This window comes from Dendropsophus ebraccatus, chromosome 4, assembly GCF_027789765.1.
Source record: "Dendropsophus ebraccatus isolate aDenEbr1 chromosome 4, aDenEbr1.pat, whole genome shotgun sequence".
In the NCBI taxonomy this organism is placed as follows: domain Eukaryota; kingdom Metazoa; phylum Chordata; class Amphibia; order Anura; family Hylidae; genus Dendropsophus; species Dendropsophus ebraccatus.
The window spans coordinates 7310475-7454653 of record NC_091457.1 but is presented as its reverse complement, the minus strand read 5'-3'; the positions used below and the strand labels follow the sequence as shown (position 1 = coordinate 7454653).

Sequence of the window (144179 nt, the reverse complement as noted above, 5' to 3'; positions counted from 1 at the left end):
TATACAGGGGTGACCTGGGGAAGGGTGGGGAATAGGGGTGACCTGGAGAAGGGCAGGGTATATAGGGGTGACCTGGAGAAGGGCGGGGTATATAGGGGTGACCTGGAGAAGGGCGGGGTATACAGGGGTGACCTGGAGAAGGGTGGGGTATATAGGGGTGACCTGGGAAAGGCCAGGGTATATAGGGTTGACCTGGGGAAGGGTGGGGAATAGGGGTGACCTGGAGAAGGGCAGGGTATATAGGGGTGACCTGGAGAAGGGCGGGGTATACAGGGGTGACCTGGAGAAGGGTGGGGTATATAGGGGTGACCTGGGAAAGGCCAGGGTATATAGGGGTGACCTGGGGAAGGGTGGGGTATATAGGGGTGACCTGGAGAAGGGCAGGGTATATAGGACAGAGGTGGCAGCAGGGAGCACTGTGTCCGGACCTGACAACAGCCCACCCTGTTTTGTGTGCTATGGTTGGCTGGTAGTTGGCTCGAGTAGCAGCCGGCGGTGGGGAGTTCGTGGATGGCGCTGACTGAGGAGTCTTTGGAGGTCCCATTGGAGGGGTGGCAACCTTCTGCAGTTATATGGCAACCTGGTTGCTTACAGGTTACCGCTTAGGCGGAGTTATAAAGGTTTATAAATACCGAGATGGGGGGGGCAGTATACGGCATATTTGTCAACCGTGAATTGGCTTGGTCGTCTGGGGAGCTTCTCTCCTATACTGGTGTACAGCCATCCAAGACCTCCCCGGGTATGTGACTTATTACCATATATTACCAGTATTTCCCGCACGATTCTCCTGGGGCAAATACAGGAACGTCGCAGAAATTTACTGAGGTGCGACGGTCATGTGAGAGCCAGACCGGAAATTTCCAGGTTGGGGATGTATGTGTGTGTATATATTTGAAAAGGCGTTTATCCAATTATCCAAAGGAATAAGCAATTATCCATATTGTAACCCTGTGTTCTGTCTTTGTCTATCTGTTACTAGTGACAGACTGAGCCTTACAAGAAGCAGTAAGCAGCAGATGGCATGGAAGACTGACACCTAGTGGCCAAAATGTGTTGGTTTGTTTTTTGGTGGGTAAAAAGTCATTTTGGGTAAATGATTTACAAATCTGTTAGTAAACACATAAGATTATCCCACGGAGGGAAGATGTTTGACATCAAAGGTCGCTGTTGTTTCAGTGTGCTGCATACCAGGCAAGTGTCTCTCCATTATGTATAGGATATTCTATAGTGATTTCCAGCTTCTAGCCCAGGGGTAGGGAACCTTGGCCAAAGTTCCCTACCCCTCTCTAGATGTTCTCTGTCAGGATTTGCTTTAATTGTATTACTTTACTTTATTCTCATTCATGCCCATTTTATGTTACTGTGAGGATCGCCCCACAATGATTGACACCTCCTATTAATGGCTGCGCTCAGCATGCGTAGTATATGGTATCATGAATCAGATGCGTAGTATATGGTGTCATGAATCAGGTGCATAGTATATGGTATCATGAATCAGGTGCGTAGTATATGGTATCATGAATGAGGTGCGTAGTATATGGTATCTTGAATCAGGTGCGTAGTGTATGGTATCATAAATCAGGTGCATAGTATATGGTATCATGAATCAGGTGCGTAGTGTATGGTATCATGAATCAGGTGCGTAGTATATGGTATCAGTAATCAAGTGTGTAGTATATGATATCAAGAATCAGGTGAATAGTATATGGTATCATGAATCAGGTGCGTAGTATATGGTATTATGAATCAGGTGCATAGTGTATGGTATCATGAATCAGATGCGTAGTATATGGTATCATGAATCAGGTGCATAGTATATGGTATCATGAATCAGGTGCGTAGTGTATGGTATCATGAATCAGGTGCGTAGTATATGGTATCAGTAATCAAGTGTGTAGTATATGATATCAAGAATCAGGTGAATAGTATATGGTATCATGAATCAGGTGCGTAGTATATGGTATTATGAATCAGGTGTGTAGTATATGGTATTATGAATCAGGTGCGTAGTATATGGTATCATGAATCAGGTGTGTAGTGTATGGTATCATGAATCAGGTGTGTAGTAAATGTTATCATGAATCAGGTGCCTATTATATGGTATCATGAATCAGGTGCGTAATATATGGTATCATGAATTAGGTGCATAGTATATGGTATCATTAATGAGGTGCGTAGTATATGTTATCATGAATCAGGTGCATAGTATATGGTATCATTAATGAGGTGCGTAGTATATGGTATTATGAATCAGGTGTGTAGTATATGGTATTATGAATCAGGTGCGTAGTATATGGTATCATTAATCAGGCGCATAGTATATGGTATCATGAATCAGGTGCATAGTTTATAGTATCATTAATGAGGTGTGTAGTATATGGTATCATGAATCAGGTGCGTCGTATATGGTATCATTAATCAGGCGCATAGTATATGGTATCATGAATCAGGTGCATAGTATATGTTATCATGAATCAGGTGCATAGTTTATAGTATCATTAATGAGGTGTGTAGTATATGGTATCATGAATCAGGTGCATAGTTTATAGTATCATTAATGAGGTGTGTAGTATATGGTATCATGAATCAGGTGCATAGTTTATAGTATCATTAATGAGGTGTGTAGTATATGGTATCAAGAATCAGGTGCATAGTGTATGGTATCATGAATCAGGTGCATAGTGTATGGTATCATGAATCAGGTGCATAGTATATGTTATCATGAATCAGGTGCGTAGTATATGGTATTATGAATCAGGTGCGTAGTATATGGTATCATTAATCAGGTGCGTCGTATATGGTATCATGAATCAGGTTCATAGTTTATGGTATCATTAATGAGGTGGGTGTCACACACTCAGTCAATCATTAATGCAGCTTATAACCGGCCCTCATGGCGCCTACAGACGCATTGTCCTCCTCTGTTTGCTTTTGTAGCCAAATAAGTTTTTTTCAGTAATCCGTAAACTATTCATAAAGACACAATGGCTGCGTATTATATAAAGGCGGGGGAGGAAGGCGACATTTATATATTATTCAGCCATTTATTCACTTTGTGATCTCATGTTTCTCTTTTGTAGCATTTTATGGATGGAGCCGGAAAAATACACACAAAAAGTCATGCCTTAAAGGGGTACTCCAGAGATCATAAAAAAAATTATAATATCAACCGGTGTCAGAAAGTTCTATCGATTTGTAAATGACTTCTATTTAATCATCTCCAGTCTTCCAGTACTTATCACCTGCTGTATGTCCTGCAGGAAGTGGCCCCCCCCCCAAAGCCCATTGAAAATCATAAGTAAGACGCGTGTGTAGAAAACGTGCAGATTATAATAATAATAATAATAATAATAATAATTAGTATACACCATTCAGCTCCACCATAAATCACCCCGGTCAAGGATCAGACAGAAAAAGTTTCAAAGTTTCCAATTCCACCAGTGTGTAACCATTATTATTGCTTCTCCAAGAATAAAAGATCCTGACATATACAGGAGTCACTGCATTGCGACTGCTCCTGGGGGTCTTATTCATGATCATACTACCATACCACTACCATTATACTACCTTACTACCATTATACTACCTTACTACCATTATACTACCATACCACTACCTTACTACCATTATACTGCCATACAACCATTATACTACCATACTACCTTACTACCATTATACTACCTTACTACCATTATACTACCATACCACTACCTTACTACCATTATACTGCCATACAACCATTATACTACCATACTACCTTACTACCATTATACTACCTTACTACCATTATACTACCATACCACTACCTTACTACCATTATACTGCCATACAACCATTATACTACCATACTACCTTACTACCATTATACTACCTTACTACCATTATACTACCATACCACTACCTTACTACCATTATACTGCCATACAACCATTATACTACCATACTACCTTACTACCATTATACTACCTTACTACCATTATACTACCATACCACTACCTTACTACCATTATACTGCCATACAACCATTATACTACCATACCACTACCTTACTACCATTATACTACCTTACTACCATTATACTACCATACCACTACCTTACTACCATTATACTGCCATACAACCATTATACTACCTTACTACTATTATACTGCCATACAACCATTATACTACCATACTACCATTATACTACCTTACTACCATTATACTGCCATACAACCATTATACTACCATACTACCTTACTACCATTATACTACCTTAGTACCATTATACTGCCATACAACCATTATACTACCATACCACTACCTTACTACCATTATACTACCTTACTACCATTATACTACCATACCACTACCTTACTACCATTATACTGCCATACAACCATTATACTACCTTACTACTATTATACTGCCATACAACCATTATACTACCATACTACCATTATACTACCTTACTACCATTATACTGCCATACAACCATTATACTACCATACCACTACCATACTACCATTATACTACCTTACTACCATTATACTACCATACTTCTACCTTACTACCATTATACTACCTTAGTACCATTATACTGCCATACAACCATTATACTACCATACCACTACCTTACTACCATTATACTACCATACCACTACCTTACTACCATTATACTACCTTACTACCATTATACTACCATACTACCATTATACTACCTTAGTACCATTATACTACCATACAACCATTATACTACCATACAACCATTATACTACCATACAACCATTATACTACCTTAGTACCATTATACTGCCATACAACCATTATACTACCATACCACTACCATTATACTACCTTAGTACCATTATACTGCCATACAACCATTATACTACCATACCACTACCTTACTACCATTATACTACCTTAGAACCATTATACTACCATACAACCATTATACTACCATTACACCTGGTGCTCCATGTATAGGGGCAGTGATCACTTGTAGTGTAGTGATGTGTGACACATATAACAATCCCCGCAGAGTGTTTGCAGTCCTGACTTTCTTGTATTCTACGTCTGTGTCCATGAGATTCCTCATGGCTGGACAAATGTTACAGCTGCTCCTACTCACCAAGTCCCCCTGAGTATTCTGAGCCGTCTGCTGTCTTTCTAGATGCCGCCATTTCTGAGTTACAGTTTTTTCTAAAAACCGATCAACTTCCAAGATGGCGCCGGCCAAGAAACTACATTTCCCATCATGCATCTCCCTGACTGGTCTGTTCGCATACTCACCCCCTTAGCTTTCTCTCCTGCCCCCTGCTGTCATTACTATTGCACAGTGACACAGGACTGTTTTATCACTGATTTTGCATCACATCACCCCAATATGTATTCCATACTAGCTGATGGTGTAGCAGAGCTGACGCACGCACGGTGTAACTATATGCTGCATAACGTCTGTTTTCCGCGGGTGGAGGGTGTAGTGTAGGTTTAGATCTCTGCTTGCTGACTGTGAATGAAAACATTCTAGTTCCATCCAGACTAAAAACATCCATAACACTTACAATATACAGAGCTGTGACACAAAGACGGGTACATGTGCCTGCATTCACTGACAGCAAGCAGAGATAAAACTATAACGTTTCATATTACAGAAACCAAGGCTCGGGGACACATGTAAGTCTATGGAAGCAGCACAGGTGCATGGAGATGATGCAGATAATGTCTTCTATGGGTCGGGTTACCAAGTCAATAGACATCTAACCCGGCCCCCAGAGAGGAGATCACATGTCCTGTGACTACATAGGGAGAGAGGAAGAGGGAGCTGAGCGTGGTCAGAGAGGACACAGAGAAGATGACTTTAGTCATCCAGAGCAGGTAAGTATGAGAAAAAACAGGGGAATGGTGCAAGATAGGTTATACATGTATATTAGACATAGGGGGGCACTGGGAAGGGGGATCATTCAGAATATTGTTTATGTTACCCGGATAACCCCTTTAACGATATTCTTTAGCTTTTTCCGTACAGTAGTATGGGGGTCAGTATTTTTAACTCATCCCCCCCCCCACCCCCACTTATACCAGGGGATGCAAAACTACAACTCCTATCATGCCTGGACAGCCAAACATTAGTTGCCCAGGCATGATGGGAATTGTAGTTCTGCTCCTCATCAGTGTGTAACCTCCTAGATGTAAGGTCGGGGTGCTCCCACATTCACAGAGATTATAATGTATTACTAAGGCTTTGTATTGCCAGACACCTTCTTACTGCCAGCAGCTTACAAGTGAACAATAGAGCTCGAGCACGTCCCTGTCCGTCCGAACCCGAGCGTGCAGCGTTTGATTAGCGGAGGCTGAAGATAACCCTGAGGCCGCCTAGAAATAGACCCCAGGCTGTATCCTTGTTTTTCAGGACTCCATAGGGCTGCATCCAACTTCTTCAGCCGCCGCTAATCAAATACCACACCCCCGGGTTTGTCTGACCGGAACGTGCTCGACTTGCGCTTATCTGTAGTAAACAATTGTTAATTTAAAGGGGTTTTCCAGCTTAATGTTATTAAAGGATAATCATTTCAGAGAGAAAACGTGCAACTTTCTAATATACTTTCTGTTTCAATTTGCAGATCTTTGGGGTCAGTGAGGAGGAAACAATCATTTATGGCTGGCAGCGGCTTATAAGAGCTGTCTGATACCCATTACATTACAGACTGTGGTGGAGCAGCCATCTAGCCAGGGCCGGATCCAGGTTTTTGACAGGGCGACAGAGCCTCAGCGGGCCCCTCATCCATCCACTATGTACAATTATTGACACAAACACTGACTGACTGACACAGACCCTGACTGCTGGGCTCTATATGTATATCTATATCTATATCTATATATCTATACACAGGCCAGCACACCATTATATATATATATACAGCTCTGCATACCATTATATATATATATATAGGTATGCTGGGATATATATATATATATATATATATATATATATATATATATATATATATATATATATATACACACACACACAGTCTGTTGTAGGCCAGCTCACCTGCTGTGGTATTTCCTTTGGTGCACGGTAAGACCCGGAGCCAGGGTCACAGCATACAAAAAAAGGAAAAGTCCAGCACCAAAATGGCAAATCCCATAAAGCTTAGACTTTATTGAATAAACTGTACCTGATGTGAAGAATTACAATAAAGACTAAGCTTTATGGGATTTGCCATTTTGGTGCTGGACTTTCCCTTTTTTGTATATATATATATATATATATATATATATATATATATATATATATAGTAGAAAATGTACCCGGCGCTGCCCGGGTATAAAGTGTCAGTGTGTTAATTAGATTTATTCTAAGGTGCCCAGGAGGCCAATCTATGTCCTTTTTTTTTTTGTTTAAGGGAAAATTGCCAGTAGCCCTATATGCCCCTATATACCCGACAGTTCTGCATTGTGTATGTAAATTGTAGCTTATGCACATTAGAAATAAACTAAAAGCTTCAAACATCCGTCCTGTATACAGTACCTGTAGCGTATAGTTGAGGGGGTCCTGTATACCTGTAGCGTATATTTGAGGGGGTCCTGTATACCTGTAGTGTGTAGTTGAGGGGGGGGGGGTCTGTATACCTGTATTGTATAGTTTCGGAATTACTGTATATCTGCAGTGTATAGCTGGTAGAGGTCCTGTATACCTGTACTGTATAATTAGGGGTCCTGTATACCTGTAATATATAGTTGGTGAAGGTGCTGTATACCTGTAATGTATAGTTGGTGGAGGACTTTTATACCTGTAGTTTATAGTTTGAGGGTCCTAGATACCTGTAGTGTATAGTTGGTGGAGGTCTTGTGTACCTGTAGTATATAGTTCTGGGGTCATGTATACCTGTGTACCTGTAGTTTATAGTTGGTAGAGGTCTTGTATACTTGTAGTGTAAAGTTTGGGGGTCCTGTATAGCTGTAGTATAAAGTTGGTGGAGGTGCTGTATACCTGTAGTATAAAGTTGGGAGGGGTCCTGTATACTTGTAGTGTATAGTTTGGGGTCCAGTATACCTGTAGTATAGAGTTGGTGGAGGTGCTGTATACCTGTAGTATAGAGTTGGTGTAGATCTTGTATATCTGTAGTATATAGTCGGTGGAGGTCCTGTATACCTGTAGTATAGAGTTGGTGTAGGTCCTGTATACCTGTAGTGTATAGTTTGGGGTCCTGTATACTTGTAATATATAGGTGGTGAAGGTCCCGTGCACCTGTAGTGTATAGTTTTGGGGTCCTGTATACCTGTAGTGTCCTGTACACCTGCAGGGTCGTATTTACCATTAGGCACTTGTGGTCTGCCTAAAGCAGCACCTTGCATGGGGGCAGCACCAGGGAGCAGGGGGAAGGAAACAACTTTTAAATTTTTTTTATTTTTCTAGTCTTCCACCTCCTGTTCAGACTTGCCAGAAAATCTAGTGTCTTTTCGAAGGGGGGTATGGTAGTATTGGTCAGGTCTGGTGTGGCAGTGTTATCCAGCCACGGTATGGTGGTATTGGTCAGGTCTGGAGTGGCAGTGTTATCCAGCCACGGTATGGTGGTATTGGTCAGGTCTGGAGTGGCAGTGTTATCCAGCCACGGTATGGTGGTATTGGTCAGGTCTGGAGTGGCAGTGTTATCCAGTCACAGTATGGTAGTATTGGTCAGGTCTGGTGTGGCAGTGTTATCCAGTCACAGTATGGTGGTATTGGTCAGGTCTGGTGTGGCGGTGTTATCCAGTCACAGTATGGCGGTATTGGTCAGGTCTGGTGGTGTTATCCAATCACAGTGTGGTGGTATTGGTCAGGTCTGGCGGTGTTATCCAGTTACTGTATGGCGGTATTGGTCAGGTCTGGTATGGCGGTGTTTGAGGGTCCTGGATACCTGTAGTGTATAATTGGTGGAGGTCTTGTATACCTGTAGTATATAGTTCGGGGGTCCTGTATACCTGTAGTAAATAGTTTGAGGGTCCTGTATAACTATAGTATAGAGTTGGTGGAGGTCCTGTATACCTGTAGTGTATAGTTTGGGGTCCTATATACCTGTAGTATATAGCTGGTGGAGTTCCTGTATACCTGTAGTATATTTGGGGTCCTGTATACTTGTAGTATAGAGTTGGTGAAGGTGCTGTATACCTGTATTATAGAGTTGGTGTAGGTCCTGTATACCTGTAGTGTATAGTTTTGAGGTCCTGTATACCTGTAGTGTATAGTTTGGGGTCCTATATACCTGTAGTATATAGTTGGTGGAGTTCCTGTATACCTGTAGTGTATAGTTTTGGGGTCCTGTATACCTGTAGTGTATAGTTTGGGGTCCTGTATACCTGTAGTATATAGTTGGTGTAGGTCCTGTATACCTGAAGTATATAGTTGGTGTAGGTCCTGTATACCTGTAGTATATAGTTTCGGCGGTCCTGTTTACCTGTAGTATATAGTTTTGTGGAGGTCCCGTGCACCTGTAGTGTATAGTTTTGGGGTCCTGTATACCTGCAGGGTTGTATTTACCCGTATGGCAGTGTTATTCAGTCACAGTGTGTCGGTATTGGTCATGTCTGGTATGGCGGTGTTATCCAGTCACAGTATGGCGGTATTGGTCAGGTCTGGTGTGGCGGTGTTATCCAGTCACGGTATGGTGGTATTGGTCAGGTCTGGTATAGTGGTGTTATCCAGTCACAGTATGGCAGTATTGGTCAGGTCTGATATGACGGTGTTATCCAGTCACAGTATGGCGTTATTGGTCAGGTCTGGGGTGGCAGTGTTACCCAGTCAGTTTGCCGGTATTGGTCAGGTCTGGTATGGCAGTGTTATCCAGTCACAGTATGGCGGTATTGGTCAGGTCTGGTGTGGCGGTGTTATCCATTCACAGTATGGCGGTATTGGTCAGGTCTGGTATGACAGTGTTATCCAGTCACAGTATAGCGGTATTGGTCAGGTCTGGTGTAGCAGTGTTATCCAGTCACAGTATGGCGGTATTGGTCAGGTCTGGAGGTGTTATCCAGTCACAGTATGGCGGTATTGGTCAGGTCTGGTGTGGCAGTGTTACCCAGTCACAGTTTGGTATACCTGTTGTGCCCTGTGTATACATGTACTGTATGGATGGAGTAGGTGGTCCTGTATATACATGTACTGTATAGATGGAGTAGGGGGTCCTGTATATACTTGTACTGTATAGATGGAGTAGGGGGTCCTGTATATACATGTACTGTATGGATGGAGTAGGGGGTCCTGTATACATGTAGTGCCCTGTATATATATATATGTACTGTATAGATGGAGTAGGGGGTCCTGTATATACATGTACTGTATAGATGGAGTAGGGGGTCCTGTATATACATGTAATGTGTAGTTGGAGTAGGAGGTCCTGTATATACATGTACTGTATGGATGGAGTAGGGGGTCCTGTATATACATGTACTGTATGGATGGAGTAGGGGGTCCTGTATACATGTACTGTATAGATGGAGTAGGGGGTCCTGTATACATGTAGTGCCCTGTATATATATATGTACTGTATAGATGGAGTAGGGGGTCCTGTATATACATGTACTGTATAGATGGAGTAGGGGGTCCTGTATATACATGTAATGTGTAGTTGGAGTAGGGGGTCCTGTATATACATGTACTGTATAGATGGAGTAGGGGGCCCTGTATATACATGTACTGTATAGATGGAGTAGGGGGTCCTGTATATACATGTACTGTATAGATGGAGTAGGGGGCCCTGTATATACATGTACTGTATAGATGGACTTTGATTTTTATGATATAGATATATATATATATATTATGGAATGCAGAAGACAAGAACTATCCAATCACTGACAACAAGCGGAGATCTATAAAATAGAGAGGGAGATAGGAAAGTGAAAGGCGTTGTCCCTGATGGAGTCCTCACCTTGTAGTGTCGCTAATCATCAAGAAGGTAAAACCATCATCGCTGGGAGCCCACCCGATAGCAGCTTATATCTCAGCTTCCTGGACCTTCCAGGATCTTTGGTAGTAGATTGGGAGAGGATCACACCTCAATGACGGGGGTGATTGATAGGGGAGTACCCCGGCCGGGGCTGGAGATCACATATCCAGTATATATGGGGAGATCTCACCCGATCAGTCCCCCATGATGATATTGATTTTCATATACATTTTTTATGTCTTAAAGTGAGTCCAGCTTTTCTACGCCTTTTACCAGAAACAATTAGCTTCTCCATCCTGTAATGCGGGATTCATCACCCATCACTTAGATTCATCACCCATCACTTATCCCTCAGCCGTATTCTATAAAGATATAACAAGGAGCAGCGGATACAATATAATATACAATGTAATAATAATGGGAGAACAAAGTCTAATAACACTGACATGTTCTACACAGCAGGGCTGTCCAGGTATGATGGGAGTTGTAGTTTTAAAACAGCTGGAGAGCCAGGGTTCCCTACCTCTGTTCTATAGGTATCTGTTCACACACATAACAACCTGCAGGGCACTCACCTCCCGGCTGCGCTGCGATCCCCAGGCTGAGTGACCCGAGGAGACGTAGCTGAGTGTAATGTGTGGGCGTGCCGGAATATTCACTCATTTACCTACTATATGCTGCTGCTGCTGCCGAGTACAGCGTGTGCAAAGAGGCGCTGCTAGTGTGACACACTCCTGTGCACTGCTAACTTCTTATCTACTGTGATAACTTCCAGCAAACTTTACACGTCCCATACACTCTGCTTGCAGAGTAGTAGATGCTTGGAACAAACTTCCAGCAGAGGTGGTTGGTAAATCTACAGTAAGAGAATGTAAACCTGCCTGGGATATAGATATATACATATAACTAGGTATATAGGTTACCAGACCACACTCAATGGAGAGCTTGGGCATCTACATACTAAAAGAGATTTGGAGTAGTGTAAGTCAGCTGCCGCTAAAGCCGGCAGAGTATCGTCATGCATTAATGCAATATTTCTGAGAATTAGCTTCATCCAGATTATGCAGTTAAAGGGGAACTCTGGCAAAAAAATCTTTCAAATCAACTGGTGTCAGAAAGTTATATAGATTTGTAATTTACTTCTATGTAAAAATCTCCAGTCTTCCAGTACTTATCTTCTGCTGTATGTCCTGCAGGAAGTGGTTTGACACAGTGCTCTCTGCTGCCACCTCTGTCCATGTCAGGAACTGTCCAGAGCAGCAGCAAATCCCCATAGAAAATCTCTGCTGCTCTGGACAGTTCCTGACACACCACTTCCTGCAGGATATACAGCAGAAGATAAGTACTGGAAGACTGGCGATTTTTACATAGAAGTAAATTACAAATCTATATAACTTTGACACCATTTGATTTGAAAGAAAGATTTTCACTGGAGCACCCCTTTAAATCCCCAGAAATCACCACACTTCTTTACTGTAAGAGCTGTAAATCTGTGAAATGGACAATTTAGGAGCTGGTTCTTCACTGTAAGAGCTGTGAAACTAGTCAGCTAGAGGGATGCACTGTATACTGTACACATAAGGACCAGTTACTGAAGAGCTTAGAGATCGTAGCGTAGTGTGTGGGGTGTTGCCTGTATAGAAACGATAGATGTCCAGTACCTTACCCCAAAAGCGTCGAGTCCCAGGCAGGCCGCCAACCCTAGACAGCACAGATCAGGGAGCCGGAAAGGTTTGGGCAATGATAGCATGGCGTAATGATTGTGTCAGGGAGAGACACTTTATGTCATGTTCCCATTTGTGGAAGTACAACAAAGCGAGCCCCTCAGCAGTATTTCCAGACTGGGGACATTTCTGGAAACTAAAACATCTTTCATTCACAGACGAAATGCCAGGTCCCAGGCACGGAATATGGAGGGTTGAAGAGCCGGATTCTGAGACACAGGTGACATTGGGCCTGGCCTACTAGATATATGCTTTATTGTCAGCCTTATCCCAGATCTGGACAGTGTGAGGTGTTATATATAAGGGAGACAGAGGGCGATCTTGGGGCCAGTGGAGTAAGGTTATATGGCTAGGGCCAGCTCCAGCCCAACCCAGTGTCTGGAGATCATGAGTCCAGCCCAGTAAGCTCCACAAAAGGGGAAGCCCTGTGATAGTCCTAGATCCAGGTGGCCTGTTCTACCCACATCTTTGACTTTAAATCAGTGATTTGAACAACATGTCCGTAAAGCAGTCAATGCCCAAGCACCTGCCCGCCGACCCCCAGTGTGATGAAACCCCCTGTCCTCTGTGAGGAGGCTCCATTACAATCCATTAAAGGAGAAGTCCGTCCATTCTTCAAATCTGGCAGTAACAAGTATGCGCTTACCTCTCTCCTCTAAGCTTCAAGCCCTGTTGGATTACTAATTCTCAGACCAAGCACTTAAAGTGTCCCTGTCGTTATAACTTTCAAAATATAAATCAACAGTAGATGTGATATAAAGCAAGTTTGCAATATAGATTATTTTTTGTTGTTATCATGCTATAAAACAAAGCTGAACTTACCAAAGATCCAGGTCCAGTCTCCTGAGGGCAGCTATATAACAGCTATACTTACTGTATCCAGGTCCAGTCTCCTGAAGGATGCTATATAACACCTATACTTACTGTATCCAGGTCCAGTCTCCTGAAGGCTGCTATATAACAGCTGTACTTACTGTATCCAGGTCCAGTCTCCTGAAGGCAGCTATATAACAGCTATACTTACTGTATCCAGGTCCAGTCTCCTGAAGGCAGCTATATAAGAGCTATACTTACTGTATCCAGGTCCAGTCTCCTGAAGGCTGCTATATAACAGCTATACTTACTGTATCCAGGTCCAGTCTCCTGAAGGCAGCTATATAACAGCTATACTTACTCTATCCAGGTCCAGTCTCCTGAAGGCAGAAATTTCTGACTCGTGCTGATTGAAAAAAACAGACTAAACACAGAAATTCCGGCCAGTCCAGAGCGTCACGGCTCAATGTATCCATCAGTCACATGACTGCCTTCTCTCTGTGAGTGCTCAGATGGCCTGGGATACACAGGACATCCTGTTTTCTGACTGTTTTCTATCTCCACCACTAACAGTGACTTTTACACACCCTTTAGGAAGTCATAACATGGGGGGAGGGAGTGTAGCGCCACTTTAGTTTAGTTTCCCTCTGATTCTCTGAGGAGTAGGACTCACGCAGATCAGGCATCCCTGCTGAACTTAGCCCGGGCCTGGCTCTGCAAGGTTCCCTGTCCGGGACAAACCAGCTGTGGTGGTGGACACACTTATGGAGAACACAGAGACTTTCCTTTCACTATCACTATAGACAAGATACAGTGCTAAACAGCTAAAGACGACAAGTCAGAGAACATCCCAGCCCATGAACCTCTCTTAAAAGAGCAGAGCGGTATCCTAGACAGAGGAACTGACCCAGATAGAGCAAAGCAGCTGTATCAAAGGCCTACGTACTCTACTCACAGCGCAGGTGAAACCAGGAAAGGCTTGGACACTTAGCTTAACTCAGGTAACCAGACTGGGGCTTGTGTCGCCCTCGTAGGACGGGTAACCCAACACTGCAGGGCAGAAGGTGGTTATAGCGACATTCAGGTCGAAACATGGGCACAAGTATTCTCTTAAGTATCTTTCAAGTATTTCTTCTCACAAGTCCTGGCAGAGCACATTACTAAACTGGGTTGGGGCTCTCCGAACAAACTCCTCTCCACTCTTCTACTCCAGCACGTCAGTATCTCACAGCAGATTCAGTGAACTCAAGTCTGTATCTCAGAAGTCACTTGTTACACCACTATCCTGTATTGTCAGAGACTTTTCAGTAAAGATCACCTTATTTATTCTGCAGGGACTCGGTGATAATTGCACCAGCACCTACACACAGGCTACACCATCCTTGGGTCATTTCCCCTTTCTGTGGGTGGCGGTACTGACAGTCCGGGTGGGTCATAACTCCACTCCTGACCACAGTGTTAAGAGCCCCGGGAGGTCACTGACCATTGGGGAACAGTACAGTTGGCCACAATTAAAAGCAGGTGTAACACCCAACCTGTGTGCTGAACTAGCACTGGTGTTACGTCAACCTCTTAACCGGCTGAGCTGTACTATACCACCGACCAACCACCACAGAAGTGGCGTCACCAGGGACAACCTAGTAAGTGACCGGTCGAGCTACCACACACATATACTGTTGATTTAAATTTTGAAAGTTATAACGACAGGGACACTAAGTACTTCCCATTGGGTAGGTGAGGAGTCGGAGGTATGAGTCAAGTGGAATCGTAAATGCTGCAGAATCTTGCTGGTCTCCAGCCCCTTTGCAGACTGTGTGTTTCAGCAACGTCTCATTGAGGCAGCAGGTCCCCTCTCCTGGAAAACAGTGTGAGAAATACTGGGGAGGGATCCGACCCCAAGGTTCCAACATTAAAAAATACTGAGCGGTGAAAAAAGTCCCATAATTCTCCACTCATCTACTAACGTATGAAGATTCATGACTGACAGGAATGGGGAGATAGAACTGAGGACCTGAGTCCACGGAGGGGTCCAGCAATAGGTATAAATCAGCCCCAATAGCCTCCTCCAATGAAGGAGGAGTCTGATCTGAGGAGATGAGCGAGCCAGGAGGAGTTTTGGGTTGGTACAGACCTGAACCATCAGGATTTGATTCCTGCCATCTGCCTGCCCTGTGGAGAAGGTGGAGACAGCCCAAGTCTTGCCGGCAAAACATGGATCATAGGTTGGATCCCTGGTCTAGCCTAAGAATCTGGTCTAGAAGTGAAGCCCTTCCCTGCGCTCTTCTCTCTGGATCACTTTGTAGAAGGGGTGAAGGTCACACATTGTGATTTATACTGTATTTGCTTTGGTTGGACAATAACATACAGGTATATACAGGTTCTCAGCCCCTTGTAAAGTCTGTAAGACAAACATTTCCTTGTTACTTCTGTACATGACATGGTTCTCCTCCAGCCCGGCAGTGCACACCTCTCTGCTATGCATCAATCACCTCCCTGTACAGTAGAAAACACCGACCGCTCTTCATTCTCTATGTACAAGTCTGTAGAACTGGTTCCATCCATTGTGGACGCCATTGTTTCCATCCATAGCACAAAAGGAATATAAACTGGTTTATTATTAATGCATCATTGGCAGAGTCACTTCTCCTGTATCCCAGCTACTGTGCAGATATCAGGGACTTAAAGTGACTCAGTACCCACAATCTGACCCCCCCAAACCACTTGTACCTTCGGATAGCTGCTTTTAGATCTGTCCTGGGGTCCGTTCAGCAGGAGATGCAGTTATTGTCATAAAAACAACTTTTAATCCGGCAGCGCTGTGTCTAACGGCCGGGGCTTACATTTGTATATGCATTAAGCTAGCACCACCTCTCCGTCCTTCCTCCCCACCCTCCTCATCATTAGGAATGCTCCAGGCAGATTGCTTCCTATTCCCCACCTGTGTGTATAATGAACATGGGCTGGATCATTAATACACCTGTGCAAAGCTCAAACAGCAGTAAATGTTCCTGGATCATTCCTAATGATGAGGAGGGTGGGGAGGAAGGACAGAGAGGGTGTGCCAGCCTAATGCATATACAAATGTAAGCCCCGGCCGTTAGACACAGCGCTGCTGGATTAAAAGTTGTTTTATGACAATAACTGCATCCCCTGCCGAAGGGACCCCAGGACAGATCTTATATTAAAAGCAGCTATCCGAAGGTACAAGTTTGGGAGGGTCAGATTGTGGGTACAGAGTCGCTTTAAAGGGGTACTCCACTCAAACATAACTTTTGATATGTTGCTGCCCATGGTGAGACTAACAATTCATTCCATACTTGTTATTATCTATTAAGTCTCCTTCCCTCAGTTCTCAGCTGCTGCTTTTTGCTAAAGACACAAAAATCTGTGTGTGAGCCTCTCTCGCTCCCCTCCTCCCCCCTCCCTTCTGATACAGATGATGTAAACAAGGGTGGCTGTATCCGCAACATTTTAGCTTCTTTGTAATGCTGGGAGAGTTAATCTGAGGTCAAGCTGCTGATGAACTCACTGTGATTAATCCTCCTGTTGCAGATACAGCCTGCCAGGGACTTGTTTACATCAGCTGTCTTAGAAGGGAGGGGGAGAAGGGGAGACCAAGAGAAAGGCTCCCACACAGATTTATGTGTCTTCAACAGAAAGCAGCAGCTGAGAACTGGGGGAAGGAGTCTGAATAGATAATAAAAAGTATGGAAGGAATTCTTTGTCTCACCATGGGCAGCAACATATCAACAGTTATGTTTGAGTGGAATACCCCTTTAAGTCCCTGATATCTGCACAGTAGCTGGGATACAGGAGGAGTGACTCTGCCAATGATGCATTAATAATAAACCTGTTTATATTCCTTTTGTGCTATGGATGGAAACAATGGCGTCCACAATGGATGGAACAAGTTCTACAGACTTGTACATAGAGAATGAAGAGCGGTCGGTGTGCTCTACTGTACAGGGAGGTGATTGATGCATAGCAGAGAGCAGTGGCGGATTTTAATATGGGAGGTTTGGGCGGCCGCCCAGGGCCCGAGGCTCCGGGGGGGGGCCCACGCCACGCCGCCCACATAATCTGCCACGGCTGATGCGCGGCTGGTGAGTTGTGTTCTGTTTTTTTTTTTTTGTGTTATCTGCTGTGCACAGGGAAGAGGGGGACCATCTATAAGGGGGGCAGATGGGAACCATCTATAACGGAGGGCAGAGGGGGACCATTTATAAGGGGGGGCAGAGGGGGATCATCTATAAGGGGGGGGGAGGGGGACCATCTATAAGGGGGGCAGATGGGAACCATCTATAACGGAGGGCAGAGGGGGACCATCTATAAGGGGGGCAGATGGGAACCATCTATAACGGGGGGCAGAGGGGGACCATCTATAAGGGGAGGCAGAGGGGGATCATCTACAAGGGGGGCAGATGGGAACCATCTACAAGGGGGGCAGATGGGAACCATCTATAAGGGGGGCAAAATGGGAACCATCTATAAGGGGGGCAAGATGGGAACCATCTATAAGGGGGGCAAGATGGGAACCATCTATAAGGGGGGGGCAGAGGGGGACCATCTATAAGGGGAGGCAGAGGGGGATCATCTACAAGGGGGGCAGATGGGAACCATCTACAAGGGGGGCAGATGGGAACCATCTATAAGGGGGGGGAGAGAGAGGGACCATCTATAAGGGGGGGGGGGAAGAGGGGGACCATCTATAAGGGGGGGGGGGAGAGGGGGACCATCTATAAGGGGGGGGGGGGAGAGGGGGACCATCTATAAGGGGGGGGAAGAGGGGGACCATCTCCTATAGGATTAGCACCCTCCTCTCCTGACATCCTCTGTGCTGCTGGGACGCTGGGACCTCCCCTATAAGATCAGCACCCTCCTCTCCTGACATCCTCTGTGCTGCTGTGACCTGACCTATAAGATCAGCACCCTCCTTTCCTGACATCCTCTGGGCTGCTGGGACCCTACGACCTCCCCTATAAGATCAGCACCCTCCTCTCCTGACATCCTCTGTGCTGCTGTGACCTCCCCTATAAGATCAGCCCCTCCTCTCCTGACATCCTCTGTGCTGCTGTGACCTTCCCTATAAGATCAGCACCCTCTTCTCCTGACATCCTCTGTGCTGCTGTGACCTTCCCTATAAGATCAGCACCCTCTTCTCCTGACATCCTCTGTGCTGCTGTGACCTCCCCTGTAAGATCAGCACCCTCCTCTCCTGACATCCTCTGTGCTGCTGTGACCTCCCCTATAAGATCAGCACCCTCCTCTCCTGACATCCTCTGTGTTGCTGTGACCTCCCCTATAAGATCAGCCCCTCCTCTCCTGACATCCTCTGTGCAGCAAGGGACCAAACATTATATTTATTGGGGACAGCATGGGGGGGCAGTAGTGGATTATAATGTGGGCAGATTGACCGGGGGGGCGGGGGGGAGAGCCAGGTTGGGTGGACAGCCCGGGGCCCAGGGTACATTTAATCCGCCACTGGCAGAGAGGTGTGCGCTGCCGGGCTGGAGGAAAACCTTTAAGCATCCATGTCATGTACAGTAGTAACAAGGACATGTTAGTCTCACCCATGGCCAGAATGATATGGAATAGTGGAATACCCCTTTAACTTGAAGCATTGTCCTGCTGAGCACGGACCAGGTTTACCATATTAGACTAGAACAACCCCATGGACTGTGATCCATAGACCCAACCAGTCACCAGGAGACACCATTGACTTCCATAACAATAATGTAAACAGTCACGGTTCTTAAACAAGCACAAGTGAATGCTGGCACTCACCATGCAATAGGTGTGCCAACATCTATTCTCCCTGCAGCAGTCAACGCATTCACAGGGCGCAGGGCGATAGCAATCACAAGTGTCAGTGCTTCACAAAATATGGCTTTAAAAGAGCGATCCAAGATAAGAACAAGCACAGCTACCTAATTACAAAACAGCACCACAACTGTCCAGAGCAGGAGAGGTTTTCTATGGGGATTTGCTGCTGCTCTGGACAGTTCCTGACATGGACAGAGGTGGCAGCAGAGAGCAATGTGTCAGACTGGAGAGAATACACCACTTCCTGCAGGACATACAGCAGCTGATAAGTACTGGAAGACTGGAGAATATTAAATAGAAGTAAATTACACATCTGTATAACTTTCTGACCCCAGTTGATTTGAAAGAAAAAACCTTTTTCACCGGAGTGCCCCTTTAAGTTTTTTTCCTGATGTGGGTCATTTTATATCCAATTGATTGAGACACTTACGTCCCAAAGTACAGCCACATTTTTGAGCTGTAAATGGCAGAAAAAAGGGACCAACATTTAACTTTACGTCCATAACAATTACAAGGTGAACAAAGATGTTTTCCCATTACATTCAATAGAATCCAAACAGAAAAACTTTTAAGTCTTTTTTTTTTCTATTGAAGCATAAATTGGCTATTTTACGTCCCAAAAACTGACAAGGCCTGAAAGCGCTATAGATGTCTGCAAGTAATGTCAGTATAGTCACCTACAGCAGTAGGTGGGTATAGGGCAGGCATGGACCTGATGGGTGGTGCTCGCCAATTAGTGAGAATGCAACAAACATCGTAAAAGAAACAGTAGCGGCACTCACCCTTTTGAGGCCTTCACAGACTTTTTATTTTGTACAAAACAAGACAGATAAGGTGCAGATAACTGCGAGCAGACACCAAACAGGGTGCAAGGTAACAGTCTTGTTTGGTGTTTCTACAGACCCCGTCCCCTCCCTACGTCAGAGCTGTAGATATACAAGTGCAACCAGTGATATATACAGAACGGGGTAAAGTTTAAACATGTATACAAAGAAGCTCACATCCACTTGATCATTCAGAGCCCTGGGTCTCCGGTACACATGATCCATCTGGTCTCATATCTTGGCTGAGCATACTTTATGCTGGCAAATGTTACCTCTGCCATCTCTCCATTGTGGGTTTCCCCTCATGTGTTGAATGAATCTAGCCACTCCTGATCATATAGAATATAAATGCTCCCTTATTCCGCTACATAGGGCCCTTTTAGTTTTCCCTATAAAACAGGGATGGGAAAGCTTTGGCTTCTCAGGCATGATGGGAATTGTAGTTCTGCAACAGCTGGAGGGCCGAAGGTTCCCCATTCCTGGTATAGAAAAACATCCTGAGGGGCAAAACCTTGTATATACTACATACAGTACGTGGTTCTGCAGCTTTCACAGCCTCTCACTGTTATGGTCGCTCCATCAGTTATAGGGATGGACATGTGAACATCAAATGACACCAGCTATTTCCTATAGTCTCATTTTGTAACCAGGACGGATTTGTTTGCGATAACATATCCCTTAGGGTCCTGATAAATGGAGCGATAATCTGCAGATTATTACTGAGTGTAGTAAAAAGAACGATCAGCCGAAGAGCTGATCATTGGCTGATTGTTGTGCTAAAAAAAAAATTATGATAATAATCTGCCGGCGGCACATCGCTATGTGTGATAGGAATGGGTAAAGAAAACAAATGGTATTCTTGAAAAATTAATAAAATAAAAAAAACAATAGAGTTACATACTTATCTTCTCATGCTCCCTGCAGCTGCTACTGGCATGTCTGCAGCACTCTCTGCATGGCATGACTGCTCCACGGCCAGTCATTACCGATGCCGGCTGATCGTTGCCTTCTATTCCACGGGACAATTATCGGCCGTAAAGGCCAATATCAGCCGAATACGTCCGATAATCATTCCGTGGAATAGGCCCTAAAGGGTGGGTTCACACTACAGAATAGGGGCGTATAATCCACAGCAGATTGCGTCGCTCGCCTCAGTTTGCTCCCATTTTCGCCCATGCCATAGACTCCATTCTATGGTTGGGCGAAATCCGCCGTCTGTGGAAAGAAGGGTTACTGATTGCACTAGTATATCTAGAGCTCTGACATAGAGAAGGGACGGGGTCTGTAGAAGTGTGAGTCAGCGCCAAACAAGCCTCTTACCTTGCACCCTGTTTGGCGTCTGCCCGCATCTATCCGCACCTTATTTGTGTTTTTTGATCCGTGAAGGCATGAAGAAGGGCGAGTTCCGCCACTGTTTCTTTCACCACGTTTGCTATAGATATCTCTTCTGCCGCCCATCATCATTCTCTTCCTCTTATCCATCATCTGCACCTTGTTTTATAAGAAAATTGTCACTTATCGTATTGTCAGCACCTGAATGGAAAAAGCATGTAACACTCAATGAGACACAGGAGAGAAGAGCTTTCTGATCACATAGAATAGTAGTGACACACTAGGTATGTGATGCCAAGTGCATCCAGGTCACCACCCCCTTGTGTTGGTGCCAGAAATAGATGGCATGAACCTGCCACCTGGTTAGTATATGAGCCAATACAAACAGAAGTGTAAAGGTGCAAAGTGATTCAACAAGTGGAGATTTCACTAACTGGGTCCAGATGTGTATGAGCCAAGACTAAAGCGGCCAATCAGATCTCTTCAGTTTACAGCAGCGCATGTTAAAAGGAGAGAAGTAATATGACTACAGTGATTGGATAAGGGTCACCCTATGGGTCCATGGTAGTGACTGAACAGAACAGACCGCAGGTTTATCCAGGGCGGTGTAGAGTAGTGAGATATCTATGCTGCAGCGGGCTCTCACTGCTAAGCGATTAACAGCCAGGAGTCAACCCAAACCAGATACTGTCCAGTCTGCACCTCTGGCATTATGTCTTGGCAGGTCGGTTGCCAGAGACAGAATCGCCTTAGTGATGGGCAGTGGAGAGCATTTTAGGGGGGGAAGGGAGAACCCTGGTGGTCAAAAGTATGGGACAAGTTTTAGTACAGAAGGAAACTAAGAAGACTTAAACTAAGTTGTATGAAATGACTGTCCATTTAAATGAAGTTGGAGCGGACTGTTTTCGTCCAAGATTAAGATTTTCTCTGTGATGGTGGTTTAGGCAGACATTATTAAAAGGGGTAGTTAAAAAAATTTACCTTTATTTTAAAAAAAATATCTCCAGTCTTCCAGCACTTATCAGCTGCTGTATGTCCTGCAGAAATGGTATATTTTCCAGTCTGGAGAGCAGTACATATTTTCCTCTGGACATTTCCTGACATGGACAGAGGTGGTAGCAGAGAGCACTGTGTCAGACTGGAGAGAATACACCACTTCCTGCAGGACATACAGCAGCTGGTAAGTACTGGAAGACTGAAGATTTTTAAATAGAAGTAAATTACACATCTGTATAACTAATAGAAATTACACATTTTTGGCACTTGCTGGGACCAGTTGATTTAAAAGAACTTTTTTTGTGTACTACCCCTTTAAATCTCTGTCCAGCTTTGAAGTTTTAAAAAGACAAACACACGACAAAAACTTTACAACCACCACCTAAAATATACATGATAAATTAAAAACTGGTCCCCCCCTGAGATCTGTAGCATAGTAAGACCAACATTCCCTCCCCACCACCTGTACGCTTCTTCCCCTTTAAATAACTCGAGACAAAGACGAGAACAATTTAATGGTCTTTTTATTTTCAATTGATACTGTATGAATACAAAGTTTCTAAAAAGCTACAAAAAGTCTACCACTGTCAAGAAGGCATCAAAATCTGTCACTTTGCAAAGACATTAAAACACCTGCAGTAACCGACACAAAAATAGCATTTTAGAGTGATGAAATAATTGCACTTAACTGTCATAGATATTAAATCACACATGTACCGCCAGAAAAGCTAGAATACAGGGTTGTTTTTTTTTAATTTTTTAAATTCCTTAAACAAAGCACCGTTTAAAAAAAAAAAAATCTCCGCACACAAACCCTATAATTTCATATTAACTATCTCTCTAAAAAGATAAATTCACTTTAAAGCCAACACATTTTTTAATTTTTCTTTAACAAAAAGGTACCAGTACCTACACAAAGACGACAACAGACCAGAAACAAAAACAAAAAAACAAAAAATAAAATAAAACATATTGTACTGCTAAAGGCTTTGACTGATATCTGAGAAACGGTACAAAAACATTGAAAACAGCTCGGAGTTGTGAATGGTTAGGAGAATGCAGGTCAACAAGGCGGCTGCAGTAACAACATTATCCAACGACCATATATGAATAGGCAGAAATCACACAACCAGTCTCTTTTTTTATTGTTTTTCCTTTTTTTTTTTGTACAATACACAAACAGAAGGTGAAGTTTTTCTTTTTTGTTTTTTTTTAACAAGGTGAACATATTCTTATGGCAAAACAGTTTGTACACACAACATAGTAATATTGAAGCAGTAAAGGCTATCAGGTTTGAACGTTTTTATAAAATTCTTTTCGTCTTTTTAGGCACATTTTTGATTTTTTATTTTTTTTTTCAGGATTTTTTCCCCCCCTTCCCCTTTTTTTGTTTAGCCGAGTCACAATGCTCCAAGAAGGGGGGAAATGCAGCTGTAAAACACAATATACAACAAGAGACCCCCCCCCCCCCCGACCTGACGCAATAGGGGCACCAAATGAAATACAGACCTGTTCGTGTAGAAAATACCAAGTGTCTGTGGTCAGCCGGAGCGGAATATCTTACCCTGGGATTGGGGGGAGGGGGGGGGTCAGTAACATAAACGTGTACAAATATTCCAATACCGCAGGGCGTATACTCCAATAGCAACCATCTAGTATGACCCAAAACCTGTATCTACACAACATGTTATTACAACAGAAATTACTTCCATAGGAAGAATCTCAACTACTCTTTTTATAATTTTTTTTTACTTTTTATATTTTTATTTTTTTAGTTTAAACATCACAGTATATATGCTTTCTTGAAGTTTTTCGCTTGTAGTGACAATGTAAACCTTCATTCTTGGGTAGTGTGGGTGCAAGAAAATGGTTTATGAAATGTTTCAGCAGTCAGAGAAAAAAAACAAAGTCCAAAAATAAATATCTTGCCAGGCAGTCGCTGAGTACGTTGTGGGTTTATGAAAGGAACTCCAGTCAATGCAAGGTCTTTAGTCCTCCTCTTAGGTTGTTAGAAATGCTCGTCTGCGGTTCCTCTATCCGAGCCCCTGATAGCCGTACACTGCGGGAGATCACATTCTCATTCTTGGGCTTATTAATAACTAATGAAATCTCTTCCATTAGAAGTGAAGAATAAAACTTTCAACCCATTGGTTTTGTTAGGTTAACCCTTAATGGGTGGGAAGGTGATGTAAGTGCTGTTACTGAGAGAGTCTCCTCCATGGTGCACAGATATTGTTCATCCTATATATGTCATGGGGCTAGGCCAGGGATGGGCTGTTTGCCGGTAATACACACAGGCACTTCCTTTCCCTTACTCCTCTGACCAATCATAGCACGTGCTCCTCTTTCTTGATATAGTAGTATACAGGGGGTGTGAGGCAGAAGGGGTTACTGATGTACTGGGTGGGCTGCTCAGAAGCTACAATTACACCGCAGCACTGTGAAAATACAACAGTAGATACACTGGTATTCACACAAGGGATAGCTGCCCTGAACTTCAAGGAATAGTGTGGATCATCTTTTATCTCTGATCTCCCATAAAAGGTAAACCAAGGCTTCCTTCTCAACAGCCAGACTGCAAGTACACAGCTCAGGCTCTCTCCATTACACAGCACATGTCAAACACCTTCCCTTAATTCCTGTAATTTGTCCTGATCTGGCGGTTACTAAAGACAGATTTACCGCGGCAACAAGCAGTGGACAGCAGATTACAGGCAAGTTGGGGATCACATCAACTATCATATGGAGGGAAGGTGTTTGAAAGTGGTAACCATTTAAAGCATTTATTTTTTTCACTAACCGTCTTTTGTCTAGTATTTGATCACAATTTAATAGATACAGGGTGGAGTTAACTAAGACTAGCACATCATACGCTATTACACATTTTTGTAAAGACACACGTAAAACTTTCCATTACTTATCCTGTCTTATACTCCAGAGCTGCACTCATCGTTTGTCTGGTAGAATCACTATGCAGGATTGCGGCTAAGAGGAGTTTGTATGGAATAGCGGTGGTTGAACATGCGCACTGCCACTCCATGCAAAGTCTATGGCACTATGATAAACATAGCCGATCCCATCTACCCGCCATTAGTAAGCACTGAGGAGCTAAGCTGCTGGCTATCACACTGACTTTTGGCAAAGAAATTCTTCCACTATACTCTATGGATAAGTCTACCTGCAAATCAGGCAGGGGAGTTCTTGTCTGTATTTCATGCCTGACTTCTACCATCTTAAGCCTTCCATCTTTTGCACTACCACCTTGGTGTTTATGCTTAGTTACATGCTAACATTACTATGTCACAAGATAGATTTGCAATTGACGATGATAGGAGCCAAATAAGTAACAGCGAAGCAGAATTTCTAACAACTGAGAGGAAGACTGCAGGAGTCATTTACTTCAGGGGCTATGCTCATTGTGTAGTGTTACCAGGCAAAACTGGGATCAAATAGAAGAAAAGGTGATCTCTCTCTGTCAATTTAGCTGTAACTGTGCCAGGGTGACTTTAAGAAGACGCCCATGGAAAGGCAACTAGTTTTACATTGATTGAAAGGCATCGGCTTAAAGATATTAATGATACCGATTATACGTCGGCTGTAAATATCCTAACACCCCTGGGTGCCGTACAAGTCACTGAAAGTGTAAGGCCGTGTTCCCCAACCTGCTGCTTTCCAGTCGTTGCGAAATGAAGGCTCTCACAGCATGATGGGAGTTAAAGTTCTGCAACAGCTAGAGGGCCACTGGTTGGGGCGCACTGATGTAAGGCATTCTGTAAAGCATGGCCAAGTGTTCAGAGCTGGTAAATGGAACCAACACCAAAACTATGTTCCTTCCCCCGATATGTCATCCTGGCCCGCCATAACCCTACAGTCATGGCGTCCGTCCATGTAATGACCAGTTTATTACACCTTATGACTTTGTCTTACTCCATCCAACCAAAAGGCATTATGGTGATCTGTGATCATTTTTGGTCTTTTACAGATTTGTATAACTTTTTATTTTTTTTTAAATATATATATAGCACTTTTATAAGCTGGAACATCCAAAATCAAAGGCACAATCAGTCTAGGTTGCTAAACCTTTTGGTCAGAAAGCAGCTACAGCGACGTATAGATCTAGAAAATCTCTTAGTTGGAGGGTTGGGTTACTGTCTGTTTTGTGGATATGGATACTGATCATTGCCCGATGCATATGGCTGTCCAGGAGACGGACCTCCTGTAAATAATATAAACTGCATGTTTCAACTATAAAAATACTAAGCGTGAACACGTTACTATATAAATACCTGTTCTAATACATTCCAAGTAATATAGGGACATAGTAAGTTATAACAGGCCAGATCAGGGGCTGGGTATTGTATACAGGGATATGCAGAGGATAAAACAGATTCATTTTGTGAAGGTTACAGCCACCTCTGAGTATCTAAGCATGTAAATCAGAGTATAGTGGAGTAAAAATTGTATGGTTTCACTCTATTACATTATCTGATATGGTTACCATGAAGGGAAGGTATATGTAAGGGTTAACTGTGTTCTTACTTTACTTTTGCTAGTAAGTTTCAATGGACTGTTGTTGTCTGGGTCTTTCTTATTATCTTGAGGCCATATTACACAGCCCGTGTGTAAACAAGAGCCGATCTGCTAGATTGGCGTTTGCTTACCAAGCTAATATGTGGCTCGATTACCGTGCAGCAATGACTGTATATGATATATTTGGCAATGTCCATGCAGCTATTGCCTTGGTGTAAAATAATAAAGATATACTTACCTGTCCAGGCTCCCCCGGTGTCCCGCTGCCTTGTTTCTGTGTTTTCCTCGTTCACCTCAGCACCCTCAGGGTCTTCTGATCAAGTCTCTCAAATGACAGGCCACTCAGCTAATCACTAGCCGAGACGGGACAACACCAAGGCCAGCGATTGGCTGAGCAGCCAGTCACTTCAAAAACTGCTTCAAAAGTGCCGGAGTCGGCTGCAGTGAGCAGGAAACAGCAGGGGAGCCTAAACAGGTAAGTATAATCATTCCTTGCAGACTCTTTGGAAAATGAAAGGTGGAATCTGATTGGTTGCCAGGGGCAACTGGGCCAGTTTCACTTTACACCAGTTTGATAAATCTCCCCATATACATTTTTTTTTCTTCACCCTCGCATCAGCCATTTTGACAACGATCCGCCAATGATGGTTTCTTCGGCTGATCCTTCTCTTTATTACAGGAAGCGAAAATTTTGCCATATAGTCCTGAATTGGCAGATTATCACTTAGGGCCCTTAGGGCCCTATTCCACGGGAGCGATAATCGGCCGAATCGGCCCGATTCGGCCGATGATCATATCATCGGCTGATTGTTCATTTAGGGCCAGACCTAAAATCATCGGTACCCCACCGCGCTCCGCTGCGGTGGAATAGCGATGCGCGGCGGGAGACCGGCGATTTGAGAAGCAGCACCATACTTTACCTGTTGCAGCTGATACTGCGAGCGGGACCCGGGGAGGAAGACGGAGTGCTGGAGAAGCCCGGACAGGTAATGTACTGCTGCAAGGACATTGGTAACGGTGTCCCTGCAGCCCTCGCTTAACGATCATCGGGCCGTGGAATAGGCCCAGTAAATGAGCGCCGATCTAGCAGATCGGCGCCCGTTTATATCGTTGATCAGCCCATGGAATAGGGCCCTTAGTCTTGTCTGCTGGATACTTTACGAGTTGGCAACTCATTGGGAAGCCTGCCGGGGGTCGTATTCACATTCTCTCCACATTAAGCTGTCCTGCCCTTGCTCCGATTAAACCTTAAAAGGTTCAAGAAGGGGTGGAGAGAAAGTGTTAATAAACCAGGTACACTGACCACAAGTTGGAGGTCCCTGGAGAACCAGATGTTTAGTGTGTAACATGGCTGATTGCACTGCAGCCGTGTCTGGAAGAAACTACTCTCCCAGGTGTGCCTTGGATATATCTATCTATCTATGCACGCTTTTTATTTATTTATTTATTTTTTTTAAATGTATATGTCATAGGTGTCCACTTTTGTGTTAAAAACCCTACTTTATATTTTTGATGTTTGCATTTTTTCTTGAAGGGGTTGACCTATCTCGCTTTTTCAGCTCAGCTGACACTTCTGGGTTCGGTGCTGGGGGATGGGGTGAGGATGGGACGCAGCAGTGCTGTGCTGAATAAGCTCGGCTCTGATGGGTCTTCCTCCAGGGACAATACAAGCCCTGGAGACATGTGGGATGCCTGAGGGAAGCATAAGATCAGTAAAAATATACTTACCAGCTCCTGACCACCAGTACGGTTGCTGCCTGGCCACTGCTATCATAGCTGATAGAAGAGGTCGGGATTCTAGGCATCTGCTGTCAACATGACAGGGAGACAGAGGGGCCAAACTGCAAAAGAAAGCAATTTTGTTAATGCGATGCATTAGCAAAATTGCTTTCTTTTGCATTATATACGTTTAGGTGATAGGAATACCTCTTTAATAAAATTGACGGCATGCAAAGCCGTCTACAGCCATGTTTCTTGCTCTCGTTTCCCCATTTTCTCCTGGTAAAAGGTATACAAACATTTATTTAACTTTGACTTCTAAAGACCTCAATGCTTAAAAAAAAAAAAAAAAAAAAAAAAAAAAAAAAAAATTGTATATATACATATATGTCCTATGTATTTTATTTTATTTTTATTTTTGTAAAGGGTATGAAGATGTGGCAGCACACACCTTGGCATACTCGAATATACAAACTTTTTGCATACATTCCCTTAATAAAAGTCTATGGACACGTCAGGTTATACAATTGCATTGCTTACAATGTGAGTGTAGATGGGGCGTAATACTTAACTCAGTGTAGCCATACTGTATATATCCTGTAGTGATGTTAGGCACAGTCAATGCTGTGTATGCAGGTGTTTTATCTCTGCTTCTCCATAGTGGTGGAGGCCGTATATTTAAGGGGAACGCACCATAATTACTACCAATAATTAGCAGACAATTACACATAACTAGAATACGTTAACCTTCTTGCTGGGTGATAGATACTTTTCCTACGCTCTAAGGCACTGCATTTGGAGATGCTTTGGCAGCTTTGAATAACAATCTCTAATATAAAGTTACAGCTGATAGATGAACTTCTTCCAGCTTATAAAAGTGCTCACAGTTACAGGACGCTGTCAGGAACCAGAAGAGAATTTAAGGCTGTCCCAGAACTGACTACAGGCGGTAATATACTTTATCACAAAACATTTGCCCCTTTCCCCCTGTGTACAAAGAAGGCAGGACACACAATGCACCCCGGTTTGTTGCTTTTCTGGATAAGTTTTTTTTTTTTTTTTGATGCTTCAACCAGTATATGTCTGAATAATCATTAATAAAAGGTCATCGATACATAATATAGAAAACAGTCAGCTCTCAAAAAAGTAGTGTTGTCTCGAAATACAAGTGCTTGAAACAATCAGGAACAAACCCCAAAAAACATTTGTCTTAATATAAAGGATTACACAGTCTTCTCAGGATCAGGCGGTTAGTGTTCAGCCTCAGCGATGAAGTGAAATTATTCTGACAGGAGCCATAGAGAAAGTAATGCATCATGGGAAGTCTGAAGGCCTGGTCTGGCGGTGACCCCCCTGCCCAGGTGAAGGCTGTATTAAAAAAGAGACTATGGCAAAAAAAAAGAGGCAGTGCTGCAGAAAAATACATCTAATTGCCGTATTATGGCTCTGTGCAACTTTGTATAGACGTGAACTGCAGTAGTGTGTACGAGCCCTGAGACTTCCTTAGATGTCGGACAGTGTCATAGTATAAGGCCTGGGCTTACAAATCTGAGTGTGTTATGTGCAGAATATGATGTAGATTCACTGAAAAGGGCAAAATCCACAGTGAAAATAAGCAGACAACACAGGTCTGTTTCAATGTGGAAACTATGCTACTATGTTCCTGCACAAATCAACAGGTATCTCACAGTATTCAATCCAAATCATGACAAGAAACCACTGTGTTACACTGAGTAATTGTGTAGCCACTTACACTAATGAACGGGGAACCAGAAGCCCGCAGTCGCAGAGTCCATTTTGTCCCTATTCACTTGCATTAGTGGTAGACTTGCACAATCACTAAACACAAGATATTGGTTTCTGGTCACAAACCACAGTTAAGTCCTAGGCATACACAATGTGTAAACCCGGCTTTACTGCAGCTTATGATGGTGATATGTTATATACACACACATGCCCATACATACCCTGGATTTTGCCCTTTCAGTCTATGTTCACTCACCGTATTTGGTCTATTTTTAAGCCATAAAATAGCCAGTTTATTGTTACAAAAAAAAAAAAAAAAAACACCTCCGTGGAAAAATTGGTGGCAATTCCCATTAAGTAAAGTTAAATTATATATATTTTTAAATATTACATAAAAAAATTATATATGTATTTTTTGGGCTGTTTACGTGTCAAAAACATTGATTATTTTGAACATTTTTATCCCAAGAAGGGCGGGTTAATAAACTGCATAACACCATTTACTATAAAAAAAATTACAAAATTGTTTGAAAAACAAACAAAACTCAAAAACAGACCAAATTGTGACAGACAAGGCAATGAAAATTTTCTGAGAACTTTTGATTAAAAAAAAAATTGCCTTTTTGAGGTTTAAAATATGGAGCAAAAAGTGAGTGTGCACATAGCTGCAACGTATGAATGCAAGTAGAAAATCCTCAAAAAACAGCGTGAAAAAGAAAAAAAAAGAAAAAAAGTGTAGTTTTTTTTCCTGTTGCATTGTACTGTTGATTGTAGCTAAACTTCCCTGTTGGAATATTGTAGTGAGACTCCATAAATAACAGTGTGCGGCTGCTTCCGCCTCCTTCCCTGTAGTGTTCATCCCCTCCCCATATTCTATTCCATAACCTGCAGATATAATTTCACTTCACTCTGATAAAATGAGGTTTGTATAAAAAATATATCTAAGACGTAAAAGGACATTTTTGTAAGTTAACATAAAAAAAAACTAAAAATAATATAAAAAAAAAAATTATTGCAAAATAAGCCATCTCTCTTTACTAAACTAAATCTTTGTATTAGTACAGTACATAGTTTTCTTAAATACACTAGATATCTTATCACAAGGGCTGGTTTATAGACTGCCGTACCGATTCTTTGTGTCTTCTTTTTAAAATAGTGTTCTGGACTATAAAGATTAGCTAAAAACTGGGGAAAAAAATCCTAAAAAAACCCTCCCGCCTCATTTTAGGCACATCTGAAGAATAGAACATTTGGTTTTGAACAGAAAATTTTTTTTTTCTTCTTTTAAATAATTTAGGTTCTTACATTCGTCCTTCTGCGTTTCCCTCAGGTAGTTAGAAAGGTTTTATAACGTCTGTGTACATTCATACATTTTTATGTAAATCCTTTAAAGGCTCTATATTTTTTTTTTCCAATGATCTTTTTTTCCTCTTAAAATTTCCTTTACACATTTTAACAATTGGCCGCATACTCAAAAGTCTACTTTAAGTAGCTGCGGCCCCAATAACCATGTCACTGCTGGAGAACCGTGCTGCGCGATCGCTCTGCAAGGCGACAGCAAGTCTTCCCCGCACCGGAGTTTGACTTTTTTTTTCCGCCCCTCTTGGTTATTTTTTTCTTTTTTTTTTTCTTTTTTAAGAAATCTTTACAAACTGTAATGTTTCACAGATACAATTAATTTATAAACATATTAGAAATGACGTCACGGAAATAAACAGAGCGGAGTAACGCTGGGTGGCCGTAGGCGCTGCCACTAGTGTTGAGGTTTAGTCAGTGTCCGTTGTGAAGTTTTTTTTTTTTAGTGTGTGTCTAGACGTAGTGTATGGAGTGAACTGCAGAGTCTACATTCATTCCTTTACCAGCCTGTAGATATGGTGCTGTGCTCCATGTTCGCTGTTTGACACTTCAAATACACATGCCATACACAGTAGAGTTTCCTGCGTATCCCTGTTTGTTACAACCTGGAAGTGCAAAGAAATAAAAAACGTGATTAGTGTTAAATAGTGTAATGATTCCCGCTGTCTGCCCGCTCCGTGGAGAGGGTGGATACAGCGGGAGGACCGCCTGGAAAACTGGGATACAGCCATAGCCATAGGCTGTATCCCAGTTTTCCAGGCGGTCCTCCCGCTGTATCCACCCTCTCCATGGAGCGGGCAGACATCGGGAATCTGATGCCAAGCTTTCGGGTTCATACGAACCCGAACCTCGGCAGTTTCTGACCATCCCTATTTAGGACCACAGGATTTTTTTTATTTTTTTAGTTTTTGTGTTGTTGTAACTTTCTGCCTAGTTGTATGAGGGCTTGTAATTTTAATGCCTCCATTCTATAGAATAGCAGGTAGAAGATTTGTCTAGCTCACTGACACTGAGAAATACCTGATGGTGTCTCTGCAGTATTGTTCCATATTTGTCTTCCCAGGGGGCAATGTTCCTAGATTCACTAATGTTGAGAAACACGTGATGGGGTCTCCACCATATTTTTGCACTATTATAATGTAGACTGCACTGACGACTGTGCCCTCTAGTGGTCATGTATGTGTAAAGACAGGCAGATTCTCATATTGCACACGATACCAGGTAATAACACACAGGACTGTACATACCAACAATATAGTGAAATTTTCCAATACACTATTCATCATGTATTTCTCCGGTAAGTGTTTCAGTTTGTGGATAAAGTTAATCATATATTCACACATTGGAGAGCGGTTTATCCTGTACACAAATCGACCATTCTCGAACCTCGCGTATTCTGTCTGCGGACGAGAAACAGAAGCGGTAAAACATTTTATTAAAGCCGAACTTCGTCTACTGGCTGTATATGAGATCTTATAAAAAATACACTACAAAAATATTAAGGTATACTGATGGACGGCTTATCCTCAGGATAGTCCACCAATGGCTGATCAGTTACTGAACACTGCGGCGTCTGGCTCTGTACTCTGCCTTTATACCTGGATGCTGCGGCTAGGTGTCAACAACCTGACAACCTGCTAGTGACAGCCATGGGCATAAATGCCAAGCTAGTCCCAATGCCTGTTACTGACCACAGCTGCATACTGGAGAAACCAGTCCAAGCCCACTCTATACTTCTTATGCTATTCAGGATAAGAAAAACATAGCTACTTTCTTCCAAAAACAGAGCAAAACCTCAGGTTCTGTGTTGTATTACACTTCAGTTCTATTTACGTCAACAGAACTGAGCTGCAATACTATGCACAAACTAAGGACAAGAGTGGCGCTGTTTCTAGAAAAAGCATGCTTAAAATTTCTAATTCTGGATAACCTTAAAAGTGGTAAATAGTTTTGCAAATACATTCATTTAGCAAACTTGCCGCCTTCTCCTGATAGGCTACTGTTTGCTTCTCATTGTTCAGAGGTCCTTGACTAGGTTACTGACCACCACTCTGCTCTAAAAGCAGTGGTTTGGTTGGTGCGTATATATGTCTAATATATGAAAAGAGATACACTGTACAACATAAATACTATAGCTATGTACACACCAGTCAGGCCACTGCTTTTAGAGCAGAGTGGTGGTCGGTAATCTAGATAATGATCTGTAAACAATAGGATGGAAAGAGGGGCGTATCAGGAGAAGGAGGCAAGTTTGCTAAATTAATGTATTTGCAAAACTATTTAACCCGATGAGCCCTAACAAGTTAACTGAGATGGGACTACCCCTTTAATGCTGCACTATTAGTGCCAGTAGTGATGTTAGCATTATGTCATGTTAGATCAGGCAGAACCCCGGTTAATATTCTATACCTTTAAGTTTATGTACAGGACGCCACAGGTCACTATTTTAATGTTTTTATGACAGTTTTGCCAAAAAATTGTTGCAAATTTGTGATCAATTGCTTACTTGCCCAAAAATTTGCAACTTTTCCTGTGTTTTGTGCAAAAACGTGACTGTAAGACCAGTTTCCTGCTGCAGGCATTAATAAATTCCCTATAGTGTTTACATGGTAAGTGGCACTATTGGTCATGTGCCGGAGCCTCGGGCTGCACTTACCTCCACCTTTTCCACCACTTGTTTCCCGAATGAACAGACTTTAGTGGAGCAGGTGATGGTCATGTTCTCTGAGCTTTCATACTGACTTGTTACACCATAAAATGCCCCCGCGTCATCCTGGATATTGCAATTAAGATCGGCCTGGGGGGGAAATTTGGAGAAATTAAGATTGTAGATTGTGAATTAAGGGATGAGAGAGAGACAGCAGATCTCAGATATACAGCACTGTCATATATCAGTGATTATAGAGCCGGTTATCTGACACACAGAGCTCCCCTAACGTGTCATGTATAGTATGAGGCTGTGACTCACTCAGCACAATAATTAATATATAAGACTACTACAATAAAGCTGTATTAGTCAAGAGCTGCAAGATGAAACCGACTCAATAATAGAGTCACAGGTTCTTTCAGGACATGTCTGCGTGATCAATAGCCTGAATAGTTGTGTTTGGTCCATGAGGGTGGGGAAGCGTGTCAGTAATCTCTGTGATGTTGTCATCACCTTATTACCACATCAGGTAATACATGTATACAGTGCTGGGCGCACACAAGATGTTTGTGAAATATACAATTTCCTTTCCAAGAAATGCCAGATACCAGTTTTACAAGTTAGTCTAATATTTGCAATTTTATGGGACCTGCAATTGTTAAAAGTTGTGCAAATCTGTTATCCTTGATGGATGTCTGTTTCTTTATGTCATATGTCATGCCAATTACTGTACTATTGCCCGCATCTACCAGGCATTTGTTATACAGTTTCCTTTCATTTAAAAATTCTAATGAAATCTGAATTAAAAAAAAAAGTTTGCAAATTTTTTCATGTGACTCAACTGGGGAAATAGTAGTATAACAATGTCCTATACAGAAGATTGTCCTGCAAGAAACATCTATGAAATACTGATCAATAACCATTTAATGGGTGCAAGCAAAAAAAACAAACAAAAAAACCCACAATGATCTGCAACCTGTGTTAAAACTACTTCTCCCAGCATGCTCCGCCAGCCTACAGCTTTCATTGCATGCTGGGAGATGTATTTGTGCCACAGGTTGGGGATTCCTGCTGTAAATCAGACAATAAATTGCACCATCTATATTCTTTCCAGCAGGGGGCGCTGCAGTTCTTTTCTAGAAAGCAAATGCACAGACACACTGACTGCATACAGACGTCTATGGAGAGTAATCTCTTCATCTGCAGGACACAATATGTGTCTATCTTCATTAGGAAGCTTGTCGGAATATCACATAGTAACTATTATTCTGTGTATATTCTACCTCTAGCATTTGGGGATGTATCAGCAGACCGAGTCCTATATACAACTGATGACTTTATGTTACACTAATACACTGGGGTTCACCTCCAGATTGTTTAGACTGGATGCAACTGCAGCTGTAAGAAGCATTAGCTCTGTACTAAATTATAGTGTTTATTATTATAAAATTACTTTTACTATTCTTTTCATTTGTTTTACTATGTTGTATAGGCAAGAACATACTGGAATGAGGCTAGCTGGTGATAGACAATGATCCCTGCTGAGGGTTTCCCCATTATAGCAGTCCTTGCTGACTGTTTCCACTCTTTCCCCCCTCCACACTTTCATAGTACAAGCAGCAAAAAAAAAAAAAAAAAAAATCTATCAGTAAAGTTTTGTTTTGAAGCTTAGTTCTGATTATATAACCATAGGTGGCGCTATAGAGTTAGGCTCATTGTCCAGATCAATACATTATATTTCAGAAGTATAGAAAACCAGAAGGGATCGTCACAAGATAAAAGTGAATGAATATTTGTTTCTTTCCTGCAGGAGAAATCTTTCTTCTCTTCCCAGACACAAAAGCTAAAGTGGGCCGCAGCCCCTGGCCCTGCGGTGAGTGGTTTGGTGGATTGCACCTGCTGGGTGGACAGGCGGGGAGTGTATGAATGTGAGGCACAAAGCGGAGGGGCTGCAGGCCGCACGTCTCACCTATGGCCCAATTACTCTTCTCTGTGATTACCGGTAATTGCAGGAAAGCGCATCTCCCGTTTCTTTTGATACTAAGGCACTTTACGCCGGGATTGGTGATGGCCAATTTATACAGAGAGAAATGGAACACCATTTAAAATGTGTCAGATTCTTCCATGCTTAAGACATATTGATTGATGGGGCTGCCTATGGTGCTAAGAAAACACACATCTGGTAACCTGTAGAGCGTCGGCGAGTGGGGAAGAATCGGGTGATAATGACTGTTCTAACAGAGAAGCAGGACATAACAGGCCCCGGGCAGCCCAACTAACTCTGCCTGCAGCTCCGCTCTTCTCTGAAATTTAAAGGCCACCGTCCTCTCTGACTGCTGATCAATTGTCTAATAAGACCGATCGGGTCAGAGCTGACAATGCCAGTAGATCCTGCAGGGGGTGGAGCACTAAGAACCTGAAGAAGTTAGTGCCCTCCAGCTACTATGTATGCAATCTGCTTTCCCTAGTGATGGGGACTTTCCATAGAAGACTAATAATACGTTGGGAAAGATATTAACACTTAGTGCAGGACATACAGCAGCTGATAAGTACTGGAAGATTGGAGATTGTTTTTTAATTGAAGTAAATTACAAATGTCTGGCACCAGTTGATTTGAAAGAAATTTTTTTGGGGGTGAACTAGCCTTATAAATCCTTATAAACATGACTGGGAATTCTGCCACTTATTATTAATATACATTGTTGGGTTCTCGAGGCTGATTGCATATCTCAGAGTCCAACTGTAAATATTTTTATCTATCGTTGCTGATCTTAAAGAGTCACTGTTAATTTGTTTTTTTTCTTTAATAAACATTGTATTCAGTTTTGTAATGTTACAAAAGAAAAATGAAATCTGCAGTCAAAACAGGTTGCAAGTCTTACATCTCAGATCGAAAAAGGGAGGACGGGAGTGCACGGTAAAGGAGGGTGTACTTTTGTACATTGCGTATTGAGTTCAGAATAGTCCATGGGCGAGGGGAGGGAGGCCTATGCGTCCCGACGTTTCGAAGGGGAGTATCCATCCAGTAGTAGAGAAAGGGCTTACAACAGTAGAGCAAATTATTATCACAATGGACTGTTGAACTCGCCTGTATATGTTATAGGTTGAAATCATCAGGCGACAATATAGTTTCCCGTCAACTCTCTTTTTTTGCAGAAATCAATAGTTCGGGCGATTTTAAGAAACTTTGTAATTGGGTTTTTTAGGCAAATATGCCATTATCTGCATTCACAAAGACTTTCCCAGGTCCCCCCTCCCCCCCTCTCCTTTCTGTCATCCACTGCTCAGAATCAGGAAATCTCAATCAGATGGATCCTGTCTGTGCTATGGAGAGGGGAGGGGGGAGGAGAGACGGAGGAGAAATGTGGCAGCAGAGAACAAAGGATTACACAAGGGGAGGGAGCTATTCAGAGGTCAGTGGTAACATCAGAGGAGAGAGCTTGGTGATGTAGCTTTAAATTAACTCTTTGTTGTCCTGTTTTGGTGCCTCATTTCCCTCTCTCCATAGGAGAACAAAGACGACAGGGGGAGAGCTTTAAACTGCTTTTTCATGATAAAAATTCATTTTTCGGCTAATAAACCCAATTAAAAAGTTTCTGCTAAAAACTTTTTTATGACAGTGACACTTTAACCCCTTGCCTCTAAAGCCTGTTTTGGCCTTAATGACCTGGCTAATTTTTTTAAATCTGACCTGTCTCACTTTATGCGCTTATAGCTCAGTGATGCTTTAACGTATGCTAGCGATTCTGAGACTGTTTTTTCATCACATATGGCACTTTATGTTAGTGGCAAAATTTGGTCACTACTTTGTTTTTTTTTGTGAAAAACATCAAAATATCAGGAAAAATTTTAAAAATTAGCATTTTATGAACTTTGAAATTCTCTGCTTCTTAAAAAAGGAAGTCATAGCACATAAATTAGTTACTAAGTCACATTACCAATATGTCTTCTTTATTCTGGCATAATTTGGTAAACATATTTTACTTTTTTAGGGTGTTACGGGGCTTAGAAATGTATCAGCAAATTATCACATTTTCATGAAATTTCCAAAATGGACCAGTTCTTTTTTTAAATGGATTTAGGAGGCTTGTATACTGGAAACCCCCATAAGTGACCCTATTTTGGAAACTAGACACCTTAAAGAATTAATCTAGGGGTATAATGAGCATTTTAACCCTACAGGGGCTGGAGGAAAGTGTTCACCATTAGGCCGTAAAAAAATGGAAAATTTAAATTTTCCAATAATATTTAGATATGTTTTATCTATGTTTAGATTAAAGTTTCTCATTTTTATTAGAACCGTGCAGTTACTAGAATACAATAAAAAAATTTTTTTACAGGTAATGCGGGGGGGTTACGGACAGTCTGGGGTGGTTATGGGCAACCTGCTGTGGTTACGGGTAATCTGGAAGTGGTTACGGACAGTCTGGGGTGGTTATGGGCAACCTGCTGTGGTTACGGGCAACCTGGGGTGGTTATGGGCAACCTGCTGTGGTTACGGGCAACCTGGGGTGGTTATGGGCAACCTGCTGTGGTTACGGGTAATCTGGAGGTGGTTCTGGGCAACCTGCAGTGGTTACGGCCAACGTGAGGGGGTTACGGACAATCTGGGTTTGTTACGGATAAACTAAAGTGCTTATATGTAATTTGGGTTGGTTACGGCAATCTGGCGTGGTTACGGGCAATCTGGAGGGGCTCATTGGCAATTTGGGTTGGTTAGAGGCAACGTGCGGCTTGGGGGGCGACTTACTGACACTTTTTATCCCCTGTCACCAATGATTTATGGTGACAGGGGATAAAAAGTGCTTCTTTGCACTGGGAACAGGCGATCAGCAGTATATAGTATATACCGCCGATCGCCTGCTCCGGGACCACAGGGGGGGGGCCCCGATCACTGCCCCATGCTCTCCGCTACCTCCGGTGGCGGAGAGCATGGGGCTTTGATCATTTATTCATTTCCATCCCTGCTAACAAACATCGTTTGTTCGCAGGGATGGGGGCGGCCATCTTGGATCTGATGGGCGCCCTGGGAGGGAGCGGGTTAGTTATCGCCCTACTAGGGGGGCTGATCTGGGGTCTGAGGGGACATTTTTCATCTCCCCCCACCGTGGATTCACGGTGGGGGGAGATGAAAGCTACCGGCGGCGCCGGTAATTCCCGGTACCGCAGATCACCGCTATAACGGTAATAGCGGTGATCTCTGGTATCAAGGACAAGGGGAGGGGGCCGAGGGACACACTTGTTGTGGCGGTGGGGGGAGGCAACGTGCTGCAGCCTCCCCCCGCCGCCCGATCTCCCCATAGACGCTGCGGTCGCATTGACCGCAGCGTTTATGTGGTTAACTGCCCGGGGGGAGCGCGGCTCCCCTCCGGGCAGAGGCAGCAGGAGGATGCTGTGTGACATAGCATCCTCCTGCTGCCCGATCTTCTATAGGGACAGCGGGGGGAGGCAGGGAAGCCATGACGTTCCTGGAACGTCATTTTGCGGGAACTACCTGTTTTACATGACGTTCCAGGAACGTCATTTTGCGGCAAGGGGTTAAAGAAGCGGTCAATTTGTTTTTCTTTTCTGTCGATATAATGTGCACTTGCCATCACTATTACTACAGCACCACCTGCTGTTTCATTCCAGCACAGCTGTATCTATTGGCTTCATTACTCTAGCAGCATCATATGACCATCTGTCTGACCCCCAGAAAATCACAGCACTTAATATGTCACAGGCTTCATGTAGGCAGCATTCGATGTGGAAATTGGAAGCAGCCCAAACAGGTAAGTACAAGGTATACACAAAAGCCTCTATGTTATTCTCCAATATGCTGCATTCTACATGCAGAAAATAAATTATTATATACACACATAATTATCCTCCAGTCACATAAAAACTTGCATTTACAATCTTCCTGGTTTTCCTATTAGCACCAAAGATGCATGAGATCCCTGTCTGTAGGAAGCAATCTCCAGAACTGTTTGCAGGACACACAGCATATTCGACGGGTGTCAGAAATAATCTCCCAGTCTGTCAGCGTAATGCGGACACATTCCTGGTAGTAACCGGCAATATGTGAATAAACACTGCTAACACATAGGAGAGGTGAAAAGTATGCACGTGTAGTCCAACCTACTGTGCCGATCCCAGGGAAGGCAGGACTACATGTACCAGGATAACAGTGATATGAGATTCACAAAAACCTGTCCATCACTGATGACCCTCACTAGTATCAAGTAATAGGTGTCACAAGGAAAGTGAAAAGCTAAAGTAAATTTAACCCTAGATAGTTGTTTTGTGTACATATATATATGTATCAGGAACTCTTGCAGCACTCAGAGATAAGGTTAAAACAAACGTGCTTTTATTCCATAAATGCCTTATTCACATGCAACGTTTCCGCTCCTCAGTGCACATTTTTAAGCAAATTATATATATATATATATATATATATATATATATATATATATATATATATATATATATATATATACACATACATACATACATACATACACATAATTAATATACTAGCATAATATTCTTACGGTAATACTAAAAATATATGTTCAATGTATTTGCACCAGGTGTTTTAATGTCTGTTCTTCAGTGTACGTACTTCGGAGCAGCTGCTAATAGACAATTCTATACAGATCGCCCCCTAGTGGTGGCAACGTGCATACGAGAGGAATAGGAGTGAGGAAATAAATATATTTGGGAAAGTAATAGAAGCTTCACTTTGAAACTTTTATAAGCTTAGCATGACTCTGGGCCAACTTACAATGTGTAGACGACTGGGTCAGAGTGTCCCTATAATGGCTGGTCCTCTGGGATTATGTAGGGATTTGTATCAACCAAAAGTGTCCAAAGGACAGAGAACCAGAGAGCAGGTGGTGGGTGGTTAAGGGTAGTCTGTCTTGGCTGATCCCTCAGAGGAGCTGCTGTAGAGCAAACTGCTGAAAAACTTCCTGCCGGCTATGCTAGAGAGGAGCCAGATCACATAAGACATAGCAGCTTGCTGAAGGCCAATCAGAGCCCATGTGAACCCTGTCTACAATGGATGGGTCACATTCTCCATCACGTAAACAGCTGCGTGCATGTGCGTCACTTACCTGGTGCACTATGGGAAGAAGACAAGATGGCGGGGGCAGTGTGATAGCCAATGTTCTGCTACAGATGTCCTGGCATCATGCGGATGCTACTGTGGCACAGACCACCTACCTAACCATTGTACAGACCAAGTGTTCAGGAATTGTTCATTGTTCAGGAATTAGGAACACCACAGGATCTGCTGCCTATACTACAGGGCTATGGGGGGACAGGTCACAGGGCTATGGGGTCCAGGCATTAGAAGGGACACATCACAGGGCTATGAAGTCCGGCATTAGAAGGAACACATCACAGGGCTATGGGGTCCGGGCATAAGAAGGGACACATCACAGGGCTATGGGGTCCGGGCATAAGAAGGGACACATCACAGGGCTATGGGATCCAGCCATTAGAAGGGACACATCAAAGGGCTATGAAGTCTGGCCATAAGAAGGGACACATCACAGGGCTATGGGGGACATGTCACAGGGCTATGGGGGACATGTTACAGGGCTATGAAGTCTGGGCATAAGAAGGGACACATCACAGGGTTACTTGGGCTATGGGGGACTTGTTACAGGGCTATGGTGTTGGGTCCTTTTTGGGGGTCACAGCGAGAGGAACAACTACACAATTATTATGTTGTAACATAATATAAACTATGTGTGCCCGTGGACCACCACAACATGGGTGCTGGAGCAGTGGGAGATTTTGTCTTATAACATTAGTTGCCAGTTTTGAAGGGCACCCTCTTTTTCTGCCTGCTCCCATCTACTGAAGACCGATGTAATTGTCCCTTTATCTCCAAAATAACAATAATAATGCACCTGAGGCCTGAAATAAAGAGTCTTTTACAATAAGGTCATCTCTTGTCTCCCGTATTGTACGTGCATCCCTCACATATCGTCTCTCAGCTCTGCCCTGTATCCCTTTCTGGTAAAAGCAATCAATGGAAGCGGCTCCTTGTCTAAATTCTGTTCCATAAATAAGCGCTACTACATCAAAAGGATGCGGAAGGCTCATTCTGATTACAAGAGGCCCCGCTCTCCGTTTGCAATGCAAATTCCTGCAAAACAAAGAAGCATCACTCCGATACAGACCCCGACACCATTGTCCTCTCCCCCATCAGGTGCTGAGCCCAAACGCTACGACTGCAGGGTGTCAGCTGCCGACTGAGGACATGGAATCCTTCATTATTTCATGGATTCTGCTTATTTTATGGAACACTTGAGTCTTTATACAATGTCTTCTGTTTCATGTATTCGTCATGTTATTAACCTTCTACATAAGGACAGTACTTCACAGCAGGAAAGGGAATCTGTGGCCCTTCAGCTGCTGCAAAACTACTATTCCCATCATGCCTGGACAGCCGAATTGTAGTTTTGCAGCAGCTGGTGGGCCGCAAGTTCCCTGTTCTCCAAACTACAATTCCCATCATGCCCTGAAAACCTTATACCATCAGGGCATGATTTGTAGGAGAGCGTCAGGTTAGGGAATGCTGTGCTACAGACTGGTGCATAATCCTTATGGCTATGGAGCAAAGAGTCCACAAGAGGTCAGCAAATCCCCAGGAACAGTCCCCGTGTCAGAGTCTCTATCCTACATAGAGAGCTCATAACCCACACAAATTACTCCTCTGTTTTACAGCTCGGTACAATATCCCTTTTGAGCCGCCATACTGTCAGCGTAGCGTGCGACCGTCAATTCGTTCCAAGCATAAATTACAATGGAGACATTTATCAGGGTCTTATACTAAATCTACCAGTATGCGGCATGGTGGCTGCTGGGTAGTGTCCACTATCACTAGTGCATTTTCTACAGGAAGATTACTTTGGTTATGGTGTTTGTGTGAAACATTACGTAGCAATTTCTATGTTTGGTTCAGCTAGAATTTTAGTAAAGTCTATAAACAGGTCAAGGCAGCAACAACAACAACCTTCTGCCCTCTAACTGTTAAACTACAATCCCTATCATGCCTGGACAGTGTCAAGCATGGTGGGGATTGTAGTTTTGCTACAGATGAAGGGTCGAAGGTTCCTGGTACCTAGTATATGCTGTGAATGTGTGACCAGTGGGGGGGCCCAACCATTGAGACCCCTACTGGTCACAAGAAAGAAGTTGTGGCTCAGCTCCTTTCATTTGCTATGGTAAATGCAAGGCCTAGACAAAAGTCTATTAAAGCATCAAAGGGCTCAGTATTCTTCAGCATACCATACCCCATTGTCTTTTATGATCGGTGGGGGTCCATCTATGTCTTTTTATTATTTTTCTGAATATCTCACATGTTTTAGTACAATGGGTGACATTTTTTAATTTTTTTTTTTTTTTTTGCAAAACATCCACAAGTAAGTTGTGGAGTTTGATTCTTGCAGGATATTTTCCCTGAGCAGAGGCGGCTCTAGGACAGGGGTAGGGAACATTGGCTAAAGCTTTAGCTGTCCATGCATGATGGGAGTTGTAGTTTTCCAGCTGGAAAGCAAAGGTTCTCTACCCCTGCTCTAGCATCATGTTTGGATAGCCGAGGCCTGAGGCAGACATATTGGTTCATTGTTATGCTCTCCCACACAATGGTATAGAGGGACGATGCCACCACTTTCACATGGGAACTCCCCTTTACGCAGAAAATGTGATACACAAGCTGATGTGTCTGGATAAAGCAACAGGTTACATAAAAATATACACGGATCGTTCAACTCACCCAGAATTTTACTAAGAAAAATGCATTTTGCGGCCCTTTTCCAAAGAGTTCCTTTAAGCCCCCTTTCTTCTCTGGAAACTTGTCGTAAATTTGGCGGATGTCTACGGGTTCGAGCAGAGGGTCACTGTACGAGTGATTGGCTTGTCCGATGTGCACAAAGAGGTGTTTGTTGTACTGCAAGAGATGAGAGGCATTGTCAGGAGCAGAAACACTGCGGGGGTGTCTATTGTAGAGCACACCATATCCCCCAAGTCACTGGGTGTGTGTGTGTGTGTGCGCGTGTGTATATACACATATACACACACACACACACACATATATATACATACATACATACACACACACACAGACAGACACACACTGTGTGGGATACATAATATTTTAATCGATCAGACATTTTCAAACACATTATATGATTACGGTGAATGAGAAAAGTAGATTAGATAAAAACTTTTTTTTAATACTTGTGTTTTTCTGGCTTCTTTGCTTTCACTTTAGGTCTCTCTAGGAACTTGTATAAGTGAACAATACATTGCAGCATTAATTTATTGCAGGACTGACAGGTCGCCTGGAACACAAGATCGCAAGCCTAGCAACCTTCATAACCCCCAACTATTAACTTAAAGTTAAATCTTTCCAATGAACTGGTGTCAGGAAGTTATACAGATTTGTAATTAACTTCTATTTAAAGGGGTTATCCAGCACTACAAAAACCATGGCCACTTTCCCCCTACTGTTGTCTTCAGTTTGGGTGGGGTTTTGAAATTCAGTTCCATTGAAGTAAATGGAGCTTATTGCAAACCACACCTGAACTGGAGACAACAGTAGGGGGAAAAGTGGCCATGTTTTTGTAGCGCTGGATAACCCCTTTAACAATCTCCAGTCTTCCAGTCAGGGTGGATAAAAATCAATGATTTTTTTAAAAAAATCAAAAAAATCGGATTTTTTTGATTTAAATCGGATTTTTTTGATTTAAATCGGATTTTTTTCAATAAACTGCTTTTTGAGGAAAATATTTTACCATCCAAAGGTTCTTCCATCATGAGATAAAGCTGAGTTGTTTAACTCAGTAGAATAAAGGCTGTATATGTTCTCAAATGTTACAACATGAACAGAGTTGAGAAAAAGACCTTAATCCTATTGTTCTACAAACCTATGAATACAGAATCATCCCCTTCAGTACCAAGTCCAAGAAGTTAGACAATATGTTTCTGATTGTTTGGACTATTTTTTTTTTTTTTTTTTTTTTGTTTAGCCAAATTAGTTAACATGGATGTTTGTTTAAGCAAATAACGTATGCTGTAATGTTGTTATTGTTTCAGTTGAATAAATCCATTTAAATTGTTATTAAGTTCAGGATTATTTTTCTCCTTCCTAAGTACAACAGAACAGTGGTGTCCAAATATGAATGATTAACCCATTAAACTGGGGAGAAAAAAGTAATATAAAAAGTGATTCTAAAAATCTTCATCTACTTGCATGTTAAAGTAGCAAGAACTAGTTTAGGTAGAAACTTTGATTTAAATCACTGATTTAAATCAAGCCTTCCGGACTAGTGATTTAAATCGTGATTTAAATCGTGATTTAAATCAGTTTGATTTAAAACAAATCCACCCTGCTTCCAGTACTTATCAGCTGCTGTATGTCCTGCAGTATGTGGTGTATTCTTTCTAGTCTCACACAGCGCTCTCTGCTTTCACCACTGTCCATGTCAGGAACTGTCCAGAGCAGGAGAGGTTTTCTGTGGGGATTTGTTAATACTCTGGACAGTTCCTGACATGGACAGAGGTGGCAGCAGAGAGCACTGTGTCAGACTGGAAAGAATACACCACATCCTGCAGGACATACAGAAGCTTATAAGGACTGGAGATTTTTTAAAATAAGTCAAATACAACTTTCCAACTCCAGTTAATAGATTTTTTTTCCCCACTGCAGTACCCCTTTAACTAACCACTCTGTTTGCACCTAGATGCCACAATCTCTATATACGCATGTAAGGACAATTTTGGCCACTGTTATGTTAGGGGGAATGTTCTATAATAAACTCGAGTAGTATATCAGAACGTCTCACAGAATCACTAACACTTTCAGGGCAGATAGGAGTGAATGACACAGGTGTGTATCACTAAATAGCCGCTCTTTAGACCCGGTGTGAGACGTTCACGTTACACTAATAAAACATTAACTCCAGTACACGGCGATCCATCCTGAAGCGGAGCCCTGTGGACAATTCCCAGGAATCCAGTACAAATCCTTGTCGTTTATGGATTAGCTGCGGCGTGGAGCAGAGTTAGATGCATGACTGAAACCCTAAATGAGCTATTTTCACAGCTCCTCCTCCATCTGCTGCTCCAGTTATATAGTAAAAATCAATTGGACTTGCTTAATATGATCTTTCACTAGGAAATGCACGGTTCCTCTGTGTAACGTAAACCTGAAAACTACAGCAGAGCGGTAAGAGAAGAATCTGAGTCTGAGTGAGTAATAAACACTCAATCCATTCCAAACCAGCGTTACCCAAATAGTGGCTCTACAGCTGATGCAAAACTACAACTCCCAGCATGCCCTGATTTCTTCATGAGTGCATTCATTTAAACAATGATCTGCAACCGGTGATTCTACAGCTGCTACTTAAGTCAGCCAAGTGGCAGAAAATTATATTGCTTTCTAATTTACTTTTAATCAAAGTCTCCAGTATTCCAGTACTTATCAGCTGTTGTATGTCCTGCAAGAAGTGGTGTATTTTCTTCAGTCTGACACAGTGCTCTCTGCTGCCACCTCTGTCCATGTCAGGAAATGTCCAGAGCAGGGGAGTAGGTTCTGACATGGACAGAGGTGGCAGCAGAAAGTATTGTGTTAGAGTGGAAAAAATACACTACTTCCTGCAGGGCATACAGCAGCTGAAAAGTACTGGAAGACTGGAGATTATTAAATAGAATTTACATATCTTATAACTTTCTGACAACACTTTATTTGCAAGAAGAAAAAAACATTTAACCATAGTACCCATTTAAGTACAACTCCCAGCATCATTTGGGGCATTCAGGTAGTTGTAGTTTTGCAACAGCTGAAGAGCCATAGAACACTGACCTACAGTCACCACTAGGGGATGCTCACTGCATACAGAATTTCTATAGATAACAATGACAAGTACTGTATACAGAAATCAAATCTCACACCATTGGGCTTCCTAAGGGTTCCTTAACCATACCAGTAAGTTTGTATACATTTTTTGTATTACCAACCAATAATCCAGAACATTCAAATAAGACATTTCATGTACTAGAGATATTCCATGTATAGTTTTTCTTTGAGCGTATTCTTTTAAAAAAACAACGTCACACTACATACAGAATGCCTAAAAGGTGCTAAAGCTTATAGGATTCTGTAAGTCGTCTATAGGACCATGTGAACCCTACTAAATGAGTGGAGAAGTGAGTACATGTGTGCATATCTACTCTACTAGCTTACAGCCCATGCTGCGGGATGATGAAGGGGAAATGTGTGAAAGTCTATGCTGACAGCAGGCTTAAGTAATGCTCAATGTCAGTCAGCAGCTGCAAAGCCCAGTAACACAATATGTGGACCACAGAGAGAAAAAGGGACTTTCACCCTTCAGAAACAATACATACATGTATGCAATATAGAACACATATGTATAAAAAAAGAAAAATTACAACACCTCAAAAGAAGAATGTGTGACTAATAAATAGTGGTACAAATCCAGACACAGACCTTTTAAGAGTTAGTCCTAGAATATACGTCCCTGCTTGTTCATGTTCTGCTGGTAAAATTAAATATTGGGATGAGGTCCCTGCTTGTTCAGTATCTGATATTCACCACTGTCTAAGCAGAGTGTGAACAAGCAGGGAACATGTTCCACTGTAAAATATACCGGAGTACAAAACCTTGGCATACTTGGAGTAGTGCCCTGCTTATTCAGTGTCTGCAGCAGGGAAGACATTACAGTATGAAACCACTGAAGATGCAGTAAATTCATTCCTATATGCACAGATCTTATGTAGACACTGAACAAGCAGGGAACTCATTCTAGCATACAATTAATCCGAATAAGACCTGGGCAGACACTGAACAAGCAGAGAACTCAGTCTGACAATATCTTGGTGACTTCATACTAGAAAGGAGAAACAATTACACTGAAGTTCTAGATTCGCTCAGTAACCCGTTCCATGCGTTACAGGATCAGCTTGCTGACTGTTTCCAGTACTACTCGTCTATACACTGTAATGCATGTACAGTATACATACACTCACTAAAATCATAAATAATTAACCTCCTACAAAAGCAATAATGCACCGTATGAGAACCGTAAAAGGTGACTAGACCAGGCAAGTGCTCTGCCTACTAAGGCATTTAATAAATATGATTCCAGGATGAGACACAACAGATCTGTGACCCTGACAGACAAGGCAAGAAAAGGAGTGTCAGATATCCCAGCCTTGCATGTGACTAATCCCACCACTCTCAAAATAGCTGTGCATGAGTCCAGGCCATTTAAAATAGTTGTTATAAAAAGGCAGACTTGTCCTACTATGGCCCTATGGGGGTCTGCGGCCTCGTGCCCCCCGGCCTCTGTCTGAAGGAGTTCTGACAGCTCACTTTACATGATGGCTAAAGACCAGGATAACCGTGTAAAGGAACGCAGCAGACGCTGGCACCCGGGGGGTTAACCTTAAACACCGCACATTGTCTGATGGGGGGAAAAATGAATATTTAATGCTATCGATCTATGTCAAGTTAAAGGGTCTCCCTATTCATCTAAATGAATGCCATGTGATACTCCATTCTCTCTGCAGCAGAACTGCCAGACTTGTCATGGCTGATTTTTGAAAGAGGTGCTGCAAGCGGGACCCGGGATGATCAGCTGGGGGCCACATTCTGAAAGGGGTAGATGACTGTCAAGAAACCTACCAAGGTACAACACATGCTCAGACCCTTAAAGGGGGCTATTAGAAAATGCAGGGTATTCCTATATGCTAATATGAGCGGTCAGCGTTATTATGGGAGCCTACGTACGGGTATACGGAATTGCCGGAGGTTCCACAAGCTCCCATTATAATTATAGCAAAATGCTAAATCTGTTGGCGCATATAACTATTACTATAATTAAAGGGGTTAACAAAAAAAATAAAAAATCTTTTAAAATCAACTGTTGCCAGAAAGTGCCAGAGATTTGTTATTTACTTCTATAATCTTCCAGTAGTTATCAGCTGCTGTATGTCCTGCAGGAAGTGGTGTATTCTTTCCAGTATGACAAAGTGCTCTCTGCTGCCACCTCTGTCCATGTCAGGAACTGTCCAGAGCAGGAGAGGTTTTCTATGAGGATTTGCTGCTCTGGACAGTTCTTGACATGGACAGAGGTGGCAGCAGAGAGCACTGTGTCAGACTGGAGAGAATACACCATTTCCTGCACGATAAACAGCAGCTAATAAGTACTGGAAGACTGGAGATTTTTTTATAAATTACACATCTCTGGCACTTTTTTGCACCAATTGATCTGAAAGAATTTTTTTCTTGTGAATTACGCCTTTAAGTAGACTGCTTGTGTTAGCAAGTTATAGCAGAGATAAAGGGGTAGAGTGTGCACTGCTGAGAGCGTCTGCCTCTACATTCTAGTGATCAGCAGGGGTCTAGCTCAGCTCTGACACATCCATACATTTCTTTATAGTATTGGGGTCATGTGACTTATGATCAGCCTCCACCCTAACGTCCAGATTTTAAATTGTACTCTGTCCCTTTTAAATGTGTTATTAATCCCATAATGCATCAGCACAGCATTATATAGGCATCTAAAGCCAGTACAATCTCTCTCCTGGGAGGACAGGGTAATACTTCTCATCTATGTAACTAATGGTAGTTTTTATCTCCCCCTGTAAATCGCTTGTGTGGAACAGTCCATGCGGTTTTATCATACAGAATGTTCTGGTGGCTAAGATAGGGACCACTATTGAGAGCACAAAACACATATGTAATTCCCATGGGGTCTTCATGAGATCACATGACCCGACTGATAGAAAGGAATGACTAAATGAGGTAATACTAGCTGATATATACTAAGTGTGAACTAAGTCCAGTGTTATATAAAGCTTGTCAAGGAACCTACCAAAGAACAGCACTCGCTAAAACCTTCAAGGGCACTGACTTCTATGAGACAACCTCTGCAATGTCAAGCAGGCAGCAATGTCAGTCTGAGACACTGTAGATGCCATACACTATAGAAAAAACAACTGCCTAAGCTGTATAAAACTATATATGCTATCATGTAAAAAGGAATGATCCCATTCACTGACTGCAACCAGATACTGTGAAACTGAGGGAGGAACTAGAACAGAGTCTATTAGAAAGTTGCAAAACTTTTAAACTCGACAATGAGTAGGCTTTATCTACTGGAAAATCCCTTTAAAGGTATAATTTGAGATGAAGCTGTGAAGTATTGGCGCCTTGCAGTGCTGTCTGCTTTACATCTATAACCACCAGGGACCATATAAAATGTCATTGCGGAGTTTGTTAGGCAAGTTTCCATTAAACATATAGAACTAGGAGAAGAGGGAAAATTACAATTGTGCTAAAGGAATTATTAACACATTTTGGCGGCTCCTCCACATCTCTATTTTAGCACACTGACTAGAATAAGATTTTGAAACACATGAAAAAAAAAAAACATAAAAACCATAGCGATGACAAGAAGAGACGTGTCAGCAGATGATGGACAGGACTCTCTGGAATGCTCCTGGAATGAGATATTCTATATGCCATCTACACTAGCATACCTAAAGACAGCTCTTAGATCACGCTGCAGCTGCCGGCCCAGCCTGCCAAAAAGACAGGTGCCGGCACACAGCTTTCCCCACGCAGGAATCCAGCTTCTCAGAAAAGAAGAATGAGTCAAATAGGCAGCGTGACCCTGTCTAATAGGACAGGGACGAGAAGCAGGTAGTATGTGCAAATAGACTAACATTAACACTGCAAGACCCCTTATTATAAAATATTCTGGATTATTGGACCACTGTAAGAAAGTATATACAATTATCTGTGTTTCCCTTCACATTAAAGGGATTGTTCACCTTGGTTTTTTTTTCAAATCAACTGGTGTCAGAAAGTGCCAGAGATTTGTAATTTACTTCTATTAAAAAAAATCTCCAGTCTTCCAGGACTTATCAGCTTCTGTATGTCCTGAAGGAAGTGGTGTATTCTTTCCAGTCTGACACAGAGATGTCTGCTGCCACCTTTGTCTACGTCAGGAGCAAATTCCCGTAGAAAACCTCTCCTGCTCTTCAAAGAATACACCACTTCCTGGAGGACATACAGCAGCTGACAAATACTGGAAGTGTTGAAATATTTTAATAGAAGTAAATTACATATCTCTGGCACCAGTTGATTTGAAAGAAAAACATTAAATGGTGAACAACCCCTTTAATATCTGATGGTGAACAGATAGAAAGATCTTTACTTACTGCATCTGGATCCCGCTGCTGTTCTAGAAATGCTGAAAATTCCACCAATCGAAGCTTGGTTGTGCCGATGGAACGTCCTTGCCATGCAGGGACTGATGAGGCAGGGGGTACAGAGGGCTCAAAGCCTAGAAGACAGAATATGTATGCTGGTAATAATCAGGAAACTTAAGCTGGCCAAATACATTAGTTAAGTGTCAGCCAAAACCACGGACTTCGGCAGCAACTGCCAACCATCTTATATGCCTTTAACACCTTAATAAACTACTGAATGTAGGGGACAGATGCAGGATCTGACTACACAGTCTGTAGTCTGTTTCCCTGGAGATATGCATATGTATGCATAGGGGCTGTATAAATTTTAGCCAAGACCTATTGTATAATTTTTTTTAATTTAAATGCATAAATCCTTCACATAGGTAGGGCACAATCCATTCAGATACATCTTACCTCAACCTGTTTGCAAACTACAATTCTTAGCACGTCTACGGCTCTCATAGCATGCTGGGCATTGTAGTTTCACAGGTTGGGGACCAATGAACTTGGCTGTATTGGCTGCAGGACTGCGTGATCTTGAACAGACAGCGAGGTCTGCACTAATACAGTCCCTTCCTCCAGGATGTCAGACTGCCCGGTGATTGTGAGCAGGAGAGTGCACCCGCCATCTCTCTCCTTCAGTGTAATGTTTTACCCCAGCGGCTTCATTAAATTTTCTCAGAGGCGCACCTGAGCTCAGCGTCCCTGGAGGACACCAGTAGGAATTTAAGCTTTTCTTGAAATGACTGCACTGGAAGGAAAATATTTCAACAAGAATTCTCTTTGGTACAAGAAGTGTGTACAGTCAGCGGGATTAAAATAATCTTCTGTATATGAATCAGCAGAGGATCGGCCGCGGCTCCTCGGATATTTACATATTACACTCCTGAGTGACAGGTCTGTATGTAACGCAGAAGTTACCTGTAAGAGGAGCTGGGACCGTTGGCTGGATGGGATATGTTTGCTGGACAAATGGCTTGACGCTGGAATAGAAACAGAATACAGATATTAATATTAATGTATATTTGTCAGGTTTTCAATAGAGTTACAGTTATCTATTTTTTACACCTTTAAGATCCCTGCTAATGGTTATTCAGTAGGAGACCTCATTGTTCACATTCTTTACTTTTTTACATTTTTACTTTTTATTACTGGGGGGAAAAAAAAGTATTTGTAGAAATGGAAATACCAACTTAAATGGGTTTTCTGGTGCTTTTATACTGATGATGGCATATCTTTAGGATCTGTGGTGGTCTGACTCCTGCCACCCTAGAGATGAGTTGACAGAAGGGACCATGTTGCTTCATTACCATTTAGGAGTGGCTATGCCTGGTACTTGCAGCTCAGCCCTATACAAGTGATTGGGTTTTAGCTACATGTAGTACCAGACACCACCACTACCAAATGTATGGCGCTGCACCTGGTAATGATGAAACCGGAGCACTGACCCAGATGTGGTAAATTCAACCAGCTGGTTCCTGGAGTCGGACAAATATCAAATTGATGGCTTATCTCAAGGATAGTGCATCAATAAGGACAGCACGGTGGCTCAGTGGTTAGCACTGGGAGCCTAGTCTGTTAGCCTTGCAGCGCTGGGGTCCTGGGTTCAAATCCCACCAAGCGCAACATCTGCAAAGTGTTTTTGTGGGTTTCCTCCGGGTACTCTGGTTTCCTCCCACACCCTATTGGTGACAGGGAGCAATAATTGGCAAAAAAAAAAACCGATGTGAAGTGCTGCGGAATCTGTGTGTGCTATACAAATAAAAAAAGCAAAGCAAAAAGCATCAATACTGAAGACCCCTTTAGCTAGGTAGTGCTAAAAGCTGACCATAAACAAGAGAGGCAGATATACAAGACCTCCTCAGAAAGTAGGATCATGGAGATGTGTGAGACCATTCCTTGGATTCCATTTCTTGCAAAAACAGCACCACCCCAGTCCTCAGGGTGTGTGTGGTATCACAATTCTACTACATTCATATCAATAAACTTTAGCTACAATGCCGCAGCCAACCTGAGGTTGAGCGAGGTGCCGTTTCTGGAAGAAAGCCTCCATGTTTTTTTGTTTGTTTGTTTTTTAAAGCCCAGACAACCCCAATAATCTGGTAGTATTACTTCTGGATACACCAATGATGTATGTGTATACAGGGACGTCATGGACTTACTCTTGTGAAGAGCCTGGCTGCCCTGTCTGAAGCATTCCTGGCCAGTACTGTAAACAGAAAGAGACGGATGTCACTATAGTCATTTTTAAACTTTTTTTTTTCCCTTTTAGATTACATTACATTTTTCAGTCCAATGCATCTAAATTAAATAAACTAATAAACCATTTCTGTGTACGATGCTGCGAATACAAGTGTTTAGTATAAGCCCTACACACAAACCATGTGTACAGCATAATCTATAGACAGCAATACATAATCGATCCACTTCTAGAATATTTTCTAAAGATTCACAACTAGAGAGGAGAGGAAGCTGTCCCGAAACCACAACTCCGAGCATGCCCTGACACAGACACAGGCTGGGAGTTGTGGTTCCCCCATGTTGCAGGCGGCTGACACTTACCCCAGGGGCAGCAGGAAAGGCCGGACGAGGAATCCCTGGTAGTCCCAGCTTGTTGTGAATGGCGGTGGCGGACACAATCTGAGCAGAGGACATGGCTGCCATGTGTTGCAATGCTTTGTCCTTGGCGGTTTGATCCTTTAATATAACATTTGGCATGCGGTTATTGAACTCTGTGCGGATAGTCGGAGGTTGTGCAGCTACAAGCGTGAGTATTAAACATAGGAAGCCTCATAGGGAAATGGTAATGGCAGCATGCAGCTATGTGGAACCCGATGACTGTGCCACTACCCCAACCTGTGACTCTCCAGAAAAACTACAGCTCCCATCATTCCCTGTCAGCCTTTGACTGGGGCATCGTCTGTCTGTTTCCTAACCCATGACTGTTGCAAAACTTCAACTCCCAGCATGCATCAGGACATTAAGGGAGTTGTGGTTTTGAGACAGTTTGGGAATTACTGCCCCTTGGTTAATACTTGCTCTCTGTTTCTCCATCGCCCACTAGCTTCACGTATAGAATGTCGTGTTGATATCGATGTCACGCCTTGTGGCGGCCATGTTGAAATCACATGACCTGTTGCTGGAGAACAGCCAATTGGTAAGGTTGCATAGAAATTTGCTGCTTTTAGACCCCTCATCATAAAAATCTTTAATTCACTATAAGCTGGTGCCGTCCACTCGGTATGACATTGGCAATGCTTACAGTCAATTCCAGAGTTGTGAAAGGGGACAGATGCGTGTATGGGTCCCAGCACAGGATTCTTGTGTTTCATGATCACTATGGGAGTACAGTCAATGTTTTACATTTACAATGACATGATCAAGTACATTAGGACCCTTAGTTCTAGCACAGCGAGGGTCCCATCACATAAGCTGACATGACTGTCTCATGTATTATCATCATAATATGTTATACTATGCTATGGCATAGTAAACCGGTCTGCTCAGCGGTGGTCCGACTGCCAAGACCCCTGCCGTTCCAGAGAACAGGGGCATCAGTCCCGGGTAGAGCAGCGGCCATTCATGCAAGGTTGATCTTCATTAGTTGATAGTAGGTACAGATACAGCAGTGTGAATGCTAGATACAGAGCTGTGCACCCCCATTCTTGGAAACAGTGGGGGAGGTTCTTTAGCGGTCAGACCACCAGTGACCATATTTAAAGTGTTCCTGTCACTAAAACTTGTGACATGACAAATGTTTTGATCTGCAGAGGTTTGGGTGTTCAGGCCCAGAGCTGGGAGAAGAGCCCTGCAAAATGCTTCACTCCTGGGTTTGCTGCAGGAGATGACTTATATAGACTATAGACTTATGATGGAAGCCATCTCTAGCAGCAAGATGGCAAAAACTTTACAAAACTCTTGTCAAGTCTCTATAACCTTTAAAAAATTTCACAAAAATTTCAAAAAACTCACAGTGCCCCTTTAAGACATATTTACTTAAAAAAAATGGTGTGCATCTTTAGATCAGGCCACTACATATAATTTCAGTCCACAAAGAAATGTAGCTGTCAAGATGCCTTTATAAGTCAGTCAGTCGCTGATTCCTAACCTTTAAGATTTTTTTTGATCAAGAAACCTATTTTCAGCTGTATAATAAACAAACATTCTGGTGAATAAAGTTATTCTGCTACCTATGTCGTCTCTCACTTTCCTTCTGCTTCGGATGCAAACTGTCTGCTCTGTTGTCTTCCTTGTCCCATTTCCTAGTGTACTTCCTATCTAGGGTACTTCTTTTTTCAGCTGTACACTCTAGCCAGGAATTTAACCATGTGTAGCGAGAGACTCCTGTGGGTGTAGTGGGTGAAATTTTCAGTCAACAAGGTATAGTGGGAGTGAAACAGCTGAATTCCGAGCTAGAATATACAGCAGGAACTGGAAGTCCAATGCAGAAAGTTGCAGACAGCTTGCATCAGGAGCTGAAGAAAAGCACGTAAGGCCACAGAGAGGTAGTAAAATAACAAATGTTATTTATCAGCCCATTGAAAATATGGTTTCATGGTCATAGTGAAAAAAGGTCATCCGTAGGTTACCCTCCAGATGAAGTGGATTAGCAGTGAGCATCTCTCCAGTAGCAGAAATGCAGATTTACAATAGGTATTGAGCAGCGGCCATTGTTTGCTGGGTCTGTCATAGACATATAGACATGCCCTGACTGCAGACCATGCTAGGAGTCATAGCTGGAGAGCTATAGGTTGGAGACTTGAGTGCATAGCTGCTGATTCATCATTCCTCTCAATTGTGAACACCTAAGGGTCATAGTGAAGTCTCCTATTCATGAAATCCACAGATCTGCTACTTGGAGAGAGGAATGCAGGATTAAAATTCCACCTTATCTGGAGTCGCCCCTATAACACAGTCCCGGCACAACCATGTGTTCTTGTGTCAGACGGTACTACGCTATGTATAATCCCCCGTACGGCTCTGCACTGGGATCGTCCAGCCTGATGCAGGTGTCTATGGGCAGGGACACTGGTGCAAGATGGCGGACATATGAAAGCAGTCTTGTATCAGGCAGGATGTACACATGCAGGCAAGGCCTTCATGCTATTAGCCCAATTCACTGCTCCAAAAAGACTGGTCAGGGAGTAGGCTTGCCACCCCGGGGGAGCCTGGATATGTAACCCAAATCTACTGTTCCTGTGTAGGGTAAAACAGCACAAGCCGGGAACACAAGTCAAAGCAAAAACAGCCAAACACTGTGCAAAAGCCAAACTGGAGTCACAAGTCATGAGGTGGGGCAATAACTTACCATATTTGTCACCTGGATACAATACAAATAGTGTGTTAAAAGGTTGGCGGAAAGCAAAAATAACTACACACCACACAAAACAATTTACAAAGGACATAGAAAGCAGCTGGACAAACATGCCGGGTAATTCTTATAGGATATAGGCACACAATTTCTTATGTCTGCAACAAATCTGCTGCGTATGACTACAGCCTTATGGGAGACTGGTAGAAACGCACAGGGGATCTATCCAGGGTGATCCTTAAATATAGCTTAGTACTTTATAGCCACCCAGGAAGTGTACAGTACATAGGGGCATCTCAATAGTACACATTGGTTGTGATTTTGCTTTTGCCCCTAGCAGAGCCTCGTGATATATTATAACAGCAAGTTGTGGAGGTTTGTGTATACCATGCTAGGGCTGGCAGGGAGCTAGGTTGTGCATTTCTGATACATAGAAAGCAATGTGGAAGGAATAGTAATGTGTGAGATCAGGTGATTGATACATTTTGCTATGGCTGCTTTGTATACTCCTTGTAAACCGTTACACATCACAATACACATTACTAAATCATTAAACTAATCAGACGAGACACACAGAAAACAGGGGAGGATATCGGGGGTCATAACCAAACAGGACACAGACACAGTACACATAAGAGCTGGAACATTTTCTTAATACCTTCTGTATAAACCATTAAATCCCAGTCCCACTGGCCACATTATTATATAAAGCGTAAATTTAATTGGATTTAACCCTTCAGATTCCAGTGTTATGTCTATAATTAATAATAATAATTAAAGAGGAAGCTGGACACTACTGCTGGGGGAAGCTGGGGGACACTACTGCTGGGGGAAGCTGGAGGACACTACTGCTGGGGGAAGCTGGAGGACACTACTGCTGGGGGAAGCTGGAGGACACTACTGCTGGGGGAAGCTGGGGGACACTACTGCTGGGGGAAGCTGGAGGACACTACTGCTGGGGGAAGCTGGAGGACACTACTGCTGGGGGAAGCTGGAGGACAGTACTGCTGGGGGAAGCTGGAGGACACTATTGCTGGGGGAAGCTGGAGGACACTGCAGCTGGGGGACACTACAGCTGGGGGAAGCTGGGGGACACTACAGCTGCACTGCTGGGGGAAGCTGGAGGCCACTGCACTGCTGGGAAAAGCGGAAGGCCACTGCACTGCTGGGGGAAGCTGGAGGACAGTACTGCTGGGGGAAGCTGGAGGACACGGTACTGCTGGGGGAAGCTGGAGGACACGGCACTGCTGGGGGAAGCTGGAGGACACGGCACTGCTGGGGGAAGCTGGAGGACACTGCACTGCTGGGGGAAGCTGGAGGACACGGTACTGCTGGGGGAAGCTGGAGGACACGGCACTGCTGGGGGAAGCTGGAGGACACGGCACTGCTGGGGGAAGCTGGAGGACACGGCACTGCTGGGGGAAGCTGGAGGACACTGCACTGCTGGGGGAAGCTGGAGGACACTGCACTGCTGGGGGAAGCTGGAGGACACTGCACTGCTGGGGGAAGCTGGAGGACACTGCACTGCTGGGGGAAGCTGGAGGACACTGCACTGCTGGGGGAAGCTGGAGGACACTGCACTGCTGGGGGAAGCTGGAGGACACTGCACTGCTGGGGGAAGCTGGAGGACACTGCACTGCTGGGGGAAGCTGGAGGACACTGCACTGCTGGGGGAAGCTGGAGGACACTGCACTGCTGGGGGAAGCTGGAGGACACTGCACTGCTGGGGGAAGCTGGAGGACACTGCACTGCTGGGGGAAGCTGGAGGACACTACTGGTGGAAGAAGCTGGAGGCCACTACTACTGCACTGTTGGAGAAGCTGGAGGCCACTACTACTGCAATGCTGGGGAAGCTGGAGGCCACTACTGCTGCACTGTTGGGGAAGCTGGAGGCCACTACTACTGCATTGCTGGGGAAGCTGGAGGACACTACTACAAATCAGGATCATCTTTAAATGCATTTACCCCAATTCATCAAAGTCCCTTCTGATACTAAGCGCAGCCAGAGCTCTGCCCATTGTCTAGTAGCAATCATTAAGGGGGAGAATAATATGGCCTCCTCACAGGGCCGGCTCAGGGACTGTGGTTGCCTGGCTCACCGCAGTATTAACAAGGCTGAATTAAGTAACAATAGGTGACCATTTCATCCTGGCAATGGCTCTGGCGTTAGGAAGAATGTACATTCAGAGGTGTCCTGACTCGCTGCCTAATGAGCAGTAATTAATCCATCGCTTTTTTGTGCTTTTCAAAAATGCTGAAGACTTCATTCACATCAAAAGGAATTTTTTTTTTCCAAAAGCTTTCAAACCATTGCTCATTGAACAGGAAACTAAAAGAGCTGGACTATATTTAGCTTACGGAGACTAGTCATCAACATTTCTTTTGCTTGGCTACAGATTATGAATCTAGAACATTTCCAGGGGAGTCATCTGGTGCATGTCTACTGAACGAGCAAAGAAAGGAGAAAAAAGATGGGGCAGAGAACAAGCCATTCATTCCCGCTGCAGTACGCCGGTGAGGAAGGGGTTACACACGCTATTTGAGATCCCATCAGCCTTTTTTTTTATATCTGTTTTAGTTTTTGCAACATGCTCAGGTGTCCATGCAGCCGGTATATTACATGGGTCATAAAGCTACAACCCAACGCATTTCACTCTGCCCTAAAGTTATTGGTCAAGCAAAGGAGTGGAGGCTGCCAGCAGGACTGCAAGACTTCTGAACAAAAAGAAAGACTGCATTCTGGGTTATCAAAGGGGGCGCTTGTCTACCAAGTCCAAATGCTCAGCCAGTGCAGCCACAACTCCAAGCTAGCCACCAAGCAGCACCGCCCAGCATGCTGTGCAGCACATGTGGGCACAGCCCTGCAAGCCCTTCACTGCTGAGGACAGCTGGCACAGTGGGGTTAGTACAGAGGGCAGGCACACTAGTGTTCTATAGTCCTTATCCTTACTAGACATGGTTACTAACCAGCACATCCGCTGCCTTCTGTTCTTTCTAGCTTAGGCAGTAGTACTATGGATGTACTACAGGAATCTGAAGGGTGAAGCCTGCTCAGCAGGTCTTCTGGTTGTAAGCAAATGAAGCGTCCATTACTGGGATGAAAATATCTGAAACTTTTTTACAGTTCCAAGAGCTCTGCTTGCTGTCAGTGAATAGGAGCATTCTTTTTTACACTGTATTCAGTCTAACAATGGATGGTGTGCACTCCGGGGAGATGATAGGTTATAGCAGAGCTGATCCAGTAGAGATCAGGAGAGATAGCAGTCGGCCACAGCCTGCAGTCCTCAAGCTGTTGCAAAACTACAATTCCCAACAGGCCTGGACAGCCTTTGGCTGTCCAGGCCTGATGGGAATTGTAGTTTTGCAACAGCTGGGAGGCCGCAGGTTCCCAATACCTGACCTACAATCTACAGCCAGCTTTCCCTTTATATTTTATGTTCCTATTCACTGACAGCAAGTCGATTTCCTACATTTTGGGACTTTATCCGCCATATTTAATAAAAAGTTGCAGAATTTCACACCACAGTGATTTAGCATTATTTGCATAAAACCCCTTTAAGGTGTAAGCTACAAAGGCGATCATGGGTAAAATTAAATTGTCCATAGCAATGCAACTTTCTTTTTAGAAATTAAAGGATTTTTTTTTTTTATTTTGCACTTTTTTGCAGTCGCCCATTGAGCTTAGTCCTTCCTGTGCTGTGACTGGCCGAGCTCAAGCCTCCTGCAGCAGCAGATACATGATGAGCGCAGCTCTGTAGCTGTTAATTCGCCGCTAATTGATATCTCTGGGCAGACGTGCAGCTAGGGATCTGTAGAGGATATTCACAGTGACTGCTTGCAGAGGAATAGCAGAGCGGGTATTAAGAAATGTAAACAGCTCTCACATGCAGCAAGAAAACTAGGTTACAAGGATGGCAGCACAAAGCATTCACCGGTCACCATGGGAAACAGGAAGTGAGATGCGTAGCAACCACAAGCCCAAAAGCAGAGAAGCGCATACCTTCAGCTTGGAATGAAAATCACGAGATTTCCTTCTGGCAAGAACCTGAATGTGACTAGACACCTGCAGGGTAGGGGGAGGGAGGAAAACAAAGGAAAAAGCCTGTAACCATGGAGATGAAAAGCCCCTACAACTGGGCAAGCCAGACGTACCTTAATGGCGGCTTGGATTTCTCGAACTTTCTTTCTTGCTAAGACCTGTATGTGACTAGACACCTACGGGGTTCAGATTTAAAAATAAATAAATAAAAGAAAAAAAAAAAAAAAAAAAGGAAATTTTTAAATTTATTTTTTTTATTTTGGTAGAAATATGGTGTATTTTTTAGGGACAGCGCACAAGTTCTGCGAGGTATTGACTGTGTGGCACTTAGTAGGGGAGAAAGTTTATAAATATAAAAATAAATAAAAATTTAATTTGAGGGGAAAGAAAAATTGCAAATAAAATTTCTTAATTTAATTCTACTTTTATATTAATGAAATTTCTAGGAGTCTAAATGTTGTGAAGAAAAAAAATTAAAGTTTTTTTAAATTTAATTTGAGGGGAAAAATCTTTGATATAAATGTGTTTTTTTTTTTAATTAATAAAATTGTACTTTAATATATATATATATATATATATATATATATATATATATATATATATATAAATTCTTTTTTTTTTTCCTTTAATTCTGTCACTCTTTGGTGGAAAAGAATTTGTTCCTTTTACAAAAAAACAAATATAATCTTATTTATTTATTTTAATAACTCTACCACTTTAACTGGGAATCAAAAAAGAAAAAAAAAGAAAAAAAAAAAGGAAAATAGTTGACAATATATTTTGAATGAAATTTTCAAATATTAAAAAGACGGAGGCCTGTATGACATTTTTTGCTCCCATTGTAAGTCCTGGTCTGGCCGTGGGTCTAAATGACCCGAGGGAAGCCATGATGATGATCTATAATGTTATTAGCTTGGATCTCTAGACCTGCAGTGGTAATACAGATGCATAAATGTGACAGCATTACACATATAAATACAGAATTTAAAAAAAAAATTAAAATAAATTCCTATTTTTTAATGAGGTTATGATCAAAATTTATTAACAAGGAATAATAAGTATGAGATGGCAGCTGTTGACCTGGGCACAAATCTTGATGACTTTACTTTTCCATAGGGATGGGGGAACCTACAAGCCCTGTAGCTGTTGCAAAACTACAATTTCCATCACGCCTGGACAGCCTTCGGCCTCAAACTGGTGCAGAACTACAACTTCCATCATGCCTGGACAGACTTAAGTCTGTCCAGGCATGATGGAAGTTGTAGTTCTGCACCAGTTGGAGGCCTGAAGGTTCCCCCATCCCTGCTCTACTATGGCCTTGTTCTTAACATCCTCCATAAAACCATATACAGACAATACAGCAGTGACAATTTTGCAATGTTCTGGTATTAGACAACGTTCTATAAACCCGCTTATTACGTTTTACTACTCGGTGCTGGGACTTTTTGGGGAGGGGCTGAACTTGTCCCGCTTAATATTCATCAGAGAAGTGGCTGCATTGTAATGGAGCACAATCCCGGCTTTCTCTCCGATACTAATTGAATGGAGAGGCAGCCCGGAGTTAAGGAGCGGCGGGCCGTGCTGACTCATCACAGGCTTTTCTTGTGGCTCCTGTCACATTCTATGCGTGCCAATGTAAGGGGCCTATTGTTCCTGGACGCCATGCCCCTGTAAACACAACACCACTCAGGGGGCCCGGGCTGCCGGCAGGTAACGCTGAATGTTAATGAACACGGCTAATGAGGGCTCAACAGGAAAAAGCCAAAGGGAATGCTTTTCTCTAAGCCGTAGTTACACAGGGGAGCGGATTGCAGCCTACACCTCCATACAACAACCTGCAGGGACTCCATAGGCAGCCATATTGGGTCCAACAAGTATTTTATAACACCAAACAAGGGGGAGATATGTCATGGTGCACCTGCAGGCCTGGGCCCTTGTTCTTGCGTTACCTTCATATTATTTACTGTGGTTTTACTGGTAACTATGCTATGAGCGGAACTCACAAGCTGAAGTGGATTCACACCACAATAGTGCATTTACACAACTATATATCGTGTATTAGTTAACTGCTATAGGAACAGTAAAATAAGAAATGTAATGTGGGTACACAGTTCTAGCAGAATAGTGAGTGCAGCTCTGGAGTATAATACAGGATGTAATTTAGGATTACGACAATAATGTACATACACAGTGTTAGTGTGAATCCGCTTGAGTTGTATAGACAGCTCTGTGTTTCTGTAATTTTCTATCACATCATGCAACGTGCAACGTTCTAATGCTTAAAGCTATTTCATATGGTTCTTGAAATCCTAAAATATTGTACAAACACAAGTTCCATAAGTTTTACCATGAGTAAATCCTCAGATTATACTGCCCAGGACTGGTCAGCACTAGGTGTATCCCTTACACAGGGCAGCATAACCTGATGATAGAGAAGCCAACAAGTGTCACAAAGGCATCCACATGTTATCCGGCTGTGTACAGGGTATGGGCGGCGTGAAGATCACAGGATGAAACTATTTCACAGGACAATTATCGTTCGCATAATTGTTAACGATAAACGATCGCTATTGCGAAAGACCTGAAATCGTTCACCCATTTACATGGAACGAAAATCTTTACTTATGATCGTTCTTGCTGTCGTCTCATCGTCGCTATTGCGTTCGTCACTACTGCGAACGACGTCTTATTCAATGCGAACGAGCAACAATAAAATATAGGTCCAGGTCTTATTAAACGATCAACGATTTCTCGTTCTGTCGTTAATGGTTAACTGCTATTCAACTGAATGATTATAGCTTAGATTCAAACGATTTAACGATAATCGGAATGATAATTGTGCCGTGGAATAGGGCCCTTATACTGTACAGGATCTAACCAATAACCATATAGACTCCCTGTAGCATAGGTGGAACAACCCAGGAGAGGGCGACTATAGTATTCTTCAATGGGCTTAATGATGGAAACTGCCTTCCATGATGACTATATCACCAGTGCTGTGATCCCCTACATTATATGTGACTGGTACCAGCCGCCTCTCTTATAACGCTCCAGCACTATTATAAGCTATTGATGTCTTTTAGTATTTGGCAGTGAGTGTAGTGTCTGATCTCAGGAGCCGGTCATGCACATTTGTGAGTGAATCACTTGTGGCAGAACATCATCAATTTTCATGCATTTGATCAGAGTTGATAAATCGCACAATTTCTCAGCATCCACCATGTCACAAAGAAGAGCAGAGAGAATCAAATGCATTACCTGCTTCCTGGTCCGCGTCTTCCCTGTCCGTAACTTGATGTATCGTGCTATCAATTCATTCCTACCTGAAATAGCAAATGGAAAAGTCAATATACAGAAGATTACATGTGAAATAAGCAACTTACATGGCAGGAAAAAGCCAAGAATGGTCTGGTACTTACTATACACTATATTGTGCTAGCCCATATACTATAAATGCAGCAGCGAATATACATACTAATATAACAGCCCTTCTACATCTCATAAGATTCGTCAAGGGAGTACATGCCATAGACCAGTCCAGCTGTTACAAAACTACAAATCCCAGCATGCACTGATTTTTTTGATGAGAGCACGCATTAAATACTGGTGGGGAACCTTTGGCCCTCCAGCTGTTGCAAAACTACAATTCCCATCATATCTGGCCAGCCTTAGGCTGTGCAAGCATGATGGGAATTGTAGTTCTGCAACAGCCAGAGGGGCAAGGGTTCCCAGTCCCTGCATTAAATCAATGACCTGCCACTTGTGGCTCTCAAGTTTTTGAAAAACTACAACTCCCAGCAAGCAGTGATTTTACAATAAGTGCATGGATTACATCAATGATCAGCAACCTGTAGAAAAACTACAACTCCCAGCATGCCCTGATTTAATCATGAGTGCATGAGTGCATTAAATCATCTGCAACTTGTATTGCTATCTGCAACAGCTGGAGGGTCACAGGTTGGGGAACACAGTCACAGAGGCATGATCTATAGAACCTGTGGCTCTCCAGCTGTGATAAAACAATTGCCAGCATGAAGCCTGCAGATGTCCAGCCCTGCCGGTCATTCCCTACTATAACAGCATTGGCTTCTGCAGCTGCTATATGGTCCATGGAGAAGGGGTCCTAGCTGAGGTTGGCGACATCCAAGATTTCAAAGGCTAGCACTTCTCCTTGTAAGACCCATGTTTTTAAATGCAGCAGAGAGGCAGCGTCAGCCATAGGAACTGTATGGAAGCAACACAAATTCGTGCACTGCTCCAGCAGTGACCAGAGAGTGTGCTGGAACATAATATTATACATGTTATATACTGTTTATGATACATTTATTTACACAATGCGCATCTACTAAATGCTGTATACTTGCCGCTTTGTGGTCAATGCAAAAACAGTGATGGAAGTGTGGATGAGAATGAGAACGACAACTGAGCGGCAATAAAAGTGAGCAGTCCTACTGTGTTTTCCCGATAATAAGACAGGGTCTTATATTAATTTTTGCTACCACAGATGCACTAGGGGATGTCTTATTTTTCCATGAAGAATTCACATGTCACATGCACAGCAGGGACAGAGCATACGGTATGGTGGCTTCAGGCCACCAGGGGGAGATTATCACAGAACACTCGTACAGCACAGCAGGGACAGCGTATGGTAAGGCAGCTTCCAGACACCAGGGGGAGCTCATCACAGAACACTCATTCATCACAGTAGGGACAGCGTATGGTAAGGCCGCTTTACGCCACAAGGGGGAGCTCACCACAGCAGAGTCGTCCAGCACAGCAGGGGCAGCGTACGGTATAGCAACTCACCACAGCACACTCGTACAGCACAGCAGCGTCAGCGTACAGTACAACACCGTCAGAGTACAGTATGGCGGCTTCTGGCCACCAGGGGGAGCTCACCATAGCACACTCATACATCACAGTAGGGACACCATATGGTAAGGCGGCTTCACGCCGCCAGGGGGAGGTCACCACAGCAGAGTCGTCCAGCACAGCAGGGACAGTGTACGGTATGGCAGCTTCAAGCCACCAGGGGCAGCTCACCACAGTACACTCGTGCAGCACAGAAGGGACAGCGTACAGTACGGCGGCTTCTGGCCACCAGGGGGAGCTCACCACAGCACACTCGGACAGCACAGCATGAATATAGCATCAGAATAAAGTTCATATGCCACAGCTGAGGAACGAGCTGCCTACATAAAGTGCGGATTTAGAACACTTTACAGGCTCTTCACACCCTGTTTGAACGTTGGCACCTGTAGCGATGCGTGACCCCAGTATAATGATACTACTGGCTGTATAATGCATAGACGCGGCTGTCCTCCTCGGCCCTGCTCACCTGTGACATTGTGAGTAAACATCAGCCGCGTCTACCTGGAATGCTGAGAATTTCTCGTCACCTTAGAGAGTAAACAGAGAAGCAGTTCACAGACATAACAAGCTCCGCTATCCAGCAACATATCAAGGGATTGCAGAGCGGCCTACAACTCCCATGGTACATCGTACAAACAACATTGATCTGCCGCTTTAGCACAGGGTAGCATTATACGCCATTACATAACACACCGCCAACGCCAACACTGTGATAATCAATCAGTGCAGCGGGCACAATGCCTTCTATAGCAGCATACACTCCTGCCTGGCCACCTGAAATAGCCACAATAATAAGCTTAGGAACAATAGCGAGGGAATACGGTATACAGCACCAGGGCCCTGGGTACCAGTCATCACCTCTGCAAGTTTTCCAGTTTCTTCTCATGGGCCGAGTTCACACCAGTATAATAGGAGTATGTAATATATAGTATAATATCAGTCTCATGCCCCGGCCCCCTGCTGGTGTGATGATGGGGTGCACACTGCCCCCTGCTGGTGTGATGATGGGGGGAGGACACACTGCCCCCTGCCATTGTGATGATGTGGGGAGGACACACTACCCCCTACCATTGTGATGATGTGGAGAGGACACACTACCCCCTGCTGCTGTGATGTTGTGGAGGGGGACTTACTGCCCCCTGCTGGTGCCATGATGTGAAAAAGACACACTGCCCCCTGCTGGAGTGCTGATGTAGTAGCCATCACATAAGACCGTGGCCTACCCCTTGTAGTGATAAGACGATATGTGCAGGAGATCCTGCCACCACATGTGTTGTCTCTTATGGCTTCCAGCTGCAGGATAATGCTCATCCAGGAACGTCCCCGCCAGACTAACACTTCCTTGTCTGCCCCGTCACCAGATTTATCAGCCATCGAGACCGCGTCACAGCATCTACAGGCAAATGTGGCACATAATCCAATATGGAAACCATATCCTCCATGCCCAACTGTATCTCATCTTGTATCCAGGTGTCCAATGATATGTCATGTTTTATATAGGTGTCCAACTATATCTCTTCTTGTATCTTGGGTTAGAGGTGACAGGGTTCCAAGCCTCCTTACATAAACATAAACCACCTCTATACAGTATAAACCTTTATTCCATTCCAACCCTTCCTTGGTGCATTACTTCTCTTTAACAATGAGTGTGTCAGTGTCTATAAGCAAAGACGCCAGACGCCCATTTGATTCTTCTATCCGGAGACACGACTTTCCACCATTTCCCATTGTCCTGCTTTTCCATACTGTGATTTGAATCTCCCGCCTCGGCCGTCACAAGAGGCACGCTTCTCAAATCCCAGCTCCCCCTTCACTTTTCTATGAAATCCGCTTAGTCATGAAAGCCTTTAAGCCCACAAAAAAAGGGATGGGGTGGGTCGGAGGGGAGTTTCTGCAAGTCAACAAGGAGTTAAGTAGTTGCAGGCGGTAAGTAGTGGGGTGCACCGTCAGAATGAATCTATTCTCAGATAATGGAAATATTACAAGCAGGTGCTTAGGTAGAGAGCTGACACTGGGAGGAGAGGGGCTGGCGGGGTCGGGCACACTGCTGCAGAGGGGGCTTCACCACCAGGGGTCACGTGACAAGGGCCAATAAACAGCATCTGGGGACTTTCAATTACAGCCCTCACCCAGCATGCCTGCACTGTAATCTCTACCAGATGAGGCTCAGGCCTCGCTATTTTCAATAATTCACACACTGTGTACACATAACATGACAATAAGGGCATTCATGCGGCCGCCTGATTCGCAGATCAAAGCTCCCAAATGGGCGGCTGTAGGCATGCTTACTGCTGAATTATTCATTCTTTTCACAGGCTTGGAAAAAAAAATGCTCAGCAGGACTTGGCCGCTCCAGGCCCTTTCCTGTGCCGTACGCTGAACTCTGAAACTGAAAGGGAAGTGGTGAAACAACCATCCCACCGAAATAGAGATTAACGCCGGCAACAAATGAAATAATCCGCTGCAGAACCGCCGGCTCCAGAGACACAGGAGGGACGGCAACAAAACTGCTTCCCCTAAGATGCCTGCAACCGGCTGTGTACCGGACCCGCATGTAGCCGAGAACCAACAAGGGTCAATGGCTCCATACTGCCCCACATGAATGTTTTCATCAGATAAATGCATAGCGCCCATGTTTGTACTATATATATATATATATATATATATATATATATATATATATATATATATATATATATATATACACACACACACACATATATATAGGCGGAGGTCACGTGTACAGGCTTCTTTCCTTTATAGGAAATTTTATGCAATCTGTGAAAAGACATTAAGATGTCACATTGGGATTTACCCATACAGCAGGTATGTGGAACCTTTGGCCCTCCAGCTGTTGCACAACTGCAATTCCCATCATGCCTTAGCTAAAGCTTTGGCTGTCCAGGCATGATGGGAATTGTAGTAGTGCAACGGCTGGAGGGCCGAAGGTTCCACATACCTGTAATACAGCATGGCTACAGCCATACCAGGTTAGTAAGACACAGCAGAGACTCTGATGTAAGCGATAGGAAGCCATCTATATTACAGATATAAATCCCGACCAGACTGCGGGTCTACAGATCCAAACTAAAAGCAGCACCGTCATCTATAATGCTATCAGTTTAGGCCATTGAACATGTAGCCTCTGTCCATATTATGTTAATGAACTTGGGGTATATTCACATATAGCGATCAAATCTTAATTTTGTTCCCCAGCTAATTAAAAGGGGAACTCCAGCATTTTTTCTCCTTTTAAATCAACTGGTTTCTATTATATATATTTGTAATTTACTTCCATTTAAAAAAAATTGCTTAAAGGGGTACACCAGCAGAAAAATTCTTTCCAACCAACTGGTAACAGAAAGTTATATAGATTTCAAATATACTTCTATTTACAAATCTATATAACTATCTGATACCAGTTTGTTGAAAAGAAAATTTATTTTGCTGGTGTACCCCTTTTAAGCAAAATTCACTATGTGAACACAATTGAAGAGCTAGTGGAGTGGAGGAACAACCCCATCAGGACGTTCACTTCTGCTGATGACCACTGCAGTATAGTGCTGTATATATCACATTTATGTATATTTTATACAGCACGCCACCAACAGCCTAGCAAGACATATAAACAGGGACTATAATAAAAAGTGTGCACGTGTGTGTGTGTGTGTGTATGTACATACATACATACATACACACAAACACACATACATATATATACACATATACATATATACAGACAGACATACATACATATACACACACACACACACAGACACCTTTAGTGTATGTCCACCTGTTACACCCCAGGATAGAGTCAGACATTGATATAGACCACAATCATCCTCGACTCTTCTTGACCATTTTTCTTTTTTCTTTCCTATAAAAGATGGAAATTGCTGGAAGCTTTTGTAGGTTTGGAGTGCTTTGTGTAATTATATTAGGGTTTCATGGCCGTCAATCAGAGGCAAAACAGCAGGATGAACTAGGTGTGACCTCCCCTTGTAGGGAGCGCCTGCTGCTAACCAGCTGTGCACGGTGTACGCTGCACTCCGCTCAATGCTTCCCTTCAAATCACAATGATCTCTGCAACTTCTAAAACCCAGCAATTGTTATTGAAACCCTGCCTACAAAGGGCGAGCAGAGCGGCCATTGAGGCCCCGTCCGGAGGCAGCTGACACTTCATTCACTGACAAATCTAATTTAGCAGCTACAAGGCTGGAGGGGGAGGACTGCTGTAAAGATGGCCGCGCTCTCTCTCTGCTTGAGATTTGGGTCAATAAGAATGTGATACCTGCAGAGAGGGAGCGTGAACCTGCTCATAAGAATATCCAGCAGTATTATATAGATGAAAGGACACACAATATATTGATACAATGGGAGCTTCCTGTATCAATCTGCACTGATGCAACTGTAACAGATTATTGTGAATCTAGAAAAAACACAGCCCCATACACCCCAACAGGCGGAGAGGTGGGGGCACAATCTCCATACTGACAGAATCCATCTGTATAAGGAGGTCACACGTTTAACACCTTAATATGACAATGTCGCTTTAAGAACAATACAGGAGATCCTTAAAGGGATCAGAGGAAGCCGAATCTATTTGTACTTTGTATTTCATTCCTGACAAATATTTGGCGCTGGATTTCTTCCTATGTTTTCTGGTTGTGTGACCGCAGAGGCACAATTACAACAATGTCAAAACACAGCTGCATGTCGGCACAGGCTCATCGCCTATAGGTAAGAGCAGAGCATCTCAGCAATGCTCCTCATTCTGCTTCCTTTCCATTTTTAGTTATACTCAGGAATCCTCAAAATGTGCCAGCATAGCCGCGATCCTGCTCAGAAAGTTCCCAGACTGAGGAGGAGGAGGAGGAGCTGCTTCCCATCTGCGACATTGATGCAAAATTAAAAAAAAAAACTTTTTATTCCCAGTTTGTTTACTTAGTACTTTGTTATCTGGATAGAAGCCTGGTCACTGATCACATGACTCCTGATGACAGCAAGAACAAATTACAGATTTTTGTTGATGGAAACCGTCAGCAGGTTTGTCTTTAGAGAACTCCTGAACAGGTTACAGATTCTATTAGGCAGGTGGAGGGTATTGGTTTCTCTTACATTAGTTTTATGGATTAACCAGTTACAGTCTGACCTAGGATGGACCTCAGAAGATCAACCTGTGTGCAGACCCTGACCACACTAGGAAATGACATCACAACAGGGAGTGTAGCCCTGGAGTATAATGCAAGAGGATGGAAGACATCAGGATCAGTAGTGTAATGTATGTACACAGTGACCCCACCAGCAGAATAGTGAGTGCAGCTCTGGGGTATAATACAGGATGTAACTCAGGATCAGTAATGTATGTACACAGTGACCCCACCAACAGAATAGTGAGTGCAGCTCTGGAGTATAATACAGGATGTAACTCAGGATCAGTAATGTAATGTATGTACACAGTGACCCCACTAACAGAATAGTGAGTGCAGCTCTGGGGTATAATACAGGATGTAACTCAGGATCAGTAATGTAATGTATGTACACAGTGACCCCACCAGCAGAATAGTGAGTGCAGTTCAGGAGTATAATACAGGATGTAACTCAGGATCAGTAATGTACGTACACAGTGACCCCACCAGCAGAATAGTGAGTGCAGCTCTGGAGTGTAATACAGGATGTAACTCAGGATCAGTACAGGATCAGTAATGTAATGTATGTACACAGTGACCCCACCAGTAGAATAGTGAGTGCAGCTCTGGAGTGTAATACAGGATGTAACTCAGGATCAGTAATGTAATGTATGTACACAGTGACCCCACCAGCAGAATAGGGAGTGCAGCTCTGGAGTATAATACTCCCGGATCAGTACAGGAGAAGTAATGCAATATATTTAAGGGGTCTAGCGCAAAAAAAAATTATTTCAAATTAACTGGTGTCAGAAAGTTATATAGATTTGTAAATTACTTCAATTTAAAAATGTCAAGTCTTCCTATACTTATCAGCTGCTTATCAGGAAGTGGTGTATTCTCTCCAGTCTGACACAGTGCTCTCTGCTGCCACCTCTGTCCATGTCAGGAACTTTCCAGAGCAGCAGCGAATCCTCATAGAAAACTTATCCTGCTCTGGGCAGTTCCTGACATGGACAGAGGTGGCAGCAGAGAGCACTGTGTGTGAAAGTAAATAAAACACCAGGACATACCTGCAGGACATACAGCAGCTGTTAAGTATGGGAAGACCTGAGATTTTTAAATAGAAGTAATTTACAATATGACTTTCTGACACCTGTTGATTTGAAATTAATTTTTTTTTTGCTGGACAACCCCTTTAAGCATGTAACAAGCATGCTATGTAAATAATTTATACAATAGTCGTAAGGTGGACATACAATCTTTTTCCTGAGACACTTGCCTGACAGCTTTCTATGTTCTCTATGACCTGTAGGGGTGAATGTCAGTGGTTCTGTATCCTTTGTGTGTGAGGATTTGTTTTTCAGACGCACACAAAAGAAAACAACGTTGTATTCAGGGAGAGAAATCTTTGTGGCACATTATAGTTGTGCTCAACATTTCTGAACCTTGACAGAAAAATGTTTGTTTGAGGGGATTGGTGGGTCTCTCCCCCGGTTCATTCCGGTAATATTGTCGTAGTTGATTTTTTTCCCTTCGTTTCTTTCATATGAAGCAAGGACACGGGGCTTGATGATAAGTGACACCTTTTAGAGCCGCATTTCACATTTTGTCTTTGTCAGTCTCGGGTTTATCTGTCTTTTTCTTTACAAAACGATAAAAAGCGCTGTATGGGAATTTGTTCTTTAAAAAATAATAATACCTGAACAATGAGAACCAAGGACACAAGTGTTTTTCTGCTGCACGAATGAGAAGACGCACCTGGTTATTTAGTCACTATTTCTCCTTTTTTCATGTCCATTACAAAGTTTCTATCTAATGGAAGTGTATGATGGAAGATTGGGGGGGGGGGGCTGTCGGATTCATACACTTATTTTTTTATTTTTTTTATAGACCTTATGGTCTTGCATCCAGATGGACAATGATTTACAGCAGGGATGGGGAACCTTTGGCCCTCCAGGTATGATAAGAGTTGTAGTTTTGCCAAAGCTGGAGGGCCACAGGTTCCCCATTCTTGATTTACAGGCCAGTTTCTCAGTCTATTGCAGGGATGGGAAACCTTGGCTCTTCAGCTGTTGCAGAACTACAACTCCCATCATGCCTGGACAGCCAAAGCTTAAGCTGTCCAGGCATGATGGGAGTTGCAGGTTTGCAGGGCCACAGGTTCCCCATCCCTTGTCTACTGTCACAACACACCAGTACCACATGCAGACCAGCTCCAGGTAGTATACGGTTATATCAGCAGCCTTTGATCACACATCCAGGTCTCAGCCTTCCTGATGCCCAGGCCAATCACTTATAATGGTTTACTACTACAATAACCTTTTACAATCCAAACAGGTAAAGAATGCATCAATCACCAATGCGTCAATCATTTACCCATGGTGCCATCCACCACTGCAGGGCATGAACCAGCCTCATCTCTACTGAACATACAAGAGGAAAATACCAGCTGTGTGGCCAAATGCACAGAGGAATACATTCTATTGCTTCCTGTTATCAGCCAATTTAGACAGGAAAGTATGACTATATACATTATATACACGACTATATACCCTGTATCCCAGTAGTCAGACCCCTACTGATCAGATACTGAATACACAATCTATCACATTGACTGATATCTCTCCTTCCTCTTACAATGTATAAAATAAGATGCTGCAGGAAACCACCATCACTAAGCTATCTCTGTGCTCGGAATGGAGATCAGTATCAGAAACTATGGTAATTCTCCAATATAGGATATGTAGGCTCTCTGTCTATGAGCCAGAGACACCTTATATACAACCATATCCAATAACATCACTGTTGAGAACAAAGACACCCAGTCCAATCGGACATAAGTAAAGGCGCTATTACACGGAACGATTATCGTTTAAAAATTCGCTAAAACGATTAAAATGAACGATTATCTGTCCGTTTAATAACACCCAACAATGAAACGACTGATGAGAAATCGTTCATTATGTTTTTTTTAACATGTTGAAAAAATATCGCTGGTAGTTCACCGATTGTTCACATATTTGTTCGGGTAATAAGTCGTTCGCCGATAAAACATGTTGTGTGGGCCGTCCTGAGGAACGATTAAACGAACGTATAACGACGTAAAAGCAACCGTTCAAAACAGAAATTGGTGAATGCAATAACCTTAGAATCGTTTATTAAAAAAATCGATAGTTATTGCTAGCGAACAATCGTTATAGCGAATCTTTGAACGATAACCGCTACATGTAATACAGCCTTTAGGTTGGGTTCACACGGCCATAATATAGATGCAGTTTTGCATTCTTAAAGGGGTATTAAAGTGGTAAAAAAAAACAAAAACGTTCAAATCAACCAGTGTCAAAAAGCGACAGATTTGTAATTTACTTCGATTAAAAAATCTTCAGTCTTCCAGTCTCCCAGTACTTATCAGCTGCTGGATGTCCTGCAGGAAGTGGTCTATTCTCTCCAGTCTGACACAGTGCTCTTTGCTGCCACCTCTGTCCATGTCAGGAACTGTCCAGAGCAGGAAAGGTTTTCTATGGGGATTTTCTGCTGCTGTGGACAGTTGATTTGAAAGAATTTTTTTTTTCCACTAGTGCACCCCGTTAATACGGCCACAAGTCCTGCCCCGACTCGAGGTCTTCTGACGCGTACTGACAGCTGTCACTGTGGGTCTTCAGACCTGTGGTTAGGCCAGGATTGAGACTGTATTAGGGATGCAGAAATGCGGATGTATTATACAAGCATGAACTTATTGTAAAGAAACAAAAACAAAACAAAACAAAAAAAAACACACTAGTCTGGTGCCACTTATCTGTGTATATACTCAACAATAAAAACTGCAATGCAACACTAAGCAGGGCAAGCCGTAGGGTTATGCAGGTCGAGGAAGTAGCGCATGGCACTAAGGTCTCCAGATGATCACCTACAGACACATCTAGCGACACGTGGAAGGGGCTGCAATGATATAAAAGACAGATCAAAAGTAATTTTTTTTTTGCTCCCAACATAAAATTGAGGGTGAAAGCTGTGAATATCGCCTTGCTGTGCCATTTTTTTGAGGTAGGGGCTGCGTTTGCTTTGGCCGTCATTTCTTGGTTGCCATCCTCGGCATGCGGCTGGTAACATCTCGGTGACAAACGATTTTAATTCTTCCCACCCTACTCCGACGCTAATGACAGACAGCGTCCCGGCAGTCACATCTCACGACCGGGTTATTGATGCTCCAGTGGTTTGTAAAGATCTGCTCTTGGGCTCATCGGGAAGAGCCTGCTGCACATTGCCAGATTCTCCCCGCGCTTCCAGCAGCCGCTGATCAGGGAAGAATGACTTTGCCGCCCGGAGCATAGTGTTACGTGCCGATTCCTTTTTAACAAATAATAATAAGTTTGACTTTTCATTTACACATTCTGCCAATTGCTAACAAGTTTCCATCTTGCTCAAACACCAGATTGATTGTAAGAAATTGAAAATATTGATTTAACCCTCTGCCTGATCTGCACGGCGGAGCCCTGCTAGCGGAGTCTTAGCACATTACAATTGGTTGGCTGTAATTCCTCAGGGCCTCAATAATAACTACCGCACTTTGTCTTCTTATCTACTGAAATTATGCTGCCAGTTGTCAGAGTCAATTCTGCATCATTGGAAACTGCTCTCCATCAAGATACGCGGCTAATAGACGATGACACAGCAAGTCGGGAGTTAATAGACGGGCCGATCGGCGGTATAATGAATGGTGTTAATTGTTCCCCGGTGTCAGGACAATAATTGACTGGACACCATCGAGCGCATTAGTTTCCTCATTGACCAGGAGTGAAGGGGAGAGGGGCGAATGTCAATGACAAAGGGCGCTATAGACAATATATAAGTATATCTATCAGGAGATGTAATTGTAGCACCTGGTAACCAGTCACTAATATCATTGATTTCATTAATCTGGATAGAGTTGCATCCAGGCAATGAGCCGTAATGACACTGTAATTGTGGAGGGAATTACTAGGTTTAATCACAGTTAGGGTAATGGCTTATCACGGCTACACGGATAATGTATGACCGTCCCCTCCCCGGCCTCATACTGAGAGCTGACAGCCAATGACCCGCAGATTGCTTCATATACACATCTCCATCATTCACAGTCTAAGAACTAATATCAGGAAATTAGAGAACAAATGAGGACGAGGAGATAACACGACCCGAACCTCACTGCTCCCATCTATCAATATGAGAGGCATCATAAAAGGGATCAGTAATGTATGTACACAGTGACCCCACCAGCAGAATAGTGAGTGCAGCTCTGCAGTATAATACAGGATGTAACTTAGGATTAGTAATGTAATGTATGTACACAGTTACCCCACCAGCAGAACAGTGAGTGCAGCTCTGGAGTATAAATACAGGATGGAACTGAGGATCAGTAATGTATATACACAGTGACCCCACCAGTAGAATAGTGAGTGCAGCTCTGGAGTATAATGTAAGTACACAGTATAAGGTACAGGTATTATGGCTATAGAAGAATGCTGCAGAACGTCAGATTCCATACAGTCTGCATTCTATACGCTGCAGCAGATTACTTTCTATTGTTTCCTCCTAGATTTGCAGGGAGTTTGGAATTCCTGGGACAGCCCTGTACTCCACCATGTGACTCCTATGACATAAAGAGAACGGTGCTGGTAATTACAGTATATGAGGGAATTGGGTTTTCTGAAGTCATCTCCTTTTATAGTCTGCATTGCTCTTTCAGACCGTGAACTTTATCTTCCCGGGGAGTCACCTCCCTGCTATGATTTTTGGTCTGAGATCTTGATGCCATCTCGCTGTTCTCTCCAGAGCCAGAATCACAGCAGCACACATACGCGGCGGCTACAGATGAAAACTTTCCCCCACTTGTTTGTATTTACTGATAATGCATCCACTTCAGGCGCTTTCTGTCATTGTCATTTAAATAAAATAAATAAAAAAAACAAGTAAATGTTGGTTGTTCTATATATTTTTTTTTTAAGTCCTCAATAGCCTAGTGCTGCGCTTTGTGCTTTCATATAAAGCTGATTTAAAGGCGCGTAGCAGAACACACTGCATTAACAGTCTGAGCCCCGGGTTCACGCTGTGAAAGCGTATTGAATTTCTCAGAACAAATATGTTGCATTAAGAGATTTTAGCTATAACTAAAATAGCAGTATATTAGTGGGTACTTAAAGGCTCAAACGGTAATGCCTTGTTTTGCACCCCCAAGGTCATACCAATGTTGTACTAAGCAAATAGTTTTCGGCACGCCTAGATAATACTTTATTTTAATGTTTTCAGATAATAATCCTTACTTTATGTACTAAAGGCATGATATTAACTGGTTCTAAAGATTGAAATGATTGCATTGACATGTGAATGGACCAAGCATGCCACGCTGCAGCTACACAACAAGAAACAACAAAGAAAATTTCAGGGTTACATATCATTAGCCCTGGAGGATGGGGGCACCAGCCGGGATTCTGCTCGGTAACACAGGGTGGTAGACAATACTAAATCTCCTTGTTACTGTGCAGATCTGACATTGTCCAACTCACTCTGAGTAGATTGCTGACGGTAGGTATTCAGTGTGCAGAGCTGCACTCGCTATTCTGCTGGTGGGGTCACTGTGTACATACATTACTGATCCTGAGTTACATCCTGTATTATACTCCAGAGCTGCACTCACTATTCTGTGGTGAGGTCACTGTGTACATACATTACATTACTGATCCTGAGTTACATCCTGTATTATAGCCCAGAGCTGCACTCAGTATTCTGCTGGTGGGGTCACTGTGTACATACATTACATTACTGATCCTGAGTTACGTCCTGTATTATACTCCAGAGCTGCACTCACTATTCTGCTGGTAGAGTCACTGTGTACATACATTACATTACTGATCCTGAGTTACATCCTGTATTATACTCCAGAGCTGCACTCACTATTCTGCTGGTGGGGTCACTTTGTAAATACCTTAAATACAAATCTGGCTGCAATGAGACAAGCAGCAGCACAAGGCCGTATGATCAGTCTCCCATATCCTCAGTGTCTGATATCCTGTATGTTGTATATGATCGGTGGAGGAGAGATCAGGATGCGGCTGTGATATGTAGCAGAGCGCTGCCAGCGATTTGCTCTCTTGTACAGACATATATAAGACAATACGCTGAGGAGGACAGCAATGAGGGAGAAAGTATGTCTCTCAGCCCAGGAATGCTTCTTTTCCCTCTGTATTACACTTTGGGTCAGTGCGGTGCATTGCGATGTGTTTACAATTATATTCCTAAGGAAAAACCTCAGGTGAGGTTGAGCATTTGTTACCTCTTTGAAGTTGCATTCCTTATAATTCCATGCATTGTCCTCTAAGGGGTTTTGCATCCCATACACTGATGGTACTAGTGAATGTAAATACCCCACCCATGCCTAGAACAAAGGGGGTGCTCACAACCCAGGACAGCACAGACCAGGGGTGTCACAGCCGCAGTTCTCCAGCTGTTCCAAAACTACAACTCCCATCATGCCTAGACAGCTATAACTAAAGCTTCGGCTACCCCGGCATGATGGGAATTGTAGTAGCAGCAGCTGGTGGGCCGCAGGTTTGACACCTGTGCCATAGACTATGCTGTGTTACCCAACCTGGGTTTTTTAAGGAGAAATCTGCACATACATTATGCCAAAAGTAGCTCAGAATTTACCTGTGTGAACAAGCCCTAAAGTGCATGGAGACAATAGGAAGTAAACAAGAGAGAAGACAATGGCAAACATTAATAGTATACAGTATATACAGTGATCATTAGGATACTATGTAGGTTATTAGTATACAGTATATACAGTGATCATTAGGATCCTATGTAGGTTATCAGTATACTGTATATTCAGTCAAAGTTATGTGTTAGTATACTGTACTGTATATACAGCAGTTATTAGGATACTATGTAGGTTATTAGTATACTGTATATACAGTCAGTTATATGTTAGTATACTGTATATACAGTGATCATTAGGATAGTATGTAGGTTATTAGTATATTGTAGATACAGTCACAGTTATATGTTAGTATACTGTATATACAGTGATGTTTTCTTCAGCAACCTATCCTCCTGGGCTAATATGTTACAGAAAACACTCCTACCGCTACCCTCTAAAAACACTCGGCAGCTTAAGGCCTTTAAGCAACAGGTTCTGCAGGTTGGATGAATGATGAGATTTTTCACAACCTTCTATGTTTTCTGGGTGTTTCGGTTCATTAACCCTGCAATTGCTTGTGGTCGGATTCCCTCACCCCTGACAGGTCTTTACATCAGTCTGAGCAACATTATACATGTGACCTGGGTTTAAGCTGTGGATCAGTCGGCCCCCAATAGAGATGGGTGGGGGTGCAGGAAGGAGAAGGAAAAAAAAACAGGTGTGAAATTTCCAAGAAACAATTATCTAGAAGAACATACCTGTAAAGTAGGATATAAAAGAAACCAACCTAATGTAGAGAAAACAAAATCATAGATGATGTATGGTAATAGTGTACCCTAACCTGTGACAGAACTACAACTCTCAGCATGCACAGATTTAATGAGAGGCATATGTCAGGTATCTGCAAAAACTGCAATTCCCAGCATGCACCAAGTTAATAATAAGTGCATTCATTACATCAACGATCTGTAACCAAAGATGAAGTGCATGCTGGGAACTGCATGAGAACGGCTGCTTTGTAATAGTCTATTAACTATTTTACAGTGAAGTCCCCTTTAAGAACACAACACACACTGGGCAGGGGCCCCACTGACATTTTCTGTTTCTTCCATTCTACAAAATCATCTTTGACAGCTGTAATATTTATGGTTGTATGTCAATAAGGGGTGGGTCGGCCCCCTGGGGCCATTCACATTCCTGAGAGCACACAATGAACCTTGACACTTATTCGGAGGGTTTGGTGCCGTCCTTGAAAATGAAGTTAAAATGAACTGAAGTTGTCACCTAGGAGAGCTGCGTGTACCCTCTTATTACTGTACACGGGAGTGTATATACGCCAGTGCTCCAGGCATGGGACTGTGCTAGGCCTGGACGGCACAAACCACCTAAGAAACAGACATCTCAGAGGTGGCGGATCTTCAAAGGACTTAGGTCTTTGAGAAATAACAACAGTTATATACGAACAGTGTATATGGCTATTAGGCTAATACAGGATTCACAGCAATGGACCAGCTGGACAGCATCTACAACCATCATATGTATATCCAGAGGACCATGCAGGGTTAGGTTTTATATAAGCAGCCAATAGAAATCAATGGGAACTGTGCAATACTTTACTTCCCCTGTGGAGGCAATGCAGGGATATGAAAGGGGTAATACAGCCAGTTGATTTTTTAAATCAACTGGTGTCAAAGGTATACAAAATTTGTAATTTACTTCTATTTCAAAATCTACAGTCTCTCAGTACTTATCAGCAGCTGTATGTCCTGCAGGAAGTGGTGTATTCTTTCCAGTCTGACACAGTGCTCTCTGCTGCCACCTCTGTCCAGAGCAGCAGCAAATCCCTATAGAAAACCTCTCCTGCTCTGGACAGTTCCTGACATGGACAGTGGAGGCAGCAGAGAGCACTGTGTCAGACTGGAGAGAATAAGTACTGATAAGTACTGGAAGACTGGAAATGTTTAAATAGAAGTAAGTTACAATTGTAATTGTAAAATATATATAACCAAATAAAAAATAAACATGTAAATCCAAAAATTAATAATAAAAAAAATGTACATAGAAAATGTATGTATCTACCACACTGTAGACAATGTTTTACAGTGTTATCCACCATACACAGGATAGGGGATAAACAGCTGATCAGTACTGGTCCAACCACTAGGACCCTCACCGGATCCCAACAACAGAGGCCAAAACCAGCTAGTTATTTCCTATCCTGTAAATTAGGAATAATCCTTCATCTTGGGCTTGGCCTTCGGCTGTCCAGGCATGATGGGAATTGTAGTTTTGCAACAACTGGAGGGCGGAGGGTTCCCCATTCCTGCTTTAGACCATCTTAATGTACAAAACAAACAAGTCCAAATAAAATGTTTTGCTCCCAGTTGTCTTTTTACAACACTTGACAATTGGCGCCTTACGTGGACACAAATGAGGGCACAAAGAACGGGGGGACCTGTCCGATCAGGTAGACTCCCTGCCTGTAACCTCATAAAATCCAAAAGATTTACGGTGCCTGTCAGACCCGAGAACAAGTCTATAGATGTACAAAGGGGCTGAGATGTTTAACGCCTCGTCCCTATGATCCTGTAAGCAGTCATCAGCTTCTTTCTTTATAGGCAGAACACATGGAATTATTTTTCTGCAATGTAAATAAGTTCTTTCCAATAGTATCAAACGGATCATTCACTCTGTAGTTGTGTATGTAGCATCACAAGATTCCCATCAGCTCGATACAAAAATCACGTGATGCTAAGTGACCATAACTTCCCGACCCAAGGGAAATAGAGGTTAAAGGGCAACACGTGACCTTTTTTTCTTTTTTTAGAGCTACTGACTAGCATAAAAGGGATCATGTGACTCCGGATTACAGACATTGCTTACTTTTGGTGGCTGTAATGTGGATGAGATTGGATCCACAATATAACTATTAAGGCTTGACTTTGCATTCATATACAGTCATGTAAATTATTTAAAAAGTTTTTTATAGCTTTATATTTTATCACTCCTTTCCTATCTTGAGAAATGTACCCCCAACCAGTGGATCTCTGTGCGTAGTAGAACGATGGCTCCCAGCATGCCTGAACAGTTTAAGGCTGTCTGGGCATGCTGGGAGTTGTAGTTTTGCTACAGCTGGAGGGCTAACTTACAAAAAATAGCAAAAAGGAGGAGCTGAGCAGGTTGATAGCCTATGGCTGTATTCATGATTTCAGGCAACCATCTTATCCAGCCAGATGCCGAGCATTTATCATTTGTTAAATCGGAACTTACTGTAGTTTCGCTCACCTCTAACTGATATACATATTAGTAGAACCTATATTTTATTTATGTCTGTGCTTAGGAATCCAGTGGCTGGTCCTACCTAATAACCGCCATCCTCCGCTATACAAGTGTACATACAGATAGCTGTCAATCATTGTTAGGAACGCCCACTGGTCTCCTCAGTCCGGAAGCAGAGGTTGAAATGAATAAGGGACCTTTAGCATTGAGTAATCTTCGGCCGTCCATGACCTCACGTCCATCAGCAAAATCGGTACTTTAGAAGGCACGATCAATCACACAGCTGGGCCATTAAAATATATCGCTATCATCTTTATATCCCCTCTTACGATAACAATACATTTTTAGACTCATGTAAAAGATGCAAACAGCCGTGGATCACTCCTTCCTGATAATCGATTTGTGTAAATGAGAGTCTTGAAAAGTTTGAATTAAATTTTTTCCATAAAACTATACCTCAGCTTGCCGAGCTCTTCTCACTCTCTGGCACCATGATGGGTTCCCTTCAAAGGTAAGCGGTCACCCTGGCACCTGGGGCACAACCCACTCTACCCCTGGAAAAAGGATCATATACTTACATCCTCCTGCCGTTTCTGCCACAGAGAAATTGTTGCGAGTTCAATATGCAAATAAGCAGAGGAGCCTGATGTCCATAGGAAATCACTGGAGCAGTAATTTCCTATGGATATCGGACCCAGAGGAGCGGGTGGCGCTATCTCTCCAGCGGGACAGGTATTGGGAGAACTGGACCAGAAGGAGCAGGTAAGTATATGATCCTCTACCCCGGAGTAGGGTGGGTTCTGCCAAAGGCTGCTCCTCGTGTTCTTCCCCATATACATGTAGACTCAGTTGGTGAAAGATAAGGGGAAAAAAATAAATCTACAAGATGTGGTGGATTCTTTTGATTCTTTCATGCTCTTATGATTGTATAAACCTTTTAAAGATTGTTATGTAAAAGTATCATACAGTGAGCACAAGATTCTATGTAAATGACCCTCGCAGACCCATCACAATAGCCATCATATGAGCCTTGTCCGGTCAGTTCTACCTCATAAGCATACAGATATGTTCGGATTTTTATGACGGCGTTGCTTAGGATTGGATTTTCCTGCACATTGTGTTTGTCCATTGAAATAAAAGGCTAATCCTCTATCTCAGGACCCAGGACCAGGACTAAAGCTTTTGCCTCTGCACAGAGTCAATCCCTTCTAACAATGGTGAGCATCAGAGTGGCCGGGGAAGAAAGCGGCCGCAATAAATACACCGTACACAAGCGCTCAGCTCAGCGGAGACATTTCACCATTTAGAAGAAGAAGAAAGAACTGTGCATTAAATTTATTGCCTCTCGCACAGTGAGAGAACATCTTGTGAGTCCTTTTGTCACATACAGGGTGTAGTTTATTGACATTTAAGAATATAAATCATGTAACTATGAACAAATGAAAGCTTTGTTTGCGGCTAATAATTACAATGCGTGGGTAAAAAACAAGTGCGGAGCAAACCTCGCCAAACAAGGGCTTATTGTGACCATTAAAAGTACTACAATCAGGAGCGAGCCCCAGTTTTGTCATGCAATGCACTCACTTAGCCGCCGACACAATGGACCACTGAGATTTTCTGCACTGTGACATTTTCAAAAGACTTTTTGTGAGTTTTCCCCCTTACTGCAAATACATCAGATTAAGGCAAAGCGCCACTTGAAAGCACATTTGCCTTAGTGATTTTCATCTTTTTCTCCTAATATACAAAACATGGTAGTCCGTTCTATTCTCATAATGTGAAGCAACCTCTAAGTTCTGGACCTACAGGGGGCAGCACCGGGAAGACACATTAACAAAAATACTTCAGGGAACTACTTTAACTTTAAGAATGACATTTCCATTGTGGACAGAGCATACAGAGAAAGCAGCCTCACATTATACCCAAGTGCAGTCCCATGCTTCTCCACAGGGGGCAGTATCATAATAGTTATATTCCTGTATATAGGGAGCAGTATTATAGTAGTTATATCCCTGTATATAGGGGGCGGTATTATAGTAGTTATATTCCTGTATATAGGAGCAGTATTATAGTAGTTATATTCTTGTATATAAGGAGCAGTATTATAGTAGTATATCCCTGTATATAGGAGGCAGTATTATAGTAGTTATATTCTTGTATATAGGAGCAGTATTATAGTAGTTATATTCCTGTATATAGGAGCAGTATTATAGTAGTTATATTCTTGTATATAGGAGGCAGTATTATAGTAGTAGGACTATGACATAACACTATAAAAGTCCATAATAGCAAGAAATCCAACACCTCCAGAAACAAAATCACATGCAAGAAACATATCCTGAAGCCTCACATTGGCGATTTTCAGCCTGGACACAGATCATTGCGGTGCAGACGTCCCTCACAATCGCCGCCTTGTTCTTCCTTTTAATGGCATTTCATTTAATAATCTAAACTAAATCCAAAAAATAAAAGCAGAAACTTGTGAACTTCAAAGCAGCTCACATCATATTTACCCAACATTATCTTCGTGTAATGCCTTCAAATTTAATAGTTTAATTTAATTTCACTCAGGATAATTTTTCTCCTAATCCGATAATGCGGTTAGCATCTGACAGAGCCTGTGGTTTTAGACTAACCGCGCTGCCGTCTTCTCGTCACACAACGTATGGCACAGAGCGGCAGAAAACCATTTATACCAGGTGACAAGAAAGTAATGAAGCTGTGAGACATACAGCAGACCCTTAAAGGGGGTCACTAGTCATATGTATATGACACTGATGGAGATGTTATTGTTCACAACCAGAAGCTGTAAACCACAGGTGTCCAACTCACGGCCCTCCAGCTGTTGCAAAACTACTATTCTCATCATGCCTGGGCAGCCAAAGCATTAGGCATGATGGGAATTGTAGTAAAAAGTATAATAACATAGTTAAAGGGAACCATTCACCCCGCGGCCCCCGGCAGAAACTGACATACAGTGACATAAAGGTCAATATACTTACCACATCGCTCCCGGTCCCGTCCCGGATCCCGTTGTTGACACGGAGAAAATCGCCGATTCTTCTTCTCGCACCCATTATGGTAATGAGCGCCGCCGGGTCCGAAGTCCAGCCTTCTCCCCGCCTCCGACACTTGATTGACGCCGGGTCCTCTTCCTCCTTGTCTTCTTTCTTCTCGCCGGATCCCGCGCAGGCGCTGTGACAGTCGTTTTCGGCGCATGCGCAGTTCACAATTGAAGCCGCTCCGCAGTTTACTGCGCGTGCGCCGATTGTCACAAACACGTATCCTGTTTACCGCGCAGGCGCAGAAGAGGTGACGAGACCATCGCAACGGTGCCTGCGCGGGAATTCGTCAGAAGACTGAAGAAGTCAATCAAGTTCCAGGAGGCGTGGATGGGCGGCGACGAGAAGAGGACCTCATGAATAAGTTGGACTCGTCCGTCGTTTCCTATGGACGTTGGACTCATCTCAGCTCATTACCATAATGGGCGGGAGAAGAAGAATCGGCGATTTCTCCGTGTCAACAACGGGATTCGGGAGCGATGTGGTAAGTATATTGACCTTTATGTCACTGTTTCTGCCGGGGGCCACGGGGTGAATGGTTCCCTTTAAGCAGGGTTAACACTTTAAAGAACTTGTCATGGATTTTAGTTAAATAAATGTACAAACACTTTGATGGAATACAGACAAGATACCTATTGAGCCCATTGAAGTCTTCTTGGTCTTTCAGGATCAACTGGTATCAGTCTAAGGGCCCTATTCCACTGGACGAATATCGTTCGCATAATCGTTAACGATTTCAAACGACCACTATTGCGAAAGACCTGAAAACGACGTTCCATGGAACGATAAGTTACTTATGATCGTATTTGCGATCGTTTTTTCTTCGCTATTGCGTTCGTATTTACTGCGAACGACGTCTTATTCAATGCGAACGATTTGTGAACGAGCAACAATAAAAATAGGTCCAGGTCTTCTAAAGCGATCAACGATTTCTCGTTCGGTCGTTAATCGTTAACTGCATTTCAACCGAACGATTATCGTTTAGATTCGAACGATTTAACGATAATCTGAACGATAATCGTCCGGTGGAATAGGGCCCTTACAGCGGCCCATTTAGTTTTCTTTACTTTTCGTGAAAGAAATTAAAAGGAATTGTTCATCCAATTTATTTTCTTTTAAATCAACTGGTGCCAGAAATTTTTAAGTTACTTTTATTACAAAATCTCCACATTCTACATTACTTATCAGCTGCTGTATGTCCTGCAGGAAGTGGTGTATTCTCTTCAGTCTGACACAGTGCTCTTTGCTGCCACCTCTGTCCATGTCAGGAACTGTCAAGAGCAGCAGCAAATCCCCATATAAAACCTCTCCTGCTCTGGACAGTTCCTGACATGGACAGAGGTGGCAGCAGAGAGCACTGTGTCAGACTGAAAAGAATACACCACTCCCTGCAGGACATACAGCAGCTGATAAGTACTGGAAGGCTTGAGATTTTTTTTAACAGAACTAAATTACAAATTTCTGACACCAGTTGATTTAAGAGAAAAAAAAAAGAAGAAAAAACAGCCTCTTAAAGGTGGAGGCTTAGAATAGAGATCCTACAGAAGTGTGACCTTATCCTAAGTCACAGGGATTTCACTCATAGAAGCTTACCAACAAATTGACCTGTATACATGCCGATTGTAGTCATAAGAGGCTATAGTTATATCTATGGCCACCTTAAAACCAAACAAAAATCATAACTGGTCATCCCTCACTGCATTTTTTTCAATTTGCTGTAAGGACGCTGTTTATGACGCAATAAATAAATAATGCAATTACTGTGTTTAAAACAGCAATGTGTGAACACAATGTAAAGCATTGTTTACATTTCAAACGCCAGGCCAAATGTTTTATCTTCCTATTTGGGTAAATGCAAATATGCAGAATTTTTTCGAAAAAAAAAAAAAAAAAAATCAGACTTGAAGTGTAATATTTGTTCAGACTGTGATTGATGCTTTTTTTTTTTTGCTTTCTTCATTTTTTATGCAGATTTTGGGGTTGGATTGTCAAACTTCCATTGTCAATTTTTGATAAAAATTTTAAATTCTGCATTGATACAGATTCTGATGCAGAACCCACACTAAAAGATTCTGTTCATGAGTTGCAATTTTTCCTCTCACTGCATTCAAGTAAAAAATCTACAATAAAATGTGTCGCACTGGATTTTCTGTCAATGTTTTTTTTTTTTTTTTTTTTTTGCATAATACGTAAGAATATTCGACACAGCAAAGCAGCACAATTTGATGTGGATTTTCCTACAGATATTTTATACAGCAAACCCACCGTGTCTACATTTAGTCTTATGCTTTTTTCTAGCAAACTATGGTGTGAGCCAAGTCCTCCAGAACGAGGGCCAGACCAGTAAGAGCCCTTCAGGTAGCACACGGAGCGCATCCATGACATAGACTGTGTTTTAGCCGATGAGGCAGTTGCTATAGAGACAGAAGCTAATTAACTGTATTGGGCTCTGAGAAGAAGATGCCGCGGGGCAGACAACACTGTATCTCAGATCACGAAAACGCAGAACATTTCATGCAATCTCCAAACATCTCTCATATCTGGAATACCTGAGTATTCGCTTAGCTTGCACAAGCCCTCAGGAAAGACAACATTGTATTTTTATTAATTTTGATCCAGCAACATTCTTTAATAGCATCAGCGAGACGACAGCTCATTGTCTGGGCCCAGGAAATAGAATGAAATCATATGTACGCCACCAGGCTTCCAGTGGAATAAGTCTGTTCCAAATAAGATTACTGGAAGCCTGATCCGAAAAGGAGTTTTGATCCGGCACAATTCTTTGATATATTTACAGTGTTTGTATTTTCTATAAGCCAAATCAGTTTCTCTTGGTAAATCACAGATGCCCGACATAAAAGATGTAACGTCGGAAACGGGGAGTGAGGAAGGTCCAAGACATGTTACCGTTCAAGTGTGATCGTAATTCAGTCAATGGGATTAGATAAATGTTATGTAGATCACAGGTGTCAAACTCAGGCCCTCCAGCTGTTCCCAGACCACAATTCCTATCATGCCGGGACAGCCAAAGCAGGCATGATGGGAATTGTAGTTTTGCAACAGCTGGAAGGCCTGAGTTCGACGCCCCTGATGTAGATGAAGCTGAAACGTTGTAGAGGACTAAGCTCACACTGAGCATGACCTATGACCAGGTCATCGACAACAATCTCTCCTTGCTGTTGGACAGGAAGAGGAGCATGCTGCACCATTCTTCTATGATGGGGGCGTCAAACTTGCAGCCCAACAACTGGGCAAAACTACAATTCCCATCATGCCGAAAGGCTGTCCGGGGATGATGGAAATTGTAGTTTTGCAACAGCCCTTTTGACACCTGTGATTTCCAATGGAACTACCAATGGCGTCCTGTATTAGGCCCAGTTCACACTGAGCAAAAACGGCGGAACTCTCTGCCACACTCAGTGTCCTGCAGTGAGTGAATGGGAGGGCTCGCACACTTCTGCTTCCTCCCCTCTCCACTCAAAAAATTGACATGACAATTCTTTGAGCGGCGAGAGTGGACGCGCACGTGCCCTCCCATTCACTCACTGCAGGATACTCAGCTCATTGTGAACTGAGCCTAACATGGATGGCCATTGTGGGACAAATAGCTGTTTCATATGCATGCATATAAGGGTCCTACGATGGCCAGGTAAATAAAATATAAATGTAACCCGGAATAGGACACATCATTCAGGACAGGTCAGGACTGTGTTCCTCTGTATTGTAAATAGTTGGTGTAACCCCAGCTTCACATTAGACTCTTTCCTGTAATGTTCAATCAGTTGGACGGTAAAGCCCGGCTGAGGTTCACCTTCAGCATACGTGTATCCTCGCTCTCGGAGCACACCTCTGGTGGCAGGTAAATAAATAATACAGACAGGCACACACCTTCAGTAACCTGATCCTAAGTTGCCAAATACTAAAAGCCTCTTTAATCTCAGCAGTGCCGCAGGGCTACACAAGGTGCTCCTGTCCCTCTGGCAAAGCTGCTAAAACTGATTTCTCAGATCAGTAAAGTCCACACCTTGTCACACGGAAGGAACAGCAGCTCTCCCCATCTGTCACACCTTCCACTGTCCCCTACGTAGGGTGCACATCTATAGATGGCGGCCTTCCCTCCAAATGGAGGTATACAAGTCATGTTGGGGGTTGAAGTCATCTATATATACAGTATAACAGATCTGTGCTCTATTTATGTCTATTGGGGGTGGGTCACGCTGGGAATTGTAGTGTTCTATGTGAAGCTTACAGTAGAATTGTATTATGGTGGTGTCCAGGGGTTGGATTACATTGTGTAGTGTTTTATGTCTAGAGAAAAGAGCTGTATCATCGTCATGTCCACTGGTCAGGTAATGTTAGGGGTTGTAGTACTTTATGTGTGTCCAGAGGATAATAATAATAATAATGTTCGGGTGATGTTGGGGGTTGTAGTGCTCTATGTATACAGTGTAACAGAGTTGTATTATAGTAGGGTCTAGCGGTCAGGTCATGATGAGGGTTGTAGTGCTCTGTGTATAGAGTGTCACAGAGTTGTTTTATGTCCAGAGGTCAGGTGATGTTGGGGGTTGTAGCATTCTATGTATGCAGTTTAACAGAGTTGTATTTAATGATGTTGGGGGTTGTAGTTCTCTGTGTATAGAGTATACCAGTTGTATTATAGTGATCTCCAGTGGTCAGGTCATATTGGGGGTTGCAGTATTCTACGTATGGAGTATACCAGTTGTATTATAGTGATGTTGGGGGTTGTAGTGCTCTGTGTATAGAGGACTGTAGTCAGCAGGTTTTGCTTTTCTATAATACTATACCCTTTAGTAAATAAACAGTAGCTGGTTGGCGTCTGGCAGCGTTTCATACATGGAAGTCTTATCACCGGCATAATTAAGTTAACAATTCACATGATGATGTGTGCGAGCGCGGATCCAGAGTCTCACAGAGGTGACAACGTCCAGAACTAACCCGATACTAGACAGGCTGAGAATCACAGCGTGACATGGGCTGGAGAGGACGGTTATATGGTGGTATAAGACATGACGTGTAGTACGGTAACATGTAGGGGGGTTACTGTGCGGAATGGCGGTGTCTGACTTGCAGTTTATACATTAAGAAAGTATTTCACAAGGATACCGAGTCTATTCCACAAGTGAGAAACACAAAGCCAAATCCTATTACATTCCCCGCAGCTTCCACTTCATATCTCTTGTCATTTCTACGGCTCTAAAATCAAGTTACCAACTGGAACATCACTCTCATAAACACAATATATCTCCATACAAGTCTGTAGGCAATGCAACCCCCCCCCCCCCCCCCCCCCCCCCCCCCCACTCCTCCAATAAAAAGCCTCATCCATCCCACAAGGGCACACGCCAGTCTGGTAACAGGAGAACAATGCACGAGGACATGGAGACACATGAAGCCCATTACACATTACACACAGCAATAAACTCCCTATATCCAATCTATATAGCAATGATCCCCCCATAAGGTATTCTGCATTAGTGGAGGGAGGTTTTCTGTTCAGGATCCTCATCTCTCACTCCGATCTGTCCAGCAGTACACAGGCCATGATGTGAATGCATTTTGTGTAATGCCTAGTTTCCCCTGTGGTGGCGCTGCAGAGAAACTGGACACTTAGCGTCATCTTTTTCCACAGATTATAGCTGATCGCTGGGGATCCCAGCTGGGGATCCCAGCTGGGAAAGACTTTCTGAGCTGCTTCATATTAAGATAAGCATTGCCCAAAGAATTGCCTAGAGTGGAGGACACCTTGAAGTTAGCCCTGTGCAGACACCGATTTCACAGATCGAGAATACAGGATTGCTCGGCCTTTCATAACCTTCCTGTGTATGGGAAGGATGGGGCCGGACAGGAGAGACAATTGACGATAAGGCTCCTAGTGGGACCTTGGTGGTCTGCTTAAAGTGAATGTACCACTAGGTACACCGCTTTGTTTTTTTTACATGAACGGACCACTGTCAGCGCGGGGATGCTGGTGATGCGGTCCTTATTTGGTTTCCGCACATGATCAATAAATGCTAAGGGGTCATCTAAATTAACCTACTCGTCAGAAAGAAGCCACACTTATGTTTCCTCCATCTTAATCTACAGAACTATAAGTCGAAGTGGTTCTGCAGCTGCTGCTATTGACTGGAGGATGAGATACATGACAGATCTTTGAGTACAGTATCTCTGATATAGGAAATAACATTTTCCACCAAAGGCAAAAACCATACAATCGCAAGCAAATCATTGATTCGGGACATAATGGTGGAAAATCTTTCAAATCCATTGGTCCAACCGCAATATTATCTAAGATATGAGACACAGCTGATATGCAATGACGCTTGTGAATATTCTCCTGCTGACACACGCTGATCCAATGACTAAAATGTCAAATCTAATGGAATGTGATCAGACAGGAAGTATTTGTTGGGGCGTTACACCCACCCCGGGGTTACAGTAAAATAAGCGATTATCGCTTACATCTAGAAGCCTCCAAACCAGTCCTATAGTGCACTGAGGATGACACGTAATAGTCAGATCCACCTAGTCACAAGCAGGCTCTTCATGGAGTCTAGTGGCTGTACACATTAGATGTGTGATTACTGAACGTGCTGACCTGCACTGGTGTGTGCTAGGACCTCCGCACATATACATAGATGGAAGGAAGAATCGATCAGGAAAATTTGATTTCAACTGCTCAAATCCTTCTGCTCTAAACGGAAATAGGCCGCTACTATAGGAGTCTGGCAGTGGCTTAAAAGGGGAACACCAGCAAAAAGAATTCTTTCAAATCAAGTGATAGATTTGTAATTCACTTCTATTTAAAAATCCCAACTCTTCCAATATCAGCTGCTGTATGTCCCGCAGGAAATGGTTTATTGTTCCCAGTCTGCCACAGTGCTCTCTACTGCCACCTCTGTCCATGTCAGGAACTATCCAGAACAGCAGCAAATTCCCATAGAAAACCTCTCCTGCACTGGACAGTTCCTGACATTGACAGAGGTGGCAGCAGAGAGCACTGTGTCAGACTGGGAAGAATACACCACTTCCTGCAGGACATACATTAGACATGTACGGGGACATTTATACTTGTACACCGGCCTTAAATAAAGCCCAGACCCCTTTTTCTGGCCAGAAGAGCACAGGCTTTGTGCATCAAATCTACACCTGCAAGCAGGCATAAGACATGATATAATGACTCCACCCTGCCTTATCATGCCCTCACCCCCCAACCATCGGGCAAGCAGGGAGATACGGCAGGTGTACGCCAGGGAGAAGGGGCGAATCTTCCACCTTCTCTCTAGAGGCATACATTTGGCTGACAGCTATAGATTACTTGTGACTGTAGTAGTTTCCAGTTAAATCTGGTCTTAACTTACAATAAAAGTTTTCCACGGTGCTGTACAGATTTCCTGGGGTTATCATCTAGACTGAGCTTAAAGGAAATTCTCCTTGCACAGTAACTTCAAAGTCACCATTCTAGTTAATGGTTGCATTCTGATGTTTCCTCCAGTGGACAGCCTGTGCTCATCTCCGGTTACATCTAATCCTTTTCACCTTTATATTTAGTATTATTAAGTTCTCTGCGGTTCCCTCCCGTCTTTTTCATGGCTCTGATAAACAAGTCTATGATTTTTTTTTTCCTCCTTCCAGCTTACAATTACTGCACCCTATACAGTTTCGGCCTATGTGGATCAGGTGTCCGCGATACAACTTGTAGAGGTTGCTGAGAGACCCAGAAGACAATAGAAAATCTGCGTACAGTGATTACAATAACAGATGAAGCCGCACGCAACGCGATACCTCACATCTGGTATTTGCTTACAGAAAACCACATTTTTTTTAATACTCAATATCCTGGAATATTTTAGAGTCATAAATGCAACGGGGAAAAAAAAGCTGCTTTTTTGCAAGCAAAAAAAAACTAAAATTTTTTTTAAATGCAACGCTACAGCAAGGGACTGTGCACACCCCTATAGGATTACTGTAAGTTACCAAGCCAAGGCCATGTTCACACATTGGGTTTCCGTTCCAATTTTCCAAAGGCAGGAAAAAAAAAAAGTTGAGGAACTGCAACGTGTGAACACAATCTTATGATATAAACTATCTAAATATTTGGATCCCAGATCCCTGCCTAATGTTTACAAAGGAGAAAACAGGACAAAATGTGCAAGTGATGGAAGAGGTAGTCCGGAGTCGTGTGAGCCATCTGTAACCATGGCAACAGGCCATAAAGCCAGTGACTATGCAGTGCAATGATGGCCCCACTAAAAACATCACAACAAAATTACAAGGACGTTCTTATGTTGTGGACGGTGCATGTATATGACACCTAGCCTGCCATGGATGTACAATATGACCAGAAAAAGTGCACAGCGACTGACCAGCACATGTTAGCGGAGTTCTGTACATGTGCACCATTGGCCTGATGGATCCCTTCCCTGTCACATGGAGAATGCCATGATGTGGTTGCTGCCCGCTTTGCCCCTGCTCTGCTGGTAGAAGAAGGGACAGTTTGGTTGCTAGGGGATTCTCTACCCAACAACCACAGTTTAATGGCACAAACCGTTCCCCCAATTTTTCCAGCAACACGAAGAATCATAGAAGATCATTTTGTGTAGGGAACTCTTACTTATTCAGACTGTGAAAAATTTATTATGAAAGGCAACAAAAACCATCGAGGAGGATAAAAGGACACATGTCAAACATCTGTCCGGCACCGAGACGTTCACAGAGATTTTATTGTCGTGGAGTTTACTATGGGGAATGTGCCAAGGGGCTGTTGTTGTGTTCAGTCTATGTGACCCCCTGTATGAGCCCAGACAAATAAGCTCCTTTTACACTCCAGCTGTTGCAAAACTACAATTCCCATCATGCCTAGACAGCCGAAGGCTGTCTAGGCATAATGGGAGTTGTAGTTTTGCAACTGCTGGAGGGCCACAGGTTCCCTATCACTGACCTAGACTTTAATACTCCTCAAATCTAGGAGAGTATAAGATCTGGAGTGTTTCCCCGACAGTCACGTAGGCATGCTTCTTGCAGGAATAAAGGGGTGTTGAATGAGTGTTGGTATGACCCTTTGTTTCCTTCTGCAGTTCTAGAAAGGGAAACCAAAGTGCAAGTTCCCACCACTGCGCTAAGTTGAAGAAGAAGCCTCCCATGATGGGCCCAGTAGCTGTATACTGGACCACTATTCTCAGGATGCGGCTACATATGTTGGTGCCCTTCTGCTTGATTTCTAACAGCAATGTGGAAGAGCAGAAGATGGCTTACTCTCCAGACCCTGCGATGCGGCAGGAAACCAGGGCCTGCAAACTTTCTGCCAAGAGCAGCTGAGAAGCATCAGCACAAGTCTAATTTTTTTTTCCAGACATTATGTTCCATTTGGCAGCTGAGGTCACATGACAGCTGCAAACTAAAAGCCTCGAGTATTGCTGCTGCTTCCAGTCTACACTGACAGCCTGGAAGAGACTCGCACACCAGAGCAGGAGCAGGGGGGGGGGGGGGTGCTCCGTCTTTCCATTACATCATCCAGCCAGCACTGGGGGGGGGGGGGGGGGGGGGGAGTGGGAGGGAGGGAGGGAGCACAGCTGGTGGCAGCCGCAGTACCATCTGCTTTCCCCCTTGCACTCTGTGCTAGTTTTCTCTTCAATCTCCTACTGTTACTTATTGAGGAGCTAAAACTACAAGCAGGATGAAATGAGTCCCCGGCAAGAATAATTATTACGAGAGGAGGGTTTATGAGGAGTGTAATGTGCTAGAGGGGAGCAGCGCCCGGCTAATCTGGGCTTCGACCTCTCATCTTTACCAGCCATGACCTCTAAACCCGCTGCCCCTAGCTTAAGAGCTATATACCTGCTGCCTGCACCTTCAGAGCTCTACACCCGCTGTCCCCATCTACAGAGCTCTACACCCGCTGTCCCCATCTACAGAGCTCTACACCCGCCGCCTGCACCTACAGAGCTCTGCACCCGCCGTTCTTATCTACAAAAGATCTACACCCGCCACCTACAGAGCTCTACACCCGCCGCCTGCACCTTCAGAGCTCTACACCCGCTGCTTGCACCTTCAGAGCTCTACACCCGCCGCCTGCACCTTCAGAGCTCTACACCCGCCGCCTGCACCTTCAGAGCTCTACACCCGCTGTCCTTATCTACACCCGCTGTCCTTTACCTGCCCCTGCTGTAATCTTAGTTGCCAGTCTTCACAACAATTTATCAATGATGCAATCTCTAACAAAAAGGAAGTTGAGTTTAAAAAGTAAAATTACTATTACATACGCCATGCATTAAATCACACATTATAGTCATAAATTAGCATCAGTACAAAACGTTCACCCTTTATTACACAATATACTTTTATAAATACAAGGAAATACGCTGGAGAATCTATACGATTAGGAGAAGATGACCCTATAATCTCCATATGAGCGTTGCACTGCTTGGATGAGGGTCAAGGGCCTTAAGATCTAAAAAGCCAAAGCGCTGTTATGTGTCACATCATACATGCTTTATTATACTGAAACCAATTCGCTATGTCCCCTGTATGATGGAAGAGGAGGGAAGGAAACTGGGTAATACAATGATGAATATGATGCATGGGACACAATGCACATTAGATGCACCAAAATAAGAGGCAGGCTCGTACGCCACTTTGTCTACTGTATTTAGTGCTGCCATCCTCCTTAGGTTATAATTAGATTTTTACGTTTGTTACAAGGAAGAATAAATAAGTGTCCATCGCTTCAACGCCACAGAGAAACATTAATTGAGACTAATAGTAACCAATCGGCTGCACACCGCCTGCAGCCCAGAAAGTGAGAATCCGGATTACCTTATAATTACTCTTACACAATGTAGCAATTTTAGGATGCGAATGTAACAATGGCACGAAAATCCCTTTATATCAGAGGCGGCTCCCGCACTTCGGCAAGTCGTATTACAGACGAGCGCTGACGTGCGGTTCTTTACTAATAATAACCGCCTGCATCGAAACATCTACGGAGTGAGCAATGATCGCACGTGGCAGCGGATGTGACATTTTACAACTGTGATAGTAAATGCTTCTCTGCCCGGCACAACACCGGCTAAACGTCTGGTATACTCACAACACGTGTTAAGATCTGGTCCTCTAGCGCATTCTAGAAACGTTGCTGCATAACCATTTATTTATCTGGATCTGGAGCATGACAGGCTACAAGGTAACCATTGCCCCTGCAATATGTAATCCTTATAAGTTTATTGCGTTCTTTGGCTTTGTATTGAGTTCGTGTGTGTACGTAAAAAATTTTTGCACAGATTCATACAAAATTTTATGCAAATGTAATTCGAAACCATACTAACTTGGATGCAGAAATCAGCATGGATGAATATGCCCTGGGTATGTTTTTTTTTTTTTTTTTTTTTTTTACTAATAAAAATCCTGTTCCATGCTATATGTAGAGTATATATAAAGCATATATAGTGTATCTCAGTTTCCCTAAAAAATATCTCAGCATATTCAGCAAAATTCCAACCAATGACATACACTGCGTTACTGCAAGACTGACCTGTTACCAGTCTGTGTAGGGGTAAAACAGAGCTACGGGACCTTGTGAGGTCCAAAAATCTCTTCAATGTGTTTCAAGGAATGTGTTCCTCTTTGTCAAGATGGTCCTCGACAAAGAGGAATGCATTTATCAAAACGCGTGGATGAACTTTTTGGATCTCACAAGGACCCGTAGACATCACAAAGTATCCTGTACCGGAGATATCCTGCCGGTAAGGGATTACACACTACCAGTCGGAGTGTGCCCCTTGTCAGAACACTTAACTATACTATACCAGGTTTGGAAAAATATTTGGAGAGACATTTTTGGGGGAATATTCCCTGTGACTGATGTAGAAATACACTATATATGTTTTATATATACTCTCCAAAGAGCATAGAACAGGATTTTTATAAGTATATTTTATTTAGTGTTTGGCAGGCAAGTAGTCAAAAGCTCTAGTACACTGCTAATAGTACCAAACTTCAGATGGGCAGCACACTTGTATTATCACCCTCTTGATTATGTTTTTTGTTTTTTAATTTGCTTATAGGTGCTCTTTAATGCTTTATTACATCACACGGTACACATTTTAGATATGTTCCATGATTATGTAAATCCCCCAAAAAGGTTCAGAATTGCCACTGGTACTTTAGGAACATAAAACGGGACCAGTACAAGGGCCCCCCCCCCCCCAAGACCCAGCAGCAGATGATGACCACACAAAGTAGCTCCGTGGCTGATGTATTCAATATATTCCCTAATTGTACAAATATATCCACTGAAATCCATAGGAGTATCAGAATAGTCTAAAAGCATCCTACCTCATCACTACATGACTGGGACCACCACAGAAACGTGGAGGGTTCTGTAGATATTGTTGGCATGTGATGGATTTGTTGTAAAGCACTTTTCCATCCGGGATGCACACACACTATTTGGCATTGATGTAAATGGCAGCTGGCGACTTACCATACATTTTGCCTTCATCTGACAGTATAATTTTCCTTCTCCCACATGGTGGGTAGATAGCGAGCGCTTCCTGAAAGCTCTGCTCAATATCCGGACTCCAGACACCTTCTGCATCATTGTCCATGGGTTTATCAGCAGAATCGCTCATTCTTTCAATATCTTCGGCAGGACTTTCGCTGCCGCTCCAACTACTGGGCTCAATGGTGGCGGTTGGGTACTCCAAGCCGAAGCCTGGACGCTGGACAAAGAGAAACCTGGAACGGAAAGGACAGGATATTAAAATACATTGTGGGCATATCACCCTCATGTTAATCTGCAGGCAGAGCAAGCCAGTAATCTTACAAAGAAATAAGAGCTTTTTTACTTCCCCCATTTCCATTCAGTTGCCCGCTTCTAGCTCTCCTGCCAATTTGCAGGATTTCAGGTTTTTCAATACAGACAATTTTTGGGGGGTAAAGTTAACATGTAAATGGGTCAGTGGCTTTGTGCTTTTCTGCTAACGTTTCACAATCCATTCAAGCTCAAGTCAGCATCCAGGAAAAAAAAAAACAATTATTTATTACCCGTTATTTATGGAGAAGCAAGATAGTCTCTGGGGCGAAAAGCTGCAGGGAACCGTCACAGAACAAACAGGCAACGTAAAAGACGCCACATAACTGTTTGTCGATCAGAGCGTCTCTTAGTTGGATATTGCTGGAGGATCAGATGCTGGATTAATGGACGTTACAGGGAATCATTGTCTCTATAGCACTATCATCTATAGTGTTGCTATCATGACACAGGGCCACAGACAGGGCTCTGGACAGTTCCTGACATGGACAGATGTGTCAGCAGAGAGCAGTGTATCAGACTGGAAAGAAAACCCCACTTTCTGAAGGACATACAGCAGCTGATACGTACTGGAAGACTGGTGATTTTTTAATTAGAAGTGATTTACAAATCTGTATAAGTTTATGACCTCAGCCGATTAAAAAACAATTATTTTTTTTTTTACCAAAGTTCCCCTTTAAAGGGAACCTGTCACCCCCCGTGCCAGGGTGACAGGCTCCCGACCCCCCGCTACAGCCCCCTATATTCACCTGATCCCGCCGGGTCCCGCTTCTGGATCCGGTCAGGTCACGGAGATCTCAGCCGCTGCAGCCCGACGCGCGCGCTGAGATGAGTGCAATGCTCATAGAGAATGACCGAGCGCTGGACTCTCCGTCATTCTCTATGAGCGTTGGACTCATCTCTCAGCGCGCGCGCCGGGCTGCAGCGGCTGAGATCTCCGTGACCCGACTGGATCCAGAAGCGGGACCCGGAGGGATCAGGTGAGTATAGGGGGCTGTAGCGGGGGGTCGGGAACCTGTCACCCCTGCACGGGGGGTGACAGTTTCCCTTTAAGGCTTCATGATGGATAAGTAATCCTCAACATCAGATGAGAAAAGAGTCCAATCTTTCGACCATGTGATGCTTCTTAGGTAACCTGTGACATTCCATCTGTTGCAAAACTACAACTCCCAGCATGCATTTAATCAATAAGCTTTAACCTTGAGCTATCTAGCTTTTGCTAAACGACAACAACAAGCCTATGACCAATACTACCATGGCTACAATCAGTGGCTGCATATGTAGGAGACCATAAAAAAACTGATGAACATTAAAAGTGACAGAGCTCCAGAGCTGGCTGCCCGCATCGCATCAACATCACCAAACAGTTGTGAGTGACAGTCACGGACGAGCCAACAACCCAGCCGCGCTGGTAACATATGCTCAGATGTGGAGCATCAGCATGAACAGAAGCAGTCTGCTGTGACATGAGGAGAAGGGGGCTGCCCCCGAGCAGAGGGTCTCCAAACTCCTGAGCGCTGGTCAAATATAAGCCGCTAATACCCTGTCCTCCAACTGAGAGCAAACACTGATCCTTTATGGGCTATGAGACAGACAGTATGGCCTCCATAGTTAACCCTATTTAACATTTTGCTACTTGTAAGTGCTTGTATTTCACAGAGGCTAGAAGTGAAGCGTATAGAATGTAGCGTATACAGCACCTCCTAGCACTGGGCATATACTGGTGGAAATAAGTGTAGAGTGAACAGTTGCAACAAAGTACAGAAGAGAAAAATCCTATCTACTTTTAGCACTAGTTCTGACTATTATAGAACTTTAAAATTGCATTTTTTTAAATCTCCAATTTCCAGTTGTTCCTGAGAAAGTGGGTGCAGACTATTTACTATGTCTCCATACCCTGCACACATCAATCCTAGTCTCCTGTATCTTTATAGCACACATTTAACTTGCAGCCCTCCAGCTGTTGCAAAACTACAATTGCTATCAAGCGTGAACAACCAAAGCTTTAGCTGTCCAGGCATGATGGGAAATGTAGTTTTGCAACAGCTGGAGGGCCGCAATTTTACACCCCTTCTTTATAGCACACCTCCTATGGCAGCAGCAGAAGGAAAGACATTATAGAGCAGTACTTGGCAGTGTAAACAGCAGTATATACAGCACTGGAGTAAGATATAACGCTTACTACAAGCTGCTGCAGCTTCTGTATGTGACTCCTAGCCTCTGCCTCTCCATAAGCAGAATGAAATCTAAAACTTCAGAGAGCAGATTGATCTTCTGGCAGATTTAAATGGATTATCCCATGCACAAGTGATAATATAGCTGATCAGTGGGACTGACTACTTAGACCGCCACCATTTACAAGAATAGGGGTGGGGTTCCTTAGTCCCCTGTGTGAATGAAGCGGCGGTAAAGCAGCGAACTGCCCAAGATACTCAAGTACAGAGCTTGGCTATCTTTTGCAGTCCCGTAGTGAGTAACCAGTGCGTCATTCACATGTGGTCCCAGTAGTAAGACCCCCCCACACTGATCACATACATATCACCTACCCTGTTAGTTGATATAATTTTCAGTGACTTTTAAAGGGTAATAAAAAGAATAAAACAAAAAAACCTCTCCTGGACAGAGGTGGCAGCAGAGAGCACTGTGTTTGACTGGAAAGAGTACACCTCCTCTAGGGCATACTGATTTAAAAAAATAAATAAATACTTTTTACCCCCAGAGTTTCCCTTTAAGAGGAAAGGAGAAGAAAGGATCCTGAAAATTTGAGGAATGGGCATTTTTCTCTATTAAGATATATTACAGAGTTTCTTCTTTTCACTTGTACTAATGATTTAGGCAACGTTTGTTGAAACAGTGACCAATAAAACACACAGTAGTGACTAGAGATGAGGTTCGTATGAACCTGAACTCTCGGCTTCTGATTCCCGTGGTCCTCAGGCTGTATCCACGGAGCAGGCAGACAGCGGGAATCAGAAGTCAATAGTTCAGGTTAACACGAACCCGAACCTCCGCCGGTTCGCTCATCTCTAGTTGTGACATAGATGAGTGATGTATTATGTGTACATTGTGGCAGAGAAGAAACAAGCATAATAGGATAAAATATCAAGTCTCTAGAACAGGTGTCCCTAATATCAATGGTAAAGACGGTTGTAAACACGAATATTACTATATACAATCAAATTACTGCTTTTCAAGTAAAAAAAAAAAAAAAAAAAAAAAACTTACTAAAAAAAGAATAAAGACTGCAGAAACACCAGCATGAATAAAATATGGAGTGTTACATCCTTTGGGACAATGATGGGCGATTGAGGGTTTATATGGGAATTACGTCTACGATCATATGTACAGCTTCATGCAAGCCAAACAAAGTCATAGCAGGGGATACGCTGCAGGACATATCATGTCTTTGGTGAAAGGACACAGGATGTCCAACGCTAAACTTAATCTGAGTGTCATGCCAACCTGCTGTGCGCCCCCATCAGTAAGGGCACCTGTCCCTGTCACTTCCCTGGGCAGACAAGACTAAGAGAGGAGGGTCAGAAATTCAATGGCAAATGTGCTGTAGCAGGGTCCTGCCAATAGCTTTACTCGTGTGAGGTAATATAGCAGAATGCACATTGCTTTAGACTGCCGCAAGCCTAACAACTCTCCTACTTCTAGTGCAAAGTTTGCTTCAATCATAACAAACTAACCACCAGCCTATTAATGGAACTTACCTTCAGCAGGGAAAGTAGTTATAGTTTTAGCCACAGGTCGGGGAACACTGGCTTAGGGCCCTATTCCACCGGACGATTACCGTTCGCATAATCGTTAACGATTAACGATCTCAAACGACCTATATTGCGAAAGACCTGAAAACCTTCACTCATTTCCATGGAACGATAATCGTTACTTATGATTGTATTTGCGATCGTTTTTTCTTCGCTATTGCGTTCGTATCTACTGCGAACAACCGAACGACGTCTTATTTAATGTGAACGATTTGCGAACGAGCAACGATAAAATTAGGTCCAGGTCTTATAAAGCGATCAACGATTTCTCGTTCAGTCGTTAATCGTTAACTGCATATTAACCGAATGATTATTGTTTAGATTAGAACGATTTAACGAGAATCTGAACGATAATCGTCCGGTGGAACAGGAAGCGTCACATGATCAGAAGAATGGTCTCTTTGTTACCTTAATAGGAGAAGTAGGGATCCAGCTAATGGTGCGTTTACACAGACAGATTTATCTGACAGATCTTTGAAGCCAAAGCCAGAAACAGCCTATAAACAGAGATCAGGTCATAAAGGAAAAAACTGAATTTTTCAAATCCATTCCAGCTTTGGCTTCCAAAATCTGTCAGATAAATCTTTCTGTGTAAATGCACCCATAGAGTATCAAATCAATTGATTACATCCAGCTTCGGAGCTAAATCATGACAATTGAACCGCCCTACTGATCATGTGATTTGCTTACAATTTTCACATGGTCCAGAGATTGTACTCACCCAATTTTAGATAGAGATTCACTATAGAGCAGTTCCTAGATATGACTTGCTGGCAGACCCCGTGCACTGGCTGGACCTGGCTCTGGCAGTCTAAACGGTTGAATCTTAGCAATGTGCATTGTCCTGGCTTCACCGGGCAGTGGCAACACTGGCTGCCTGGCTTCCTCAGAGCACTGGCCACACTGGCTGCCTGGCTTCCTCAGAGCACTGGCCACACTGGCTGCCTGGCTTCCTCAGAGCACTGGCCACACTGACTGCCTGGCTTCCTCAGAGCACTGGCCACACTGGCTGCCTGGCTTCCTCAGAGCACTGGCCACACTGGCTGCCTGGCTTCCCTGGGCACTGGCCACACTGGCTGCCTGGCTTCCTCAGAGCACTGGCCACACTGGCTGCCTGGCTTCCTCAGAGCACTGGCCACACTGGCTGCCTGGCTTCCTCATGGCAGCTGGACACTACTGCAGGCTGCTTCTGCGCGGACCTTATCAAGCTGTACTAGTATGCCACAGTGCCTAAACCATAGAAGACAATGAAACTATATAAATAATGGTTCCATGTAACAGGTTAGATCAGCCTTACACATGCCACAAAGTGACAAGTTTTAAAAACTCCATGTCTTACAGTTCATCTCAATAAACAACCATCTCAATCTTTGTTCCACGGCTCCTGTCCTCCCTTTCACAATATTTCAGCTGCAGGATTAATTCATTTGTTCTGTCCGACAAGAAATCAATGAGAGGCCACTTGCCATACAATGCAGCATCACTACACCGCAACTTTGATTGTAGAGGGAAGAAGAGGAGGAGGAGGGGAATAAAAGCCTCCGGGAGATAAGGTTTCCTAGCCAACTCTACAAAACGTGGAAAACCATTTTAGCAAATTAGCAGAAAGACTGCGGCCTGCGAGGAATGATCGGCAGGTAAATAGGACGCAGGTATTTTAATGAACACATCTGATTTCCTGGCTTAACAAACGCGGCTGAAGAGGCCTCATTAACACCTTGAGTGCTGGAGATTACTGTAATGACCAGAGATAAACAGACCCCAGATCTATAAATATCACAAGGGATTACAGCCTGGATGACAAATGCATTCATATATAAAAGACAGAAGACGTCTCTATGTTCAACATAACTAAGGGCTAGAGGATGCAGATTCTCAGTATCATTATTGTCTGATACTTCTCCTGTAGTCACCCCATGTAATCTAATCCAGGCAAAGGGTACCTATGTGTACCTATCATTTATACAAACTCCTGACACATCATAGTGGATTGCCATAGGTCTCAGACTTCTATTGCAGTTCTGTATACCCCTCTATAGCTGAGTGGAGAAGAAGGGGCACTTCTGTCCTTTGGTTCTAGCAATGATTAACTGTCTTAGCAACCGGACCTAACCTATAAAAATCTTCTGACAGGTCACTATGGCATGTCAGACATTTGTTTAAATGATAGGTACACTAGTACACTATTACGTACAGTGGTCTTTCTGAACTCACCCTGCCCTCTCCATGGGCTAGTGTAGTATAGGCAGCATGTAACCTGATCTCTCTTTCCCTCCTTTAAACTTCAATGGAACTGCGATTCCCCCCCCCTAGAGCAGTAGCAATGGGAAGACGAAACTTTTTACACTACATGCTTATTTTTTAAAAGAATTGTTGAAAAGACTGCGACCATTTAGGAGTCCTTTGCATACACCAGACTCCTACAATGTAAGCTGCCTAAGGGCCATATTAGATGCACCGGCTAAGCGAGTGGCGATCTGCAGCCTACAAGGGCTGTATGTATCTTATCAGTCTAGTCTTCGCCATCCTTGCATCCATCCATCCGTCTAGTCTTCGCCATCCTTGCATCCATCCATCCGTCTAGTCTTCGCCATCCTTCCATCCATCCATCCGTCTAGTCTTCGCCATCCTTCCATCCATCCATCTAGTCTTCGCCATCCTTCCATCCATCCATCTAGTCTTCGCCATCCTTCCATCCATCCATCTAGTCTTCGCCATCCTTCCATCCAGTCTTCGCCATCCTTCCATCCATCCAGTCTTCGCCATCCTTCCATCCATCCTTCCATCCAGTCTTCGCCATCCTTCCATCCATCCATCTAGTCTTCGCCATCCTTCCATCCATCCATCTAGTCTTCGCCATCCTTCCATCCATCCATCCATCTAGTCTTCGCCATCCTTCCATCCATCCATCTAGTCTTCGCCATCCTTCCATCCATCCATCTAGTCTTCGCCATCCTTCCATCCATCTAGTCTTCGCCATCCTTCCATCCATCCATCTAGTCTTCGCCATCCTTCCATCCATCCATCTAGTCTTCGCCATCCATCCATCCATCTTGTCTCTCAAGAGTTAGCAGCCAAATATTTGGTAACTTTAATAAGGAGTGATTATAAAGTTGCCAAATTCTACCTTTAAAAAACAAAAAACAAACAAACAGATGTCTTTTTTTCCATTCTTCTTTCTTTTTTTGCCTGTGGCTTCTCTGCCTCTGAAAACGTCCCCCTTTATATTAATGCAGACAATAGTCTAGTATCAGAAATCAGAAAGGTTGGATTTTATCTATTATAAGAGAAGGAAATCAGGAAGGATTCGGGGAGTATGTGGTGCGTGAGCGCCCCATCCAGCGGCTGTCATTATGCAAGCCTTATTCTAATTTCCTTGCTTCTCTGGTTTAATGGCAGGCTATGGATTAAGCACGGTTCTGGAATTTATCCACCAAATGTATTAACCCGGCAGGAAAGCAAAATAACTACCATTCTAGGCAACTATAACAATGAAACAATGATTACTTAGACTTCAATTATTACCAGTAGGCGCTTTCAGACACAATATTAAAAGGGGAAGAAAAAAAAAAAAAAGTTTAGAAGTCGTCACATTCAATTTAAGCCTTGATAATAAGCCGGAGCTCGGGGATAGATTGGAGACAAGTCAAGGAACAATCAATGGTGTCCAATTAATGTGCAAAAAGCATCAGGAAAACTATGGAGGAAACACCTTTAATTATATCACAGGGAAAAAATTGTGATGAACTACTGGGCAGAAGGATGGAACCAGACTTATTTTCCTCTCTTTTGAATAATGAATTTCACGTTCTGCTAATATTTATTTTTATTTTTTAAGGATGTGCTCAGATTTTAAATTTTTGTTTTACTTTTTTTTTGCCAAACTAAAGCCCATAATTGTAACTAAAACACAGTGGGGAAATTGTGGCTGATACTCTCACAGTAGGTGGGCAGTGGCAAGTAACAGTGATGGTAGGGAGGGAAGGTGGCAGCGGCTGACAGTGATGGTAGGGAGGGAAGGTGGCAGCGGCTGACAGTGATGGTAGGGAGGGAAGGTGGCAGCGGCTGACAGTGATGGTAATTAGGGAAGGTGGCAGCGGCTGACAGTGATGGTAGGGAGGGAAGGTGGCAGCGGCAAGTGACATTGACGGTAGGGAGGGTGGGGGACTGCAGTGGCTGACACTGATAGTAGGGGCAGCGGTTGATACCGATTTTAGGGAGGCTGGGGCAGCCAACACTGATGGTAGGGGAGCAGTAGGAGCTGACTCTGATGGTAGGGCTGATGGCTGATTGCGGGGGGAGGCGTCAGCTGCTGACAATGATGGGAGGGGGCAGAAGCAGTGGATACTGAAGGCAGGGGGGCTGCTGCTGATGGTAGTGGGGGGCAGAGGGTGCTAATACAAATGGCAAGTGGACAGCAGTTGATGCTGATGGAATAATTAAAGGGCTATCTGAAAGTCTAGAGGCAACTGTTTATTTAATGCACATAACCTGCGATGTTGCTGTCACATCATTCCCCATGCTTTACACTGCATCACTGCTTGTACATCACTCCCCATGCTTTACACTCCAGCACCGCTTGTACATAATTCCCAATGCTTTACACTACAGCTCCGCTTATACATCACTCCCCATGCTTTACACTACAGCACTGCGTATTCATCATTCCCTATGCTTTACACTACAGCTCCGCTTGTACAGACTGGGGGAGCTCAGAGGAAAAATTAGCACATAGAAAAGACAATTGAGGAAGAAGAGAACTATTAGAACCTACAAGCCGCTAACCTGCTAGTGAGAAAAAGAAAGCAGAGGCTGGGAAATAAGGAGGAGAGAGGAGATCTGCTTTCAATCAGACAAAGCTAATTATGAGCGAAGAGATGAATGCACTGATATCATTACAGGTTGCGCAGCTACAAAAAAAGAATTTCATCTGGTTCAGCCTGCAAAACATAGGACTGAGCGACATAACAGCGGCTTACGCCAGGTAGCAGCGATTGTGTAATGTAAGAATCTCATACACAACCATCCAGATAAATCCTTTAGCAAAGCAAAGGCAGAAAATTAAAAAAAGAAGAGTGGTCCACGGCCGGACTGGGGTCATTACGTCCATACACAAGAAGGAGCGAGTCTTATGAGAAGTAACCGAGGTCACATCCACATTGACATGGGGACAACAAAAACAGGTCTAATTACAGGCTGCAGACCTGAGGAGTACAGTCCTCTCCTTCTAGCAGCCGAGATGATGTCTAGGTCAGGTCACAGATGTAATAACATAACCAAGGAGATTTGTCTGCCTTACTGCAAATAGGAGGAATGGACATCATTACACAAGCCCTTTGTCATTGCAGATTTACCCATCTCAGAGATTGCTGCACCCTTCAGGAGCAATGTTCTCCAACCTGCAGTAAAAACTACAACTCCCAGCATGCCCTTACAGCCACAGGTTGTTTCAAAAGAACTATGTCCTGTATCAGGGCAAGATGTTGGGGAACAGTGATCTAGATTATTTAAGTCTTCCTGTACTTATCAGCTGCTGTTTGTCCTGCAGGAAGTGGAGTATTCTTTCCAGTCTGACACAGTACTCTCTGCTGCCACCTCTGTCCATGTCAGGAACTGTCCAGAGCAGGAGAGGTTTTCTATGGGGATTTGCTGCTGCTCTGGACAGTTCCTGACATGGACAGAGGTGGCAGCAGAGAGCGCTGTGTCAGATTGGAGATTTTTTTTTTTTTCATTAAAGTAAATTTCAAATCTCTGGCACCAGTTGATTACAAAAGATTTTTTTTTTTTGTGAACTACCCTTTTAAGACAGGGATGGGGAACCTTCAACCCTCCAGCTGTTGCAAAACTACAACTCCCATCATGCCTGGACAGCCGAAGCTTTGCTTCGGCTGTCCAGGCATGATGGGAATTGTAGTTTTGCAACAGCTGGAGGGCCGAAAGGTTCCCCATCCATGCTTTAAGATGTTGCAACACTACAATTACCATCATGTCTTCACAGCCAAAGGCATGATGGGAACTGTAGTTTTGCAACCGCTGGAGGGCTGTAGCTTCCCTATCCCTTATAATATTTTTCTTTTTAAATGTTAGCAAAATAAAAATCCAAAACAGAGCAGAGAACACAACTCTGAGCGCTCAGCATTAGCATTCACATCATCATACAAGTGCTGGATTATCAAAGCCGACAAGTTATCGGGCAGAGAATAAAAATGCCACATGAAAGGGCCAGCGAACGTCAGATGAAAGAATCCCCGACGCAAACAATCCCGGAATTCCATTTGTTGCATCTGTTTCATTAAGGGGTTTACATAGCATAAGGATATAGAATATATTATAGACAGGCATTTAACCCACGTGCAAACAAGTGTTTCAAGCATTTCCTGTTATTACCTACTGGAAAACAAAAAAAATTCATGCAATCAACAAAATTTCCAATGCGTCTGTAGAGAAATCAGCGCGTCCTTGGATGCTAACGCCTCGCGTAAAGCCACTCGATGAGTGGAAAAGTGACATTTTAATCCATGTGAAAAATCTAAACATTTTTGTGTTGAGTTGTCCCGTTCTCCGAGGGATGATTCATCAGCGGATCCTGACACAATGCCAAGGCCCTGCCCCGTGTGCACGACACAAGATGAGAACAAGCTCCTGGTGCATTAACAGGAATCCACCTACACAGACCGCACGGATCCGTGAACTGCAAACAGTCCATGAGACAAAGCAGCAGAGGCAGCGCAGCGTGTTATCACCTATCATCCCCAACGCGGGGGGTGCCTGACATCAATGGTACCGAGTCGTTTTACCCCAATCAAAGAGCACAAGACTCTTATCCAGCATTCAATAACTGGATGCAATATATATGAAATGAATTTACCAGGGGTTATCAGCATGCACTAAAATACCAACAATAACCAAGAAGGGATGCCTGCATGATAGATCAGGCCTTACGACTTAAAGGGGTACTCCAAAGAAATATTTTTTACATATCAACTGGTGTCAGAAAGCTATACAGATATGTAAATTACATATATCAAAAATCCAGTACTTATCAGCTACTGTATGTCCTGCAGGAAGTGGTGTGTTTTTTTCCCAGTCTGATACAGTGCTCTCTGCTGCCACCTCTGTCCATGTCAGGAACTGTCCAGAGCAGAAGAGGTTTTCTGTGGGGATTTGTTATCTCTGCTGCCACCTCTGTCCATGTTAGGAACTGTCCAGAGCAGGAGAGGTTTTCTGTGGGGATTTGTTAATACTCTGGACAGTTCCTGACATGGACAGAGGTGGCAGCAGAGAGCACTGTGTCAGACTAGAAAGAATACACCACATCCTGCAGGACATACAGCAGCTGATAAGTACTGGAAGACTGGAGATTTTTCTTAATATAAAAGGAAATTACAAATCTGTATAACTTTCTGACACTAGTTGTTTAAAAAAAATCCCTGGAGTACCCCTTTAACATAGTTTTACTGTAAGAAAAATGTGCTTTATATACAGGCACCATACATCATCTATGACTAGGGAAGTGTAATTTCTTGCCGTCTCATTCTCCCAGCTGAAGTTCACGTGTGTGTCAGGGTTACGTGAACAGGCGGGAAAGAAAATACATGCATTCTCGGAGTTGGAGGCCAACTTGGCTGCCCAGAACTAGTGCGCTTTCTGGAATGCTTGTCATCTCTGCTATGAGAACGTTTTTCAAGACCAACTTGAAAATCAAGTTTAATCCTCCAGGTAGTTGGCCAGAAGCAACAAGCACACCCTCATCACACTTCACCGCCATCCTGTGTTTGCTCGAGCTCGATAATAGGAAGGTCCTGTGAACCCTACGCTGGAACTGACATTGTGCGCCCATTAACCCTTTCCTGGTAGGAGACATCACACTCGGCAATTGGTCAACCAAAAAAAAATAATTCTCTTCTCTCAGCAAGCAACTAAAACTTACACTGACATAAGCTGAAGCTAGCACTTGTGCATTTGGCCCGCCTAAGGAAGTCAAGAGGTCTTCAGTCAAAGCGGTGATAACAGAGATTAAGCCAAACTAACATGTCCGTGCATGTGTTATAAAAGAACATTTCCCTCTTAAACCTTCTATCCTGCCCTTTCTAGTTACCTTATCCTGCATTACACTGCACATGGGGGCTGTCATTCCAGTTGTAGCATGCTGGCCATAGAGGGTAAGGTGGGGGGCTCTACAGGGGCCTCGGTGCAGAGAGAAAACCAGGTCAGATTTCACCTCTAGGATCCTTGGTTTGACCCAGAGATGATTATTAAGTGGGACTGTGGAGTTGACAGCTGCTTGCAAAAACCTAAGCTTTATTAAAGCTCTGGTGAATACTTCCAGTGCAAAGTTAGAAACGACAGTCAGATGTCAAGGTTTTCCTGCCCTAACCCCTGACTGAACCAGGGATGTGAATTGCAGCAATAATCCCGAATCCCTGGACCGACGGAGGAGCCTCCTGCCGCGAGCTGCATTAACTTCACATCAGGTTATTATAAGCCCCAGCAGGGAGGTATGCACTGCTCCGCAGGGAAACATGGCGGAGGCACTTTCAGGAACATCATGTTGCACAATATTCCTTTATGGCAAAACAAGCAGCAGCGGTAGCGTCACTATAGGGAGATGTAGAGGATGCATTGTCATCTAGGTGCCCAGTGTGTGAAAGGGCAATAGGTCTCTTAACTATATAATAGGACAGCAGTATTTACAGTATCAGGGTATATTCACACGGGCGGGCTCGCAGCGAGATTCTCGCTGCGAGCCCGGCAGGTCCTGTCAGTTCCCATAAACTACATACTTGCTGCGGTCTAAACGACCGCAGCGAGTATGTAATTATACCGCGCTTAACCCCTTCTACTCCCGCCGGCTCCCCCGCTGTAAGCAGCATACATTACCTGTCCTTGCTGCACGGGTCCGGCGTCCTGCTCTCCCGCCCGGCCAATCAGTGGCTGCGGCTTGGCAACATTAATAATTGGCCGGACGGGAGAGCAGGACGCCGGACCCGTGCAGCAAGGACAGGTAATGTATGCTGCTTACAGCCGGCGGGAGTAGAAGGGGTTAAGCGCGGTATAATTACATACTCACTCCGGTCGTTTAGACCGCAGCAAGTATGTAGTTTATGGGAACTGACAGGACCTGCCGGGCTCGCAGCGAGAATCTCGCTGCGAGCCCGCCCGTGTGAATATACCCTCATACTGAGCAATAAATCATCAATAGATCATTTACATAGCTGCAAATAATAACCCGGCTATAATCTTAAGGACACAGACAACATAAATGGTTTGACTGCATCAAGGCCAAAATTATCTCTGATGAGGGCGACCGCTGATCGCTGGAACGTGTTAGATGTTTGACCTGCATGAACTATGGCAACTACTACAGTGACGTCACTGCTACTCTGTGGAAAACCATTGGATTACTCACTGTATGCCGAGAGTTGGTAGTAGTGGAGCCACCGGCCGGGCCCACTCCCAAGCCGACACCTCAACACCTACAACTACTGAAATGATACAGAAGAATGGAGGATACTATACCACATCACAAAACTACCAGGTATTCAGCAGTATAGCTATATATCACTAAGGATACTTATACTGCATGAACGGACCATTGTTACTATTTACTTACATACTTTACATAAGATATATTATGTTAACATTTTTATAGGACAGTGTCTCTCAGGAAACCTCTTTTCCATCATTTAAGCACACACTGTAGTGCTTTAAGTGTATACACATATTTTTGGCGTCTTTTTTTGGTGATGGCCTATAAATAAGTCGGTGTTCTCCAACTCCAAAACTACAACTCCTATCAGGCCCCAATAGGCCATGGCTGTCAGAGCCTGATGGAAGTTGCAGTTTGGTAAAAGCTTAAAAGCAATAGGTTGGAGGACAGTGGGATAGGTCATCCATATTAGGTGATCAGCTGATGGAAGGGGCTGTGTCACCGGTATAAGCTGCAATATCAAAACATACCGAGCTGAAAGTGGTGATGAGGCACTGCAGCCCCTTCAACCAGCTGAGAGAGAGATTCCCTTACTATTTCTATCATACCTGAACAGGCAAAGCTTTAGCTTTAGCTATGCAGGCATGATGGGAACTGTAGTTTTGCAACAGATTGAGGGCCGTGAGTTTGACATCTGTACTGTAAGTCAGTGTAAAAGAAAAGTTCAAAAAAAAAAAAAAAAAAAAAAAAACCTTTAAATTCTAAAAGTTTTTAATATAGTCAACTAGTAAATAAAACCATAACCCCCTGTTCCAAAGGCACAATCTAGAACATTGCATGACAGCCATTTGTTATTGCTATAGTTCAAGTTCCCCATCCTGTTTATCTTCTTTTAAAGGCAGATCCCCTCTAGTCTCACTATAGTCTGGTCGGGGCACCTTAGACCTCCCGGTGAGTCACGTCTTACACAATCACCCACCTCTAAAGATGCTTCAAGAACTAAAAACCCCGGAGGCAAAGCCTGAATCTCCTGGGTTCTGAGGAAGATTCTGCACTGTGGCCCCTTCACCTTCTCTAATGTAACTAGCCACAAACCTGCCGATTTCAGAGGGATCAGCTGATCATTTATAATGTGTATAGAGGCCTCTCAGTTCTGCCCTAAATGCAGATATTATTGCTGTTAGCAAGTGTCTGGCAGTGTCTTTCTTCCCATTCAGATCATGTGCATGCTCTGTCGTTCAGTGTGTGCATATTTATGGGGGAATCAGAATGCATGCACAGCTTAAAGGGCTACTCCGGCAAGATTTTTTTTCTTTTAAATTAACCAGTGTTAGAAAGTTATGTAGATTTATGTAGTCTTCCAGTACTTATCAGCTGCTGAATGTCCTTCAGGAAGTGGTGTATTCTCTCCAGAATGACACAGTGCTCTCTGCTCCACCTCTGTCCAAATCAGGAACTGTCCAAAGCAGCAGCAAAATCACTATAGAAAACTGCTCCTGCTCAGGACAGACTGGTGAGAATACACTACTTCCTGCAGGACACACAGCAGCTGATAAGTACTGGAAGACTGGTGATTTATTAACAGAAGTCAATTACAAATCTGTGGAACTTTCCAACACTAGTTGATTTAAAATAAAAAAAAATATTCACTAAAGTTCCCCCTTAAGCTAAAGGTACCCAGACCCAAATACAATTGCAACCTTTTCATGTACTCTACTATATGGGCACTATGAACTCCCTTCCACACCCCCTATAGGTCTACCTAACATACAATGTGCTCCACACCTCCTAATGCCAAGTTACGCAGCCGCCATCCTTCACACAGGAAAGCCCTGCCTTGGGTTTAACCTTTGCTAACCGCACACTGAATTATTAATACCTCTCTATTTATTCCCTCTTTACCTTTTGGAAGCTAATTTTCCTTATTTTGTGTCGTGCATGTATAAGCAGGGGAGCTTTGAAGTTACGCCAGAATAAAAGGTAACGCAAACTTCAAAGTGCAGTGAGAGATGCATTATACATGATCCCCCAGCTGCACAGGGCCTCCTTTCTAGGGATGTCTGAAGAGGAGCCCATGTCAGTGTATACAAGTGAGGGGAACCATTATCCGGCCTCATCTCACCTCTCATACCTTGATTTCTATATATATATGTGGTTGTTGGGACATGTGAGGCACTCTGGTATCAAGCAACTACAGCATCCACAAAAGACCAGGGACTTTATTTATAAGGCCAACAAGTGTCCTGTGCTTATGTGGACTTATGTATGAGAGAGAGTAAGCAGCTGTGATACAACAGTGATGGGATGAACTTATAAGCTTACTTATGAGCTGCTGTATGTCCTGCAGGAAGTGGTGTATTCTCTCCAATTAGACACAGTGCTCTCTGCTGCCACCTCTATGCATGTCAGGAACTGTCCAGAGCAGGAGAGGTTTTCTATGGGGGATTTGCTGCTGCTCTGGACAGTTACTAACATGGACTGAGGTGGCTGGACTGGAAAGAATACACCACTTCCTGCATGACATACAGCAGCTGATAAGTACTGAAAGACTTAGAAAGATAAGTACTGAAAGAAGATTTTTTAATAGAAGTAAATTACAAATCTGTATAACTTTCTGAAACCAGATGATTCGAAAGAAGATTTTTGCAGGAGTACCCCTTTAAACAACGCCCTTGTGACTATTGTCCCTCTAAATGGCTAAAGTAGAAGGTAACTGGTATTTCCCAGCTGTGCACCATACATATCAACGATAATGTATCTCACAAGGGCACAGCAGCATATGTACAACAGATCTATAGAGCTAGAAGAGGTTTCAGATGGATCCTCAGGACTGCAGATATTTATCACTGTAAGAACAAAGTGCTGCAGATCTTCTTATATTAGTGACAAGTGCCACAACCCTTCCCATATGACAGCGCTGATAAATCTGCCCCATGGTACTGATAAGGTAGGTAAGCTGACCATACACTTCAAGACAAGCAAGAAGCCTATAGGGTAACTCCCTTGATATTGTACCCATGGACAAATATATAAACACACACGTTTCTGAAAATTTGGGTTAACACCTAGATGTGTCTTGCTGCAACTGCCCCAGATGCTGCTCTGCTGTTTCTATACCATTTTCCCACCCTGGTCAGTGTAAGCCAGCTTTATCTAGGCCTATCAAGAGAACAATAGAGCGGTCAAGCTGTCATCCCAACCCTTCATCTGCTATGGTCATGAGAATACTGTACCCTTGGAGACAAAAGGCCCTATTGCACGGAACGATTATCTTCCGTATTAGGTCCGTTACGGCAAATAATCATCACGTGGAATAGAAGGCAACGTTCAGCCATTCATGTCAGATGATCGTTGCGTTGTTTGTTTTTCTAAACATGTTGAAAAACAAACGACCAGGATAGCAGCGATCTACTGCCGCCACTCCATGGAATAGGAGCGGCCACAGCAGACCGCCACTATCCTCTATGGGCTGCCCGGACGATCTAGCGCTGGAATAGCGTGGAATAGCGGCGGCAGCAAGCAGGGAACGAGGAGCAAACTAGCGCTGATAGCAAAACGTTTTTCTTTCACATCAACTGTTGTCACAAAGTTATATAGACTTGTAATTGACTTCTACTTAAAATTTCTAGTCTTCCAGTACTTATCAGCTGCTGTATGTCCTGCAGGAAGTGGTGTATTCTCTCTAGTCTGACACAGTGCTCTCTGCTGCCACCTCTGTCCATGTCAGGAACTGTCTAGAGCAGGAGAGGTTTTCTATGGGGAATTGCTTTCGCTCTGGACAGTTCCTGGTATTGACCAGTAGTCAGGCCCCCACAGATCATGTACCCAATAGATAAGTGATACGTTTTATTCCTTGAATGAGGGGGTATAATTAATGTAAGTTTCCCACATCTGTGTTAGGAATATATATATATATATATATATATATATATATATATATATATATATATATACACACACACACACATACATACATACACACACACACACACATATATACATAAATACATACATACACACACACATTGGTGTCACGTTCTTGGAATCAAACATGTAACGGATGATTGCCGCTAACTTCTACCTACATGCTGGGACTTGTAGTTCCTTAAGTGCCAGGGGTGCCCTTCACATGCATTACTATTACACATCGGTATAGGATGAAGCTTAGAAACGAGATGTGAGGAAAACGTTAAGTTCTTCCTGTTGTGTGGGATGTGTATTTTTCTGAATGAAGAGGCAGGACTGTACTACTGTATTAAAAAAAAAAAAATTGCAGAAACCTCCTTAAATAGTGAAAAGGATCCAGGGAGGTGAAAGCTAAGCAGACAATGATGGTTTCTCAATCACAGCAGCAACTAGCCTGCACGGACATGGCCGTCAGTAGAGTGCGCGTCTTCCGATAACACACCAATGAGGTCATCCTGGTGCCATGCCAAGCTCCACAGACGTCTTATACTCTATTCCCTCTTGTTTCCCTTGAACTTTAAATGTAAACTATGTAGAAATCGGATCCTGTGAAGCTTTTCGCTGCTGGATTTCCTTATTTTTTTTTTTTACCCCCATGCGTTTCTTCTCTTCCAGATCTGTTGCCTTGCAGGAATTAGCAGGCAGATGCGGATGTATAAACACTCAGCTACAAGCAAAATAATGGCAATCCTAGCTGACCTCATAGAGGGGAAGGACGGCCCAGAGAACAATAGGACGTGGGAGCTATTGAAGCGCGTTACCAAATGAGAACATTATGTAAGTTACAAGAAAAGATGGGACAAGGTTGTTGGTAACCTTAGATGTGTTCAGGGCACTTTGTTCTAATCCTTCCCTAAACACAGAGAGGCAACTTACCAAACATAGCCTGCCTAACATCCATGCATAGGATTTATTCTGATTCACATGTCGTCAATATACTTTACATAGCTCTATAAGAATATTCTCATTCACTGTGTAGAGCGCAGGTGTCACACTCACGGCCCTCAGCTGTTGTAAAACTACAATCTCCATCATGCCTAGATGGCTGTCAAGGCATGGTGGGGATTGTAGTTTTGCAATAGCCGGAGGGCTGTAAGTATAAAACACACTGTAGAGAATTGCAGTAACAGGTTTGCTAGGGGGAAACCAGGTGAAGTCTTTTTTTTCTCTTCTAAATATCATAAAAATAATCATTTTTAACAATAGGGTTGATCCTTTTAAAGGGGTACCCCAGCAAAAAAAAAAAAAAATGTTCTCTCTTTTACATTAACTCATATAAAAAAGATTATACAATTTTGTGATTTATCTCTATTAAAACATCTCCAGTCTTCCTCTACTTATCAGCAGCTGTATGTCCTGCAGGAAGTGGTGTATTCTTTCCAGTCTGACACAGTGCTCTCTGCTGCCCCCTCTGTCCATGTCAGGAATTGTCTAGAGCAGGAGAGGTTTTCTATGGGGAAAAATAATACTACTTCCTGCAGGACATACAGCAGCTGATAAGTACTGGGAGATTTTTTAAAGAGAAGTAAATTATAAATCTACCTTTCTGACACCAACTGATTTGGAAGTTAAAAAAAAAAAATCTTCGGCTTTTTTTTTTTTCCACTGATAGATCATAAAGCTAGGACTGGGCTCACACTTACAACTGTATTATGTTCTGTCCCGCAAGGCGCTAGCTCAGGTCTATATTAGGCTAGTGTAAAGTAACCCAGTCTATAAGCAGCTTTTACTGATCAAGAGAACAGGGAATCCAGGCGTAGAGAGTGTCACCTATTCATTCCTGACATAGGTGGCAGATGTCTGACCTCCCTCAACAATATGATCCTGAAATGAAATGTCAAAAATCTAGTATTGGAAGAAAAACATAATAGGTCCTGAAGTGTACAAGCAAAAAGTAAAAAACACTCTGAATGATTTACATCTTTGCATGATAACTATGACTGCATTACTAGATCCTCATGACAACACTTCCTGGCTGAGCTCCAATGGGCCAAAACATCCTTCATATCCCAACTTACACATTTATCAGATATCTGATGTGCACGGTGATCTGGATTCATAGAATGCCCTAAAACACAAGGTTAATCCAAGAATAGTACAAAGGATGAAAGAGCTGCAGGAGGAGCAATGTAGCTGCAGACATCAAGGCTGCAGATTGTTTTGGGGTATTGTTTTTTTTCATTTTGCTGTATTGTGCTAAAGAGGGAAAAATAAAGAAGATAAGAATCATATAAGACGCAAAAAGACGGCTGCAAATGTTGTTCACGTCATATGGTTGCCAGGAGCACATTGTAGTAGGAAGAATAAGGGAGGGGGTGCATCTCTTCTAAGACTGTGCCCCCCCCATTTCTAAGGGGTGGCAGTAGTATAATGGTATTAATATTATATTTTTGCTGGAGAGAACCCACCATATAACCTGATGAATACTCTGTGTATAAACTGTAGCTGAATATAACATTTTACCATCGTATCATTTCTTCAGAACTGTATTCTTTACATTTGTGTCTATTTAGAGGACTCCGGCCTCGTGGCGGCGGCTTCCTAATGTAGCTAGAATCATGTTTTGTATAACGTTACAGATGGAATGGATTCATTGTACACTTCATTTCATTTATCTTTTTTTAACATGATAAATCACCACAGTCTGTAGAGTTAAAAGCTGAACTCCGATGCAGTATCAAAAGGTGTTTTCCAGATTTCCTCCATAGGTTAGAATACATTAGTCGTGAATCTAAATATCTCGTCTTTTTAGTTTTTCTTTACAGGACGTGCCAAATATCCATATGAATAGAACGCACATGAAAATGTGGAGTACAGATGCTGACCTATTCATAAGAAGCCAACGCACAAGAGACAGTCGTAGGGACCAGCCGGATAATAAAAAACCTTACTACAGTGTTTCCTAACCAGTAGCTGTAGAGCGGTTGTAAAACTACAACTCCCAGCATGTCCTGACAGCCTGCAGCCAGTACATTACTACAACTCCCAGCATGCACTGACAGCCAACGGCCAGTTACATAACTGCAACTCCCACCATGTCCTGAAAGACGCAGGCTGTCATGGCAACTCCCTCTTGCAGACATACAGGTGGGGTGTAAGCTTCCCTTTACTATGGATCAGCGTTGGGGCCCTAAAGCACAGTAACCCCTTGTTAACATTTTGTGGATAGGCTCTTTAAAGGCCAAATACACATTTACTATAAAGTAGTAACAAGCTATGTTTCGTGTCCACAGCTTTTATGCAGTCCTATGTGCGCTGTGGTGACCACAACCGATGGTTCTTGGGTATACACTATAAGAGTACGTTCACATGTACCGGATCTGCAGCAGATTTCATCTAAATAACTGAAGACCGCATCAAATCTGCTGCGGATCCGCTGCAGATCCTGTATGTGTGAACGCACCCTTAAGAAATACTGTATATAGGCTGCTTCTGTAGTTATGTATTCATCCTCCTCCTGTAGAGCCAGGTGGGTGAGAGCAGGTCAGTGTTATCCACATACAGAAGATTAGGTCACGCAGGGTCCGGGACCCTGCAGAGTAGTGGAGGATGTGTCCCTAACTCTTCTGTGTCCTTAGTACATAGGTCGGATTCGTGCATCATACCACACTGGTAGCATCCTCTAGCTTATTCCTGTACCTCGGCTTGCTTGGGTAACTGTGCCATTCTATTGATTGGTATTGACAACTACAACTCCCAGCATACCCTGACAGATGCAGACCTACCTTAATGTATCTGAGCATGCCAGGAGTTATAGTTTTCTCAATTTTTTTTTTTTAAGATCTATTTAGGCGCAGAAAGATCACTGCTTGTAAACCTGGGTATTACAGCATCAGTGCCCATGACCTGACATCATAGCATCTATAAAGGTTTCATATGTTGCACTAGCTAGCATTACCTTCAAGTTTTCCAGCAAAATACAAGCACATCACAAAATATATTTTTTAACTCAATAAGCAAGCTGCGGAAACTGTAAGTACAACTTTCACACCATTTCCTTCATAGTCCTGTATAACCTCAATAACCAGTAACATTAAGCTGCCCATACATTAGACAGGTGTCAGCTGAAAGTTATTGCAGCAAACAGCCATCTCTGCTGAACCCTCAAGGCCAGGGGTGTCAAATCTGTGCCCTCCAGCTAATGCAAAACTACAACTCCCATCATGCTGCTCCACAAACAGGTATGTTAGAGAAAGGTCCTAATACTACAAAGATTTATTTTGTGATATAAAACGTCCATATGGCATTTCAGTGCACCTACTTAGACCCCGGGGGTACGGCCACTGCATCCAGCAATAGATCAGGTAGAAGGTCAGATGCAACATGAAGGCAGTACCCATCCTACTACTTGTTCTCAATGATTCACCATCATCCTATAATTTCTATAGAACTGGTGGCAAATACTTTACTCAACGCTTTAGGCATCTTCGGCTTGTTAAGCATTGTGTGTAACGCGTTCTTCATAACTCTCACCTCTGATCGCACCGTCAGTCGTCGCTATTTATCACTAGCTGAATGCAGCTGTTTATCAACAAAAAGCAAAAAAAAAATGTCCACATTCAATTAAAGCCGATCGGGGGGTTTAGCGGATGAAAGGCATTCGCCGGCGGTCTTTTTTCATACTAATTTATACATCTAATCACGTTGTAAACAAATGATTTTCAAACAAGACGGCTTCCAAGTGTATTCAAATTGTCTTCAGATTCGAGACTACTCATTATTCGGACCCAAGACACAAAAGATTGCTTATTCCATATTAACACGGGTCTCGCTTACAAATTCTACTTAATTGGGCTTGATGGGCGCACTAAAGTGTTTTACAAAGGCACGAATCTTCAGCGGTGTTCAGCCCCATCCCCCAACATGACACCAAGTCACAGCATACCTTACCAGAATTACATTCATTACCAGGAATACAGTAACACAAAGTGTTACATACAACAAACAGATCAGACATAAACATACATGGCAATGCAAAAGGAAAAGAAAAATTACAAATTTCATTGATTTTATGCTTGACTTCGAGGAGGAGCGAGGGAATGGAGAAGCGCTGTATAAATATGACAAGGAATCTATGCAGAGACAATCCCTCCAGACACCAGGAGGGCTGAAAATATGGTGCAATATGCTGCAATACAAGAAGAACAGGTAAAAAAAAAAAAAAAAGGGGGGGGGGGGGATTTTATACAACAGGTGTGTGCCAAAAAGGTGCATTGTAAGATCTTACACCTCCTAAAAGGGGTTTTCAGAATCTCATTCATACTTGGTTTATTGGCTGCAGATTATGTTGAGGATTTTTTTTTACTTTTTGAATGCTAAATCCACAGCAAAAATTGCCAGTACCAAATTGTTTTAAAGTCAACCCAAATTACACATAAGGATACATTGTAGAAACAGCATTTATTGAACCCACAACAAGTCTCGTCCGGGCCGCACAACCAAAATTTTTTTCAAGCAAGACACATGAGTTGAATGGTAGCAAAGCGGTGTATGACCTTGAAGAATTTTTCGGTGACTATTGCATTACAGTTGTAATGTGACGCCATTCACTAATATTACATTAGAGTGCGACCCAAACCTTACCATGACATCAGTGTTTTTCAGAATTGCCAAGTATGAGTTCTGGAAACTTTTTTGAGTTCTCCATAAATTTTTTTTATCCCCCCCCCCTCCCTCTTAAACGTACTGAGGTTCTGACCGATCATTAGTAATAGGAGTACTGTACATGCTATCACTTTCAGGTTCTTGGTCTTCATCAATGTGACACACTGAATCTTGGGCCGGCCTGTGAAAGACAAGTTTAACAGAGCAGAGAGCCGCTACAAGGAGCATTTCTCACTTAAAGTGTGGACTTTCATATAAGAATAAGAAGCAAGGAGTCTTTCCAGTGTGCTTCTTGTTCTTGACATGAGAAGCCACAGATGATAGAACGCGGCAGTCTATGAGTGGATTTGTACGCTTTTGTTTCCTAAGCGTTCAGGTCCGCATTGCTTTGAACGGCAGCCTATACACTAACCGCTAACACTTCCATAAGCAGTTCTCTGAGAGGAAGTCATTGAATCCTGGATTTCCTGCTTGAGGGCTCAGCCAAGAACTTCAAGACGTGCAGCGGTTTCAGGAACTGACTCACAGTGATTCATGGGTAACCTACTGGTTGCTGTCATCTATTCCTGATCAGAGAAAGTTTGTATGAGCGGAGAAACCGCCAACAAATAAGACATCTCTGAAAAGTACATTAACAAGTACAATCCCAAGTATGACCTAAATGTCTACTTAAAGCGCCACTTCTCCGCCGTTCCCGAGATTCATAGGCTGATACAATAACTCTGTCCTGTTCCTGGAAGTCAGACAATTAACTGCAATTACCTGAACCATCCATTTACTTTGATTTATGTCTTTTAATGATGGATTTACTTTTATTTCAATGACAGATGGAACTGCAGCAACTTGGATATTCCACAAGCCGTTCTGTCTAAGCTGGGGGCTTGATTTATAAGAATAGGATTATATTCCTTCCCAATGTAAAAGTAAGAGGCGACAACCAAAAAAAAATTCATACGTGAAACATCAAGTAGTTTACAATTCATGGTGCTTTCCTGTCTGATTTTTGCTTTTATTAGCAGTGCAGGTAACAATAAGCATTACACATTGGATGGTGCTTGTAATAGGAATATCCTACATCCCTCTTTATCTTCAAGGAAGCTCTTACCCAGAAGGAAGAGAGCTTGATTTGCAGACAGCACCAGGAAGAAAGATCTTTTCCTTCTCAAAAACTACTTTGCATATTTCCTTCCGAGGGTAGCACTGCTTGGTGTGTAATGGTGCGTTTACACAGACAGATTTATCTGACAGATCTTTGAAGCCCAAACCAGGAACAGACTATAAACGGGGATCAGGTCATTATGCAAAGACTGGGATCTATCCTCTTTTCAAATCCATTCCTGGCTTTGGCTTCTAAAATCTGTCAGATTAATCTGTCTGTGTAAACGCACCCTTAGGCTGAGCTATTGCATGCATGCAAGATGCATGCTTTAGTTTGCATGTGTAAACAGCCTAATGCTGCGTTTACACGTAACGATTATCGGGCGAATTTGCGCGATAACGATCGAAATCGAACGATAATCGTACGTGTAAACGCAGCGAACGATCAAACGACGAACGAGCAATCGTTCGTTTTGATCTTTCAACATGTCATCAAATCGTTGTTCGCAAAAACTTTGCCGATCGTTCCGTGTAAACAGTCGTTGCGCGATAGTCAGTCCGCCCGCCCCCCCCCCCCCCCACTCAACCGCAGCCCCCTGCGCTGGCTCGATCGCCACCACCGCCGCTCTGATCACCACCCACCGCTCCGGTCACTCACCCCCGCTCCGGTGCCCCCCCCCCCCGCCGGCCCACGGTTACCTGCTCCGCGCAGCAGGTCTTCAGCCATCCCCGGCTCCGCTCTTCAGTGCACTGATTGGCTGAAGAGGTGAGCCGGGAATTTCCTCTTCAGCCAATCAGTGCACTGAAGAGCGGAGCCGGGGATGGCTGAAGACCTGCTGCGCGGAGCAGGTAACATATGACCGTGGGCCGGCGGGGGCGATCGGAGCGGCGGCGGGGGGGTTGATCGGAGCGGCTGCGGTGTGGGGGGCCACCGGAGCGGCGGCGGGTGGCGATGAGATCGGCGGCGGCGATGAGAGTGGCGGGGGCGGCGATCGAGCCGGCGCAGGGGGCTGCGGATGAGCGGGAGGCCGGGCTGCGAGCGGGGGGCCAGGCAGCGGGCGCGCGATCGCAAAACGATTTTTCCGTACGATATATCGTAACGTCTAAACGCTGATCGTTATGAAAAAAAATTGTTACTCCGACATCGTTAATCGTACGATCGGGCCAATTATCGCTTCGTGTAAACGCACCATAAGACATTACCATACAAATTAGCTCATAGGCAACAAAACCTGTGGTCCTCCAGTTGTTGCAAAAGCCAGATTGTGACCAGGCATGATGGGAATTGTAGTTTTGCAACAGTTTGAGGGTCGGAGGTTAAACCGATCATGCCGCAGACTTTAAGCAAATGCATACAGTCAGCTTTAGCGCTCAGTTCAAAGAAAATTTAGATTATTATGGAATCCTGGCAAAGGATTGACATTATTGGCAGCAACATGTCAATTTCCACAACTTTCATTGCAGACAGGTCAGGCATACTATCCATTGTGAATGCATCCTGCTGAGGGCATCATATTGGGCAAGTGTGATCACATCATGAGAGCCCAAGTTTGGAAGGATCTAATTGTCTATCCTTGTCTTGTCTAATTATCTAGGATGGGTCATCATTCATACAAAGATAGATAGATAGATACACTTGTATTCTTACCAGTCTGACACAGTGCTCTCTGCTGCCACCTCTGTCCATGTCAGGAACTGTCCAGAGCAGGAGAAAATCCCTATAAAAAAACTACTGCAGAACAAAGCCCATTGCTAAAAGTTGGAAGCCAAGAGCATTATCTTTGGAGCCCAGGGAAGCTTTCTATTCATCTGCTGATTTATAAGAAAAGTGACTCACAAGTAAGGATTCTGCAGTCATTTCTTGGCCATCCAATTCTTGTGAACGGTCCTGACCCCAAACTACTAGTATATGATACACTTACCCACCCAAACGCTTTCACAATTTACTCTTTACACAAGAAGCCAATTTGGCAAATTAAAGGTGTTTTAAGGGCTCATTGTATCAGGCGGTGCAGGTCACAGATCAGATGAAAGATTTCATAGGTCATTTCAATTTTATGATACTTCACAATGTGAGTAATGCAGGAACTGAAAAGCATTGAGGGATATTACCAGGAAGCATTACATTCATCTCTGGTAGACCTGGGAGAGCTGTAAGCGCTACAAAGGCATGGCGGGGGGACCGCGTTTCCACGCCATAATGACAGCCTTCCGGAGACAAGAAACGTCGGCAGAGTTTTAATCAACCGCCGAGCGCAGAGACGGGGCCGCTGATCTCCATTATTTAGAAATTAATGTATAATTTGGAGCCGGCTGTGACAAATAAGGGAATGTGTACATTATAGCAACTCTACACAGCGTAAGCGCTGACAGACTGTACGTCTGTCTGACAAATGATAGCAACACGCTCCGCTTCTGTGGATTGTACATGTAATTTATAGTAAATATGCAGATTAGAATAAACTGCTGAACACAATGATATCAACAGGCAGCAAACGCGAGGAACAGACGTCTCTGTCCACTGATATGCACATGGCCAAGAGTATATATAATAAAGGAGTAATGGTCCGTTTACACGGAGCAATAATTCGCCCAATCGATTTGAAGCAACAAATTTGGTCTTTATAATGATCAGCGTTTTAGACGAAGAGATAAATCGTTAGAACAAAATAGTTATTGTGATCGTTTTAAGATCGCAGTGAATCTGTGAAAGACTGTTTAGACGAAGCAATCTGCAAATTTTCAGCAAACAACCAACGACAATTCGAGAACATGTTAAAAGATCACAATGAACGATTTCTCTGTCATCGCTTGATCATTCACTGTGTTTACAGGAGCAGATTATTGCTCAAATGCGATCGTTATCGTGAATATTCGAACGATAATCGCTCCATGTACATGGACCATAAGGTAGGGGCGTCAAACTTACAGCCCTCCAGCTGTTGCAAAACTACAATTCCCATCATGGGAATTGTAGTTTTGCAACAGCTGGTGGTCCATGAGTTTGACATCTTTGGTGTAAGGTGTACCTCATAACAAAACTACGGTAGTGATACCATATGCTTGGGAACCTTGCACATCTGGTCCAGCCTAGAAACCCATGCAAAACTGCAACTAAACTCATACACTGAGTCTCTGGTTGTTGATGCATGATGGGGGTTGTAGTTTTGCAACAGCTGGAGAGCAAAAGGTTAGGGGATCATTGGTGTACACCAGCTTTTCTTTTGACGTACAAACCACTGTTATTACTTACAGTAATATTACAACTGCTACACTATAATTCTAAGACCGATACACTTGTTAATCCCAAGACTATAACTTATCCTTTTTCCAATGGATAGGTGATAAGTAAAGGTCTGGCCACAGGGACCACTGTGCCTGGACATACAGCAGCTGATAAGTACTGGAAGATTGAAGAAATTCATAAATCTCTATAACTTTCTCACACCAGTTGATTTAAAAAAAAACATTTCTTTTTCCTCCGGAGTACCCCTTTAAAGAGGTGGCAGGAGTGATGCAGTGTAAAGAATACTACAGTATATGGCATTAAAAAAGTAAGTAAATAACAGTTCCTAATACAACAAGAACAAGGAGGTCCAAAGCAGCTCATACTCCTCTTCCTGAAGAGGTACTACTGTGTGCACTGAGAGAGCTCTAGGCTGGGTACCAAGGTAGAGAACACTCTTAGACCTCTTTGACACAGATTTCCAGCCAAAAGCTATGTCAGATCCAATGACAACCCCATTCACATGCTGAAGAAAGTTTTCCTGCAAGTTTTTTTTTTAGCTGCCTTACAAAAATAAACACCAAAACACCACGGAAATGGGTCTTAAAACAAAAAGTTATGCACTCAATGACATTGTGGACTGTATCAGACTGACTGTATTCTATGGGCCAATGCACATTATCATGGATTCTACAGTTCATGCATATATAACTAGATCATGTACTTCACTCACCATCATCTGTCAGAGGTGAAAACTGCTCAAAGCCTACTAAGGTTATCAACACTAAACAAAAATGTTTTAATGCATGGAAAGCAGAGATCTAAAACAAAGTGAAGAGGAAACATACAGAACTCTCGCTTACACAATGGTTAAGAACTTTTTACATTATATGCAAGAGTAAAAATGTATGCAAAAGTTTAGGTATGAATACGTATGACAAGAGGAATAAGGAGTTAATGCTGTAGAGAAAGAGGTCAAAGTGCACCTGGCAGAAGGCCCTCTCCATGGCTCCTCTCCTATGGCAGCAGGCGAGTTACTTGTGACGTCAGTGGCTTCGCTCCAGCTTTTCCTCTGCTTCTATTCACCACTAAAACTTCCACAATGCCGCAGACTGTAATCAAAATTCCCTTAACATGTCAGACATCCCCGCAGCAGCAGACCGGCCGGCGGTGCACATGATAAAGTGCCACATATGAAGATCAATATTATGTGGAGCTGGAGCAGCACTCACTGAACACTGGTATAAGGGGTCTGTGCAATGAATAAATTTCATTTATTTCAAAGCTACACTGGAAGAGGTCCCCAACGTACCCAATGATTTTCTTATTTTGGCCTCCGTTCGGGACTTTCACATTGAGATGGATCTCTGTGCTATTCCATTCAGCTGGATGCATTGCAGATTTCATTTAAAAGGCTATTCCAAGTTGTATTATTATTCCAAAAAATTTATTGAACTTGGTGCATAACTTCCCATGTTCACGGCTAACTTTCTACCAGATTGCTTTCTCTGTTTGGGGTAGGCACATGCACTGCCCGCTCAGCCACAGTTCCTGACATGGACAGAGGTGGCTGCAGAGAGCACTATGTCAGGCTGTAAATAATACACCCCTTCCTGCAGGACATCCAGCAACTGATAAGTACTGGAAGACTGGAGATTTTTTTAAACAGAAGTTAAATTACAGATCTATAACTGTCTAACACTAGTTAATTTAAAGAAAAAAAAAAAAAAAAATTGTAGTATCCCTTTAAGTACAGTATAGGTTTTTATGAACCAGGCAGTGCACAATTTTAGAAAAATACCACTTAGAACTTCTTTAAAGCAAAGATACAACCAGAACCATCTAAGATTTTTACATCAATAGATTGGTGCCAACGCAGGGATGCCAGTGACGCTGTCTTTTTTTTGAACCGTGGCCCGGCCTGAAAATGCAGATAGTGGAGCGAATTTGAGGCATATTTTCTTTGATAGTCAATGTTTTCAGTGTAATGTCTTTCTGTGTCAGCTGCAGACACAATGTAGTACAGTAGCCAATGATCCAGTCCCCGTGGTCTATTGTATTTTCTGCTGGGATATTATGTATCACATGCAGCATTGTGATGTCTTGTATCACTCGGCATGTCTCGCAGTCATTCATGATGCAAGGCTAGGCGGCACAGTCTGAAACACATCAGCTTTGTTCCCTAGGAGAGATAACTGCACGGTTTATCTTAGATTAGTAAAATAAAGTGCTGGCAGGTGAAGCATAATAAACAAAGTCTTGCTCATTTATAGCACACATACAGTGTGTGCCTACACTAACACATTAGTCACAAAGGCAATCTGCAGCCTGGCCATTCTGTAAACATTGCGACTAACCAGATGGCACAAAAAATACAGTAACACGCATCCGCCGCTCTATGTAAATGGGAAGTTTAAGCTCCGGACAAGTGTAGACTATGAGGGGCCGAGTGAATTCAACCCGACGTCAAGCTCTGTGTTTCTCTTGGCATAGGCTGTGTGGTTTTGGTGCGCCCAAGTATTTCTGGGTAAGCTCCTCAGGCCAGGAGTGATTTTGCTGAACAACAAGCGACCCATCAGATGCCACACACAAAGCAATGTGACATAATGGTATGACGCTCTAAGAATGATCATACAGTGGGGCCTGGGTTTCCAGGAAAGAAATCAATGCCTTTACATGTAATGTGTAGTCAGAAGCAGCCTGCTCTATAGAGATCCATATGGAAGTCTCATGCTTGACATCTACAAGTTCAAAGTTTCCCAACATAAGGCTCTCCAGCTGTTATAAAACTACTACCCCCATCACGCCCTGACAGCCACAGGCTATAACTTCTACCCCAGTGCTCTTTCCAGCTGTTACAAAACTACAACTCCCATAAGGTTCCTGCATTCATTTCCATACAGCAGTGGTATTTAACCAGCTGTTGCTACTCTTCAACTCCAAGTTGGAAGAGTCACAGGTTGCAGATTATACGAGGTAGTTCTGAATGCCTTGTTTTCTGCATTATTCACAGCACTTATAATATACCCTATGTAAGTATACCAAAACACTATTATACTAAATGACAGCTCATCTCACGACAGTTTGTCATTAACGGTTAGATATGTTTCTTATACTGAACAGGACAAATGTACAGTGATAAATGGGAGAGTTAACAGGTGCTCATACACTTCAGACGGTCAGCCAGTCACAACACAATAGGCAAGTTTGGCCAATGCATGTCGAATGTATACGGTGCCTTACAGCTGGCTATGTAGTTGAAAGGTAAATGTTATCCCAGCTAGTATAATCTTGTAGGCCATGTCAAGTAAAATAATTTTAAAAATACAATCAATTAGCAAACTTATCTCCTTCTCCTGATATGCTTTTGTCCTCCCATTGTTGGCAGCATGTCGCCTAGGTTACAGAGCATCACTCTGCTCTAAAAGCAGTGGTCTGGCTGGTGGATATATAGCTATAAACTACATGTATAGAAATATAATGTATATATTATATAATAAATAAAAATATGTATAATATATATATATATTATATATATATATATATATATATATATACACACACACCAGCTATGGTGTGTCCTACACCAGCTATGGTCTGTAACATAGGCAACATGCTGTCAACAATGGGAAAGAAAGAGGGGGCATATCGGGAGGAGGAGGTAAGTTAACGAAATTAATGCATTTTCACTTGACTTGACATTTTACTTCATGTGTCCTACAAGTTTAAAGTGTACCTATCATTTTAAAAAGAAAATTCTGACTTGTTATAGCGACATGTCAAAAGTTTGCATGGTCGGAGTGCCAAGGCCCCGTCAATCACTAGAACGAAGGGGCAGACACGTTCAGCAGCACACGTTCTGTCCCTTCTTCTCTGCTATAAACTTGTAATACAGGCTCTCTGCGCTATAATGGGAGCCTATGGAACTTCCAGTAGACTGAATTGCTGGAAGTTCCACTACTCCTTAGTTCTAGCGATCGGCGGGGGTCTTGCTCATCAAAAGCTTTTTTAAATGACAGCAGACACCAGTAGAAAAAACAACTCACCCATTATAATCAATGGGATCTGTCAGAATCGATAACAAGGATTTTGGGAAACATATATTAATTAAAAAAATAGCTCCTGGAATTTCTCCATCTCATTGTATCCATTTTTGTCCCCTAATCATTTATATAGTGAAAAAGCTTTACTTCTTACACCTGCCCATTCCTAAGGGTCCATTTACACAGAAAGATTATCTGACAATTATCTGCCAAAGATTTGAAGCCAAAGCCAGGAATGGATTTTAAAAGAGGATAAATCTCAGGCTTTCCTTTATGACCTGATCTCTGTTTATAGTCTGTTTCTGGCTTTGGCTTCAAATCTTTGGCAGATAATGTCAGATATTCTTTCTGTGTAAATAGACCCTAAAGAGCCTACAATCTAATCCTCACCTTGTGCAGGTGTTTGGAGTTTAGTAGCAAAGCTGAATGGAATAAAGAACCCATACAACCACAGAGATTGCACCAACTCCATACCAGTGTGGCCCCCTATTGGACTGGAGCCCAGGACCACCGGAGCCTCCATGCAGATTGATGGGTGCTCCCATAAATTTACTGCATTCTCTGTCCTGTGAGAAGCTGAATGAAAGTAATTATAAAGGTCACAAGGCGGTAAGAGAACTCCAGCAGCCTGTACAGGAAAAATGCCCCCAGGAGATGGAGAGGAGAGACCTGAATGAGACATGGAATTCTTGTAAAACAGATGTCACAGTTATGGAAACTAGCAGGAGCCTATGCCCAGAAATGGTAAACCGTTCAGCACACGCACAAGAAAAGTAGGTTTCTCACTGGTGAAAGAAGGGGCTCGGTGAGCAGAGGAAGGAAATAAAGGTTCTCATCGTGAAGAGGGATGAGGTTTTATTCCTCTTTTTAGACACATGATGCTCCATTGTATAAACATCAGGCCTGAAAACTCCTCTGCCTAGATCTATTATATTCCCACCACTTGTGACCTTTAGTCCCTCCACTTGTGGGTTCCAAAGCTACTGCAGAGAAAACTATGCCAACAGCTGGTTCTATACAGTTACATGTAGGTGCAATACTCACCCTCTACAGGGCCAACGTTCCTCAACCTGTGGCCCTCCAGCTGTTACAAAACTGCAAACGCCATTAAGTTCTGACAGTCGAAGACCCTCCAGCTGTTGCAAAACTGCAACTCCCATAATGTCCTTATGGTTGAAGACTCTCCATTCATTGCAAAACTGCAACTCACATCATGCTCTGATGGTTGAAGACTCTCCAGTGGTTGCAAATCCCACCCTGACTGCTAAAAAGTCATAGACTGTTGCCTTGTTTTGCATTAATGGAACATGGCCCCAGGGTGCAACCTATACAACTAGCACTGGGTCAGATAATATGCATAAATACTATACACGAGCACCATGTAATTTTATTTCTTAGTATGTAAAGAGCAATGGCACAATACTTTGCAGTGCACTTTTTTCTGACTCACATTTCAACATACCTGAGCAAATTTTATTTCGTGAACAGCTTGACATCTGAGCCCCTTGAACCTGAGCTTGTAGGATTTAAAGCTCACCATAGAAAAGTAATACTGTTGGCTGTCGGCCCTGAATCGCCCTATAAACAAGCACGAAGGGCCTGACGGACTACACAAATTTTTACCAAGTCAGATTAAATTCAATTAGGGATAATTTTCCAGTGTCAATGGGTTTTAATTCTGCGTGTTAATCTCTGGGTGCGGAATGAACCCTTTGCTTTATTTCAAAGCGTCAAAAGTGATTTGCAAGACATGTGTTTGTTACCCAGACTTCTCTGAAAGCAATGGAAGATTGCCCGGCATCCATCACCAGTATGGTGTGCTGGATGAAACAGTGTATGGCCACCAATGAAGACTGATGTTTGTGTGAGTGCCATAGGAAAAATCCAGCTCTATGTAACTGTAGTAAATGCTCAAGTTGTGTGTGGAATACATGGTGGATCCGTCAGTCCTCCCCACTTCACTTTCACCACTCCCATCTGACCAAGTGCAAATGCAACGTCAAATCTTAACTCCAAAGTATTCAGGAAATGCATTACAGGGACGTCATGGCAGATCCCCGCAGCCTGTGCGGTAAACTGGGAATACAGGGGGAGACTGAGATAGCATAAAACTAGACGAGACAGGCAGAAGTAGTGCCAAATTCATCAGTGCATGCTGTGGGATAGAGTTAGCGCACCTTGTTAGATAGGTCAGACACTTTGCTCTTACACTACCTCTTGGTTGGCATATTGCTGCGTTTACACGGAACGATAATTCGCCTGATTGTACGATTAACAATTTCGAATGAGCAATGTGTTTTTTATAACGATCAGCATTTAGACGGAACAATATATCGTATGAAAAAATCATTTTGCGATCGCTTAAGCTTATCTCACACATAGGGTAAATCGGTGGACGACTGTTTACATGAAACGATCTGCGAATTTTCTGTGATCAATCAACGACTATTTGAGAACATGTTCAAAGATCAAAATAAACGATTTCTCGCTCGTTGCTTGATCGTTTGCAGCGTTTACACGTACGATTATCATTCGAATTCGATAGTTACCGTGCAAATTCGCACAATAATCGTTACGTGTAAACGCTGCATTATTTTGCAACATTTAGCACCAAAGAATGTAGCACATTTTACTAAATCTGGTGCATTTCTTAACTCTACTTTTTAGGTGTTGAAAGTGTTTAAAATATAATAAATACATTACAAAACTACAGCTCCCAGTATGCTCTATCTTCCTGTAATATCAGTAAGTATACATACATCACAAAATTGAAAAGTACAAGTGTTCTCCACTACAAGCCCCACCACTCATAACATCACTATGTACCCCAACTATCTTTACCTCAATATTGCAAAGTGCGAGTGTTCTTCAATCTGTGGTTCTCCAGCAGTTGAAAAACTACAACTCCCATCATGCTCTTCACATCCCTAACCCTCTAATCACTTTCCATATCAGGGATGGGGAACCTTCAGCCCTCCAGCTGTTGCAAAACTGCCATTTCAATCATGCCTTTGCTTCGGCTGTGCAGGCTTGATGGGAATTGTAGTTTTACAACAGCTAGAAGGCCACAGGTTCCCCATCCCTAAAACTATAAGTGTCCCCTGCAACTTGCTACTTATTAGCTGATGCAAAACAACATCTACCATCATGCATTTCAGCACTAAACACCAGTATAATATCACTAAGCACCCAACAGCTAATCTCAGGTGTAAAGCTTACCGCTGATGCAAAACTACAATTCCCATCATGGCTGGACAGCCAAAGCTTAGACTGTCCAGGCATGATGGGAATTGTACTTTTTCAACAGCTGGAGGACCACAAGTTTGATCCCCTTGCTCTAGTCAAGGTGGATAATATATAAGAACAGTATATCCAAGTCAACCCTAGACACAAGCAGCCACAATGCTAAAAGAAACTTATTTCCCTGACGGAGAAAAAGGATAAAATCCTAAAAAACCCTCAGGCGACAATCTGTGAATGTGATTTTGACAATGGAATAGTAAAGAAATAGCTGGAATTCCAAAGTAAAATTTAAACAAGCCGTGGATTTTCTTAGCATACTTGAACAAGAGGCAAATGTAGAGAGTGAACTCAGTGGCTGGTGACACAACAATCCACCCTATCGGTAAGCTCATAATTCTGTGATAACTTATCAGCAGTGTATAGTGAGCATATGGTGACACGGCCTCAGAAGCCTGTTGCTAGCCTAACAATAGAGAAGTGGAGCGGTCGACCAAGAGCCCCCTGTTAGACAAACTGTCAGCAGCATTTTTTCAGAGCACTGGGGCGATGGAAAGCCTCTTGTATTTGCATTTTCTATTCTTTTACAGGTGAAGAAAGAGCAACCAGATGTCTGCTTCAGAATTGAGTCGTCCGCTATGGCAGATTTAACTCATTGCGGGGCAGGAGTAAGTGCATGACTTGCAACGTAGAGCCTCTGTTTGCAGCAAGCATCCCCCTACCACCATCAAGTATACTCTTCTCATATAAAAGACATGACCTCCCCTTCTAGGTGTTGATTGCAAGCTCTGGTTTCTGACCACCAGGGGCCACGAATGGGTTACATGACATGGGCAGCAGGACATCCAAAATACAGTGCACAATTACAGCGATTGTCTTGCAAGACAGAACGTTTGAGTCACAATGTTAACAAGAGGCTGGCAGAAACCCCTCTGTTATCTGCAGCATGGGAGATGGATCAGCCCAGGGAAACCAGACAGAAGGAAAAACATCATATATGGAAATCCAGCAAGAAACTTTGCGGTTTGGAAAAACTTTCACAATGGGATACTACTCCAAAAAAGCAATTCCATAATATCAAGTGCAATGCAAAAACCATGCAATGACAGCACTCTGTAAGTCATAGTCCATTGTCTGCTGAGAGAATTGGATTACTGTAGTAGTTTGGGACTGCTCTGGTATATTAAGGTAATAAATCATTCACAGTACGGAATGGTTATTCAAGCAATGCCATGATCTATAGTGCAACTTTGCTATAGCTGTGTCTGCACTGAATACAAACAATAACATTGCTGGAGTGTTATATATCGATGCATTGATCAACAAAATACATTTTGCAACATCAGACGTTCATATGTTGGGATTTCCCCGAAAAACGTTACCAAAATGTGTAAGAAAAAAAATGCATCCTTTTGACATGTATGGGGTGTTGCAAACCTCATCTATTGTGCCTTGCTTTGATTTTTTTCTGGACAACCTAAAACCACACTCCCTATATGGCTCTTCTCCACTATATTATAAAGTAGTAACAATTCAGAAAAAAAATACAGTCAATGGCAGACATAACTGCATACATCTGGGGCAGAGACATTCATTGTACTATACTGTACTACAGAGTATATTGGTGCTATTTAAGCAATAGAAGTTTCCACTGTCAGCTTATGCTCTGCATTGTGGGTAGATGTGCAATGCCCGGTCATGAAAGGGTTCATAGATTTAAGCTGTCCTGCCAGAGTTTGGCTCTACACAATGAGCGTGCCTGCCTGGGGGGTGTGCATGCTTCAAAACACCTGGCCTTTTTTATTCCTGGAGCCTCCAAGTGCCAGCACAAATCAAGTCATTTTATGCAATCTTTCAAAAAAAAAAAAAAAAAAAGGTAGGTCTGCCTGTCTGTACAAGGCCAACGTCCCTGCAACATAAGTATACAGCAAAAAAATAAATAAATTAAATAAAAAATGCTGCACACTAGACATTTCTGCAGCGATTACAATGCTTTGAGCCACAATCTTGGAGCTGACAAGACGGAAATGACAGCATTATTTCAGCAATTAGAGTCTGAATCATTAATAAACAAGAGCTTTCCCAATTTAGTTGAAAAGAAGGCCTGACAGACCGCCAAGGCACGAACGCCGGGCCCATCAACTGGACCTAGCAGTCTGGGGAAAAACATGCGAGATTGTTTCTAAACCTCCTGACATCAATATCCATAAACGCATTCTAAAATGGAAACAATGAGAGACGTAACATTTGGTATTAGGGTACAAACCCACACACCGTATACGCAGCAAATACGCAACAAATACGCAACAAATACGCAGCAGTTTGATGGTGAAGATTTAATGCTGAGTTCAGTTATTTAGATCTAATCTGCTGCGTTTTTGTTGCGTATTTGTTGCGTTTTTGCTGCGTATTCGCTGCGTATCGCAGCAGTAAATACGCTGTGTATACGGTGTGTGGGTTGAGGGTACAAACCCACACACCGTATACACAGCAGATACGCAACAAATACGCAACAAATACGCAGCAGATTTGTTGGTACAGATTTGATACTGTGTTCAGTTATTTAGATATAATCTGCTGCGTTTTTGCTGCGTATTTGCTGCGTGTTTGCTGCGTATCGCAGCAGTAAATACGCTGCTTATACGGTGTGTGGGTTTATACCCTTATACCCTTAATAAGCTTTATATTACTATCACATAAAAAGGGAGGGAGTGGCAACCCAATAAGGCACATAAATATCATCGACAGGAGTGTTTCCAAACCTGTTGCATAACTACAACTCCCAACATGCACCTATTTAATATTTAGTCCATGGCTTAAATGAGTGGTGCACAACCTGTCCCGCCAACTACAATTCTCTCCATGTCTAGAAAGCAAAAGGGTTTCCAGGTATGATGGGAATTGTAATTTTGCAACAGGTGCATTGCAGCAGATTGCGAACCACTGCTTTAAATAAAAAGGTCTATAGCAAGTACACTCTAGCTGTTGCAAAACTACAAATTCCAGCATGCTGAGACTGTCAAAAGCTCTCTTGGCATGCTGGGAGTCTTCGTTCTGGAACAACTAGAGATGGGGGAAACAATGATGCAAAGACAGGCAATGCAAGTACAGCTCATAAAAACAGGAAAAAATATGGCCATAATATTCTGAAATTAAAGGAGAAGTCCGGCTAAAAATGTTATTATAGTATTGTATTGCCCCCCAAAAGTTATATAAATCCCCAATATACATTTTTTACGTGAAATGCTAATAAAGTGTTTTTTTTCCTGCACTTACTACCGCATGAAGGCTTCACTTCCTGGATTACATGGTGATGTCACTTCCTGGATAACATGGTGATGTCACGACTCGACTCCTAGAGCTGTGGCTGCTGGAGGATGATGGCAGAGGGATGCTCAGTGTCCCTCAGTGTCCCCCTGCCATCATCCTCTCCAGCAGCCACAGCCCGCACAGCTCGGGGAGTCGGGTCGTGACATCACCATTTTATCCAGGAAGTGAAGCCTTGATGCAGTAGTAAGTGCAGGGAAAAAAACACTTTGTTAATTTCCTGTAATAAGTGTATATTGGTGATTTGTATAACTTTTGGGGGGCAATACAATTTTCGCCGGACAAAACTTTATTTTGTTGACCACCACCAGGCATTGAGCAGCCCTCCTATCTTTTTGCAATTCTTAAAGGGGTTGTCTGAAAGTTTTATATTAATTGGGTAACAGCTGGAACCAGCATAAAATAAAATGAAAACACTTACTCCTAGATCCCACACTTGTTCCAAAGCCAGAAGTGGATTCCAAAGGGTTGGAAAACATAAAGGAAAGACTTGTACTCCTCTTTCCTCTTGGATCCTCCTCTGGCTTTGGCACAAAAACTGCAGTGGCGGTTTTCCAAAAACTGCCATGTGTGATTCCAGCCTAAAAGCTTAGAGTAATCGTGACAGAATAAACTATAACTACTAAAATTATAATATATATATGTCTTCAGGTCTTGAAAACTTTTGTTTACTAATCATTACTCCTAGTCCACACAGCCACATTCCTCACATACTGGTACCATGTCCACGTGCCAGTATAAACTACTCACAATCAAATGAAACACCTAATTAATATAAGGGTAATATAAAGGTGCTAAAGTATATTATGAGTATAATAAGAGTTCAGAGGCGATGCAATTTTATTTATTCACCAAGTAATCTAATAAGCTTATTTTAGAGTGTATTGTTTTATTATTTAAATATACGAGTCTAATAAAAAAAATGCAAAAATGAAATTGCAAATGTTTATAAAAAAATATATAATAAAGTGAATCATAAAAAATAAGGTGAAATGCAAAATAAACAAATTAAAATAAATAAAATTAAATAAAGCACACAGTGGCAACTTGCCAAACCTATAGGAATTATAAAAATAAAGTAAAAAAAATTTATACACACTGTATAACAATATATATCTTGGTGGAAGGGCAACTTTTCCTCGGCTCCTGAGTAAAAGCAGGTTTCTGTACAAAGGTTTAACCAGCCCCTCAGGCTCTGTGCTTATGGGATTTACAGTACATTATTTCATCATTAAAATAGCTCCCAGTCTCTCATGGGAAGCATATGCAGCAGACACATCTAAATAGAAGCTCTCCATCCCTAAATACATTCCACACAGCCATAATTACTGGTATCTAGGAGATTAAAACACATTCATAACCCTTGCTACATGACTAAAGCCCCAATATATCACTCTTTGTTGTTGTTGTTTTTTTTAATATATATTTTTTTATTTATTTTTTTTTTCGCAAAAAGAAATATACAGAGCTTGTAAAAAATTTTGCATGAGAACTGTGGGCAGTCCTGGAGCTCCAAAGTCCCATTTACAGAAAGCTGAGAGTATTCAGAGTAGGAGGGTGCCAAGTTTGGGAGTTGCCGCCCCTTTCTTTTCAATTTTTAAATTACACGGGCCCCGCATGGAACAAGTAGGAACATGTGGAAAGCCGTCAGCTGCGCCCCCTGAGAATGTCAGCGCCCACCTGCAGCAGCCAGAAGCTCCTCGCATGCCCCTGATCTACACATGGAATTACCCTCCTGCAAGACCAAGCAGAAAGCTGTTTAACCCTTTCCTAATCGTGCAAGGGAAAAAAGAAAAAAATTATATATAATATATATAAAAAATATATATATATTTTTAATAATAAAATGATTTAACCAATCATCTGTACCACAAGTCTACCTCACTGAGCAACCAACTAAAAAAAAATCCTCTAAATAAAAAAAAAAAAAAAAATCTACATTTTTTTTTTCTAATGTCTGTTTTTCTTTTAATTTATTGAGAGGATTCTGACCTTAGGGCAGATTATACACATGTAATCCATGGCCCAAATTTCTGTCATTTTACACACATTTTCTTATCACTCTTGTATTTTATGTATTTATGTTACTAAATAAAAATGCTGGAATCGCACATGCAGTTTTTAAGCCAAATTCAGGAATATATACAAAATATAAAGTATAAACAAATGACTGATCCACCTCCTTTCCTTTGTATCCACCCTTGGCTTCATAAACTGTATCCTAAAGCTGCCAATAAAACTGCATGTGTGACTATAGCCTAAGGATAGCATAAGGGCTTCATATACAGAAGTACGGTCTTTGATATACAACAGGAGTGTGACAGAAAAACATTTCACTCACAGTCATAACAACTGGCTTGTAATAAAGATATTGGACGGAGAATTTAAATCTAATACACACAGGTTAAATAAAAAAAATTAAAGTATGCTTCTTTTTTTGTAATTTTTTTTTTGTTCTTTGTTTTTGTTTTGCTTTACTGTTGTGTTTGTATGAGCTGAACACTTTTTTTTCCCCAGGGATTTTCTTTTCTCCGGCTTGTCTCCCCCCCGGTAGGAGTGTGCTTAAGTGGGTACATGACTGCAGAATATGTTTGCACTTCACAAATAAAAGGACAGATGATCACACACATCACCAAGGCAGCAGCAGCCTGTGCTCAGATCTGCACCTCTACAACACAGGCAGCAGCAGTGGCAGAAGCAGCGCCAGGGAGCAACAGATTACAGGAGCGGGAAGGAGGAGGAGGAGAGGGTGCATTTTCCTACCAGAAGGGAAGTTTGCAGGGAGGAATCCTGTTGGATTTGCTCAGAGCTTTCTCCGCTATTCTCTGGGATTCCGCTGACTCCAGACACTTTGTCACTTGAACTTGGAGGGAAAAGAGGAGCAGCCCTGGAAGAAGGGGGGAGAAAAATATATATTTGACTTTCATGTCTCCCTATGGAAGCTGCTGGGAGCGGACATCAGCAGGAGTGGGGGGGGGGGGGGGGGGATTGTCTGCTGCGGGATAAGGGGGGGGATGGTTTCCCTTTCCCAGGCAGCTCAAGCCTCTTGCTAAGTTCTTTCCTCTTGTGGAAATATGTGAAAAATGTCTTCTTTTTTTTCATGCAAACCCCAACATTAGAATTACATGACCTCCCACAAAATGTAAGGCATGGGTGTCACACTTTAAAAGCCCCCCCATAATGTCACATGTCTTGTCCTGCTCCCTTCATTTATACTGAATGACCCCCACACCCCAAATCTACAATAAGTTGGAAATTACTTTCTATATTATGCAACCTTTTCTAACTAGTAACAAACCCCAAATCTACAAATACCCTAAAACAGTGTACCCCAACTTGTGACTCTGCTGTAGCTCCTGCTGATGGCCTTGGCCTCTCAGGGTATACTAGGCTGACATGTATGTTGGGAGTTGTAGTCACATGTTGGGGAAAACTTGCAAACTCTTCAGCCCAAACACCCCATACTATCCCTAATCACCCATATACCACATACTATCCCTAACAACCCATATACCCCATACTATCCCTAATCACCCATATACCACATACTATCCCTAACAACCCATACTATCACTAACCATCTGTAAATACCACACTGTCACTAGTCACTCATACACCCCACACTATCCCTAATCACCCATATACCACACACTATCCCTAATCACCCATATACCCCATACTATCCATAACAACCCATACACCCTACACTATCCCTAGTCGTTCATACACCCCATACCATCACTAGTCGCTCATACACCCCATACTATCACTAGTCACCCATCCTATGACTAGTCACTCATATACCCCACAGTCACTAGTCACCCATACAGCCACTAGTCACTCATACACCCCATACTATCACTAGTCACTCATACACCCCATACTATCACTAGTCACGCATCCTATGACCAGTCACTTATATACCCCATACAGTCACTAGTCACCCATACAGCCACTAGTCACTCATACACCCCATACTATCACTAGTCACCCATCCTATGACTAGTCACTCATATACCCCATACAGTCACTAGTCACCCATACCCCATAGTCACTAGTCACCCATACAGTCACTAGTCACTCATATACCCCATACAGTCACTAGTCACCCATACCCCATAGTCACTAGTCACCCATACAGTCACTAGTCACCCATACCCCATAGTCACTAGTCACCCATACAGTCACTAGTCACTCATATACCCCATACTATCATGTTACCCATACAGTCACTAGTCACCCATACCCCATAGTCACTAGTCACCCATACAGTCACTAGTCACTCATATACCCCATACAGTCACTAGTCACCCATACCCCATAGTCACTAGTCACCCATACAGTCACTAGTCACTCATATACCCCATACTATCACTAGTTACCCATACGGTCACTAGTCACCCATACACAATTGCGAAGTACAAATGTTTCCCACTCTGTGGTTCTCCAGCTGATCTATAACTACAACACCCATCAAAAATGTTACCCCCCCCCCTCCAACACAATAAATGTTAAGCACCCCCCTTATTTTTTCCCCCATGTCCTTGGTTCTTTAGCTGATGTGAAACTACAACTCTCATCATGTTTCTGCTCATATTCACTAACATAAAAATCCACTAAGTACCCGTATTGCAAAGTATAAGTGTTCCCAAACCTGCTGCCAATACAAAACTACAACTCCCATCATATTCTGCCGCCAACCCCCCTGTCGTCTATACATTCCAAAGTTACACAGTACAAGAGCTCCCCAACAGCCGATACAACACTACGACTCCCATACCTGTCAAACCTACTATTTAGTATAAGCGTTCCCTTGTCCAACTACAACTCCCATCATGCCTGAGCCCTGACATCCCTTAATAACTACTCTTTCTTCCCAAAAATTAGCAAAGTACAAGTGTCTGAGCTCTTTAGCTGTTTCAAAACTACAACTCCCATCATGCCCTAGCAACAAGTAGTCCAACTTTGCTTTAGTCTATGTGTCACTAAATCTGGAAAGTACAAGTGATCTGCCTCCTCGACTGATGTAAAACTACAACTCCCATCATGCCCCAGCTGCCTATAACAACTCTATAGACTCCTAAATAGGCAAAGTACAAGTGTATTGGCTGTGTAGCTATTGCAAACTACAACTCCCATCAGGCCTTAGCACCCCGTAATATTATAATCAAGTACCTCAAGTCTAGACACCCCTACATTATTAAAGTACAAGTGTTTTACCTCACAATTCATGTAAAACTACAACTCCCATCATGCCCTAGCAACCCATAATATAGTCAAGTAAAATTTGCAAACTACAAGTGTTTTGCTTCCCCCAACTAATGTGAAACTACAACTCCCATCATGCTCTGAGAGCCGGGCTCCCTGGCTGATGCAAAACTACAACTCCCATCATGCACGTCATCAAGTATCCCAACTACATCACTAAATTGGTAACGCACAAGTGTTTTGGCTGTCTAGCTACTGCAAACTACAACTCCCATCATGCCCTAGCACCCCGTATTATTATAATCAAGTACCCCAAGTCTAGACACCCCTACATTAGTAAAATACAAGTGTTTTACCTCACGACTGGAGTAAAACTACAACTCCCATCATGCCCTGACAGCCTTCGGCTGTCAGGGCATGATGGGAGTTGTAGTTTTACCTGAGCTATATAGTTACAAGTTGGAGGACAGACTTGTGCACTCCTCAGTGACCCCACCATCTTGCACTAAACAAGCAGCGCACCCCAAAGTGTGTGAGTGTGGGCCTGTCGGAGCCCCTAATTGTGCCCAGGCTGAGGAGTGTGAGCCGTGGCCTCCCCGCCCCCCTGACCCCCTTGTTCCCGTCAGCCCGCCCCCCCTCTTCCCGGCGCTCTCCTGACAGACTCCCTGCAGACAGCCCCCCTCTTTCCTCACACACACAACTTACCCCGGCGGGCGGGCGGGCGGCTGAGGACACCCCACAAAGCTGAGCAGCAGCAACTTCTCCCACTCTGTCTATTGTCCGCTGGGCTGCCGGCGGGGGGGGGGGCACCCCGGGGAGGGCCGAGCACGGTGAGGGGAGCGGGGACTCGGCGCTAGCGATGCGAGGAATGCTCGGAATGAGGACAGGAATGAAATGAACGTCAGGACCGAACCAGCGGAGGAGGCGTGGCCCGGCTGACGTCATGCTCCTCCCTCCCACCGCCCCGGAGGCCGTGCCCTGACGTCACGGGGAAGTCCGGAGTGGGCGGGAAAAAAGCCAGTCAGACTCAGCCCCCTCAGCCTTCCCCTTTTCCCGCCCTCCCAAGTGGGTCACGTGACGCGGGAATTGAGCGGGAGCTGCCCTGTGTGTGAGGAGATGAACATGGCGGCCCCTTCGCTTCATCCCGTCTATAGAGTTCTCATCTATTTTCTGACTACAGAAATTTTTCCTTTTTTTGTCTATTTTTTTTTTTTCACAAGGCTTGTTTTTTGTGGGACGAGATGTAATTTTGGACCACACCCTTTATTTGTACAGTTTAATATGCTGAGATACAGAAATATGAACGTTTATAAGGTAAAATTGGGTTTCATATTTTTGGGGTGATACCAAATTTATATCGTTTTTGTTGTTTTACCACTTTTAACCTCGCGACGGTTTAAATTTTTTTGGGAGAATTTTTTTTTTTTTTATATGCTTTATTTTCCTTGGATTAAGGTGGGGGTTTTTTGTGGGCAAGTTGTACTTTTTGACGACACCCTTTATTTTACGACTTAAAGGAGAAGTCCGGCCGTTTTTAAAATCTGGCAGCCGGCAAGGGGGAATTCGGTCAAGAGTATGAACTTACCTCCTCTGGTGCCCGCGGTGAACACCGGAACGGCCACGGGACCCTGCTGTGCTCCAGAATCTCCATCGCGAGGTCCGTCACAACCCGGCTGATGGACTGGCCACTGGGGCGGGATGCAACTCCAGTCACTGATTGGCTGAGAGGCCAGTCTATCAGCCAGGACAGGCCTTTTCTCCCCCGGCGGGGTTCTGAAGCCGGGCCTGCCGCTCACCGCGGGCGCAGGGAGAGGTAAATTCGTACTTTTGATCAAATTCCCCCCTTTTTGCTGCCAGATTTTTAAAATGTCCAGACTTCTCCTTTAATATGTTGATATACATAATAGTGCGTTTACACGGAACGATTATCATTCAAACTTTCGCAATAACGATGGCATTTGAGCGATAATCGGCTTGTGTAAACACAGCTAACGAACAAGTGACAAGCCAAAAATCGTTCATTGTGATCTTTCAACATGCTCTCAATTCATCGTTGCCCATTCACTAAAAATTCGCAGATCGTTTTGTGTAAACAGTCTTTCAAAGATTCACCCTGTGTGTGAGATGGGCTTAAAGGACAACTCCCATGGGACCCCCCCCCCCCCAAAAAAAAAAAAACAGACACAGACATGTGCGCATGTGCACCAGCAGCCTTTTCTCTCCCATTCACTTTCTATGAAGACGCTGAGGAGGACAGTGATGACCGTAATTGGTAATGTATAATTTCTTTAACTTCCGGGTCGGGGGTCCGAAAGTGGGGAAAGGGGGCCAGAACGGTTATTTATCCACATTAAAAAGTTATATAACTTTGTAATGTGTGTTAAATAAGCCAAAAAAATTTTTTGTGGAAGTTGTCCTTTAAAGGAGAAGTCCGGCAGAAATTTTTATTGAAGTATTGTATTGTCCCCACAAAGTTAAACAAATCCCTAATATACACTTAATACTGGAAAAGCTTATAAAGGGCTTTTTTTCCCTGCACTTACTACTCCATCAAGGCTTCACTTCCTGGATAACATGATGATGTCACTTCCTGGATAAAATGGTGATGTCACTTCCTGCATAACATGGGGATGTCACTTCCTGGATAACATGGTGATGTAACTTCCTGGATAACATGGTGATGTCACTTCCTGGATAACATGGTGATGTCACTTCCTGGATAACTTGGTGATGTCACTTCCTGGATAACATGGTGATGTCACTTCCTGGATAACATGGTGATGTCACTTCCTGGATAACATGGTGATGTCACTTCCTGGATAACATGGGATGTCACTTCCTGGATAAAATGGTGATGTCACTTCCTGGTTACCATGGTGATGTCACTTTCTGGATAAAATGGTGATGTCACTTCCTGGTTACCATGGTGATGTCACAACCCGACTCCCAGAGCTGTGCGGGCTGTGGCTGCTGGAGTGGAGGATGGCAGAGGGATTCTCAGTGTCCCTCCAGTGCCCTGTGTCCATCAGTTTCCCCCTCCTATCATCCTCTCCAGCAGCCACAGCCCGCACAGCTATGAGAGTCAGGTCGTGACATCACCATGTTATCCAGGAAGTGACATCACCATGTTATCCAGGAAGTGACATCACCATGTTATCCAGGAAGTGAAGCCTTGATGCAGTAGTAAGTGCAGGGAAAAAAAGCCCTTTATAAGCATTTCCCGTGATAAGTGTATATTGGTGATTTGTATAACTTTTGGGGGGCAATACTATACTTTAATAAAAAATTTTGCTGGACTTCTCCTTTAAGCGATCTTAACCCCTTAACGACCGCAGGCATATATTTACGCCCTGCGGTCGGTA

At 43.1% G+C, this 144179-nt stretch overlaps 2 protein-coding genes and 1 long non-coding RNA gene across 14 annotated transcripts in view; 1 reads left to right on the top strand and 2 right to left on the bottom strand.

Moving 5' to 3' along the window:
* The window catches only part of LOC138789411 (alpha-1,6-mannosyl-glycoprotein 4-beta-N-acetylglucosaminyltransferase-like), a 19083-nt gene extending 7562 nt beyond the window's left edge, over positions 1–11521 (bottom strand). For 2 of the 3 annotated variants that reach the window (XM_069968039.1, XM_069968037.1), the window contains exons 1-2: positions 11489–11506; positions 10896–11275 (exon numbers count right to left, since the gene is read on the bottom strand). The gene's annotated coding sequence lies outside the window, so the exon portion shown is untranslated. Of the gene's footprint in view, positions 1–10895; positions 11276–11488 lie in introns of all 3 variants that reach the window. The other variant, XM_069968038.1, reaches the window with a different exon arrangement.
* A 17504-nt stretch (positions 11522–29025) lies between these two features.
* Positions 29026–118018, bottom strand: TEAD1 (TEA domain transcription factor 1). Of its 10 annotated transcripts, none has more exons than XM_069965073.1 (14): positions 117897–118018; positions 97576–97829; positions 64315–64379; positions 61170–61232; positions 61018–61080; positions 57015–57026; positions 54269–54403; positions 53869–53915; positions 52628–52689; positions 51674–51798; positions 44199–44372; positions 34433–34573; positions 33024–33176; positions 29026–32381 (listed from the first exon to the last, which is right to left on the bottom strand). In XM_069965073.1, the coding sequence occupies exons 1-14, from the start codon at positions 117902–117904 to the stop codon at positions 32268–32270; spliced, it is 1416 nt and encodes a 471-aa protein (XP_069821174.1). In that variant the 5' UTR covers positions 117905–118018; the 3' UTR covers positions 29026–32267. The 10 variants fall into 10 exon arrangements, with proteins under 10 accessions (XP_069821174.1, XP_069821172.1, XP_069821173.1 ...); XM_069965071.1 differs by lacking the exon at positions 117897–118018 and adding an exon at positions 117480–117868; XM_069965072.1 differs by lacking the exons at positions 57015–57026; positions 117897–118018 and adding an exon at positions 117480–117867.
* A 51-nt stretch (positions 118019–118069) lies between these two features.
* Positions 118070–121657, top strand: LOC138787839 (uncharacterized). Its single transcript, XR_011362522.1, has 4 exons — positions 118070–118158; positions 119125–119252; positions 120098–120219; positions 120813–121657. It is a non-coding gene; the product is annotated as an uncharacterized lncRNA (long non-coding RNA).
* The last annotated feature ends 22522 nt before the right edge of the window (positions 121658–144179 follow it).

Excerpts from the sequence above, each read along its gene's own strand:
- TEAD1 (XM_069965071.1), bottom strand. The coding sequence starts at position 117,529 with ATGTTATATTCAGCTACAGTTTATACACAGAGTATTCATCAGGTTATA. Across the intron at positions 61,233-64,314 it reads AGACGCGGACCAGGAAGCAG|GTGTCTAGTCACATACAGGT; the intron begins GTAATGCATTTG and ends TGAACCCCGTAG. Across the intron at positions 33,177-34,432 it reads AAGTGGTGGAAAAGGTGGAG|ACAGAATACGCGAGGTTCGA; the intron begins GTAAGTGCAGCC and ends TCTCGTCCGCAG.